Source organism: Pipistrellus hanaki, assembly GCF_964339955.1.
Source record: "Pipistrellus hanaki genome assembly, chromosome: 10".
NCBI lineage: Eukaryota > Metazoa > Chordata > Mammalia > Chiroptera > Vespertilionidae > Pipistrellus > Pipistrellus hanaki.
The window spans coordinates 45209626-45349057 of record NC_140512.1 but is presented as its reverse complement, the minus strand read 5'-3'; the positions used below and the strand labels follow the sequence as shown (position 1 = coordinate 45349057).

Genomic DNA, 139432 nt, shown 5'->3' with positions numbered 1-139432 from the left:
CAACATGATAGGATGAACTTGACCAGCAATGATTCTTAAGTATGTTGTGCTATTCAGACATTTTTCCACATGAATTAAAGGGCCCAAACATGCCAAGAAAACATGCCCCAAACCATAACACTGCCCTCACCAGCTTGAAGGGTTGTACTCATGCATGTAGGGTGCATGCTTTAAGGCTGTTTCTGCCAAATTCTCACTCTGCCATCTGCATGATGCAACTGGAAACGTGATTCATTGGACCACATGACTTTTTTCCAATGCTCGATTGTCCAATCCTTGTGTTCTGTGTGAATTAGAGACATTTTATCTTGGTAACTGCAGACAGCAAAGGTGTTCGAACAGGCCTTTGGCTTCCATATTCCATATGATGCTGTGTACGGCTAATTTGCCTACAAACTTCAAGTGGTCATAATAATCTGGCCACTTAGTGTATGTTTAACATTAATGGGAAGTATTTTTTCCAATATGTAAATGAAAATTGGTAGTAACAGAGTGATTGTCAACAAAAACCTAGAGGCTACAATTCATCTACGATGAATTGATGGTAAAATAAATTAAGGCACCCACATTTGGACTCAAGGTCCACTGAAGAGGAAAGCACCTGAAGGTCTGGCAGGGTCCTGCTTTCTGAAAGTTCTGTGGGAGATGCAGAACCCTCTCTTTTGTTCCTGATTGAAAATGGGGCAGAATCCTCAGAAAAGGGAGTTTATTCTCTGATGGGCTCATCTGAGCAGTCAGCTCCTCAGGGCTCACTGCAGTTGGGCTGTGAGATGCGGTGCACGCCCACCTCCGCTGGGAAGGAGACAGGCTACTCTCTTTTCCTACTTCTGCTCTCATTTCTGGCAGGACGCACAGTTAGAAACACAGACTAACCTCTGAAGCATACCTCTGAAACATCACAGGTTATAAAACCTGAGCCAATCAATGATTCTCTCTCATCATTGATGTTTCTCTCTCTCTCTCTCTCCCTCTTCCTTCTTCTCTGAAACCAATAAAAATATATTTAAAAAGAAACAAGTGTCTAAGTGTACACATACACAAATGTATACAAAGGAAAATGACATATACAACACAGTCAGCTCTTAATTGCAATAAATATGTTCTCAGATATTTACATTACCTGTCAGCACTGGGCATTTTCTTTTTCTTTTTTTTAAATATATTTTTATTGATTTTGTACAGAGAGGAAGGGGGAGAGATAGAGAGTTAGAAACATCGATGAGAGAGTGTCATCGATCAGCTGCCTCTTGCACACCCCCTACTGGGGATATGCCCGCAACCAAGGTACATGCCCTTGACCGGAATAGAACCCGGGACCTTTCAGTCTCCAAGCCGATGCTCTATCCATTGAGCCAAACCGGCTTCGGCAGCACTGGGCATTTTTTGAAATCACAGATCTTATTTAAACTTGCAAGGGCCACTAAAATTTGAATATGCTTTCTATTTAAAAGTAGAATAAGTAAAAATTAACACATTGATAATTTAAACAACTCCCAAACTAAACCACCTGAAAATTGCTTTGCAAAGTGTTGACTTTTAATTGATGGTATAACTATCCAACTCAAGGATGAACATATATTCAGAAAGTCATAGTAATCACATAATTAGTTGAAAATAATTGTAAATTGTCATTAATTGCATTTCTGGAGTAACTATGAGTTAAAAGGTCAAAAGTTCAGTGTTTTCATTGGAATCTTGAAAAATGAGGAAATAAGTTGAATTTGTTAGAAATGTTTGGGTGCAGCCCAAGACATAGACACTTCAGTTGACAGAAACCTCGGTTCTCATCATGAGAACTGTGATTTACTGGAGTTTTTCCTACAGTTTTTAAAGAATACCCTTCCAGCCCTAGCAGGCTTGGCTCAGAGTATTAGCCTGCATACTGAAGGGTCCCAGGTTCCTCTGGCCAAGGGCACATGCCTGGGTTTCGGATTCAATCCCCAGTAGGGAGAGTGCAGGAGGCAGCCAATCAATGATTCTCTCGCATCATTGATGTTTTCTATCTCTCTCTCCTTCCTTCCTCTCTGAAATCAATAGAGATATATGCTTTAAAAAAAAAAAAAAAAACCTTTCCGTAGTGTTTAATTCCATTTTCTCTTATTTTCTTTCCTTGAGACCCATTCCTATTTTTCACACATTTCTCACATTTTTTTAAAGAGAACTGGGGTGTCTTGGATAATAGGTATGAGGACTCCTTTTCCTGGGAAGAAACATCCCCCCTTACAAAGGTTGAAATTGCGAGACCACGTTTCTGAGAAGCGAAGAAAGGACTTACCTGCCAGGAAGGGGTGCAGGGATGCAATATCCAGTCAGGTCAGGCTCTGTGTCCACTCCTCTGACACCTTTGCCCGTGGCGGGGAGGTTGTCGGCCACGGAGAAGGAGCACCGGATTCCAGACCACCCAGGGACACTGGGGAGGTGCCCGCAGGAGGTGTCCACATCTCATGGGATCTGGCGGCTCCAGCAGGGCTCTGGCCTCCGGGATCCCGGGGAGGTGCCGACGGGCACAGAACCGGGGCCCAAGTGGGGTGAGCTCTGGGTGTGGGGACTCCGCACAGAGGGCGGTCAAGTGTTAAATACCTGCCACCCACCGGGAGGTGCAGGAAGCCCAGAGCTGTTGGCCAGCCGTTGAGGCCCCACCCCTTGCCCTTTGACCTCTCTTTTCCTGAGCTTAGGGTGGTGTGCACCTTTCTCTTTCTTAGTGACTAAACTCTTTGTTTTATTGATTTACCTAATATTTTTTCTCTTTAAAATTTCAGTGTTTTCTGTTATTCTTTATTTCCCCCTTTCTGCTTGCTTTGAATTTATTTTGTTATTTTTCTAGGTTCTTGAGTTAGGAGCAGCTATTATTCATTTGAGACTTCTTTTCTAGCCTGTGCTTTTATTGATGTTTCTCTCTCAGAACTTTGACACATTGTATTTTCGTTTTTAGTCAGTTCAATGTATGTTTTTATTTTCCTTGAAACTTCTTTGATGTATAAATTATTTTTAAATGTATTTCTTTTTAATTTCCAAGCAATGGCAATTTGATTCCATTGTAGTTAGAGAACACATTTTGTATAACTCTTATTCCTTTTAAATTTTTTGAGATTTTTTTTATGGCTTAGAATAGGTCTATCTTGGTTGATGTTTTGCCGGCACTTGAAAGAAAATGTGTATTTTTCTGTTATTGGATGGAATGTTTTATAAGTGACTATTAGATTCTTTGGGTTGCTGGGCTGTTGAGCCCTGACAACCTCAGTGAATAAACCCTGAAGTCCAAGCTTCACATGGAGAGAATACATGGCCTAGGGTTTGCTCTCTATGGTGCCTGAGGAAGCTTTCTGACAAAAGAAAAACATTCCCTATGCACGGGAAGACTCTAACTCATCTTTCTATTCCCTGAAACCCTTAGCCCAGAACTTTATTCACAGCACAGCATAGCAAATGCCAAGCAGACTCAATAAATCGATTAAGATCAACAAGATGAGCAAATAGAGTAAAATTACATATTTGGGAATATATAAAGTTAGCTATGTTGATGCCTTATATTTATATTTTATTTTTTATTGTTTAAAAGTATTACACGTAGTTGTACATATGTCTCCTTTTCCCCCCACTGACCTTCCCCGCCTCCTCTACCCCCCAGCTCATGCCCTTTCCCTCCTCTCTCACTGTCTTGTGTCCATTGGTTATGCTTATATGCATGCATACAGTCCTTCAGTTGATCTCTTATCTCCCCCCACAACCCTCCCCAGCCTTCCCACTGTAATTTGACAGTCTGTTCAATGCTTCTCTGCCTCTATCTATAATTTTGTTCATCAGGTTATAATGTTCTTTATTATCCAGAAATGAATGAATCATGTGGTATTTTTCTTTCACTGACTGGCTTATTTCACTTAGCATAATGCTCTCCAGTTCTATCCATGCTGTTGCAAATGGTAATAATTCCTTCTTTTTATAGCAGTGTAGTATTCCATTGTGTAGATGTACCATAGTTTTATAATCCATTCATCTGCTGATGGGCATTTAGGCTGTTTCCAAATCTTAGCTATTGTAAATTGTGCTCCCATGAACATAGGGGTACACATACCCTTTCTGATTGGTGTTTCTGTTTTCTTGAAATATAGTCCTAGAAGTGGTATTAATGGGTCAAATAGCAGTTCTATTTTTAAATTTTTGAGGAAATGTCATACTGTTTTCCACAATGGCTGAACCAGTCCGCATTCTCACCAGCAGTGAAGAAGGCTTCCTTTTTCTCCACATCCTCTCCAGCACTTGTCATTTGTTTATTTGTTGATAGCCATTCTGACAGGTGTGAGGTGGTTCCTCATTGTTATTTTGATTTGCATCTCTCAGATGATTAGTGACTTTGAGCATGTTTTCATATGTCTCTTGGCTTTCTGGATATCCTCTTTTGAAAAGTGTCTATTTAGGTCCTTTGCCCATTTTTTGATTGGATTGTTTATCTTCCTTTCTTAATTTGTATAAGTTCCCTGTAAATGTTGGAGACAAAACCCTTATCAGATATAACATTGGCAAGTATGTTCTCCCATGCAGTGGGTTTTCTTATTGTTTTGTTGATGGTTTCTTTTGCTGTGAAGAAGATGTAGTTTTCATTTTGATGTAGTCCCATTTGTTTATTTTCTCCTTAGTCTCTCTTGCTCTAGGGTCTGTGCCTGTAAAGATATTGCTACAACATAGATCTGAAATTTTACTGTCTATAGAGACTTGTGGGAAGGAAGACCTACTCTTGCATGAATTTTCCTGCATTAGGTCTCTAGTGTATCTACAAATTCTTTAGTTAATCTGTTCCTCTCTCCCCATTCCTTCTGAAATTCATCATCTGAGTATATTTTGTTCATCAGTTTATTTCAGTCATTATATTCCACATATAGTAAATGAGATCATGTGATGTTTGCCTTTCTCTGACTGGAGAAAGGCAAACATCACATTTCGCTTAGCATAATACTAAACTTTAGTTCTCCCATGTATACTTTGCCCATTTCCACAATGTTTAAGTAGGTCCTGCTGTATTTAGCGTAAGTTCCTCTAAAAATAGTTCTGCTTGTTTCTCCTGACTCATCTGTCTCTTTGACTATTTCTCATGTGCCTTGCAAAATAGATGCTGCAACTGTTTTCTTTTCTTTACTCATAAAAAAAGTTGAGCAATTTCACATTACTCTTCAACAAGTCTTTCTTTAAGAGGGTCTACATTAGTCATAAATTGCCTGTTTCTGTTGTAATCCAAAAAATCATAAAGAAAAGTCTTAAGTTCTCATTATCATTTTGTTTTGTTTTGTTTTGTTTTTTCAAAAACTAGGGAGGTGTTGTTGTTTTTTAATCTTTATTATTGAAAGTATTACATATGTCCATTTCCCCCCTACTGACCCTTTCTAACCTGCCCCCCAACCCCAAGCCTTCACCACCCTATTGTCTGAGCCCATGGGTTATGCATATATGCATACAAGTTCTTTGGTTGATCTCTTTCCCCCAACCCACCCACCCTCACCAAAAATTAGGTTTTGATTACTTTCCAAATCTATTTTCAGCTATCTCTGAATTTTTGGTCTTTCTTACCCACAGTGTGTTGGCAAACCAGCTCTCCCGTGAGGGGGAGGAAAGAAAGGGAAATAAAAGCCCTGAGGTATAAAGTTTTTGGTTTACATTGTGTAAATAGCCTCACCATAATGGAATTCAAACTACCAAGGTGATGTCACTGGATGGGAAGTTAGGAAGAGTTGGACACATCCTCACTCTCTCCAGCACACCGCCCCCTCTTCCTCCCAGGCAAAATAGCATAGATTCATCACAGAATTAGCTCTGTGGTTCTGACTTTTTTGTTGTTTGGTGTGGTGTTTTTAATCCCTCACATGAGGATATTTTTTCCATTGATGTTTAGAGAGAGTTGAAGAGAAAGAGAAATAGCGATGTGAAAGACACACATAGCCCTAGCCGGTTTTGCTCAATGGATAGAGGGTCCTGGTCCAATTCCAGTCAAGGACATGTACATTGGTTGCAGGCTCCTTTCTGGCCCAGGCCCTGGTCAGGGCTTGTGCAGGAGGCAACCAATTGATGCGTTTCTCTAACACTGATGTTTCTCTCTTTCACTCTCCCTAAAAATCAATGGGTAAATATCCTTGGGTGAGGATTAACAACAACAACAACAACAACAACACCAACAACAACAATAATAATAAATACATTTTAAATTTAAGAGAGAGAGAGAGAGAGAGAGAGAGAGAGAGAGAGAGAGAGAGAGAGAGAGAGAGAGAGATTGGTTGCCTTCCTTGACTAGTAATTGAATCTGAGATCTTCCAATGCGATGGCTGACACTCTAATCACTGAGCAACGCAGGCCAGGACTAGCGCTTAGTGGGGTTATTGTTGTAACGGGCAAAATTCTTAGGATAGTGCCTAACATATTGTAAGCACTGTGTTTCCTATTATTTCTTAGGAGTGAGGATCAAACGGTGTTGTTCGGCATAAGGCCACTAGGTGACAGCCTATTCATTTCTGTAGCACAAACCTTTTTTGGCAGAGATTATTTCCAACTCATTGAATTTATTGCTAATTTGATCATATTAACTGTAACATTTACCCCCTCTTTCATCTCTTGGTTTAAGCTCCATATTTTCCTTTGAAATTCCAGGAACCCAGCTACTGACCATGTAATGACCACTGTGTCTGCTTTAGATGAAGCCATTTTTCTGAATTAAAACGGTCCTGAACAATATAGGTAAAGACCAAATATTTAAATTATAAGTTTGGCTGACCTGTCAATTATGGGTGGGATGATTGTTCGCCTTGGAGAGAAGTATGTTGATATGTTTTCGAAAACCAAGTTCCAGAAGCTGAGCAAGGCCAGGCAGGAGGTGCTCAGAAAGCATTGATGTTTATTGGCACAACAATAAAATGCTTCCTGAACAGAAACACTCTATGCTGAAGCTATTCTCAATCAAGAGTTGTTTAGTGCCAAAACCGGTTTGGCTCAATGGATAGAGCATCGGCCTGCGGACTGAAAGGTTCCTGGTTCAATTCAGGTCAAGGGTATGTACCTTGGTTGCAAGCACATCCCCAGTAGGGGGTGTGCAAGAGGCAGCTGATCAATGATTCTCTCTCATCGATGTTTCTAACTCTCTATCCCTCTCTCTTCTTCCCTGTAAAAAAAACAATAAAATATTTTTTTTAAGAGTTGTTTAGTAATTATAAGAATTAAAACCAAAACCACAGTTGGTTATGGAAGGGGTCATCTCCCCGATCTTTGCCTTCATTTCTCTCCTCTGGCTCAAAAGAAGACAAGATAGCTCAAAATGTGGCCTCCATTGTCACATCATTTGTTTCCCTTACCTGTCACTTGAAGGAGACCATAAATCAGTTCAGTTCTATCAATATTTACTGAAACACTATGTGTCTGAAATACTGTGCAAGTAGGAAGACTATATATAAAGGTAAATAATGATCATATAGGAGCAAAATGGATCTATTAACAAGTCTACTAGATATTTCTAGAAATAAAGTATTAATTTTTAATGAACTCAACAACTTACTCTAAAACTTATATAGAAGAATAAAGGTCCTTGAATAGTTAATATCTGCCAGATATTAAGGCATAATACTAAATTATAGGCACGTAGACTAATAAAACAAGAAAATAACCATAAAATACCCATTGGAACTTAATATATGATAAAAAGTGAACCAGGTATAAGTGAGCAAAGGATAGATAATCAATTTGGAAGTGAGGCTCACTGGAGAAAAATAAAGTTCAATCTCTTGCTCTTACTTCATACAAAGGTGAGTCTAAATGGATAAGAGACCTAAATGTACAAGGTAAAATTATGAAGCTAATAGAATATAGAATAATTTTGTGACTAAAAGGTGGAGAGTGGCTTATTAAACAGGACCCCAAAAAGCTAAAACAAACAGGAAAGAAAACTCAAATGGCCAACCATAGAAGAGGTAACTAGAAACAAACACATTAGAACAACAATAAGATACTATTTTTGGTACTGCTAGCATGATTGTGAAATTACTCCCTCATTCTGGAGAACAATCTGCCAGTTCTTGGTAAAATGAAATATTTACATATGCTTTGACTCAGAGATCCACTCCTGGGTATGTCCCCAAGAGAAACCCTAGAACAGGCTCATGAGGGACACAGAGAAAGATGCTCCTTGCAGCACTGTTGAGGAGGTAGGGAGTTGAAGGCACCACAAACAGGGAGAATGGGCCAGTCAACTGTGATGGGTGCCCAGTGCAGAAGAAATATCACAGCACAGTCAGAATCTGTGCACTAGAATTGCAAACTCAACTTACATATGTGAAAACACCTCCCACACAGAACAGCACTGTACATTTCAGGAGGTCATACTCATGTCTATGATAGTTATCAACCACAACAGCACATGTGTCTGGGACAGGTGATAACACAGTAGCTAAGCCTGAGAAAATCTCTTAACCCTTCTGTTTAATCAGTTCCTTTATCTGAAAATCAGGAGATAATAGTAGTAACTACTCTATGGGGTTATTGTAAGGATTAGCTGAGGTAATATAAAGTACTTAATGCCTGGCAGTAAGTCTCACTAAGAAATGTTATTATCCTATATAATAAAATCCTAATATGCTAAGTGTCCAGTCTTCTAGTCACCCATTCAACCAATCAAAATGAAATATGCTAATGATATGCTAAGGCCACTCAACCGCTCGCTATGATGTGCACTGACCACCAGGAGGCAGATGTTCTGACTGGTAGGCTAGCTTGCTGCTGGGGTCTGGCTGATCGGGACTGAGCAAGATGGGCAGGGCATGCCCTGGAGCTCTCCTGCAATCCCTCTCTGGCTGGCCAAACTCCCATGTCCCTCCCCAGCCCCAAACATGGTGGGTGGGTGGGTGGGAGGTAATCAACCAAAGACCATTCTTTATAATACAAGCATAATATGCAAGTGGGCTGAACAATGGAATGACTGGTCAGCGGGGAGCAAGGTGATGCCAGGCCAGTCAAGATAGGTGCCAGCGGACAGAGAGAGGGAATGGGGATCAGGGGGCAGTGACAACCAGTAGCAGTGAAGGAGTAATAGGGGCAGGGCCAGCTGCTTACCAGCCAGTGCCATCCCCCATCAGTTTGCCAGTCACCTCCAGCACAGCCTCCCACACAGGGAGGCCACAGGCAGCAGCGGGGCCAGAGCTGCCCCCCGGTGGTCTGTGTGGTCCCACAGAGGGAGCACCACACAACCACAAACCAGGCTGACGCTGACAAGTGCAGCAGCCATGGTGGAGCTCCCACATCTGTGACAGCACTAAGGATGTCCAACTGTGGCTTAGGCTGCAGGGAGTGGGCCTAAACCATCAGTCGGACATCCCCTGAGGGCTCCTGGGCTGCAAGAGGGCACAGGCTAGCCTGAGGGCCCCTCCGAGTGCACAAATTTTCATGCACCAGGTCTCTAGTTCATAATAACATGAGTGGGGGAATCAAGAGTGGAAGAGAAAAACAAAATTTAAAAGAGCAAGAGTAGGGAATTGTATGTATTAATATAACAGTGAGCTATAAATTGAAGGGAACAAATAACCCAACCCTCTCTGTACCTGAGATTAACACACACACACATACACACACACACCCTGCAATTTACATTTCAGTGGGAGATACTGAAGATGTCAATGTACTGTGGTAAGGGCCATAATAAGAGACGGGGGTAGCACAAGACTCCTGAAGAGGGACACTTAGCCCCCCTGCAGGTTCACAAAGGGTTCAGTCCTAGGGGACAGAACAGATTTAGGGGCTTAATACTTGGGACCTGAGTTAGTATCACAATTGTGCCTCTTCCTGGTCAATATGGCATTATGTTCCCAGAGTAATGGCACCTAGAAAAGCCTCATTCCCAAAGAATTTATTACTGGAACTCAAAGACCCCAGCAGAACCTCTCCATGACCTTAACTATGATTAGGCTTCTCTCAAGGTAGTTCATAGCTCTTTAAGAACAATCACCAACATTGCATATTAATATATAAGCTAACCCAAAAGACTAAAAAGGCATCTCCTCACTGATTTAGAGCCTACTGGAGAGCAGGCAGACTTGCTCTTTCCTAATCCTCAGGAAAGTCAGGGTCTGCCAGAGCTGGTGGTCACATCAGGAGCAAGAGGGAGTGATGACTGTGCTGGCCGTTAAAACCGGAGGAAGGAATTACCAGGCAGAGAAAAGGGTCTTTTAAGCAACTGGCCCCCTGAACACCTGAAAGTCAGCCCACACGCCATCGCTGGCATGTGCACTGTGGGCTAACCACTGCTGCATTAAGAGGAAACCACGGGCACACACATTGAATCAGCAGCTAGGATGTTGTTTTGTCCTAAGAAGGTGGTTCCTGGTCCAAGAAGGGCGATTTGGTCACAGGAGACTTTACAAATCCCAGTTGCAAACACTCACAAGGTTTGTTCATTTTTCTCACGGAAGGAACACGAAAATAAAAATACTTGAGTGGGCTGAAATTTGCTTAGGGAATGACCTTAGGAGTAAAGAAGGAAAGGAACATCACAGAAATTCTTTCAAGCCCCGTTCCCACGGATGGAGCTGGATAACTTGTTCCCCAGCAGTTTGAAACCAAAATCAAGCAAAGAGAAGTAGACAAGGTTTCTTCTTTGAAAATGAGGGCACTTTCAAACCCAGGAAGTGGCTACTGAAGTTCAGTGTCAAGGTCAGAGGCCAGCTTCAGGCGGCAGAGGTTCCATTCCCACCTCCACCACTCACAGGCTTTATGACCTTGTGCATGCTTCCAAATCTCTCCTGGCCTCGTTTTCTCCACCAACAAAATCTGGGCCATGTGATAAGAGTATCTACAGGGCCATGTGATACTCTTATCACATGGCCCTGATTTTGGAAAAATCACTTTGTAAAACAATATCCCACATTTATATAACCTAAAAGAAAGGGAAAATATACTGGTATATCCACACCAAGACTTGTATGCAAATATTCATAGCATTGCTCATAATGACCAAGAACTGGAAATAGTCCAAACACCCATCAACTGTTTAGTGGGTAAACAAAATGTGGTACATCCATACAATGGAATACTACTCAGCAATAAAAAAGAAACTACTAATATACATGCTACAACATGAATGAAGCTCAAAAACATCATGCCAAGTGAAAAAAATCAGATGCCAATCTATAATAATAAAAGGGTAGTATGCTTTTACTAGAAGAACCAGAAGACCTTCTGGATGAAATCAGAGCCTGGGTCCCAGGTGCTGGAGGAAGCCAGTGCTGGCAGCTGGTAAAAAGAAGGCCTACTCTTGTACAAATTTTGGACATCGGGCTATATATATATATATATATATATATATATATATATATATAATCCCCAAAAATGTATATGCACTTTGATTATAAAGTGTTTATTAGAATACAATTCATTTTAAAAATTGAGTTATCAGTTATTAAAGTGTGTATATATTTTGGGGACATCCTATATATATATGTCATATTATGAATTTTCCAGAAAAGGCAAATCTATGGAGACAGACAGCAAATCAGTGGTATCCTGTGACTACGGTGAGAGTAGAATTGATTGCAAACTGGCACCAGGGAATTTTTTGAGGTGATGGAAATATTCTAAGACTGCATTGTGGTGCTGATGGTACAACTCTAAAAATTTAATAAAAATTATTGAGTGGTTCATGAACAATAGTTAAGTTTTATGATACATAAATTAAGCCTCATTAAGCTGCTAAAAAAAAAAAAAAAAAAAAAAAAAAAAAAGGAGTATCTACCTTGCAGGATTGTTATGAGGATTAAATGAGTTAGTTTTTTTAGAAACACTTAGAGTCTGACAGGTAGTAAGCTCTAAATGTTCTCTGTGTATTTACTAAGTAATAAAAATATTTGTGGCTACGTGATTCAACAGGAGTAAATTACTAACAGTTCTTGTATGTTTTTCTACACCACAGGAAGCACTTCTGAATACTTAAGCAATGCGATTACTTCTCTTCTATAAAATGCATTTTAAAATATCATACTCAGCTTGAGGCCATTCAAACAGAGATGTTGAAACCTGTCATGTGACCTGGCTTCTAACTGCCATCTCTGGAGTCTAATCTCCTGCCACTGCCCACTTCCAAATCCTTCAGCAGAAGTGAACTTCCCCAGTTTCTCTGGACTCCAGGCAACAGCACTTTCACAGGTGTCGCTAAGTCTGGGTGGAAATCCACCTGCTCTGCCTCTCAATGGTCAAACGCCTACCTAGCTCACACGGACCTTCAAATCTTCATGTAGGGTCACTTTCAGTCGGCAGGCTGACACTCTATCCACTGAGCCAAACCGGTTTTGGCAGGGTCACTTTCAATAGAAAGCGTTCTCTGATTCTTTCTCATTGTCCCACCATCCCACTCACCCCCAAACACACGCACAACACACTTTATGTTGAATTTGTCAACTAACCTCTTGCCTTTTGATTCCCACATCCAACGATAAACTGAGTGATTGTATCCCCTCGGGACAGAACATGGGACATAAGGGGCTCTGAATAAACACCAGTGAGGTGGTTCTTGGCCAGGGGTGATTCTGACTTCTCAGGACACATCTGACAATTCCATTACCTCAAAAAGATCCCTTGAGGCCATCTCAGTCAATCCCTGCTCCCACTCCCACCCTCACAAAACAGCTGATCTGCTTTCTCCTCTGGAAATTTAACCTGCATGAATGCAATCATATAATACAGCATTCCTTGCATTTGTTTTCTTTCACTTAGTATATTTATTGTCACATTGGGTTGAAAGCTATACTGGCAGGTCGAGGTTGGAAGCCAGGGACACCAATAAACACTCTGCCATGCACAGAACAGCCCCCAAACCAAGTATTATCCAGGTCGACATGGCAGCAGTGCTGAGGTTGAGAAATTTTGCATAGTGGGGGAAAGTATGAATTAATGCATAAATGAATCAATTTGAACCTGAATTTAAGGATTTTTCTGTCTTTTCTTAAAAATAAAAAGATAAAAACTCAAAATATTTTTTTCCTTTCCACAATTTGAAATTTGTTTCTCTAATGATATTATTTTCAAAGAACTCCCCAGGTTGGGAGAACTACAAGGATTGTTAAAGTGGGGTCACCATGATGTCTGCACAGATCCCCCTCCAGGCATAACCACCAGCTCTTGGGATGCTGCCCCCAGACAGCCCCGCCTGCAGCTGAAAAGTCACCTCAGCCAAGACAGCTCATCCTATGACTGGCACATGAAGAGGTGTAAAGGCCCAGCCAACTCACCTAGCTTATTATCTGTAATAAAGCTCCTCCTCTCTGACCCGGACTTGGGTGTCTCAACTGTTACACCAGGAAACAATGGCTCTGACTTCTAACATTCATTGTGGGACATGAGGACTTTTATCCTATTAAAAATCTAATCCAATAGTGACAAAAGATGGCTGCAAAGTAGCCTCTAGTGATAGAAAAGATATCACTGGTTGTTAATGGATGGAGGGCTGGGAGGGAGAGATTGTCAAAGAACATTAGGAAAGTTTGGGGGACGATGGATATGTTCACGGTCTGGATGGGGGTTATAGTTTCACGGGTGTTTACATATGTCAAAACTTACTAAGAAGAAACTACTAATACATGCTAATATGTGCAGTTGATTGAATGACAGTTATACATCAATGAAGCTATTTTATAAAAGAGAAATAGACCCAGCCAGCATGGCTCCGTAGTTGAGCGTCGACCTATGAACCAGGAGGTCAGAGTTCAATTCTCAGTCAGAGCACATATCTGGGGTGCAGGTTCGACCCCAGTGTACAGGAGGCAGCCGGTCAGTGATTCTCTCTGAACATTGATGTTTCTATCTTTCCTTCTCCCTTCCTCTCTGAAATCACTAAAAATGTATTTTAAAAAATTAAAAAGAGAAATGGAACAAATTATCAAAGCCTGAAAGGGAGTCTGAGAAATTAAGAAAACATGTATATAGGCCCTCATACAGTTATTTTCCTTTTCCTTTTTCTTTTTTTTTTTTTTTTTTGCCCACATGTCCAATATGTTTTGTACATACAAGGGTATAGAGACAGACAATATCAGCTGCTCCCAGCTGCGATGATGTCACATTGACATGTCCTGATGAACTGTGAGGTGGTCCAACTAAATTTATTATATTTAGAATGCCCTGATTTGTCAAGGCTTATCTCCTTTAATAAAGCATAGCTTATCCAATAATAATGTCAACTACATGCTCTCACATTTTAGTCTGGTTTCTTAAATGTGAAAGCTAGCACACAGAATTTCACATAACCCTTGGTTAATCCCTAGGAAAATGTCGAGCATTTAGAACCAGTGATGTAAATATTCAGTTGCATTTTGGCAAATATTATATCTTAAAACTGCATCACATGTGTTCCTACATGGCCTTCATCACTGACATTTTCCTTAAATCTAAGTAAAATATGCAAATGGAAATGAATCATATAAATAAGTATCCTTGCAACCCCCTCTCTGTTCTGCCAGAACAAGTTCCTAAAGGCAACTTCCTTCCTGTCTTAGTTTTTTTTTTCTATCGCCCTCTCTCTATCCTACCTTCCTGCCTGTCTTTCTTTCTGGGTAGATAATATATTCACATTAGTCAAAAAAATAAAAGTGTTAAACATTATCTACACTAATAAAAGAGAAACATGAAAATTAACCATCGCTCTACTATGTTCCCCAGCCACTCAGAAGCGAGTATGCAAATTAACCCAACAAAGATGGCAGCAGGGCCCTGGCAATGGAGGAAGCTAAGCTTCCTGCAAGCCCTGGCCGGCCATGGCCTCTGCTCAAGGCTACAAAGTTTTAATTATAGAAGATAAATAAATCCAAGATACTTGCTTCCAGCCAGCCCTGGCCTCCACTCAAGGAGGCGCTGAAAAAAAAAGAAAAAGAAAAAAAGGAGGGGCTGGGACCTTGGGTCTCCAGGAGAAGAGGGGGTGATCAGGCCAGAATGGAATATTGGGCTTAAGCAGACCAGCATGGGGGCCAGTTGGGGTGAGCAGGCCATCAGTGGGGGTGAGCAGGCCATCAGTGGGGGTCAGTTGGAGATGATCAGGACAGTGGGGGGAGGGGGCAGTTTGGAATGAGCAGGCCAGCAGGGGGACAGTTGGGGGTGAGCAGGCTGGCACAGGGGGCAGTTGGGGTTATCAAGCTGGCAGGGGGGCATTTGGAAGCAAGCAGGCCAGCAGTGGGGGGCAGTTGGAGATGAGCAGGCCAGCAGGCAGAGTGGTTAGAGGCAATCAGGCAGGCAGGCAGACAGGTGAGAGGCTGGAGCCAGTAGTCCCGGATTGTGAGAGGAATGTCTGTTTAGGCCCCGATCCGTTAACTGGAAGTAGGACATCCCTTGAGGAGTCCCAGATTGGAGAGGGTGCAGGCCAGACTAAGGAACAACCCCCCTCCCCCGGTGCATAAATTTTGTGCACCGAGCCACAAGTATGCAAGAAAACTCTTTCTCCTGGCCCACCCACAGTTACCTAGCTTCTCTCCTCCAAAGCAACCAATTTCTATCAGCTTTTTGTTATTCCATTCAGCATATTAGCAAGCATATATGTCATATGTATACCCACACACTAAGAGAGTATTCCAATCCCTAAAAGACATAGCAAAAAATATGCACATTTTTACACTTTGTTTTGCACTTAATATGTAGGATATCATTCAATATACAAAGAGCTTCCAAATTCTCTTTAAAGTTGAAAATATTATAAATATTGGTGTATTGAATTAGTACCACATTGATGAACCACATTTGGGTAGTTTCTAATTTTTGAAACAGTACTGTTATAAATAACCTCATAGCACACCATACCGAATGTAGGCAAACATGGTTAGAGTATAAATTCTTAAAAATGGAATTGCTAGGTCAAAGGGCAGGTGCATTTGTAAACCAGAAAGATATTGTTAAACTGCCCTCCCTAGAGGTTGTATAGACTTATGCTCACACCCATTGTCATATATAAAACAATAACTTTCCAACACCCTGAGTCATCAAACTTTTGACTGACTTTGACCTCTGACAACTTAACAGATGAAAATCTATCATAGGGTAATTTTAACTTGAAAAATCCATAAACATGTTCAAGTAGGCTTTTTTTATGTTTAAGAGCATCTCTATGTCCATTTCTGAGAATGCCCTGTTCATTTAATTTGCTTATTTGCTCACTAGGCTTCTGTTTTTTTACTTTGTTAGGGTTCTTTTTAGCTCCTTCTACCTAGGATAATTAGCTTTTTGACTGAAATGAACCCAAATATTTTCCCCAGTTTTTTGTTTGTTTGTTTGTTTGTTTACTTATTGGATTTAGCCAGATTTTTAAAAATTTCATATAATTAAATATATAAATCTTTTCCTTTAAGGTTTCTGCATTTAGCATTATAGTTAGCAAAAGTGTCTCTAATCCAAGATTATTATTTTTTATTTATTAATTTTAGAAAGGAAGAGAGAATTTATGCATTCATTGATTGATTCTTGTATGTGCCCTGACAGGGTATTGAACCCCCAACCTTGATGTGATGGGAGGACACTCTAAACCAATTGAGTTACTTGACCAGAGTACAAGATTTTTTTTTAAAGTCTTCCTGTAGTTTCCTAGGTACTTGATTGGTTTCTCTCTTTAACATTTAAATATTTGATCCATCCAAATATGTTTCTGGTGTCAGGTGTGAGGCATGGGTCCAACTACATTTTGTCTAAACCTCTTATTCTTCTAGTACCTTTTGCTGAATAATCAATCCATCTTTTACTGATTTGAAAAGGCAACTTATTTAAAGCATTTCTGGTTTCAGATATCTCATTCTCAATTACATGACTAAAGCTCCAGTGATGTTTCAACTGTAGACAATATCATTGGTCTGTCCACAAAAGATGAAATTTGGTTTACATACCCACTTCTCCCTCTAAAATTAAAGTTTGTAATTACATCATGTTTAGTTCTTCTAGCATTACTTCTCTTACCTTAAATATTGACTTACATACTCTTTCTTGTTCCAAAAACTCTAACCAGTATTAGATACTCCTCTCAGCAATCCTATATAATCCTATATAATAAAAGCATAATATGCTAAGTGTCTCATCATTTGACCATTAGACCAGTTGCTATGATGCACACTGACCACCAGGGTGCAGATGCTCCAACTGATAAGTTAGTTTGCTGCTGGGGTCTGGATGATTGGGGACTGGGCAAGATGGGACAGGGCTTATGCCCTGGAGCCCTCCTGAGGTCCCTCCCTACCCCGATCATGCACCAGTGGGCCCCTTGGCCTGGCCTGTGCCCTATTACAATCCATGACCTTTTGGAGGAAGTCAGAGAGCCAATTTCAGGCTGATCCCCAGAGGCTAGACCGAGTGACCCAATTGGTGCATGAATCCATGCACCAGGCCTCTAGTGCTGATATAAATGATTAAGTGGATAAATAAGTGAGACAACTTTCTTTCAGAAAAATTTCAATTAATAAATGTAGAAAAGTGAGGGAAATATAAAAGTACCATTAAAACACCAGAGTAGTAATTGCTGTAGGCAAGACTCACTGGTGAGTGATAAATTGGTTGATGAGCGTTTAAGGAGGAACAGGACATTTGCACAGCCTCAAAGCATCTCCCCTAAAATATGTCTTAACTACTGTGGTGGTCTTAATAGGTGTCCACAATTCTTTGCTGTTCTTCTTGAGGAGGTGGGTTTAATCTTCCCAACCCTTCCTCCAACCCCAAGAGTGGGCTGCATTTAGTGACTCTCTTCCAAAGAATGGAGTATGGAAAGGGGAAAGTAGCGGTTCTTACGGTAGAGAAGCTTGATAGTTGGTCCACCTTACCCTAGTGATTAGGTTAACATCGCTAGTAATAAGTCATGTTGCGATCAGGAACCCCCTAATACAACTTGAGGAGAAGGACACTTTATCTGTGTGGTATACAGTACTTACCCAAAAATTCATAACCCCAGCCTAGTGTTAATAAAACATTAAACTCAAGTTGAGGGACATTGTACAAAATATCTGACCTATACTTTTCAAAAGTGTCAAGGTCATGAAACATATGAAACAGTTGAGAAATTTCCAGATGGGAGGAGACTGGAGAGACATGACAACTAAATTCTATGTGGTGTCCTGGGCTGAATCCTGAAACAGAATAAAGGCATTAGTGGAAAAACTAGTGAAACCCGAATGAAGTCCGTAATCTAGTTAATAGTAATGTTAGCCAATGTTAACTTCTTAGTTTAACCATTATATCATGGTTACATAAGATGCTCACTTGAAAGAAACTGGATGCAGGGCATTCAGAAACTCTCAGTACTATCTTTACAGTTCTTCTGTAAGTCTAAAATTATTTCCATATATAAAGGTTTAAAAAATAAGTCATGATCTATTTTTAAAATAAAATCTTATTATCACTAGGCTAAATTAACTATTGGATACTTTTAAACTAATATTTAAAAGTAAACAAAGTATAATTTTTCAGCTTCAGGGATCAACAAGCAATTAATGTGCAAGTGCACAGTGATAGCATCATTTTTCATTCCACTTTATACGTTATACTCTATGTAAATGTTTATAATGTGTCTTTGCATTCTGATGGCCTAGGTTTTTCCTTATAAATACAAATGAGAAGTGGAACATTTATTGTTATGTATTTTCCAATTCACAAAAGCAGTAATGTTAAAAGTAATTTTAAATGAAATGAAACTTTAAAAAAAAAAAGTCTGTGCCTTTGCGGTAAGTGTAACCCCATTACAAAACAATATGATATTCATAAATACAAATAAGACAGCCCATTCCGCATTACCACTCCAATTATTGTGGCAGAGAGACCTCCTCTCCTTCCCTCAAAATATGTACTGATGGTCAAATATGTCCCAGGCACTGTGCTAAGCTCTGAGAAATACAGATAATCATACATCGATATCCATCTATTTATATGTTCAGCCACTTCTTACTCTGCTCCAGAAGTTCCTGCAACTGCCAATCTGAGTCCTTTTTAAGTCTATAAGAGGTAGGAGTCATCATGTAAGTTTCCTCATTTGTAAAATGGCTGATTGTACTAAGGATGATTGTACTAAGCTCTGAGAAATACAGATCATCAGAGAGGGTGAGCAGCTTGCTCAGGGAGCACAGCTAAGTGGGAGGTACAGCGTGGGAGGTGCAGCATGCATCACAAACCACCGCCTTTGGCCCCAGACTCCACCCCGAGGCAGGGCGAGTCGCGCAGGTCTCCAGGTTTGCGAGCTCCTCTGGGGACACCGCGCCCGACCCCGCTCCGGCGGCGCAGCCCCGCCCGCCCCGCCAGCCCGCCCACCCCGCCCGGGCGGCTCTCCTCCCGGAGGCTGCGCGGTGCGGGCGGGAGGCGGTGCTCCGGTCAGGCCGGGGGAAGGGGGCGGTGTCACCCCGCTCCAGAAAAAGGAAACGTGCGCCACCTCTGCTGGGGCGGCGCTCGCTTCTCCTCCGCGATGGGGCCCCTGCCGCGGACCGTGGAGCTGTTCTACGACGTGCTGTCCCCCTACTCCTGGCTGGGCTTCGAGGTGACGCCGGGGCCCGGGCGCCGAGGGCAGAGGGAAGGGCGGGCGCAGGACGCAGGGCCCGTGGTCTCCTGCAATGCCTGGCGCTGCTTTAGGACACGCAGGGCCGAAGGTCACTTCGTGTTCTTAAAACAGATGATACAGTCGCTTAAAACAGATGATACAGATGATCGAGTCCTTATATCCTAAGGCAGTGGTTTCCCACACCGGTTTGGAAAGGGGGCAACTCAGAAAAGTCAAGGAGAAAGCCTTGGCACCCCACCTCTTAGCCCTCTGGTGTCAATTTGGGGGGCTGGGAGGAGGATGGAAACCGTCCTTAGGAGCTAAGTAAGGTTCTGGGACAGATTTCTGGGAGTGAGAGAGTTCTGCCATTTCAAACCAAACAATGTAAGGGGTCCACCTAATCCCTACTTTTCGCTTAGAGCCTTTGGCTAACCAGTTGCCATGCACCTCCCTTGCCTTTCCCTCTGACATGCGATTCCTTCCATCTTGCACACGGGTTCGGATCTTCGCCTCTGCTCCTGCAGATCCTGTGCCGATATAAGAACATCTGGAACGTCCACCTGCAGTTGCGCCCGTCCTTGATTGCAGGGATCATGAAAAGCAGTGGTATAAAGGAAGCAGCACTTGGAGTTGGGATTTGAGGGATGACCGATTTCCAAGGCCGGAGAGGGGGGCGCTGCCCAAAACCCTGGAGGGGTCCCCCAAATCTGGGATTCTTAGATCTCTCACCAGCGGGTCCAAATTTCCACTTTTAGGGAACAAACCGCCAGCCATGGTTCCTGCCAAGGGCAAATACTTGACAAATGACATAAAGCTCCTGGGACAGCACGTCCAGGTTCCCATCCGGATGCCCAAGGACTTCTTCTCTGTGATCCTTGAAAAAGGTAAAGAGTGGGATACTGGCAGGGACAGCAAGTAGAAGGCAGCGAAGCTGGAGATTGTAGGCCCAAGAAGGAAGGACTAGGTGACTTAACTTCAATGAGACAAACCCTGGAAAAACTCAGGCTCAGAGTTGAACAAAGAATGTTAAGGGGACATAAGAGGAAAAAGAGCAGGACAATCAGTTATGAGAAACCTGGGTGGGAGGCCGAGGGCGAGTACTAAGCTCTAGGGATGTCAGAAGCAGGAAAGAGCAGCCCCACCATGCAGGCAGGTGGGGGGGGGGGGGTGTGGAATAAGCGAGGGGAGCTCTACCTCTGAGTGCCTCTGCCCCACAGGAAGTTTGTCAGCCATGCGCTTCCTCACCGCTGTGAACATGGAGCATCCTGAGATGCTGGAGAAAGTGTCCAGGGAACTGTGGATGCGGGTCTGGTCACGGGTGAGGGCAGGGCTCCAGCAACCCATATGGGAGACCCTGGAGGACTTGGTGACCCTCCCCTAGGCCCATTTCCAGACACCTGCTCCTGCTCTGCCCTATTTTTCACTGTCCTACTGTCCATCCCACCCCTCACCCCGCCACCTCTTCCTGCTGAGTGTTCTCCTCCCCAGGATGAAGACATCACGGAGCCCGGGAGTATCCTGGCAGTGAGTGTCCTGGCCCTGCCCCCCTCCATAGGGGATCTGAGAACAATTGGGGGCGGAAGGAGAGGACATAGTTTTCTTTCTACATGGAAGAGGTCATTGTTATTTAGGATGAAAGGACATCTGTGTTTGAGAGGCCAGATTTCTGAAAGTTTGGAACTAAGAGGACTCTCAAAAGTATATCTCAAGGTTGAAAGGGGAAGTGAAAATTCTACATTTGAATTTTGATGGAAGAAGTCAGTAGGAGAGCGAGGATAACTGCTCCCCACCCCACCTCCATAGGAAGGGATGAAGTATTTGGCAAGTCTTGGCTCCAGACCACTCCCAACAGAAATCTCACCCACACATCCAGAGTAGAAATCAGGATACTTTAAAAACAGGATTTAAGAAGACAAAAAGATAAGAGATCAACCAAAGAACTTGTAAGCATATACGTATAACCAATGGACACAGACAATAGAGGGGGTGAAGGCAGGGGCTGGGCTTCAGGAACAGACTAGGAGAGGGCAAAAGAGGCAAAAGGGGACGTATGTACTTTCAACAATAAAGAATTAATAAAATTATTAAAAAGACAAGAAGAGATAACTGAGTCAAGCCAGAATTATAAAAAATAAATAAATAAATAAATAACCTGAGGAAGAACAAATGGGAATAGCTCAAAACAATGAAATGTGCGCCACAAAGTACATTTTTCTTTGGGATTAAATCAGGAAATTCAAAACAGAATTTTCCCTTTAGCTAAGACATTTTCAAATTTAATATCTAAAATAGAAAATTACAAAAGTTAAACACACACAAAAACGGCCAATATATCCAGTGTTTTTATTCCTGCAAAGTGTATGCATAGGCTTGCCTTTTCACTTAATATTTATAGTGTAATGCTTAGCTCCTACCCAGTGTTCCATTCAGTGGGCTTGTTTTTGTTTACTGAACCATTCCCCTAACATTGGACATTTGGTCTGGGATCTAGACTTCTCATGCAGTGAGTCAAAGACAGTGTCACATCAGAATGCACGATTTCCTGTCCCACTCCGGGGGCCAATGAGGTCAGGTTTCAGTGGTCCACGAATTTGGCTGTGTATTAAAATTACCTGGAACACCTGGGCAACGCCATCCAGAAATTCCAGTGTAATTGCTCAAGGGGATGGTCTGTGAATAGGGATTTTTTAAAGCTCCCCCAGGAGATTCTAATGTGCAGCCAAACCACTGATCCCAAACTACAATAAACCCCAAACTGAAGCCTTTATCATCCTCTGAAAGCCAAGCAGGTAGCTACAGTCACGTGCTGCTCAAGTCCCCAGGAAATTCCATGGGAATTAGAGCACAGTCTTTAACAAAACAACAAAACCATGAGCTATTCAGGAATTCTGAGAAGTAGGAAGGCAAGAGTCCCGGATTCTAGTGTTGGTTCTGCTACTAACAAGGTCTTTAAAGTGGCCCTGGCCCCTGGCCTGGTACCACCTGGCCTTGTCATTGGTTACTGAAGAGTCAGGAGCTGCCTCTAAGACACCCCCTGGTGTTCAGTTGATACAACTATAGCTGCCATCTGCTTTTTCCACCAAATTCAGATTGATTGATTGATTGATTGATTGATTGATTTTATGGAAGAAAATAGCCCTTCTTGGCAAGAATAGATCTCCACTCGTGGGTGGGTAAAGGCCTTGCCAGGAAAACTTGGGGGCAGAAAGTAGAAAGACCCGAGTTTTCTCCTGAGATCCCCACTCCCACTGATGGAGACACAATTGTGCTCCCTGCCACATCCCCCCAGGCTGCAGAGAAGGCAGGCATGTCGACAGAAGGAGCCCGGGCACTTCTGGAGAAGATCTCAACGCCACAGGTGAAGAACCAGCTCAAGGAGACCACCGAGGCAGCCTGCAAATACGGGGTGAGCCACTCTTGATGTGTGCCCCCAACCCCAGTGCTAAACAGAGCCTGCCAGTCTCTGCTGGGTCCCTACGCTTCTGTTCAAAGCTGCTCCCTACATGAGTCCTCCGTAGCTCTTACAGATGACGCTCCTCTCCCTTCCTGCCCCTGAGCCCAAGGAAAGGGAGAGCTAGATGGTGATAGAAGATACAGCATCTGAGAGTTAGGAAACTCCTTAGAGCCGTAGAGCCTCTTATCATAGAGCAAGCATGTCAAACTCACAGTCTGCAGGCCGCATGTGGCCCTGAGCAAATATTTTTGTGGCCCAGCCAATATAATGGTGTGAGCAGTTATTTACAATTATGGCAGGAAATAAATCTCTTGTCAGATCCAGAATTACTGACATTCACCTTGGGTCAATTTTGAAAGTAATCACTGTGAACAAGCTTTCCTCCAAAATAGGAAAGATAGCAGAAAAGAAATGCCAAGTATCAGGAAGAAAACATTAATTTTATCATTGCTCTTGTTTTGTTTGTTTGTTTGTTTGTTTGTTGTTGTTGTTTTTGTATATATACCATACTTTTTTAAATCTACATTTCTATGAAAATTGAAGCTTTTGTGTGTGTTTTTGTGGCCCACACAAGCCTAAACCTTGTTTATTTGGCCCCTGTTAACCTTTGACATGCTTGTCATACATAGAGGTTTTTTGCTTCTATGTCCTCAAACAAGTTCTGGTTGTCCTAACAACCATGCACTGTTACTGCTTTCTCTAGGCCTTTGGGCTTCCTGTCACTGTGGCCCACCTGGACGGCCAAACCCAAATGCTGTTTGGCTCTGACCGGATGGAGTTGCTGGCCTACCTGCTGGGTAAGTGACAAGTTCACACTGAGCTGCCCTTGACCCTAGCCCCCCCGCCATTATGTCAGTTGAGCAGAAGGACAGATTCAGAGCAAAAAATGTTCCAGGTATGTCCAACAATGAAGCCTTCTGTAGACACAGTTGCTTAAGGTTGAATGGGGAGGGGCCACCTTCACCCTCATAAGAGAGAAGGAAGCCTCTGTGCCTTGAAGCCAAGCACAGCTCTTCCTGGGGCTGTGGAGTCAGCCTCTGACATGCGTGAGTTTCTCCACCCAGGAGAGAAGTGGATGGGCCCTGTGCCTTCAGCCGTGAGTGCCAGACTATAAGGATGCCCAGAGGAAGCAGAACCATTGGTGTAAGAAGCAGACCATCTGCTCACCCCTCCTGCACCGAGGGGCACTAGGACCCTGGTTTCCCCATGGGGGTTGTGGCCCTGGCTGTGGTGCCTTATTTGCTTCACTCTCATGGCTGCTCTGTGCCTCACAGGTGCCATTTGAGAGCCCCATACTCTACCTCCCCACACAATAAACCTAATGCCATTGGATGTACCATCTCCGAGTGTTTGTGTCCTTGCTGCTGCCATCACATCCTGTCTACTCAGGTGTTTGAGAAGAGCAGCTCTTCCTGCGTTCCCAGCTCCCTCTGCCCCCTTGTGTGGAAGGAGCAGGAAACAGTCCCCCTTTTTCTGTTGCAGAAACTCCCTGGGTCTCTCTGTCAGGGACAGCAAACTAAGCCACATGGATTTTGCAACTATCCAGTTTGGCACTTACCGCCTTTTGACCAGCCACAGTGTCTGAGATGGGGCTAGAACCTGAGGCCCAGTGGGAGAAGACTAGAGGGACCAGAGCTTGGCTGAGCTTGTGCCCAGATATTTAAACCAGGTCCAGCTACACTGACCAGCAGAACCAGGGCAAGGCAGTGCAGGGAGACAGGCTGGAGCTGCCTTGGCCTGAGGGGGATGCTCATCCCTCATACCCCTTCCTCTGACCCACAGGCCAGATCTGAGAAAATCCCAGGCCTCTCCCTGCTTACTGCAGGCCCTGCTGCTCACATACAAACCTATTGCTTTGCCACTCCTCCAGTTACTTATCCAAAGTCCCTGCCCTACCTGTGCCCACTGTGCAATAATCAGAATACCCTGTGTTCCAACAGTATTTGAACTTCTTTGAAAATATCCTTTATTGCCAAAACTGGTTTGGCTCAGTGGATAGAGCGTTTGGTCTGCGGACTGAAAGGTCCCGGGTTTGATTCTGGTCAAGGGCATGTACATTGGTTGCGGGCACATCTCCAGTAGGGGGTGTGCAAGAGGCAGCTGGTCGATGTTTCTCTCTCATCGATGTTTCTAGCTCTCTATCCCTCTCCCTTCCTCTCTGTAAAAAATCAATAAAATATATTAAAAAATATATATCCTTTATTCAGCAGCTGAAACCACACTTGGAGGCCTGGTGGGAACCAAGTGTACTATGATGGCTCAGCTCAAGGGGTTTTAGGAGCAAAAGCGATCTTCCAATCTCCCTTCCCTCTGGCTCTTTCTCATCTCACATCTATTTTCTCCATTTGTCCCCCATCATGTTTTGGCTTCCTTCCCTCTTCCCCTTTTCCATTATTCTGGCATATTCCAGAATTTCAGGATATCCACCCCAGGCTTATTTATGAAGTGATGCCCAAAGTACATGACTAAATAAGCACTCTCTCCCTCAAAGCAGATTTCATGAGATGCTTGTCTCAGCATTATTTGTGATACCAAATAACGTAGATACCTAATAGTAGGAGGATGCTTGAATAAATTATGGTATATCCAAGATGTAATGTCTCATAGCCATCAAAAACTGTATCTCTGAAAAATTATGAAGAACATTGGAAATCTTGGGCTATGATATTGATAGGGAAAAAAAAGATTGTATAGTTTATCTCAATTATGTCTTGATATATTACACTAGAGGCCAGGTGCATAAAATTCGTGCACTCAGGCAGCGGGAGGTGGGGGCGTGGGGGATTCCCTCAGCCAGGCCTGCACCCTCTTGCAGTCCAGGAACCCTCACATTCCTGGTCCCCACTCTTTTAGCACAATGTCTCACCTCTGACCCCAGCAGCACTTTGTACCTTGTTTGCAGCATTTGTCACTTTGTACCTTGTCTTACAGTTAGTATATACATGTCTTTCCTCTTCTGCACAGTAAGCCCCTTGAGAGTGAGACTCCTATGGGATCTATTGCATACGCCTCACAGTGTCACACCCAGCAAATGAACAATAAAAATGCATTGGTCATCGGTAAGTTCAACCTAAATGACATTTAGCAACTGCTGCCTCTGCAAAGCAGTCACCACACTTAAGGCTGGGATTTTGCACTCACTAGTTCAGAGGCCCCAGGCATACTACAAACTAAGACAAAGGGTTTCGTTTGTATAAAATGGATTCATCACAAATCTATCAAAAATTCCAGATAACACATTTCAGCCTTCACCTGCAGATCATGATAAATATGGTGGGGATCTGCAGTGCCCTCATAAACTGTACATTGTTACTAGAATAAAAAGTTCAAGAAGATGTCCACATTGGGAGAAAGATGTAATAAAGATGCTTGGATTAGAAAATGTGCATACCCCTCAAATTCACAAGAGAACCCCTGCAGCAAATAGAAAATTGAAAGTGGTTAAACATTTGAGAAGAATAAAGCCCCTGCCTTAGCTGGTTTGGCTCAGTGGATAGAGTGTCAGCTTATGGACTGAAGAGTCCCGGGATCAATTCCAACCAAGGGCAGGTACCTCATACCTTGGTTACAGGCTTGATCCCTGGCCCTGGTTGGCAACCAATCAATGTTTCTCCCTCTCTGTCTCTTCCTTCCACTCTCTCTAAAAATCAATGGGAAAATATCCTTGAGTGAGGATTAACAACAACATAAAAGAATGAAGCCCCTGAGGTGGCCACAAGACAAGGACTTCCAGTAGAGGAGGACATGCTCACCTGTGCAGTGACATCTAAGCCCTGTTAACTAGGAGACAAATAAGTCCTAATGCCAGAACCATTGCAGATTTAAAAATTCAAATCATGTTTTTTAAAAGATGGCAAATAAGTGCTCTCATTAACATAATTATATATATATATATATATATATATATATATATATATATATATAAAATCCAAGTTTATAAGATGGTAGAACTGAGATCTGAAACCCGGTTTGGCCATCTCTAAAATATATGTGACTAACCACAATCACAATACTTCTTTGTTTTCTCATATATAGGGACATATTCATCTGGGAACCTGTTACCACTACCTATAGACATCTCTAATAAGCACATGCATTTTTGTCACTTGGTAATAACAAATGCTCAATTTCTCAAACTCCATATTCACTTATTGTGGCTTAGTGCTAAATATCTGAGTAAGAGGGACAGCCTGAGCCCCAATATTTACTTAGTTCATTCCCAGAGACCTTTATATAATACTAGAGACCAAATGCATGAAATTCTGCAAGGGGCTCAGCCCTCGCAGCCCTTCACAACCTCACCTTCATCCGGAAGGTTATCTGGACAGTCGTTCTGCCGTCCGGTCTAATTAGCATATTAGCTCTTTATTATATAGGATGACAACTAGTTGGTGAGAGTAACTACATACTTGAAGATTTATGATTCTTTGGAAGTATTTCCAACGCAGAAATATTAGTGTTCTGACCTGCTTCATGTTAAATCATTTATCCACCTTCCCTACACATTTGAGGAGCTGTAAGGCAACTAACAGAGAAAAACACTCTCAACCGAGTTAAGAGGTAAAGATTCTACATTTGATTTTAATGAAACAAGTTGTACTTTCTCTAAGCTGTAACATGAAAATGATCATCAGACTGCCCTCACGTGGTTATTAAGGAGCAAATGAAAATCATGGATGTGGGCCAAATTGTTTGTTCACACATAATATATTACCACCAACTCCCTTTTAGAAAAGGTCACCCGCACATTGGGCTTCCAGAGCCATTCAGTTAAATGTGTTGTTACCTTTCACAACCAGTCTTAATGAGCTCATAAATGATAAGCATCCTGATACAGAGCCTGTAATTTTAATTTCCCAATCTTGCCTTATAGTCAATATTTTATGTCATTTTCTGACATTCTGTTTTGCTGCCTTTGCAAAAGGCAATAGCATCTAACCACTTCTCCAGGGAAAATCAGAATAAAGATCTTAGAATATCACAGGTGTTTTGTTAAATTAACATTATGAGGGCAGCAAAAAGAATGTTTAGAGTGGGTATATTAAGTGGGTAAGAGCCAGGTTTCTGGACTGGGACTGAGGGTTCAAGTCTTAACCCCACCCTTGATTAGCTATACATTTTCCTCAAGTGTCTGACTTCACCCATAAAATGCACATGATAACAGTACCTTATTACATTATACATATTTTAAATTAGTTAATTTGCATAAAGAATTTAGCACAGTGAGCAGTACCCAAAATAATGCATACATGCTGGCCACAAGTATAAAGCAGACCCATATTCAGAAACACAAAATCACAGAAATATAGTCTTAAGAGAAGCATTCAGTGGTAGACTCACTGGAAGTCTGTCAATGATCTCCACTTCTCCCTTTCCCCCTGTCCCCGCACTAACCTTTTTTCAAAAAAATATGTTTATATTGATTTCAGAAAGGAAGATACTGGGGAGCAGAAGAGACTTGGTTGGAAAATTGTAAGGAGGATATTCTGAGAAAGGGGAAGTGTGTGGAAGACCACCTACCCTGTTTATTGGAATTCCGACTTAGGGGAGACAGTGGAATGTTGAAGGTGGCACTTCTAATTATTCCTTGACCTTTCCAATAAAGTCTGTGCAAGTGCAGACCCCCGGGTGTTTACTGGAATCCCTATGCTTAGTCCCTAGATCACACATGTCAAACACAAGGCCCGCGGGCCAAATCCGGCCCGCCAGGCCTTGCAATGTGGCCCGCACCACGCTGTCATCACTGCACTTCGCTGCGTTCCATCACAATGAGGCGCAGTGACATAGGAGGCTTGTGATCTCGCCGCCGCCCGTACTTGCTATCTATTACGCATGCGCATAGATAACAAGTCACTCGAGATTCAGGAGGCGTGACCTATAGTCTGGCATCCGATGTGGTTGTGCGGGTGGCAGAGCAGAGGAGAGAGTGAGTGTGCGGGCATAAAAAATACACAGCAGAAGCTGCCAGTTCCTGGCATAAAGTGCAGGCATAAAAATCGCAACAGAATCTGCTATCTGTACCCAGCCAGGCATTTATTGACTGACTTTTTTTTTCTCCACTCCATCTGCCAAATCAAGCTATCCCTGTTCAGTTTTCAACTTTTTCCTTCTAACGCAGATTTCCAATAAACTACATCTTTTACTGCCAATATTGATCCCAAAATGTCCAGGAAAAGAAAAGTTGACGGTGAAGGCAGACAATTTAATGACAAATGGGAAAATGAATACATGTTTGTGCTTAGAGAGGGCAAACCAGTGTGTATATTGTGTTATGAGACAGTGTCGGCGATGAAAGAGTACAATATACGTCGTCATTTTGACACCAAACATAATGTTAAGTATGGCAAATATACTTTGGAAGAAAAGCATAAAATTGTTAAAGAACTAAAAGGCAAACTACAATCACAGCAGCAAATGTTTACAAAGGCTACAGCGAAAAATGATGCTGCAGTGAAAGCAAGCTTTATAGTGGCTGAAGAAATTGCCCGTACTTCAAGGTGTTTTTCAGAGGGAGCCTTTTTGAAGCAATGCATGCTAAAAGTGTGTGAGCAAGTATGCCCAGACCAGATACAGAGTTTTCAAAATGTCAGTTTGTCAAGAAACACCATTGCAGATAGAGTTCAAGAACTCTCAGGAAATCTATCATCACAGCTGGCCGAACAGGCATGCAGTTATCTCGCTTTTTCACTTGCTATCGATGAAAGCACAGACAACACTGATACAGCGCAGCTGTCCATCTTTATACGTGCTACGAAGACCGACCTCTCTGTCACTGAGGAACTTTTGGATGTAGCTGCAGTGCATGGGACGATGACTGGTAGAGATATATTTGAGGCTGTGGAGAAATCTATAAATAATTTTAAATTACCCTGGGAAAAGTTGGTGGGGCTAATTACCGATGGCGCACCTTCAATGTGCGGAGAAAAGAAAGGCTTGGTTGGACTAATGAAGGAAAGAATGCAAAAAAGTCACTGCCACACACCCTTGATTACTTATCATTGCATTATCCACCAAGAGGCTATGTGTGGAAAAGTTCTGGACATGAATGACATAATGACCACAGTCATTAAAACTATTAACTTTATACGGGCACGTGGCCTGAATCATCGCCAGTTCCAGCAGTTTTTACAGGAGGTGGGTGCAGAGCATGGAGACGTGCCATACCACACAGAAGTAAGATGGCTGAGCAAGAGCGCAGTCCTCAAAAGATTTTTTGAGCTCAGAGAACAAATTGCTCTTTTCATGGAAAGTAAAGGAAAGCCCTTGCCTGAACTGTCGGATCCCGCCTGGCTATGTGATTTTGCTATGATGTGTGACATATGCGAGCATCTCGCCCAACTGAATCTGAAGCTGCAGGGACGCAAACAAGTCATCACAAAGATGTCTGACATGATCACAGCATTCCAGCGTAAACTTCAACTATGGAAGTCCCAACTGGAACAGGACAATCTTGCCCACTTTCCCGTTTGTTTGAGTATCTCAACCACTATTTCTGGTACTTTTCCTTGCAGTCGGCTGGCTACCAAAGTTAGCCATTTACTAAGTGAATTTGAGCGGCGCTTCTCTGACTTTAGAACACAGCACTCAGGCTTTGACATCTTTGCCAATCCTTTTACAGTTGATGTCAACAATGTGCCCCATCACCTTCAGATGGAGATAATCGAGCTTCAGTCTGACAGTGGCCTGAAATCAAGGTTTCAGGATGTTGAAATTGAGGACTTCTACCCTCTACTGCTCCCTGACTCAATGCCAGAGCTCCGACTTCATGCTGCCCGTATTCTATCCATGTTCGGGAGCACCTATCTTTGTGAATGGATGTTTTCAATAATGAATCTGAACAAAAACAAGCACAGATCACGCATTACCGATGACAACCTCCATGCTGTTTTGCGGGTTGCTACAGCCCAAGAAATAAAACCGAACATTGACTCATTGATCCGGGGAAAACAGTGTCAGACATCTAGCCAGAAAACAAAACAATGAGCATTTTAGGTACATTCCAATATTACTGTTTTGCTTGATACTGATATTACTGTTTTGCTTGATAGCATGTGAGTTGGTTAACAGTACTGTTAAGGAAAAGATTGTTCCACTCATTTTAAATTCACATTTCTGGTTAACATTGTCAGTTTATGACTGTTCAGTAAACCATTCAGCCCGCGATTTAGGCTGGATTTTAGATTTTGGCCCCTTCTCTGATTGAGTTCGACACCCCTACCCTAGATGCTCTTGCTTAGAGGACAATGTAAACACGTGTCCTCCCAATACTACTTACCTGCTGACTGTATCTAAAAGATAAACTTTATCTCAATATGCTGTACAATAAAGGGCTAACGAGGCAGGCAATTGTGGCCGCTGGTTTCTTCAGATGGGCCATCCCTTAGCCCTCCCCCCCATAGTGAAACTGTGTCGGAGTTATCTGTTCATCCATCATTCTGGGACTGCTGGTCAGCCCCGGCTCGGGGGGAGAGAGAGAGAAGAGAGACAGGAGGGGAGATAAACATCAATGTGAGAGAGAATTATTGATTGGCTGCCTCCTGCTTGCCCCCTACTGGGGATCGAGCCCACAACCCTGACATATACCCTGCCTGGGAATCGAACTGTGACCTCCTGGTTCATAGGTCGATGCTCAACCAGTGAGCCATGCCGGCTGGGTCCCTCACTTCCCTTTGCTATTATTATCCCCACAAATAAGGTGGGCACAGTGGCCAGCTGAGAGGGGTCAAACAACTTCTAGGAAGGTGGTTTGTAAAAAGTAGGCAAGTAGAAAATGGATGGGCAATTGAATTGATACATTGCTAAAGATGCTTAATTGATAAAAAAAAAAAAGAATAAGAGCTTTGGGAAGCAATTTGGCCATGAGTATTCTGGGCAATAAACACTTTGACATTGCTTATCTCAGTAATGACGCTTCTTAGAATTCAACTGGAGGAAACAATAAAAATAAAAAAAGGAGGGAAATTACATGTTACCAGATATTGTGGATGGAAAGGGAAAGTGACCTCACAGGGGGATCTAATCATAAATTCCTAACTGGGAAGGTCACAGTGTGTAGTTGTGCCCTAGGCCTTTCACTTCTCTAGTGAAAGGTTTTTAAGCCTGCCCTGGGTGCATCTAGGTTAAACACAACTTTGAAATACCAGAAGTAATGCCCCTGGAAGACATAATCACCCTCAACAGAGCACATAAACTTATCCTGTAAGGCCATCCCCACCCACCTTGCTCTCTCCCACCTTCCTTATATTCTCTCCTTAATTTCCAATGCATAAAAGAAACTATAGCCGAAACTGGTTTGGCTCAGTGGATAGAGGGTCAGTCTGCGGATTGAAGTGTCCTGGGTTTGATTCTGGTCAAGGGCATGTACCTTGGTTGCGGGCACATCCCCAGTAAGGGGACATGCAGGAGGCAGCTAATCGATGACTCTCTTTCATCGATGTTTCTAACTCTCTATCTCTCTCCCTTCCTCTCTGTGAAAAATCAATAAAATATATTAAAAAAAAAAAAAAAAAAGAAAGAAAGAAAGAGAGAAAGAAACTACAACCCTGTCATTCTTCAGAGCATATTAGATCTTGCTTCCCAGCAATTTTCAGTTTTGGCTCAAATAAACTCATAACAATTCTCTACAGGTTTAGACATTCTTACATCTACTCTTATTATACATAGTAAGGGCTGTTGGCCAATTTCCTTCTATTAGTATATTAACTGCAGACTGAAATACTTCTGATCCCAGCCACACTTTTCCCGTAGGAAAGCTGAACAGTAAGGAAAATGGTGGAAGCAAAATAACAGTCAGCTCTCCTCCCACACTGCATTCCCAGTGTCGACAGAGACACACCTGATTTACACAACAGCCTTCCTGTTATGTCTCTTCCCTCTCCTCTCCATCCGTCTGGGAAAGAGACTCATCATCTTGGGCATTCCACAACTGTACACACAGCCATACCACTCCCCCCTCCCCGACACACACACACACACACACACACACACACACACACAGGCTCACACATGGTCTACTGCTACAGCCCAGGCTATGCCCCATGACTGTCCTTTGGTTAGACTTGTACCCCGTTAGGTGATACTCCCCACCGTTTGTCCAGTGGTAACTCTCTGAAGGCATGGCACCCAGCCTTGTCTATCCTTCTCTGAGTCTTAGAACAAGGTGTGCCTCCAGCCACTCTGCACCTCCCAGCATCTGCCTCACCCAGATTTACTGCCCGATCACAACTGAAAGAGTGGGTCCTGGGCCTCCACTGTGTTTAGTAAGCACCTGCTCTATGTCAGGATCTGAGTTAGTTGCTGGGATTTAGAGATGATTGAAAACTAATCACTCTCCATAAGAAGCTGGCAGTGGAAAAGTGTAAACAGAAAATTATTATATAAACAGGTAAAGGCTGAGACAGGATGGAGTGCTGTGGTCACACAGAGGAGACAGCCTCCACAGCAGGCATCACCTTGGAGGTGGCTTTTGAAGAATCAAGAGTTAACCATGCCAAGAAGCAAACACACAAACTCGTCTTACAGGTCTGCAGAAAACAAGCAGCTCACAGAAACGGTACTGTGGCAGTGAAAGCAGAGCACACCATTCCAGGCCCACAGCAGTGCGCACAATCTGCTGGGCACGGCATGATCTACAGAGATTAAAACAAACTGTGATCTCTGCTCCCAGGCACGATATATTGTATATTCCCTAAACATAAGGCAAACTGCTCGGAATACACTGCGCATTGAGAAGGGATGAGGACAGGTGAATTTAACTCAGGTCCTAAGTACAAAGTTCACTGGGGTGGGGAGGAGAAGCATTCTCATTAAGGCACTGAAGGGGGTGGATGGAATGAGAAAAAATCAAGGCGGGGCCCCAAGAGGTCAGCCTGGTGGAGAAAGGGAGGAAAATGAAGCCTGGGCTGGAACTCTGAGACTGGGGCAGAAAAGAGGGTGGGGCCAGTGGGCTCCACCTCCTCCCTGCCTCCCACTTCCCCCACAAGCTACTTTCTTTGGAGTCTGTTCCAGACTGGTGAGGTAAGAATTCCTAAGGCGGGTGACGGGTGACAGGTGGCGGGAGGGTCATGGGATTGGGGCAGGGGTGTAAGGAAGGGGCCTGGCCCCTTTGCAGAGTCTGTGAGTCCTTGTTGTGCAAAGTTCAGGGAACTCCTGACATGGTTGCCTCCCAGCTCCTGTTAACTGCAGGCAGGAAACTAGAAATGTGAGCTTACTGACTTAGAGCCAGGAGAGGGTGGAGGACCCGGGTGGATGTGGTGTAGAGAGAGCAGAGGTTATCTGGCTTCTGCCCATGGCCCTAGGCCTTTGTAAGATTCTCATGTAGCTGTGGCCCTGTGGCTAAGTTGTGTCTATGTGCATTTTCTACCTCCCACGGAGCATGGACTGACTGGAGGAAATGTGAAGGTGGGGTCAGACACCAGGTAAGTGGCACCCCCTACTCCCTACTCACCCCAACAGGGTCTTGCTGAGGCCCCTAACTGGGCAGCTAGGGAATGGAGGTCCAGTGCAAACAGAAATAGAAAAAGGGCAGGGCCAGCCCCATCATCTGGGTTCCAGAGATGCCAGTGAACCCCAAGGCCCCAGGGCCCTCCCAGGACTGGATCCTGATGTGGAATGATAGAATCGGGAGAATCCGGGGAAGAAGGAAAAAGGAAGGGGGGCAGGGCCATGACACAGTAAACTGGCTTGATGGCTGAGAATCAGAACTCTTGGGCAGGGGTCCTGGCTTATTCCACACATCCTGATACCCTGGGGCCCTGATCCAGTGAACCTATAGAAAATTATCGGCTGGAGAGGATACTGATGATCATCTATTTTGGCCATTTATTTGATTAGAGATTGAAGAGCCTGAAACCCCCAAAAGGTGTCTGATATGCTTACTTTGGAATCTGTCCCAGCCATGATGCCAGTTGCTGGTTGAGACACGACAGCTGTGTATCTTTTTGCAGGAGCCTGGGGAGGGGCCATGTTGCCGAGCCAGTTGTGGGGGAACCTGGAGAAGCCACTTCTCTACCTGTGCTGTGCCTCCTTCTTCCTGGGGCTGGCTTTGCTGGGCCTGCAGCCGAACATCCTCCCTGTTGCTTATTTCTTTCTGACCTTGGGCGGCTTCTTCATGTTTGCCTGCCTGCTGGCCTGTTTTCTGGAATGGGTGTTCCAATCAATGCAGCCGGACAGCCCAGGGCCCTCAGGCAATGCTCGGTGAGTCGAGAGGTAGGCAGGATTGAAGGAATATACCGTGCCAGTGATTTTCCATCTCGTGGCACACACAAACTAATTACTAAAATTCTGCAGCACACCAAAAAAACATATATATATATATATATATATATATATATATATATATATACACATTTTTTTTTTTTGGCCTATCTGACAAATGTAATAGATGTAATCTTGACTCTTTCCCACCATACAGCTATTGTTGTGATGGCTACTGTCATTCTTTTAGACAGCCTAAGGGGGAAGGTCAGTGCCCTTGACTAAGTAGTCAGGTATTGCATGTTATAAATTCTTGGAGCACACCGGTTGAAAAATCGCTGCACTGTGCCCATTCTCCCTGTGTCTCTCTAGCCTCTCAGACATACGGGCACTGCTTTCCACCTCTCTCTCTGGTATCAGTGAGAGGAGGGGTCAGAGGCTATGGAAGGGTCTTTTGTTGGTAGAGGATAGAAAAGGGCTCCTTTCAGTAATACACCAATGACCTTATTTCTCCTGCGTCAGGGACAATGAAGCCTTTGAGGTGCCACCCTATGAAGAGGCTGTGGTGTTGGAATCACAGTGCCGCCCTCAAGAATTGGATCAACCACCTCCCTACAGCAGTGTGGTAATCTCCCCAGGACTCGTGGAGGGACAGCCTGGCCATCCAGAGGGGCCCAGGAGAGCCAGAGTGGAAAGGCGAGTGGGCTCAGAGGGGTCTATGGCCCCAGGAAGTGCTGGAAGAGCTCCTATCAGCCTCCGGCTTCGGGGACCACGAGTTGTGTCCACTGCTCCTGATCTGCAGAGCTTGGACATGCTCCCCAAATTGGAGCCGCTCCCCAGATTGGAGCCTCTCACTCCACCGCCTGACTATGATGTCAGCTTCAGTCACCCTGATGATGACAACGTTTTTTATGAAGACAACTGGACACCCCCCTAACAGACTGTCCCAGGATATATCATATCTCTGCACCAGACCCTCTTATTCATTTGACCACTTTTCCCAGTGCCTGCTGGGAACTGGATTATCAACAATGGGGATTTTAAATATATATATTTTATTGATTTTACACAGAGAGGAATTGAGAGGGATAGAGAGTTAGAAATGTCGATGAGAGAGAAACATCGACCAGCTGCCTCTTGCACACCCCCTACTGGGGATGTGCCCACAACCAAGGTACATGCCCTTGCCCGGAATCGAACCCGGGACCTTTCAGTCCGCAGGCCGACGCTCTATCCACTGAGCCAAACCGGTCTCGGCCAACAATGGAGATTTTAACCCAGAGGGGAGTTGGGCTATGGTAAGCCCTTCTCAGTTGAGATGCAGGTGGTACAGTTTGAATTTTTTAGGCGACATTCAGAAACCTAACCCATAATCGTTATTTTAAGAGTTAGGTTGAGGGTGAGATGAGACAGTGATCCAGAGAATCTGGAGAAGAAAGAAAAGAAGCAACATTTGAGTGACAGTTACATTGCCTCTGCTCTGGGTGCTTTGCCTCTGTTAGATCACCTAGACTTCCCAGCCTGGTAAGGTAAAATCACCCTCATTTGAAAAATGAGGATTCCAAGGGTCACAGAAGTTTGATTATTTGCACAGGAGCACAGTGCTAGTAAACAGCATAAAAATAGTTTGAACTCTGATCTTCTGGTCCAAAAGCCTATAATGTTCTCAAAACAAGGTAGCCGGGCCATCTGCACATCTCTCCGTCTGTCTCAGTGAGGGATGGTAGACAGAGTGGGGGACCAGTTGTGGCTGCAGACAGGGTGGGCTGAGAGTGATCAGGAATGTGCCCAGCCTCCTGGAGGCACAAGACTAGTCAAAGCTGTGATAACTAACCCCTGCTCCAGGCAGGAAGCAGTTCCGGCCCAAGGGCTAGAGAGCAGTGCCCAATGAGGGGTCCCCATCCTACTGGGATGCAGTGGAGTAGCACTGTCCTGTGGTTAGGGTCTTCCCATTCTGAGAATGGGTGGAGAGGTGGACAAAGTGGGAGCTTCTTGGCAGAGGTGGCAGAGTATCTAAGGATGGATAGCCTTGTATCATCCAATGTGAAGGCTGGAATCAATGGCACCAACTCTCATCGCTTCAGCCTCACCCCTGCACTCTCACTGCTAGGGTTTTTTACATCAGCCCCGGCCCTGCTTCCTCACATCCCTACTCAACCGCTAGATTGTTTGGAACACGCATGTCAAACTCCTGGCTTATTTGGCCCTGTGTCAGACTCTGGAATCATGCGCTGGGAGTTGCTCAACCACCGATGACCTATCCTCCTCTTCAGTGCGCTCCCACAGAGGCCTCCAGTCACTGAGCAGGAACCCGTCTGGTGCCTCCTAGCGTCCCCCGCTTCCTTACCGCTCCCCACCATTTCAATAAAGTACAAAGTCCGGCCACACCCGTCTCTGTCAAGTTCTTGCCATAGGCCAGGCGGGCGTAGTGGGCGGGGTGGAGGAAAAAGGAGCCTTGATTTCCGCGGGAACCCGCGACCAATCGCATCCCCACGTACGGCGGGGCGGATCCTCGCTCTAAGCCCGACCCTTCCTTTTCCGCCCAGGGCGCGCGCTCACGCCATTGGACAGCGCGTCCACCGCCTGCGCGCGCAACCAGGGACGGGCGGGGCGGGGCGGCCTCGCCGAGGGGCGGGGCCAGGAGAGGCAGGGCGCAGGCGCGTTGTGGGCCGCCCGTCGGGAGAGGGATGCCGAGGGCTCGGAGGCTTTCGATTTGTTTGGATCGTGGGCGGTGCGTGCACAGCCCGGGAAAAGCGAGAAATGGCGACGCCGATCGCGGGCTCCCGGCCCGCCCTCGCCCTAAACGGGCTGATGGCCGCTGACAGGGGACGCAGGTGAGTGCGAGGACATTCCAGGGGTCCTTAGTGGGGCCCAGGAAAGGGGATCGCGCGGCTCAAGCCTGTGGCCCTGGCGCCTCTCCCCACCGTGGACCCCTAAGGAGCCTCGTCCGAGCTCCCCGCCCGGAGTGGGAAGCCTGGCTGCGCCCCCCAGGAGCGCGCGGGCCTCTTTCCGGCCACGTCCTCCCTGCACAGCCTGGATTCATCCAACCCCAGGCGGGGGAGAGGTGGGCTTTGAACAAGGGAGCTCTTTCCATCCCTGCCAAATCTCTGCTTCTCTGAAAGACTCTCCATCTTTAAATCGTTCTGAGTCTTTCCCCTGTTATGCTTCTGAGGAACTCGACTCTATCCCCTTAACCGATGAGACATGCAGACCTCCTGATACCGCCTAATGTGCATTTGATTTGGATTGAATACATCATGACCCGTATTGCTTTGGGTACAATGACCAGATTTTCGAAGCAGTCAGCCCAGGCTTTGCAAGGGTGAGAGCACTTTGAAAGGACAAGGAGATTCCCGAGGCTCCCCGTGTGTGTCTCCATCTCTGCCCCAGTTAGAGCATTTAATGGCAGACATCACACAGGATAACATGTAAGTGCCTCCTGGTCCAGACCCAGCAGATTAATTGAAGACTTCGGAACTGAAACTTGATGGAGGACACTGGGTCAAGACTGAAGGAATCTCTTTGTCCTTTTGTCTATCTCTTCCTCCCCTTCCAGATGTGTCCTAAAGTTCTAGGATGGTGGTTACCTTTGGAAAGTCCACCTTTGAGATTCACGGCATAATATGGAATACAGAAAGGAGCAGGTGTGTGGAAAACAGATGGTGCTGCCCTGGCCGCTTTCTCAGTGGCTAGAGCGTCGCCGCTCAGACGAAAGGGTGTGTTGTTTCTGGTCAAGGGCACTTATCTTGGTTGCTAGCTGGATCCCGCCCCGCATCCGGACACGTGTGGGAAGCTACCAATGATGTGTGTCTCTCACATCTATGTTTCTCTCTCTTTCTCTCTACCCCTTCTTTCCACTCTCTCTAAAAATCAGTGGGAAAATATATGTGAGTGAAGTTTATAAAAAAAAAAAAAAAAAGAAGAAGAAGAAGAAAGAAAGAAAAGCCAAAACCGGTTTGGCTCAGTGGATAGAGCCTTGGCCTGCGGACTGAAGGGTCCCGGGTTCGATTCAGTTCAAGGGCATGTACCTTGGTTGCGGGCACATCCCCGGTAGGGGGTGTGCAAGAGGCAGCTGATCAATGTTTCTCTCTCATTGATGTTTCTGGCTTTCTATCCCTCTCTCTTCCTCTCTGTAAAAACTCAATAAAATATATTAAAAAAAGAAAGAAAGAAAGAAAGAAAGAAAGAAAGAAAGAAAGAAAGAAAGCAGATGATGCTTCAGATTAAACCCAAGGAAGTTTTTTACTGAAAATTCAAGTATGGAACTTGAAAGGGTTAAGAACTGGGAATCAATTATTGAATTATGAGTATGGATGAGACAGACTAGGGACAGCTTCTTTCAGAGATTCTTACTATCAACATTTAAGGGTAGGCCCAAGGTCCTCTGGAGGAATATGGTGGGCATAGAGAGGACCTGGAGAGAATGGTGTCATGGGAGGAAATATTTATTTTGTTTCTTTTAGTTTATTATTATTATTATTATTATTATTACTACTACTTTAGAGAGAGGAAAGGAGAGAGAGAATCATTACATGAGAAGGATACATCAATAGAGAAAAACATCGATGTGAGAGGGAAACATCAATAGGCTGCCTCCTGCATGTCTCCTACCGAGGATGAGCCCACAATCTAGGCATGTGCCCTCACTGGGAATTAAACCAGCAAACTTTCAATGCCTGGGGCAACGCCCAACCTACTGAGCCATACCGGCCAGGGCTGCTTTAGTTTTATCTCCATCAAAATTTAACAGCAATAGGCACATATTAAAACGAGTATGGCAAAGCCTTTTACAAATGGCTCTACTTTGAGGTTGGCCTCATTACACTTATTTTTATCTGAGTTTTATCTTTTTTATTGCTTTTTTATGTGATTATTAAATAGTTTTGATTTCTGTAGATTGTGTTGTAGCAGGTTTTTACTGAAAGTTTGGGGTAATAGGAGTCTTTCAAGAAACAAGAAGTTTAAGTGGAATTTAAAACATCACTACTATTTTAAACCCAAATAGTAACATAGGTTGGCTGCTTCCAACCCTGGAAATGTGTTCCTGACCACTTCCTGTGCCTTGGGATCCCACGTGCTATCTTCTTGGATCTCTCTCGGCTCTTCCAAGACTATGCTTTTTTCTTCTGTAGCTACAAATCTTTCACCTAGACTTAAGCCAAGTACATTCTACAAATGCATGGAATTTCCCTGATTCAAAGAAGCACATTGTAGCATCTTTGAGATGGATCTTTAAATAGGGTTTTAAATTATAAACTGAAGCGATTACCATATCCCTTTCTCACTGCCATCAGGCTCTTTCTACTATCATATATTTGGAAACTGACTAAGCAGGCTGGCGTGCTCTAGATTTACATAAACTAAGCACGTAGATAATACACAGTTAAATGGGATTCTTTTAATTCAGAAACAGAAACTGATCTCTTTCCAAACCAATAGCAAAACTTAAGGAATCCTTGAAATAAAGATATCCCTAGTAAACTAAATTACAAAAATAATTTAGCCTTTATGTGCTTTAACTCTTTAAGTGATCTCAAATTATGGTGATTGTGTCCATCATTGGTATTTATCTACTATAAGTTCCTGTCATACTTTCTACTTATCCAGTCTTTACAGGATTGTGATAATTTCTAGTCACATTTTGTCACAGGAACTTAAAGTTTGAAAAGCCATAGTTATAATTTGTATACTTAGACTAGATAGAGTGTGTTTGTATGTTGTCTCATTTACTTTCCATTAGAGCTGGCCGTTGGTTATCACTTTCAGCAGCCTAGATAAATAATGTGTGAAGTGTTTTTTGAGATAATTGTTTTAATTGAAATTGGTCTGTTTGAGGAACATTCCTTCTCATGAATACATGTGTGCTTGTGTGTATTTTTTATAAGATAGCTTTTTCCCTCCCCTAAATGACCATTTATCTCAGACAATGCTCTCAGTTGAACATATTCCATAAAGAATTACATCATTTCCTTATGCTCAACATGTTTTTGCTCAATACTTCCTTGATTTTAATGAGATTCGATAAAATTAACCTTGGTTATTGTAAGTTCTGTTCCTTTTGTTCTTCCTGCCCACACCTCTTCCACTCCACTCTTCTGGGCTATATCTTCTGTATTGACAGCCTTTCTCTCTGCCTTTTATCTGTAGGATATTGGGAGTGTGTGGCATGCATCCGGACCATCAGGAAGCTCTGAAAAAGAACCGAGTGCTGCTGGCCAAACAGCTGTTGCTGAGTGAACTGTTAGAACATCTCCTGGAACAAGACATCATCACCTTCGAAATGAGGGAGCACATTCAGGTATCTGGAGGCGAAAGAGAAAAACCAAGTAAATTGGTTGTAGAAGTAGGAACAGAGCATGATAAGTGTAAAAAGGGTGTGGTGCCCTATTAAGGAATTGAAAATGCCCTTCTACCCTAAAGCATTGAAGAGAAAAGGTATATAATTCAGGAATAATAGGAAGGGCTTCACCCATATTGTTTTTTCTGTGAAAAGAATTCTTGAGATGGACATTTTTAGGGAGCTCATCTGGAAAAAAGGAATTATAGCTAGATATGTTTAGATTTCATGTTTTATTCTTGTATTGTAGGCCAAAGTGGGCAGTTTCAACCAGAATGTGGAACTCCTCAACTTGCTTCCCAAGAGGGGTCCCCATGCTTTTGATGCCTTCTGTGAGGCCCTGAGGGAAACCAAGCAGGGTCACCTGGAGGACCTGTTACTCTCAACCCTCTCTGGTCTTCAGCAAGTACTCTCACCGGTATGGAGCCCTAGACACGCGGTGGGTTGAGAAGGGTTAGTTTGGTGGGTAAGGAATTTATGACACAGGGTGGGGAGACTAGATCTTTGTTTTATTGGGACTAGACCATCTCCCTGAGACCTTGCATGGGGCTTCTGATTTCTTACAGTTGAGCCGTGACCACGACTTGAGTCTGTCTTTCCCGGTGTGTGAGTCCTATCCTCCTCACAAGCGGCTCCGCCTTTCTGCAGGTGAGAATTGATGGGGTAAAATGGGTCCCACAAATTGGCTTCCCTTTTCTTAACTGGTATCTGACTTTGCCCTGGAGTAATAACTTTTCATTCATATTGGGGACAGTTTCCTCGGTAAATTTGTTCGGGACTAGCCGGGCAGTTTAGGTGGGGTACTGGTTATCCTATTTCCCTTCCATCACAGATGATGTTTTTATGGTAATTGGCCCTTGGAGCAACTTGTATAGGTAGGAAATTCCTGCATATGGTTGGCCTGTCTCGTCTATGAAGCTGAGGTATTGTAGAATGAGGAAAGACATCATCAGCCACTAGCCTGCTGATTGAGATGCTTTGTGATTAAACAAGGCTTTTATCATATATCCAATTCAGTTATTTGGTGACTTGAGTGCCCAATTCTACTTAGGCTAAGTAAACAGGTCTCTGACCTCATGGATCTTACAAATTTAGGGGAATGTGCAAGACCAATACTTATTAAATCCCCGGTTCAAGGGGTGCCTTAAGTTACAAAGTACTAGGACTGATGCATAGGTTGCGTGCTAGCTTTTGGCTTTCTGTGCAACAGATACTGTGAAACACTCCCTGGACAACAGAGATGGCCCACCCTGCCTTCAGGTGAAGCCTTGCACTCCTGAATTCTATCGGACACACCACCAGCTGGTGAGTCTGGCAAAATGGCACAAGGAAAGAGTTGGGAAATGAGGTGCCCTTTCTGGGCATGTGAACTTAGTTTGTGTACACATTCTCTCCCTATTGATTAGTCAGAAAGTCTTGGCTGGTGGGCATATTTCGGTGGGGTTCAGAAGAGTATGATGTCGGTGTTTTCTTGAAATGTGTCACCTAGTTGGGGAGGCGCAGTGTCTGTCCTCAGGAAGCTCTGGGTCTAATTGGTGTCCCCTCCCCAGGCCTATAGGTTGCAGTCTCGGCCGCGTGGCCTGGCACTGGTCCTGAGCAACGTGCACTTCACTGGAGAGAAGGACCTGGACTCCCGCTCCGGAGGGGATGTGGACCACAGAAATCTAGTCACCCTCTTCAAGCTCCTGGGCTATACTGTCCATGTTCTACTTGATCAGACTGCACAGGTACCAGACGCAGCATTTGGGGCCAGAAACCCCTGCTGCTTCTCTGCTTGCTGGGCTGTGTCTTACTAGTTACTTTATTCTTTACCTTTGGCTCACTCTTTCCTGCCTCTCACCTTGCAATCTAGTTTTTATTTTAAAAGAGAACTAGGGTCAGCCAGCTACTTCAGTGCTGATTTCTCATAAGGCCGTGCTCTCCCTGCTGAGTAGTAAAAGTCCACAGTTGGGCTCTTGTTTTTTCATGCTCAGCAAATTAATTCCCCGTCACTCAGGGAGTGAGGAGACACTGAGAGTCACCCAACCAGCTCAGAAGGATATTTCTAAGCCAAGGCTATACGGGACATTTATTTCTTGGTTAATCATAACAGGAGTCTAGTTATTGTTGTAAAGATTACTTTGACAGATAAAATTGTTGCAAATGAGAGTTCAATAAAATTGCCCTAGTAAATGTTGTTTTGTGGCAGTTTAATGAGTTAACATATAGGAAAATTCCTTGTGTTTAAGAGTTGGGTGGCCACAAGGCAGATCTTGGGGTAAATTACTTCTGGACTAGGTGCCTGCACATTATTAGCATCATTATGAATTATTCCTCATCAACCTCAGTTAACCAGCTACACTTCCAACTTAACTACCTTTGGCTATTTCTGATTTGAAATTGTAATAGCCAATTGGTGAATTAATAATATTCTTCACTTTCGATTCCAGAATAGTAGTGCTTTCCTGAACTTGCCTTTTGGAATGTCAGTGGTAAAATTAAAGTTTCTGGGAGATTCACTTTGATCTTTTGAGGCACGGGTCTCTGTTTTGCCTTCAACATTGTCTGCGGTCTCTGTTTCTCTCTCTCGGCTGTCTTGCTTCTGTGAGGAAAATGATGTATTTGCTGTAAGGCCAGTTTCACCAGTAGGTTCTCAGGTGCTCTCCTTTGCATGCTGTTCTTGCCAGCTTTCCAGTAACAGCTCTTGCAGAGAAGTAAGGCCACCCGTGCTCCATGCGGTGGCCGAGCAGCTGCTTTAGTCATCTAGTATTCAAGTAGGTCATCTGCTTTCCTGAGAGGTCATCATTCCTACAGAGGGAATCCTGTTAGAAAGTCTTAGCAAGAGGAATGCTTTCTATGCTTCCTGACGGGTTCTGCTCTGGTTGTTCCTTTTACTAGGAATTTATGATGTCCTGGTTTTCCATATTGTGTGCAGTCGGTGGGAATCTTCCATGCATGATAGTGAAACATACAACTGTGAGTCACCAAGTCAGCTGTGTACTGTTGTTTTCAGAGACAGTCAGAACAATGTGTGGTTCTATGAGCACATTTCATAAACACCATTCCTGTTTATGTTAAACCTGATGCAGACACAAGGACCTACTGGATTCTCGTTCTCTGGTTTCGTTGTTCTGTAACTGCAATTGCAGTAACATCAAATTTTGAGTACCTTAGAATGGGCAGGCTGTGAGGTACCAGAGATTTAAAAGTGTGGACCCTGAGTTCTGGGGACCTCAGTTAGATGACAAAGTCTTGACAGCAGCAAAAAAGGAAGCATGCCTCGTATATTTCCAAGGACCAAGCAAAATTTGAGACAGTTTCTTCTACAGTAGTTAAGAGGAAGAAACAATTGCCTGGGTAGATATCGTCTGAAGGATCAGTGGAGACTAGAACTGGCCTTGAAGGATAGAAGTTTCCAAGGAGAGAGAAGTGGTGAAAGGACCCTAGGCAGGGAGAATAGCGTGTGGACAGGAAATGTATGTGTGATGTTAGGGACCTAGCAGGTGAACCAAATGCCTAGGGCAAAAGAGTGCCAGAAATAAGATTGAAGATAAAGGGACCAGAATGCACAGGGCCTTGGATGTCTTCCCAAAGGAATTAGACGTCCTTGTTTTGACATTAGAACATCGTTAGTAATTCTTGAGTAGAAAGTGATGCATTATTCACGTGATGATTCAGAAAGATTAATATGACACCATTGCAAAGAATGGAGTAGAGGCTAATGGCAGGAAACCCATTCTGGAGTTAAAATCGTAATGTCTAGCGTGGTAATCACCAACCTATCAGACCTCACGGACCACCAGTGAGGTGACCGCTGGTCTAGTGGACCAAAAGGGAAAGAATATATGTGAAAACAGTGTAATGGCATGGTTGTACTTCCATTGCTTGGTGATTGAAGGACTGCATATAAAGGGAGATGGAAAAATTAAGTGAGGAATCGAGGGCCTCAAAGGACGTCGGGACCAAAGATGTAAATTTGGGTATTACGTATGTAGGAAAAATAATGAGAAAGAGTAACAAGAGCAAAAGGCTTAGGGCTGACCTCTGGGAGATAGCCCTCCTTGTAGCCTAATCCTCAGCTCTAGAGATTCAGAGACCAGAGGAGGACATTGCAGAACCGGTTTCTGGCAGTGGCCAAACGCTCAGATGCAGTATGATCAGGTAGGCGCAGTGGGGGAGAGAATTTGGTGCACTGCACTCCTGCACTGAATACTTTCTTCCTGGAAGGACCTCACAAGCAACTCAACTGTTGTTATATAATTATTTGGCGAGCAAAGAAACAGAATCCAAAAAATTAAAATCCCCTCTTCTTTGCCTTCTATTACAACCTTTTTATTTTCTGTTTAAAAATTGGAAATAGTTAGTAGTCTTAGGGAATCCTCTTTTTCTTGACAGTGCGGGAGCACTCACTGGTCTTTCGCTGCTTGTGTTGGTTTCATTTCTTTTTGGCATCAAAGTAGTCTCATTGCATCTCCCTCATGAGGCTGCTAGTTCTAGAATTACAATTTATCATGTATAAAGAAATAACCCATTTCAAGTGGCAAATTTTCTTTTGCTATATGGTATTGGTTTTTAACTTGCAGTTGGGTCGAAGACTGCTTTGATAGTGTAGGGACAAGCAGTGGGTCATTCCAGGAAAATGAAGCTATCTACAAAATTTTGCATATAATTTCAGATGGTTTACAGATTATTCTCTTCTGTTTTCCCCATCCCCAGCCAAAAATAAAGGCAAAACTACTCTTTAGAGAATTTTATGTCATTTTATTTGAAATAAAGCTGCAGATCATTTCCCCAATGACTCATCTCCATTTATTGAAAGGTTTAGTCGTACCAATTCAGTTACAAAGTTTGTGTTCTTACTTTGGACTTACTTGTCATCTGTTTACTGACCTAATAATCTCGCTGAAGTTCAAAATGCTTGTCTTTTTATTCCCTTCCACAAAGAAACTTAACTTCAACTACTAGTTGCTAAATTGTTACGGTTATCTCGAAAGGAGCATTCATACTTACGTATTCTCTTGGGGTTAGTATATATTCTTGAAACACGTCTATTTTGGATATCTTTTATTACCTTAAGATTTCCAATATTACAGTTGGCTTCTACTTGCCCAGAAAATATACATACTTTTCAACAGAGCCAATTTCTCCATTTCCAGTTATGTTGCAGACTTACAAGTCTTGTATAATGAAGTCTCAATTATGTGCAACAGAAGTATAGTTGGCCCTTGAACAACACAGGTTTAAACTGCACAGGTCCACTTACATGCAGACTATATATCCCCAGGTTTCTCATTCGCAGATTTAACCAACCTCAGATGGAAAACAGTATTTTCAACCCACTGTTGGAAATCTAAAGATGTGAAGGGCTGACTGTATGCCTTGTTCTGCGCCATTTTATTATAAGGGACTTGAGCATCTGAGATTTTGTTATCTATGGGGAGTCATGGAAGCAATCCCCCACAGATACTGAAAGACAACTAGTTAACTTTTTGGGGAGTCAGAAGTATATATGGATTTTTTACTTTGTGGGTGTCAAAGCGCCCCTACCCACTGCATTGTTCCAGGGTCAACTGTATTGCAAACAAATAGATTGGTAGTTCTCAAACTTTGCATGTCAGATCACCCGAGGGCTTGTTAAAACAGTTGCTGGGGCCCAAGACTTTGCACTTCTCACAAATTCCCAGGTCACAGGCAATAAAGCAAGATTCTTAAATTGGAATACAATGTTAATTAGTAATAGGGGTGTTTTGGGGAGGTGGGAGATAATATTGTTACCCTTATAATTAGACATACACATAATAATAATAATGGCAGGCCTTTGCAGGATGTGCCAGACATAGCTGTAAGTCCTTTTTTTTCCTTACAGAATGGGCTTAGAGTCTTTAGGGACTTAAGAACTTGTACCAGTTTTGAATCCAGGGGTCAAACTTCGGTCTGTCTGTCTGATCCTGTGGCCTATGCTTTTAATCATGACCCTGTCAGAATTTTCCAGACAGCATGCTCCTTCCTGAACAAGATGTTTTATACAGATATCATTACTGTCTCTGGGCAATTCAGATCTCAGATAGAAAGCATCACTGTTGTTCTCTAGATCATGGTCCTGTTAAGCCCTTTGTCACGGAGCAGTTTATTCCCTTGTGACCCCGTAGGTGATACTCATTCTTTTGAGCAAATACTAATGTACAACAGTATTTGCTCAAAAGAAATCTGGTGGGTGATGGGGGTGGGGGGTGGTAGATAAAGTTAACTAACTCTTGATTAGCTTCATTAGTGATGTGCTTTAACCAGGAGTTCTTAGCATATCTCAGTCTGTGAATTTTGTGCCATTATATTCAGAATTCTTTGAAGTCATGCATTTTCTAGTCAATCCATGCTTTTTCTAGCCTCTCAATGGGTCTCTGACTTTACTTATCATTGACGACATAAATCACTCTATCTTCTAATAACTTAAGGTTCCAGACACCATTGAAAAGCTTATATTGGCCGAAACCGGTTTGGCTCAGTGGATAGAGCATTGATCTGCAGACTGAAAGGTCCCAGGTTCGATTCCGGTCAAGGGCATGTACCTTGGTTGCAGGCACATCCCCAGTAGGGGGTGTGCAAGAGGCAGCTAATGGATGATTCTCTCTCATCGATGTTCCTAACTCTATCCCTCTCTCTTCCTCTCTGTAAAAAATCAATAAAATATATTTTTAAAAAGCTTATATTGGTGCTGACTATAGTGAACAATACTAACAGGTGTGTTTCTTTTAGGAAATGCAAGAGAAACTCCAGAATTTTGCCCAGTTGTCTGCTCACCGAGTCACTGACTCCTGCATTGTGGCCCTCCTCTCTCATGGCGTGGAGGGCGGCGTCTATGGTGTGGACGGCAAGGTGCTTCAGGTGCGTACAGTCCTGTGGATGGTGCTGGGTCACCTCTGTCACCTTCAGCCTGTGCTGGCTGCTGCTGTGTGTATAAGACTCAGAAGGTCCCACTGTCCACTTACCCTCCCTTCTCCCTTCTTCCTTTCCACCAGCTGCAGGAGGTGTTTCGGCTCTTTGACAATGCCAACTGCCCAAGCTTACAGAACAAGCCGAAAATGTTCTTCATCCAGGCCTGCCGAGGAGGTGAGTGCCTGCAGGACGAGCACCGGGGTGGCGGCTCCTGGGCAGCCTCCCCCCAGCTCTCACTTTCCTGTTTGCTCCTCTCAGGTGCTATTGGATCCCTTGGGCACCTCCTTCTGTTCACTGCTGCCACCGCCTCTCTTGCTCTGTAAGTGTCCCCGATGCATGGGGTGTGCTGGGACCTGGGCAGCCCATGGCTCTCAGGTCGGTCAGCTCTCTGCATCGCCATGCCTGTTCTCAAGACTCTTTTCTGAGGACTCGGACTTTTTTCTATGCTTACCAGTAACCTGATGTGCTTTTTTTGTTAACTTCTTCCGGTTAAGGATTTCCTGTCTCTTCTTCCTGTCCCTCTCACTTTATCCCTTCCTCTTTTTCTTCCTCCATCTCTTGTCCCCTTTTCCACTTTCTCCTTTTTCTCGACTTTTCACCTACCCTGCCATCCTTGCCTCCCTGCTTCATCCACCCTGTGCCATGCAGGACAGCAGGTACCAGGTCAGCCCCAGCTTCCTTCTCCTGAGCTGCTCCCCTCCCTCTTCTTTCTCGCATGCAGTTCTACCCCAGGACTCGGACTAGGCTCAGCGGACATTCGGGCTTGCTTACTGGGAGGAAACCAGTAATAACAAAACACTAACTGCAATCAAATTCTGCCTCTACCACTGAGGCCCATCTGTCTTCGTTTCCTTGATATAAAGTGTGGAGCATCATCAGGCCTATATCATAGAGCTGTTATGAGGAGTAAATGAAATAGAGCATAGGAAGGGCCTGCTTAGCCCAGAGCCTGGCTCCTAGTAAATCCACCAACACTGCCAGCTGTGGCTGTTGTAACATAATGAGTGCTTTCGAAGGGCTTATAGGTTGGTTTGAAGGTCACTTGGTCCAAATATTCAAATAATCATTTTTATCTGTTGTACATTCAGTACATGTAAATGACTAATAATGTTTTTATTCTCATATCAACGAAGAATATATCATTTATTAAGGTCCTACAACATGACTAGGACTACACTAGGTAGTGTCACAAAAGCAAAGGAAAATGTGGGCTCTCCAAAGTGCCTGCTAATTACTTGGAAAATACAGCAATATACCTGAAGTAGTTTTGAGTAGTTAAAGGCCAGGGGTGAAATTGGTGAGATACCAAACATATGAAGATGCAAGTTGTAAGGGGTAGGTCATTTTAGGCCAGCTTAGTTTGAAGAAATTCAGGGGATATGGAGTCAGGAGAAAGGGCCTGGGGGGAGGGGAGAAGGAGGGGGTTGGTAATAATATGACAAGCACAGCAAGATTAAAAGGAGCTCCTCCACCACCCTCTCCCCCGAAAGAAATGATGTGCTGAGTCAGACAAATGCCCGGATGTAATTTAAAAACTGAGCGTCTGTAAGTAAATAGTGAGATGTGGCCACATGAGGTAGAGCCAGCTACTTATAAACCTTTAGTCACGATTGAGATTTGTGGTTTTAGCAGATAATAGTATGAAGCTTTGGGAGCTTAAGTAAGAAATTATGTGATGATTTTTTCCCCTGGACTATCACCATGGCAGGAATCTGCACTAAGAAAAGAGTATGTGAGGCAGGAATTTAGGTTTTTATTCACTTGCTGTTTTCCTAGGCCCAGAGCATTGCCTGATTGATGTATGGTAGCACTTAATAAATAGTGAATGAATGGATAGAGACTCTAGCGATAATGTGGAAAACAAATATGGGGATATTGGAAAGAAAGAACTAGTAACGTTTATTAACAGACCTGAGGCCTGAAGGTAGGAAAGGAGTTTCCTTTTTCTTGAGGGACACATTCAGCTTGGCCTAGTTCCTTCAGGAGGTATATCAACAGCAAAATAAAATGAAAGACATTCATGATCATTTTCTTCTATAATATATTCAGAGATATACACACACTGTGCATTTGGATAGGGAGAAATGGCTCTGAATCTGAATCTTCTCTATAATTAAATACTTAAACTTGAGCTCACCTGTCTTCTGTATTTAGTTAATATGGTCAATGTCTATAAAAAATATCACCCTCACCTGGCCAGTGTGGCTCTGGTTGAGCATATGAACCTAGAGGTTAGGGTTCAATTCCCGGGTAGGGCACATGCCTTGGTTGCAGGCTCAATCTCCAGTAGAGGGGGTATGCAGGAGGCAGCTGATTAGTGATTCTCTCTCATCGATGTTTCTATCTCTCTCCCCATCTTTTTCTCTGAAATCAATAAAAATAATAACTTTTTTTTTAATTACCACTTTCTCCGTAGTCTGTGAGGGCAGAGACTTTTTCTTCACTGTCTCTCTAGAGCTTAAAGCAAAAACAGTGACTGGCACATGGCAGTTGCACAATAAATCTTTATTGGATCAATGAGTCTTGGTTTTCCCCCCCCATTTCTTCAAGCTTCTCTTTCTTTTTAGGCTCTCTTGAATGTTGCGTGGAGCAGGCAATGTTGTGAAAAAGCATACTTTTATCTTGTGTGATGAGTTGTGTGTCTTCTCTGTCTCTCTTTCCTACCAACACACCCCCTCACATCCCCAGAATGAAACAACATCAAGTAAGACTATGTCTGGGAATAGGTAAGGCCTCAGTCAAGAGGCGGGGCATGTGCTCACGATAGGTTGAGAAACTACTGCGAAAATTTTTGAATATACGGTAGGTCCTCGGATTATGTTGGAGATCCGTTCCTACAGTGCGAGGTAACACTATTTTCGCTGGAAGTCGGAACCCACCTACATAAGTACCTACATCACTCACATGGAGCACACACACAGCAGTAATGAAGTGAAACAGTAAAAAAAAAAAATTAAAAAGAAAGATAATTCCTTACCTTTACTTGTGGTAAATGAACAACAAAAACATAAACCACATATGTACATATGTCAAAATGATGTAACTTTTTTTTTTAATATAAATAAATAGGAGATGGTGACAAAACACTATGTTAAGTTATTAATATTCTATTGTGTTCGCAATAAAAAGCACCATGACTCAGATGCATTGTTCAGTGAACAAGTGAATCATGGACAGAGGCGGTTTTAGTTCTGTTTACCAGGGTATGTGACTCAGCACTTTCCCCGTCTTGCACAGAATGGACAGCTCAGACCATGTGTTTGGGCATCTCCCAGGGTAATGGATGCATGCCGGGAGAGGATCGGGAGCAATGGGGTTTTTTTTGCATTTAATTCATCAGCCCTAGGTTGGAGGCTGCAGCTGGAAATGGCTCTTCCTCTGCCAACGTTTCCCGGTCAAGGTTGTGAGGAACTTGGGCTTGTCTATGACGGGCCCAAGAAAGATGAGAGGAAATAACATCCTTGTCCACGCTGTCTGCCTTCCTACAGATGAAACAGATCGTGGGGTTGACCAGCAAGATGGAAAGGGTCCCGCCCTGTCCCCTGAGTGTGAGGAGGGCGATGCGGATAGACAGGAATTGCTGAAGATGCGGCTGCCCACTCGCTCGGACATGATATGTGGCTATGCCTGCCTCAGAGGTATTGTGAATTCTAGGACAGTCCAAACGATTACACTCTCCTATAGACTTGCACTTTTTCATGTGCAGCTCTGATGGGGGCGGGTACAACGTGGCATGGACCCCTAGTTTGGGATGTCCAGCTATGTAAGGATATCTCATGACCAGCACACTGTGGTGACTTTTGTCCTGGTTGTAGGGACTGCCGCCATGCGTAACACCAAACGGGGTTCCTGGTACGTCGAGGCCCTCACTCAGATCTTCTCGGAGAGGGCTTGTGACATGCACGTGGCCGACATGCTTGTCAAAGTAAGTCGCTCAGCCCGGCTCTGCGAACCTTTTGCCCTCCGGGGTGTTGTCCCCTCCTTCTCTCTTTGCCCAGTCACCGCAGCAGTCTCCACCCTTCCTGTGAAAACACCAGATTCTCAGACTTTGGACCCTTGGTTTTTGCCTTTCCAGGTGAACGGACTTATCAAGGAGCGCGAAGGCTATGCCCCCGGCACGGAGTTCCACCGGTGCAAGGAGATGTCGGAGTACTGTAGCACCCTGTGCCGGCACCTCTATCTGTTCCCCGGACACCCGCCCACGTGACGCCCCCGCCCGGCACCAGGCCACAGATGGTGTGCTGGGGCTTCTGCAGGATCGCGGTTTCTGTCCTTCCCTCTCAGGGACTGGGAGCTTCAGGCTGGTTTCACAGCCTGCCATTCTTGACATTGAGCCCGCCCGTAGGCTGGTTCCCCCTCTGTGAGGCTCTCTTCCTGGGCTGGCCCTGGCTGGACTGGTTACCAGCAATGTTTGGCTGCCGTAGAGGAGCTTGGTGAAAGGTGTGTGTAAGCACAGGGGCTTTATGGGGAAAGGCATGCAGGTCCCCTCAAAGTGTATGCTCACTTCCTGTCCTGGGCTTTTGTAGGTAGCATTGTGGTCATTGCTTTTGTTATGTTAGTTAAGATGTCTCGGAGGTCATCTCCCCCCTTTCATATCCCAGAGTGAGAGTCCTCATTGAATATAGGCATTTCCCATGTGGCTTTGGGAGGACAAACAGGACTGGAGGCACACGCTGCTGCTGTGTGTGTGTGGACCAGCCTGTGCATTCCTCCCATGCAGCAAGGCCACCGCAGGAAGGACAGTGCCACCTGTGGCTCCTCTGGACTCAAGGAACCCGAGCTGTCAGCAGAGGCTCGGGGTCGGATGCCTTGCATCTGGATCTCACTGATCTTTATGCAGGGACATCCAGAAGGTCTTTTCTCTGAACTTTCACTGGAATGAGCCTGGCAGTGCCCGCAGGGTCAGGTGAGGGTGGGATGCTTCCTCATCCTCTAATCTGTCACCTTATCGTCTCCCTTTCTAGTTGTTCTCTCCCTGCTTCCTGCTTCTCCCCTGTTCGTGAGATCCTGGTTACTGCTGCCTCCAAATTGGTCTAAAATACTGCTTAATTGGCTGCTGAAGGATGCGATGTAGTTCCTCGTTCCTGCTTTCTGTTTCTGTAAATCCCCTTGGATATTATATGGCCTATTTCCTTGTCCCCCTAAGTCTCTCTGTTCCAGGGAGGCCTTTGCTAGATGGCTATCCATGTTTGTTTACCCTCAGAGCCGTCCCTATCTGTGCTTACAGGAGACTTTCCTGTTCCTAAGGCCTCTCTGACTTCCATTCTTAGTGCTACAATCTAATATCTATATAACAGATTGGTTTTTAAATATAAATCTTGATCATGTCACTCCCCCGCTTGGAACCCTTTGGTTTCTCATTACGCCTCAAGTAAAATCCAACTCCTTACCGTGACCTCCAGGCCCCGCCTTCCCCTTGAACCTTACTAAGTGCTGCTTTTTCTCTAAGCAGTAACCCAATGGCTTCCTCAGTTTCAAACATTCTGAGCTCTTTCCTGTCATGAAAAAAGCTCTCTGGGGGTCTACTGAGTGCCATTCCTCATCACTTGATTGGGTGGTTTATTCTTCAAATGTCAGCTTAAATCCCACTTTCTTGTGGAGGCTTTCTCAGGCCATTTTGTCTCTAAATGATCTTCTATGTTTATTCCTGTGCCTGTTTAATTCCTCATTGCACTTTTCCTAGCCTATGATATTTACTTGCTTCCCTTGTTCATTCTGTCTCTACTAGAAGCTCCATGAGGGCAAAACCTTTTTTGTTCATCAATATGTACCCAGTGCCTGGCACATGTTAGGGCTTCAGTAAATGTTGAAGGCAGCAATCCTACCTAGAATCCTACCTTTTGACAATATACACAGTTTGGTGTGTTTTCGTGTGTTTTGTTTTATTCACTGGTATTATCCCCTGAAGACATGTCACATTGAGACAACTTCTCTAACATCTCCCATGGGGCCTGGCACATTGCTCGGCCTGTATCATAGTTCAGGTGCTCAATAAATGTTCGCTCTGTGAGCCAGGTGGTTCAGAGACCTCCAAGCCCTCCCTACCCCTGGGTCAGTATTGTATGGAAATATTTGGGTGATAAACCTTTCACTTCCCACTGCCACATTTTGCATTGCCATCAGGTGCCAAATAAATGCTTATATTTATTACTGATATGTGTCTTATGTCTCTGTGTCTGCAGACAATCTTACGATGCACGCATATTTTTCTTAGCCCCTTACAGCATCCCTCACTACCTCACAAGGCATACCCCTTCTTATTTTGCTGCCAATTTTTTTAAATTTTTAAGTTTTTCAATATATTTTTAAAATTTATTTCAGAGAGGAAAGGAGAAGAAAGAGAAGTAGCTACATTAATGAGAATCATTGCTCAGCTGCCCCCTACACGCCCCCACCCCTTACTGGGGATTCAGCCCGCAACCCAGGCATGTGCCCTGATTGGGATCTCCTGACTTCGTAGCTCAACACTCAACTACTGAGCCACACTGACCAGGCTCTGCCAGTTTTTAAAATATATATATATTTTATTTCTGAGAGGAAGAGAGAAGGAGTGAAAGATAGAAACATCATTGATGAGAAAATCATTGCTCAGTTGCCCCCTGCACGCCCCCTACTGGGGATTAACCCCGAAACCCAGGCATGTGCCCTGACCAGGAATCAAACTGACCTGATGCTCAGGTCAGTGCTCAACCATTGAGCCAAAACGGCCGGGCTCCGCCAAAAAAAAAATTTTTTTTAGATGTCCAAGTTCACACCTAAGATAAGCATACCTTAGTTGTCATGACCACCAGCAGCTGCCCATGATATGGCCAGCACTGGCATTCACACAGAAGAGATGGAAGAGTCATTAGCAAGCAGTGTTGATTCTGAATTATTTCAAGTATGGGGTGAAGGCTGGAGAAACAGACTGGGCTGGAACTGGAGGATGAGGCGTGAAGAATTCCTTAGCTCGTGGTTCAGTTTGGATTTCGGGTTTCCTAGGGCGAGCTTAGGTTCTAAGAGAATTCCGGAGCAGCCAGGGTAAGATGTAAGCAGTGGGCTGTGTGTGATCGGATTCTCAGGGTGCAATGTGTATGAAGCGGACCTGGAGAGGCAAGTGCGCCAGCGCAGGCGGGCTGTGGAGGCTCAGCAGGAGGGGGCATCCTGCAGGAGCAGGTGGTGGGAAGCAGCTGGGGGCGGAATGTAGAGGAGGAAGAGCAGAAAGAGACTGAGTGAAATGGAAGCATGTCGGGTGGAGGGAGGGGAAGTGGCTGAGAAGACCACTGGGGCAAAGGGCATGGGGCGTGGACTGAAGCTGGCTGGCTGTACTGCAATCACAACAGTGGGATATCCTCAAGGGAGGGAAGGATACAGAGTCTAGGAGAGGTTAAGAAAGTACTGGAAGAGTGGGGCTAACATTAGTCCCTGCTCTCTGGATAGGAAGAAGGCTTTTAGGAGGAGTGACACATTGGGATTACAGAGCAGCACCTGTCTCAGCCCGATTCCAGGTCCTCCCCAGCCCCGCCCTTGAATAGGGGGTATCAGGTTGAAGTTCAGTCTATTCCCTTCCCCATGCTAACCTTTGCCAGGGGATTCTCTTCTAAAATTATCTCCCGGCTGGGGCTGCCCTCCAGCCCGTTTCCTCCAGTGGGGAGAGAACAGGAAGAAATGAAACATGGGGAAGGCCTCTCATCGGGGAAGTCATTAATAATCGCCACAACTGACAGTATGTCGCAGGCACTGCTTGGAGCCTTCACATCCTCCACAGTCCCACGACGTAGTCGCTTTCCCATTTTACAGAAGAGGAAGTGAGGCCCGGAGACTTCAAATGTACCAAAAAGCAAGTAACGGAACCTGAAGGGCATGGGCTTGGAATCAAGTAGATTTGAATGCTGGCTCAGTCTTTTAAGATGCCAGACAGACACCTTGGCTAGGGTGCCTAATCTCACAGAACATCAGTCTCCCATATCTAAACATGAGAAAAATTATTTCTACCTTCCAAGGTCTCTATGAGGATTAAATGTGATGGGGTAGGGAAAATCACATGGTGTTAACGCATTAACTCTCACAAAATAAGGCTTCAGTTTAATAATGAGCGTTCACATTCAGTGCTTACCAGGGAGCAAACACTTTGGTAACTTTAAAAAAAAAAAAATCCTCATCCATGGATATGTTTTTATTGATTTTAGAGAGAGAGAAACATTGATATGTGAGAGAAACATTGGTTGGTTGCCTCCCATATGCACCCTGACCAGGGATCAAACCTAAAACATAGCTATGTGCCCTGACCAGGAATTGAACTACCAACCTTTTGACCACTGAGCAACCACAGCAGAGCCACAATGGTAACTTTGCATGCATTCTTTTATCTCCGTAACCTTCTAAGTCACTGCCTTTCTGAGGACACTGAAGCTAGCATGTGAAATAAGGTCACCTTGTGTGTGTACACCTTTAACTAACGGTTGCATCTGTGACTGTTTTCCTAGCATGAGCTTTTCTCCCTCCTCACTTTAAGGGGCTCTAGATTTTTTCCCACCTGAGACTAATGATGACGTTATTATCCCATCTCAGCCCTAGTTAGGTAGAGAATAGGGGGAAAGTGTATCGTGCTTGAAAGACCAGAAGAGGGAGAAAGAGACCTGTCTGTCCAGTGCTATCCGGAGGGCTTAGTAGAGTGCAAGGGAAGGAACCAAGGATTTTTAAAGGTCTGGGAGGCAAAAATCAATGAGTACAGGAGAAATTACTACTATTTTGTCACTTCTGACAACCTTCCTTCAAATAGCAATTCCATAAACCTATACTAGGTTTTAATTTTTTAGTATCATGGACCTTAAGAAAATCTACTTAAAACCTCAGAAGAATATCTATCTTACACAGTATACATATCTTTTTTAAATGTTTTTATTGATTTTAGAGAGAGAAGGGAGAGGAAGAGAGATAGGAACACTGAGAGAAAAACATCAACACATCCCTGTACGCCCCACTGGGGTTGGAGTCTCAAACCAGGCATGTGCCCTGACCAGCAATCAAACCAGCAACCTCCTAGTGCCATGGCCGGCAAACTGTAGCTCTCGAGCCACATGCGGCTCTTTGGCCCCTTGAGTATGGCTCTTCCACAAAATACCAAGGCCTGGGCGAGTCTATTTTGAAGAAGTGGCGTTAGAAGAAGTTAAGTTTTAAAAAATTTGGCTCTCAAAAGAAATTTCAATCATTGTACTGTTGATTTTGGCTCTGCTAACTAATGAGCTTGCCGACCACTGGGCTAGTGCATGGGTTGATGATCAACCACTGAACAATACCAGCCGGGCCATTGTACATATACTAGAGCATACATGCATGCCTATGAATTTGTTTCCAAATTAAGAGCTTTTCACAGAACTCCCTAGAAGTCCATCTTTAGCCGTCCAAATAAGAACCTAAGCACTACCTATGAGGAGGTGGGTGGGGGATGGGCAAGGCCTACATTTTATTCTCTTGCAGATGATAACCCATGAGACCTGAACATTTTATAACCTCAAACTCATGGGATTCCGCTCACGTTCTGCACCAGCAGCTGTAGGTTTCTGTGGCCCTCCTCATTTCAGAATCTGGGTTCCAGCATTGCAGCAGGTGCTTCTGCTTGGCTTGGTCAAGTGTGAGGGCTTCCCCAGTCCCACCAATCTCTGCCTCCAAATCTCGGAATCCATAACCAGACCCTGACTTTCTCTGGAATAGTGAAGAAATAGGAATTGTCTTAGATATTTGTTTGTTGGGATTATCAAGATCCTACAGAACTGGCTACCTTCAGGAGAGCCATGCTCCACAATGTGTTTTATTTGGGCTCTGTATTTTCTTTAAGACTATTCCTTTCACCTCCAACTCCTTAGAACGCCTTCCTTATTTTCTGCCTGCAGATATTCAGTCCCTCAAATGGGCACGTGCTTACCTTTGTGGGTGGATAAAATTATTTGCCTTCGAGCTTGGAAGATTTGTTAGAAAATGTATGTTTGGTGGTATCCATCATCCCACGTGGCTTGGATAGATCCATTTAGCCTAGATCTAAATTTACTTGTAGCCCAGATGTTTAGTGTCCCTCCCTATCAGGCCTGAACTTGGACTGTCCTGGAACAGGCCTCACTTGGTGATGGATCTTAAACTACAGTGGCTCATGTTTACAACTCTTCTTCTATAGTAAGGCATTCACAGGAGAAAGAATGTCCTAGGAAAATTGGCAAAGAAAAAAAAAAAGTGATGCCAGATAGAATAGTTTGTCCTTGGCCAAAAATGATTTATTGACCTGAAAAAGGGAAGAATAGTAGAGTACTTCCCCATCATCATTTATGTTTGTGGGTTCTCATGATAAATAGTCCCTTCCCTCTTCTGCATCCCCTTGCCCCTGGTCCACTTCTCCCTGTTATCTAACCCACTGGTTAGACAGGCGGGCACCCTTCAGTCCACACAGAAGCTGAGTGCCTCCCCATAAATCCATGATGCTTGTGCACTGACACTTCTCAGTCTGGGAAGGGGTAGAAATGCCAGAAGCCAAGGCTATCAATCTGCTTCCCACAGCACCCCACACCCAGTGCGTGACAGATAAGGTGGGGTCAAGGGATGGCACCAAAGCATTATTAGCAGCCCCTGGCAGACAGAAGGGCAAACCTGGAGGAGAACACTGAACACCTGGAGGAGAGGTGGTCTGACAGATGAGGACTAAACAGGGAACAACTCGGCAGGGACAGACGGGAGAGAAGCATCAGTTACTCCCCCAGGTGAGTTACTCTCCAGTGTTTCCAGACCTTGAAATCACTCTGTCCATGTCCAGCACCGCAGCCTGGTCTTCCACATGCTGGAGAAAAGAGGTGCGACACTGAATGGTGTAGTTTTAACACACTCTGGACGCACACAGGTTGGAGAGCACGCTGAGCAGTTTTCCATCCTGGTCCAGGCAATATTTATAGAGGGACCAGTGGCTAGGGGGTTGGCAGCCTTCTAGTGACCAAGGAGGGGGACAGAACTGCTGCCCTGCTGAGGGAATTCCCTGCGAGGTTGTCCCTCAGGTTCTCATCCCAGCTCCTCCCCCACACAGCTCTCACACCTGCTTCGACCCCAAGCAGATCAGATGTGGCAGTGGGGGAGGTAGGAGGTCATGTGATGGAGAGATGACTATAAATAGCTGGGGGTGGGCATGCTGCCCCAGACGCCTTGGGACAGGCAAGAGGACAGGCTTGAGGAGCTGTACTGGGGGTTGGACGGGGGCAAGCAGGCCAAGGCCTGGCAGCAGGGGAGGGAGCATGAAGCGATCTGAGTCCCAGCTGCGTGGGCGCGAACAAAGCTGGTGGGGTAGTGCCCCCCAGTACCAGTACATGCCCTTCGAACACTGCACCAGCTACGGGCTGCCCTTGGAGAATGGGGGCCTCCAGCACAGGCCCCGGAGGGATGCAGGCTCCCGTCCCAACGCCCACCCCACACAGGTAAAAGGGAGGGGCGGTGGGCTGGGTGGACCGAGGGAAATTAGGGATTGGGTGAAAAGAAGGAGCAGTGTTACTTTTTTTTTTTTAACTTAAGAAGTCCATGGCAGTGTATTCAAATATCACGATTCTGCCAAGGGCTGGACCTAGCTCAGTAGACACAAGTCCTTTTATGTGACATTCCCCAGAAATCTCATGAATCCTATGGGGCCGGCAAAGCCACACATGTATGAGGAGATCATGCTTACATAAGCTAGAGGAGTGACTGGCCGAGGAGTCCACGTCATTGCATGTGTGAGCTCTCTCATACCCTCACCCATATGCAGTATCCTCCTCTGCCCCCCCAAACACACACACACACACACACACACACACACACACACACACACAAACGCATTCTTGCTAACCAAGCCTAGATGCTACTTCCCCACCCCCATTTCAGATTGGATGCTTCCCTTCCCTCCCCAGCCCTCTCTGCTATGGTACTTACTTAGCCCTGAACCAGCCAGCCCTGACCTGGCTCCTTCAGTGTTCCCCAGTTCCGGTATAGAGCACCCCTCTTCCTCATCTCCACCAGCCTGGGACCCAAGGGAGTGAGACAGCCTGTGGGAGGGCATGTACTGAGCGCCATGGGTAGGTAGTGTCTTCTTGCTGGGTCCTGGGTGGGGATTGGACAGAAACAGCGCCTCCCTCATCACTAACCTCATTCCAGAAGACGGAACAGTGATGAGCAGGGGAAGCAATGTGCCTGCCCACTACTCCAGCTCCGACTCCACTGCTCATATTGTGAAATCGGATCTCTTCCACTCCGGCTCTCCCAGAACCAGCAATATGGCCTGGCCTGACCCTGGCCCAAGGAGGGAGTTAGTGCAGTGGGGCAGGCCAGGCTACCTGGGGGTGAGAGTGGAGGGCTACCAGATCTGAGGGGCGCTCCACCGTCTTCTTCACATTTTGGGGGAGCATCTAATTACCCCGCTCTTACAAGAAGTGAGTTGACTTGCCTTCTCAGGACTCATTCCTGTTCGTGCATGCAGTCCAGGGAGTGAGGAGTGGGCTTCCTCTCAGTGTGGCCGGGCATTTCAGAGGCCTCAAGGATGGCTAGACACACCAAGGCACAGTGCAGCCAAGAGTCACCTGCTGGTCTGTCCTCATACCATCATGTCAGGATTCCAGGAGAGAAGTCGGGGTTGGGGTGGGGGTCTGGGGATATTAGAGAGACAGGCTGAGTGACACAGAAAACGTTTAATGGACACAGATGAACAGTTCTAACTCTACTTAGAGTAGAAATTGGCCTCCTTGACGAAGGTTGCCATGGACCAAGATGAGTACAGATGGAGAGAGGGACATGTATGAGTGGGGAGCTGAGGGCAGGAGGACCACAAGATGGCACTACCTGAAGTCCTCAAGACCCAGGATTTTAAAGGGTTGTCTGTTTGTGTATTTCTGTGTGTCTATGTGCTTCCCTTTGAGTTTTCTGCAAGACAGACATTCCCATTCTCCTTCTGCCCAGATTTATGGCCATCACAAGGAGCAATTCTCAGACAAGGAGCATGGCATGGGGATGCCCAGGAAGATGGGCTCCAGTGCCACCATGGACAGCACAGATGAGGACCACTATTCTAAATGTCAAGGTGATGGGGACTGCAGAATAGAGTGATCTGGGATAGAGGAGGGGCGGAGCTTAGGAGAATCACTTGAACGTCCTATTGCATATAACCACCCTCCCACTCCCCACATAGACCCCACAGCCCTCCGCCCAGTATTAAGGAGAGGCAGCTCTTGCCATTTCCTTTTTACTCACCTTGTTCCCCACTTTCCCTCCTGCTCCTCCCCAAGAAATGAGTTTTACAAAGAAATTCAAGAATCCAGTAGGGAACTGAACTTTGGTGCCTTTGGAAGGGTCAGGGCAGCACCTGGCAGAGAAGTGAAGAGAAACTCGGCGATGAGACGTGAAACGAGACATCCCCTACAGCGCTCAGTCATAGGTCTGACTCTTCATAGTCATTACTCTTCTTTACTCCTTTCTTTTACAGGTTGTATGTACCGCCTGGGACGTGTGGTGAGGAGGAAGTTAGGAGAAGACTGGATCTTTCTGGTGCTTCTGGGACTGCTTATGGCTCTGGTCAGCTGGGGCATGGATTATGTTAGTGCCAAAACCCTCCAGGGTAGGTTTCACCTGGCCCTGTCCCCTCGGCCTCTCCCCGTACCTGACTGTGTCTAGCGTTTCCACCGAGGATAAGCTGGGTGTGTTTTGGGAGAGGGGCACTGCACAGAGGAGATCAGGCCCAGGACAAGACCAGACCAGACCCAGATCCATTTCTCCTGCCCCTGCCACCTGCCACCTGCCACCAGCCAAGCTGTGGATGTCCCTCTAATACTCACCCCAGTTTTCCCAGGACTTTCCCTGGTTTGACACCAAACATTCTAGGACCCAGAAGCACCTCAGTTCCTGGCAAGCCGGGCTGGCTTGTCAACACAGTGGCCTCTAACATCGTGGCCGCAGTTCCAGCTCCAATGTGGTTTGCAGCAAGGGCTCCACTAGTGGTGGGAACTGCAAGGAACAGGGCAATCCAGCAACTCAGGCCTCCCACTCACACGTCCAATGAGAATAGTACCATCTCGCGAGATTCAGTGGGATAGTCCCGGTGAGATGAAAATGCTCCCAGCACGCTGACCTGTGAGGTGGAGCGGAGGGGCGGGGGGAGCGGTGACCTCGGGTCCACAGGGGACTGAGCCCAGCGCGTGTCTCCGCAGTCTACAAGTGGACCTATTCCAAGGTGCAGCCCAACCTGCCTCTGCAGTACATGGTGTGGGTGTCCTTCCCACTTACCCTCATCCTCTTCAGCGCCCACTTCTGCCACCTCATCTCTCCCCAGGCTGTTGGTGAGAACTTCCACTTGGACCGTTCCGCGTCCAGGCATCAGTATAATCGCATTGTCCTGCTAACCCTTCCACCCCCTCCCTCCTTCACCCGGCCCTATTGACGGCCCTTACCTCTGCTTTGTCCCTGTCCTCCCCAGCACAGCCCTCTCCCTTCCCCACACCCATCTCCATGTCCACTGTCTGGATGTTCCTCTCCCTTTGAACCTCCAGCTTGAACCTGCACGAAATCATTTTACAACCCTTTTAGGCTCTGGGATCCCTGAGATGAAAACAATACTTCGTGGGGTTATCCTGAAGGAATATCTCACACTCAAGGCCTTCGTGGCCAAGGTGGTGGCCCTGACCGCAGGACTGGGCAGTGGCATTCCTGTGGGGAAGGAGGTAGGTGGCAGGCCCTGAGGCGTGAGCTGGGCAGATGGTGGCTCTGGGAACAGACATGGGCATGGGCATGGGGACAAGAGTCAGAGCCAAGGGAACAGGGGAATGGGGGGAAGTGGAGGGAATTATGGGAAGGTCCTCCTCCTGGGGCAGAATAGCAGAAGCGTCAGAGCTGGGAGGGCCTCAGAGCAGTCTTCCAACTTGAGCTCTGTTGACATTTGGAGCTGGGTAATAGTGGTTCTGGGGATCATGATAGGATGTTTAACAGCATCCATGGCCTCTCCCCACTCGGTACCAATAGCACCCCTTCTCCCCCCTCCAACCCCCGTTGTGACAACCAAAATGTCTCCAGACATTGTTAAATGTCCTCTTGTGGGTGGTCTTTCTCCATTGCAGACCACTGCCTTAGAGCCACTCCAGACCAATGCCTTTGTTTTAATATTTGAAAACGGAGACCTAGAGAGTGGCTGTGCTTTCTCCAAGGTTATGCTCATGGCATGCTTGTCCCGCTGCAGTCCATAGCCTATACCACAGCCAGAGTCACCTTTGCAAAGTGGAATCAGGATTGTCTGACCTCTGCTCCAGAGCTTCTAGTGCCTTTCCATTCTTAAAATAAAACCCAACGGGCCTCGGAAGCCCGTGGTGACCTGGCTCCTTGCTGTCCCTCTTCCGTCCTCCCAGGTTGCTCCTCACATGCTGTTTTGGGGTAACAATGCCATCTTCCTGTCCTTCAACCTTGTAAGCTTGTTCCCCACTCAGGGCTCCTGCGCTTGCTGTGCCCTCGGCCTGGAACACTCTTCCCCCTGGCGCACATGTGACTCACACCCTCATTTCAATAAGGCACTACTCACCGGTGACCATCCCTGAGCACCTTCTCTAGACACCCCTGATCCCACCTCATCTGTCCTGTCTCTCTCTGTCCCCTTGCCCTCCCTCAATTTCTTCCTGGGCCTTAGAAGTTTCTGAAATGATAAAATGCGGTGTGTCACCTCCCTTCCTCTCTGGGATGGAGCTCCGTGAGGGCAGAACTCCTGCTTGAACCTGCACGTCTGTGCTTCCAGCAGATAGTACGGGCCCAGAGCAATAAACGTTAGTGCCTGGAATGCCACAAAGCCTCCCACCTGGACCCCTGCTCCTGACCTCCCCCTCGTCTCTCTCCCAGGGCCCTTTTGTCCACATTGCCAGCATCTGCGCCGCTGTCCTCAGCAAGTTTATGTCCGTGTTCTCCGGGGTGTATGAGGTAAGGTGGGGAAAGTCCAGTGAAGAGGGCCTGTGTGTGTTCAGGGTGTCAGGAGGGCTGCCTTCGCTCCGGGCTGGGCTGGATGCTAAAACGGGGCATGGCGCTCTTCCATGCTCCCCTGTTCACACACACATACGCTGCCTGACCTTGCCACCTGACACCTCTGTTCAGCCTATGTCTGTCCAGAAATGCCCCCCCTCTTCTTGCTCTGCACCCCTGCATTGGAGCCTGCACACGGCTCGCTCCTCTGTTAACCTGCAAGTCCACCCCTCTGCCCCGTGTCTGTTCCCCTCCCTGATTCCCTCCTGTGCTACCCTGTCCCTTCCTCACTCCACCCCATCTCTCTCACACTGCCCCTTACCTCAGCCCTCCGCCCTCCTTGTCCCGCGCGCTTCTCTGTTGCAGACCGTGCCTGAGCAGCTTGACCTCGTGGTGTCGGCCTGCGCAGTGGGCGTGGGATGCTGCTTTGCAGCCCCTGTCGGAGGCAAGTCCCACTTCCTCCCCACCCGTTTCCTGAGCATGAGTTGGAAGGGGGGGTCTGGGTGGCTGCCACAGCTTTGGGGTGGAAGGCGGTGCTCACTGAAGGGACTGGTGGGTGGGCCTTCAGCACCTGGTCTCCAGACACCTACACTTTTCTACCAAAGAACTGCATGCTCTTTTGAGGCTGACGGCTATTTCATGCAGTTTGTCTGAAGTCCTTTCCTCTCTCTCTTGCTACTGACACTCCTCTCCCTGATTGTCCCCACCTCCTGCCTCACTCTGGTGATCATTGATTGGCTTACCTGCCCACCATATATTTACCTAACTTTTATTTCATTTTCTATGCTTGGCCTTCCACTATGAGGTCACTTCCTGTCTTGGCTTGGGAATTGCAGGGGCAATGGGACCACTATGATTCCCTGTGACTTAAGCCTTTCCTTTTGCCTTATTCCCCACCCTTGCTTGTTCTCCATTCCTCTCTCTGCCCCTCTTCCTCTCCCCTCCCTTTTCTCTCTTGGTCTGTCTCTCCCTAGTAGCAGCCATACTATTATACTGATATGCTGACGGTGGGCTGTGCTGTGGGAGTCGGCTGTTGCTTTGGGACCCCACTTGGAGGCAAGTGATTTACCCCTCCTACACCAGCCCACTTGTCTGACCTTGGCCCCCAAGCAGTTGTCAGCATCCCCACGTATGAGTACTACCAGTTAAAACCAGGGTATAATAAAAACAGCTAGCCGAAACCGGTTTGGCTCAGTGGTACAGCATTGGTCTGTGGACTGAAAGGTCCCGGGTTGGATTCCGATCAAGAGCATGTACCTTGGCTGCAGGCACATTCCCAGTAGGGGGTGTGCAGGAGGCAGCTGATTGATGTTTCTTTCTCATCGACTTTTCTGGCTCTCTATCTCTCTCCCTTCCTCTCTGTAAAAAATCAATAAAATATATTTTAAAACAAACAAACAAACAAAAAACAGCTAACTTCCAGTGAGCATTCACTAGTACCGTGTGCAGGCAACACTCTAAGCACTTTATATGTATTCCTGCCAAAAGCTGCACAAGACTGAGATTAGAGAGGAGAGAACATGTTACTTTCCTTGTCCTGGATGACTAATAAGCAGGCATGGTCGGAGAAAGCAGTTGTATGTGTTTATTTACTCCTCAATGCTCGCTGTAACCAGACCCACAGAACAGGGATTATTTCGGCCAGTCGTTGGATTCATCGAGTGACAGAAAGGACACTGAGTTGACAACTGGAGGAACAAAATTATAGGAATAGCATATGCTTCCTAAATGCACCAGCTGTTAGAGGTATCCTTTCAATTATGAGAATGTGATCAGTCCTTTTGTGGAGGAGGTAGCTAACGTGGCTTGGCCTGGGGATGATACATGGATAAGCGCTCAGAGTTAATGAAAATGTATCATGTTCCCTTGTCCTGACACTGTGCCAGTGTGCGCTGCGTAAGGAGGTGAGATCAACAAATGCTTCAGCTGGCAACCCTCTTGCCCTTCTGTTGTCAGTCCTTGACCTTAGAGTCACTCGTCCCTATCCATAAAGGGTAGTGTGCTGGAATTTCTACGCATGTTAAATTTCACACTTAATGTTTATACCTACTTTCACTTTTATTTACTCTTTCACCTCACACATCCAAAAGATGTAAGGAACCTTTTTAGACAGATAAAACCATTTTTTTAAAAATTAGATTCTTTTAAAGAGAAAAGAACCTGAATTTTCTGCATAAAATTGGAATTTCTGGAATGACGGAGGAAGGTTTGTATTGGCCTTGTGTAGAGATTGGGAAAGACCATAGGAAAGTTACAGAGAAAACATGGCCCTGAAGCCCGCAGAAACAAGCAAAATGTGGCTCTTGACACAAGAAAATGTTAAGCATTGAAAAGTAAAGATGCCTTTTTAATTTATTTTTTTTAATTAAATTGATTGAAGTGACATTGGTCAACATGAACATATAGGTTTCAGGTGTGGGTTTGTATGTTATAAGATCTCTATGTTGCACTGTCTGCCCACCATCCAAAGTCAAACCTTCTTCTGTCACCATAGATTGAGAGCTCCTTTACTCCTTACCCCCTTCCCTCTGGCAACTATCCCAATTCTGTTTGTGTTAATGAGTTTCAGTTTAATACCCCACCTAGGAGTGAAATCATGTAGTTCTTAGCTTTTTCTGACTGATTTATTTCACTTAGCATAATGTTCTCAAGATCTATACATGTTGTTGCAAATGGCAATATTTCATCGTTTTTTATGGCTGAGTAGTATTCCATTGTGTATGTGTACCACATCACCTTTACCCAGTCCTCTATTGTGGGACACTTGGTTGTTTCCATGTCTTGGCCACTGTAAATAATGCTGCAGTGAACATAGGGGTGCATATATCTTTATGAATACATCATTTTGAGGTTTCAGATCTATACACAGGAGAGGAAATGCTGGGTCATGTGGTAGCTCTATTCTCAATTTCTTGAGGAATCGCCAGACTGCTTTTCATAGTGGTTGTACCAGTCTACATTCCCACCAGCAGAGGGTTCCCTTTTTTCAACAATCTCTCCAAAGCTTGTTAATTCTCATTTTGTTGATAATGGCCTGAGGGGGTATCTCATTATAGTTTTGATTTGCATTTTCCTAATTGCCAGTGAGGTTGAACATCTTTTCATATAATTGGCTGTTCATATGTCTTCTTGGAAGAGGTGTATTTTCAGGTTCTCTGCCCATTTTTGATTGGGTTGTTTGTTTGGTATTGAGTTTTATGAGTTTTTTATATATATATTGGAAATTAAACCTTTGCAAATATCATCTCCCATCTGGTTGCTTGCCTTTTTGTTTTGTTTTCAGTTTCTTTTCCTGTATAGAGCTTTTTAGTTGATATAGTCCTATGCATTTATTTTTTACTTTACTTGCGTTTAGGGTCAAGTTCATAAAATATTCTCTATGACCAAGGTCTATAAGTTTGGTACCTATACTTTCTTCTGTGTAACTTATTGTTTTGGGTCTTATATTTAGGTCGTTGGTCCACTTTGAATTATTTTTTTTGTACATGGGGGCAAACTGTAACCCAGTTTCATTTGTTTGCATGTGGCTTTCCAGTTTTCTCAGCACCATGAAGATGTCATTTTTAGAATGTTTGTACTAAGTGGCAAATATTACATGGACTTGCAGGTAACATTTCTTGACTGGTTTCATTTTATGAACATAGACTAACTCTGAAAGAAAAAATTACTATTAAGATCACTTATTCACTATCCAGTCAACTGTTAATTCCTTGCAGGCTTACACTGATGAAAGAAATAAACTTTAGCATTCTACCAAAATGACAAACATCTTTTTGTTTCCATTATGCATGATCTGCGCTGCCCTCTGGGCACTGTGCTAGATCCTGTGCTCTCAAGGAGCTCACCTTGAAAGGGTAGACAGGCAGGCAAGGAGACCATCACTCACAGAAGTGTCTCTATGGCAGTGCAATGGGAACCTTCTGCTAAGTTGCCGGAGTGGGGGTGGGGAGGTGGGGGCTTGTCAATAGAGCTTTATAAGAGATGGTGTTTGATCTGACACTTAAGGAAGACAGCTAGAAGAGGGTATTCTGGGCAGAAGAAACAACATGCAAACTCTGGGGGATATAATGATAGTCGAATAGTATTGCTAGAAGATTCAGGGGAGGAATAACAGGAAATTAATCTGGGCAGGTAAATGGGGGCTAACTCATGAAGGTCTTTGTAGGTCTTGCACAAGAAAGTAGATTTTATTTATTCTCTAGGCTAGAATTTGTATATTGCACTGTCTGCCCACCACTAAAAGTCAAACCTTGTGTCACCAATGTGTTTTTACAGAACACAGCATTCATGGTGTTAAGAGATGGAATGTGCAAAAGGGATTCTGAGGTCAAATAAGTTGGAAAATCCTGTGTTTTTTAAACTGGAAAGGTTACCAGAATGTTTGATATGCTGACATGCAAAATGTGGCTCAAGTTCAGCATTTCCCACAGAATCCTTTTTTAAAAAAAAATTTACATTTTAAAAACTCTCTTTGTGAATAAAATAACATATGACTTCATTGTTACTAACCCCCACTCCCACCTCGCAACCACACAGAATTCATTTTGCAAGGACCTTCTCAAGGGCCTCATAGCATCTCATGGACCTGACTTTGGGAAATGCTGTCACAGTGAAGGGGAGCCCTTGAAGAACTTTGACTAAGGAAGTGCTATGGCCAGCTTTGCAGGGTGATCCCACCCCTTTGGCAGGTGTGTGCAGGATAGAACTGGCTTGTGGATTAACAGATTTAATCCAAGATGAACAAGAAGACTACTGTCATTATCATGATGCCAGATGACAAGAGACTGAACTGGGCAGAGGCAGAAGAGACAGAGATGAGGATGATATATATGGGCAATAGAAAGTAAAATTGATGCAAACTGATGATTGACTTTATGTGAGGATATGAAGGATAAGACAGAAGGAGGAATCTAGGCTAACTCTCAAGTTCATAGTAAGGAAATTTGGGTGGCTAGTGGTAATGAACAAGCTAGGGAATATAGGAAGTAAACAGGTGTGGGAAGTTGATAATTTTTAAAAAATATATATTTTATTGATTTTTTACAGAGAGAAAGGGAGAGATATAGAGAGCTAGAAACGTCAATGAGAGAGAAACATTGACCAGCTGCCTCTTGCACACCCCCTACTGGGGATGTGCCCACAACTCAGGTACATGCCCTTGACCAGAATCGAACCTGGGACCTTTCAGTCCGCAGACCGACGCTCTACCACTGAGCCAAACCGGTTTCGGCGGAAGTTGATAATTTTTACTTTGCATATGTGGAATTTAAAGTTTCTGTGGCATATCCAAGTGATATCAAATAGGCAGCTGGGTTGGTAAGTCTGAAGTTCAAGAACTGGGATAAAACCATAGTTTTTATTCATCAGTAGCCTGTAAGTACTGGTTGAATCTATGGGCATAAATGAACTTGAGAGACAAAGTGTATCTGTGAGTAACAAGAATAGGAGGCCAAGACTAAGGCCTTGGGTTGGATAGAGGCAAGGGAGGCAGAGGAGAAACCAGAAGAGCATCCAATATGGGAGAAGAGAGTGATGTTACGGAACTTAAGAGATCAGAGCACTTCCAGAGGCTGTTTATGTTTTTACTGCCTTGTTTCTTAGCACATTTTCTGTTTGGCTCAGGCTAATATTAAAATTAGTTCTCATTCCTGAGTATAAAGTGACAGACGGTTAGGGAAAGTGTCCCAGAACTTCATCGTGGGAAAGAAAAATCTAGCCTAGGATTTCAAGAAATGGTTGTAAAATATTCATAGGGTGGATAGCTTATACCCAGGCAAATCAAAGCTGACTGTGGTTCTGTTACTGGTAAAGGAGAATGACTTTCTCCCTGATTCTCTACTGTGTTGAATCCTCCTTTTAGGGAAAGAAGGCAGCTGCCTTGCTTGGTGTGATTTGAGGAGCAGGGGCAGAAGGGTGGTTGGCAAAGCTCAGTCTGCCCCAGATTCCCCATTCCCTCACTCAGTTTTCTGAAATTCCACCCATCCTATTCTCTTCTGTTCTCTTTCTTCCTTCTTTCTCTCTCATGACTTTTCTGCAGAAAAAAATTTAGTGACTCTTAAATCCTTGTAGGTACCTGACTTTGTGAATCTCACCCAATCCTACTTTCTAAGGGATGGAGAGAGCATGACCACCTGATCCTCATATGTTGTCCTCTCTGTATCTTGTTGAACCACATCCCTGGCCTACATGATGCTGCTACCATGACTAGGTATATGGTTTAGAGCATGGACTCCAAAAGAAAAGGATTAAGCACAGACTCCAACAGGTCCACAGGGTGGGAGTGAGGGAGAGAGCCTTTCACACTTGCCTGCACCTAACCCTACATTCGTGCCCCTACAGGAGTACTGTTCAGCATCGAGGTCACTTCTACCTACTTTGCTGTGCACAACTACTGGCGAGGGTTCTTTGCAGCCACGTTCAGTGCCTTTGTTTTCCGTGTGCTGGCCGTGTGGAACAAGGATGCTGGTATGGGGCCCTGGGGTGGAGGCACCTGAAATGCTGGTATGGGGCCCTGGGGTGGAGGGCGGCTTGTGATGGGGTGTGGAGGGAAGCTCCGTGAGGCAGTGCAGAAAAGGAATGGATGGCTTTATTTGGGAAGTGGGACCAAGACCCAAGGCTATAGGACAAGGAATAGGGGAATACTGGTTGTGCATAGAAAGAAAAAATTAAAAAGAAGAGTAGATGTTGGGCTTGGAGGAAGAAGGACTTGATCCTTAAATCTGATGATTTCTGGTTCCCTCTCAATGGGTTTTTGTGACACTCCCACCATAATCCTCGGCCTTTCCATCCTTTAGATACCATCACGGCTCTCTTCAGAACCAATTTCCGAATGGATTTCCCCTTTGACCTGCAGGAACTGCCAGCTTTTGCCGTCATTGGGTCAGTGGGGTCACCTCCTCAGGGAGTGGTGAGATGGGGGTGGGAGTATTTTAGGATTAGAAGGGACCCAAGCTGGGAAGAAGGCAGGGCACGCATGGGAGAACATAAATTGTTGGGGAGAGGTGGGTAGAAAGGGAAGGCAGATGCCTGGTGTTTGGTCCCCATGGGTAGGACTGAGGGCTGGGGGATTCATTTCTGTATAATTTACACCCTCAGGATTTGCTGTGGGTTCCTGGGAGCTGTATTTGTGTATCTGCATCGCCAAGTCATGCTCGGTGTCCGAAAGCACAAGGCCCTCAGCCAGTTTCTTGCTAAGCAGTGAGTCACTGCCCTTACTCAGTCCTTCCCACTTACTTTCTGGTTTCTCCATGAGTTCCTCTTTTGAAATTTATGAGGAAGGTGTTAAATGCCTTTCGGTGGCTTGTGATAAAATACAAAAGCCCTGATACTATATATAGGAGGTGAGTGGTGTGATTTCCCCTTTAAAGATGATATTTTGGTGGAAAGATACTCTGTTTAAAGAACTGAGACTACAGGAGACCACAGGAAACTTCAGCTTCCCAGAATTCAATCTGGCATTCACTATGGGTTGACTGAATTCAGGGACCATTCATTCTGTTTCTTTTTCAGCCGCCTGCTGTATCCTGGAATTGTCACCTTTGTCATCGCCTCATGCACCTTTCCACCAGGAATGGGTCAATTCATGGCTGGAGAGGTCAGCTGCAAGGGAGTCTGAGGGTGGAGTCAGGTCACTGAGCTTATGATAGGGACTAAGCCAGGACTGGGCCACGTGGAAAAAGGGAAATAACACAGATGTCCCTCAGGCTTTTGAGCATATGGACTTTTGGCCAAGGATAAAATCTATCCATGAGAGAAGAACAGAAGGGACCTTTGAAAAGTAAAACTGGAAGTCAGTTCCCTAAAAAGAGGAAGGACCGAACATCCCTGGAGAACTACCCCCTTTCGCTTCCCCTCTTACAGTTGATGCCTCGTGAAGCAATCAGCACCCTGTTTGACAACAATACGTGGGTCAAACACGTGGGTGACCCTGAAAGCCTGGGCCGGTCAGCTGTGTGGATCCACCCACAGGTCAACGTTGTCATCATTGTTTTCCTCTTCTTTATCATGAAGGTACCTCTCCCTACACTCCTGACTCCCTAAGCTTCGTTGGTTTTCAACCTAGGAATCCAGGGTTTGCATAGGGTAGGAAAGGGTGAAACTGCATCTGGTGTTCATCCAACTTAAAAAGAATTAGCTTAGAAACCATAGCACAAATTGCTCATTTTTGTAGGTGAACCTAGAACAATGATCTAGGTCCATGGTCGGCAAACTGCGGCTCTTTGGTCCCTTGAGTGTGGCTCTTCCACAAAATATCACTGCCTGGGTGAGTCTATTTTGAAGAAGTGGCATTAGAAGAAGTTTAAGTTTAAAAAATTTGGCTCTCAAAAGTAATTTCAACTGTTGTACTGTTGATATTTGGCTCTGTTGACTAATGAGTTTGCCGACCACAGATTCTAGGTTAATTGTTCCATTCGTGCCAACTTAGTGATGTTGTCAAAATTGTTATAACCTTCCCAAAGGTTCCACTCACTAAATTATTAAGATATCACAGCAGCCAAATAAATAATGGCAAGATAGATTTCAGCAAAATAGATAAGTGTAAAAATCTCATGTAAATTAAGCAAGGCCCCCACATATTAGATAATTAGGCACTTCATTCTCCATGTATCCGATTATCCATTTCTAGCTGATTTACATGTCCATTTCCCCCAAGATTAGTGGGTAATCTGTTTTCTAGTCTTGAAAAAGAGATAAAATATTTTAATCCATGTTATTAGTGACTATAAACAATTTTTATAAATTTTATTATTCTCAGTTAGGTGTGAGGCTGTGAGTGTCTTGCCATTCTCAAACCTCTTTCTTCTAACTCCAGTTAGGAAACAAAAGCTGATCTCTTTTTACGTCAATTCTTTTTCACATCTGCCTGGCAAGGATGATGTATTTATAGACTTCTCAACTATTATCTTATACAGAGATATTTTAATTTCTACCCCTGGTTGTGACATCTGTTACTATTACCAATTGCATATGTTTTCTTTTTTGATGATTGCCTTATTACTAATAGTATGTCTTGCCTGAATAATCCAGGCAAGACATATATATTAGGGCTCCGTATATTAGGGCTCTCATTTAAAAGTCTGTCCACACTGAACTTTCATGTTTTTTAATATTCTGCTATTAACTTATTTATGATACTTTTTATGAATCTGTATTTCACCAGAATATGAGTCACTAAATAAATTTTATATTGTAATAGCTATAGTGGGTTCACTTAATCTTTATTCAATAAATGTTACATACCTTTTATGTGCCAAGTACTTGACTGCTGATCTTTGGCAAATCTTATGTTTATGATTGAAAAAAAAATTTTTTTTTAGTTTTTTCTTTGTTTGTTGCTGCTCATTTGATGTACTTGTCAATGATTTAGAGATACCAGGAACTTTGACACATCAGGTTCCAACTTTGTAACTCATTCTCAGGATTTGCTGTGGGTTTCTAGAAGCTGTGATTATGTATGTTTTTCCCTATTTCACTTCACTTGGGTTAATTGAATCTATAGCTTCCACATTTTGCATATCTGCTTTATTAAATTTTTGTTTCTTCCTTCAAAATATTTGATATTTTCATCATAAAGTAGTTCACAGTGTCTTGTTAAGGATTTTTTCTTGGGGGGAGGGACTTTCTTTATAGACTTTATCTTCTCTAATTTATAAATCTCAACTTCCTGTAATTGTTGTTGAGTATACAAAACCATCTGCTATAACCAAGTCCAAGTTTTGATGGCATTTCAGAATTTATCATTCAATTATAATAATTGTGTTTTTCTGGTATTCCTATAGAACTATATGGTAAAGTTGGGGACATGTGTACTTTTAAAGTGTCAAGCTTTTGAAATATTTTAGAGAAACAAAATAATGTATATTTTTCAGCATTTTCCCCACAGCTCACCTCACCTCTCAGGATTCCCAAGTATATATCTGGAAACCTACCACTTCACCAATTAAAATTTATTCTAAGAAATTAACTAGATGATATAGAAAAATTCAACTGTATGCCACTACTATTAATTTTTCACTGAGTTACATTTGAAAATATTTATATCATTAGTATATCAGGAAAAGGAATTCACACACTTTCTGGGCTATATTTCAAACCCAACAGTTTGCATTAGGCCTATTATTTTCTATCATATTTATAAACATAAAGTCATCATGGCTATAAATCCATATTATTGTACTTAATTATCACTGTCCTATCATTGGACACATAAACATACCATTATTTTTTCTAGCGTGTGGGCAATCAGCCACAGAACAGAATGAAAATATAACAGTGACTAGAATTGTTTTCCCACCGTCTGATTTAAAATTCATGTGGTCTTCTGGCTCCATTAAGTGCAGACTAATAAGTCTCCGTTCAGATCTTTTATAATGTTGAGGAAGGGAACCTCCATCTTCCTCAATCTTAAGATTTGGAAAATATCATTATGTTGTAAGTCAGGAGGTTTCACAATGAGTGTGAAATATAATTATAACGTCTCATTTCCCTTTCAATAAGTCTAACATGATTACCGAGTGTCACAGAGTTCTTAGCACAGCCTGAAGCTCCACAGAATTCTTTTTTGCCTGACCTTCAGATTGCTTCTTGTGAAGGGCCTAAATAAAGTAGAATCTGTGATCTTGACTCTCTAATTTCCCATCTCTCCAGAATTTAAAATCTTGGGAGTTAATTGTATTCTACTCACTTGCATTGCATCCTGATCTTCCCTTTCATGTGTTAATAGCTCAGAATTTTGGCTAGTCTCATGTGCTATTCTTCATGCTATAGGAGTTGATACTCCTGTGTCCTCTGTGTTCTTCCTCACATAGTGGAGGCTAATCTAAAGTTCATCCTCTGAAATCAGACCTGCCGGCCACCTGTTAGCTGTAGTAATGAAGCTTTCAGAATATCCTGAGCCTACAAATCCCTATGGCTTTGCAAAATCCCTTATGTACTTATTCCAAAGATATGGTACAGAATAGTTCAAGGGGTCTCAAACTAGCATAGGTCAGAGGCACTTAAGAAGCGTAAACTGCAAGTTGCCTAGAACTCTGTCTCCAGAAAGTCAGAAATGGTAACCTCCATTATATCTGATCCCCTGTAGTTTAACCTCACATTCCCCGTGAACATTACTGTTGGGTATTTTAGCAAATATTAGCTGTCAGAAGTGTTTTCTGTTTTGTAAGAATATTATTTGACCAAGATCTCTTCTTTCTTTCTTTCTTTCTTTCCTTCCTTCCTACTGACCTACTCACCTATCTATCTACATCCTACCTACGTTTCCTGAGCTCTATGCCAGTACAGAGAGAAAGCAAAGATAACGATACACGCCAGGCCTTCTCAGTCTATATTCTCTTTGTGTATTCAACTTTTCCATTTCAGCTGTTTAAAAACAGATATTCTGATGTGAAGAACAATGGGTTTTGCCTCATTCCAGAGTTTCTGGGGTGAAACCTTCTCAGAGCCTTTGTCCCATACTCTTGAGGTCAGCTCTGGCTCAAGGGAATTCTTTCTAAGGTTCAGGAAATTGAGAAATTTACTTTTCATTAGTATACAATGCAGTTGGTGCAGTTTTTAAATTGTAAATATTTTGATCCTGGAAATTTGTTCTGATCTTTAGCAACTACCACCTTTCAACCAAATTAGTTTAAGATCCATTTTCCAAGATTGGCTTGCTTATTTTGAAGTATTATGTAAATCTATGTCTCATTAAAGTTCAAGCACTTCTCCTTTCCCATTCTATTTCTCAATTCTTTGTATTCTTTGCCACAAAATGCACATATTTCTTTTTCCAAAAGTTTTCCCAGTTTCCATTGGCATACTACCTGACAAAGCGGGCCTTGACGAATCTTTCTATTACACTGGCTGACTCACCTGGCTTTCTCCAGGTGCCCTTCCTGTAGAGCTAAGGTGGGATCAGATTTTTTTGATCCTTTGTTTAAATTAAATTGATGTCACAGGAAATGGCTCAGACAGGACACTTGTTCCAGTTTCCCCTGTGAGATTCACCATATAAATGGCTTTGTAAATAACTACATTAAAGCTCTATTAGTCACACACTAAGTCACCAAGACTTAAAGGTGTCTGCCACTTCCAACTAGGGATCTTTTTCAGAAACAAAATTTGACTCAGAAAAAATATCTTTCAGCTTCAAGAGTTCCAAGCTCTTCTATTGAGATGACTGTTCAAATCAAAGAGGCTGCAGTGGGCTAGAGACAGAGAACCTCTGAGATCTCACTTCTTTTCTAGATTGCATAAAGGCAAACCTAATCACTCCAAGTAGGAGGGTTTGGGGTTAACCATCTGTAGGAACTTTCTTATAGTGTTGTCATCTCTTAGCCTGGAAACTCCATATTTTTTTATTCTGGAGGAAGTGGGGCAGACAGGATAGCTCTCAGAAGGATGAGCCACCCCAGCGTTTCCGTGGCTCTTAAAGCAGGAAGGAGGGGGGTGGGTAGCAGGAAAGGGGGAGAGAGAGAGAGAGAGAGAGAGAGAGAGAGAGAGAGAGAGAGAGAGAATGTGTGTGTGTGTTTGTGTGTGTTGGGCGGAGTTGAGAGGGTGTCCTGATGCCTCTTTTTACCCCAGTTCTGGATGTCCATCGTGGCCACCACTATGCCCATACCCTGCGGAGGCTTCATGCCTGTGTTTGTGCTAGGTGAGTTCTGATGGGGAGCCTGGGGTTATTCTGATAGCTACAATCTAGGGTACTGGAAAAATAAGGAAAGCCCTGGACCTGTATTTGATTTTATTGCCGGAAGAGGGAATACAGAGGATAAGCTACTTGGATCTCTCAGCACTTTCCTTTTGTCTCTGGTCTAGGAGCTGCATTTGGAAGGCTGGTGGGAGAGATCATGGCCATGATATTTCCTGATGGTATCTTATTTGATGGCATCATCTACAAGATCCTACCTGGGGGCTATGCAGTAATTGGTGAGACACATTTCACCCTCTTGAAACCAAATATTTGAGTCCCTCAACTGCCCACACTCCAACTCTCCCTGACATCTTCATTCCAGGCTATAAAATATGGTTTTCATTTAATGCTATTAATCCAACTTATATTCAAATAATCAACCCTGGATTCTGACTCTCATGAACATTTATTCAATGTCTATGAGACTTAGTTTCTTCATGTGAAAGAGAGATTATGGGGATTAAATAAAGCAATAGGGATAAAAGCATCTAGAATTGTGTCTGAATGTTTGGTAAGGGCTTTTTTTTTTTTTTTTTTTTCCTTCTTCTTCTTCCAAAGAGTCATGGAAACAAGAATGCAGGTGACTGGCTCAATTACTTTCACCTTGCAGATAAGCCAGGATTGATGGGACTTAAAAGCACATGACTAAGCGCTAATGAACATGGGCTCTGGACCCATCCCTGGCCTGTGTCACCTGGATGGTCATGGACAAGTTAGCTTCCTTTCTGAGCCTTAGTTTCTTCAGAAGTGGCTTCTGAGATATTTTACACCCCTAACACTCTATGAGTCTCTTATGTTTTTCATTAAATCTATTTAATGAAATCCAACCAAAACCTATGTTCAACACAATGACCAATACAAATCCCCAGAATTACTACACCTCCTCCCTCCTTTTTCTTTTTACTAAAATCCCATAACAAGTAAGTCCATGCTCCCCTAGATATAGGAGCACTAACCAGTTTTATTGCCAGATGGTGACCTTACTCTCCCATAAATTGTTGACTCAAAACCTGAGGTCCAAAGTAGAATGCCATAACTGGGTTTTAAAATGGTCTGTTAAGAATGATACAAACTTCTGCCTGGCTGGTTTGACTAGTGGTTGAGCATTGTCCCATGAACCAGGAAATCATGGTTCAATTCCTGGTCAGAGCACATGCCTGGGTTGTGGGCTGGTGGGGAGCATGCAGGAGGCAACCAATCAATGATTCTTTCTCATCATTGATGTTTCTGTCTCTACCCCTTCCTCTCTCTGAAATTAATAATTTTAAAAATATATTGAAAAGAATGATATAAACTTTCAAAAACCAGGAATGGATAGGATATCACTATCTTCATTTTAGGAAAAATGATGATTTTCTAACAGTCCAGCATTTTAACCCCTACACTCTTTTCCCCCACTTATTTGTTGAGTGAGTGGCGATGTGTCAAAAAGTATTCTAGGCACTAGCAAACATATCAGAGAAGAGATTAGACAAAATTTCTACCTTTGTGAAGCTTCTACTATTGACAAATGGATATATTAGAGTGTTGGCACTGACCAATTCTGTGTCATTCTCGTCACATCCCCATGTGCCCTGCATGCCAAGAACTGCAGCTCTAATCCACCAGTACATTTCTGTGTCTCATTCTAGGAGCAGCAGCACTGACGGGTGCGGTGTCCCACACAGTCTCCACAGCTGTGATTTGCTTTGAATTAACGGGTCAGATTGCCCACATCCTTCCCATGATGGTGGCTGTTATCTTGGCCAACATGGTGGCTCAGAGCCTGCAGCCCTCCCTCTATGACAGCATCATCCAGGTCAAGAAGCTACCCTACTTGCCTGACCTTGGTTGGAACCAGCTCAGGTCAGGGGCACCAGCTGGAATTAGTTCAGCCTTGATGCGGTGGGGGTGGGAGATGCTGAGGTTGAGATTGCAGATAGGGTCAATGTTTGCAAGCACTGCTTTTTACCTCTTTTGATATCCCGTGTATTTAATAAATACTTTGAATGATGAAATATCAAACCTCAGAGGAGGAGTGGAAAGGCCAGCAAAGGGATGGGCATATGGTGGGGCTAACCCCCCATGCTTTCTCCTTCTATAGCAAATTTACAATCTTTGTTGAAGACATCATGGTACGTGATGTGAAGTTTGTTTCAGCTTCTTGCACATATGGGGAGTTGCAAAGCCTGCTTCAGACCACCACAATCAAGACTTTACCGCTGGTTGATTCAAAAGGTCAGTGGGAAGGAAGGAAGACAACCCCTGAACTTGGACTCCATAGAAGTCATGGAGGAGGCATTGTGGTGTGGGGTTTGTTTGTAGAGGCCACTCAGTCTGCTACAGGAGACCCAGCCTATGCTCCTTAGGGAACATCATCCTGAGGAAGTTAAATACACCCGTAGCACAGGCACAACAACACAGTTAAAAACCAACCAAAGATATACAGTCAATTCTCTTATTCATAGTAGTTATGTTCTATAAAGTCACCATGGGCACTGAATTAGGGATACTACACTGAGCCATTGCTCCTAGAAGACATAGGGTTAGGTCCCTGGACACACCACTCTCTTCCACTAATCAATGTATAAACTTGTTTTGTGAATGTTCCTCTTTAAAGACACCTTATTGAGTACTAGTATATATTGTTGATTCATTCAGATTGAATTTACAGCCAGCAGAATGATAGCTCATGCTTTGACAAAGCTTACATAACTCACTTATTTTCTTCATAAAGCACATCATAGCCCTTATGCTTGAGGGCAATTTGAAACAACAAAAGAAAAACACAAAATATGTGAAAAACGTGGCAGTAAATGGACCACGAAAAGAACACTTGTTTGCAATATAAGGGCTGGGAGGGGGAAAGGTATAGCATCACTTTGTTCAACCTAAGCTAAGAATGTGTGCATGGGGCAACCCATATTTTTTGCTGCTCTGTGCACATCTGTGAATGACAGGAAGCATCATGAGTATTGATTTGGTGTTACAAACTGGTGAATTCACAAATAGGGAATCCATGACTAATGAGGCCCAGGCTTAAGTCTTACAGCCCCTTATGTAGTTCTCTTTGCTACTTAGCTAAATAACCACTGTTCTTTAGTGTCCAATTGGAAGAGGAGATAAAACTTTCATATGAAGGAGTGAACGATTTTAGTAAGCTGGGACTTCAAACTTCTCTTCCTTCATTCACCATCCTTTCTGCCCACCATTGGCACTTAATCCTGCTCTGTGCTATTTCTTACTATGGTTTATATGTCTATATCTGATCTTCCTCATGAGATTGGGTATTCCTTGAGGGTGGAGACTATAACTTCCATTTCCATCAGACTACCTCCTTGTAGATATTTACTAACTATTGAATACTTGCCTGATGTTTGAATTAGTGTAACAGAAGAATTGTGGCAGGCCAGTTGGAGCCATTAAAATAGTTCTGATGATAATCAGAGTATTCAAATTGCTCAACTTAGGTCAGTTTTAATATTTTCCCAAACCCCAATACCTTTAAGTGGCTTGTACCGTGGGAGCTCTTCATTGGAGCAGTAGTTCAGCCACTCTCATAATGACGAAGACTTAATGGTAAGATTTATCTCCATAACACTGCTGCAATTTTATGGCCTTAAAACTTAATGAGAATGTAATTACAGTCGCAGAATTTCAACATTTCCAGAAAAAGTAGGCTTGTTGTTTATATCCTAGATGGACCCAGACTCTAAACAATTAAATAACCTTGTAGGCCTCTTTCAAAGTATATTCACATCTCAGCCTTACATGGATGTCCTCTAATGTTTCTTTCTTGGAGACAGGGTTGCTTAGTCTATTTTAATACCAAGTTCACCTATTTGCAAACACTAGCTATATCAAAATAAGCACAAGTGAGCACCAATTAGCACCAATTAGTCTACTATCAATTGGGTCTCTAAGTACTAGATGATGAAATCAAAAGAATTGAGTCAAGTCAACTATGCAAGATTTGTGAAATGAGTGTTTCGGGAGAGAAGGTGAAAACTGAAGAAGAGAAAACCGGAGGCGTGGGCGCTGGCTTTCTGTCCGTGCTGAGCCGGGTGGAGGTGCGGGGAGGGGACTGCTAATGAGCAGGCCCTCAGCTAAGCTTGGCTTGCCCCCAGAGTCAATGATCCTGCTGGGCTCCGTGGAGCGGTCCGAGCTACAGGCCCTGCTGCAGCGCCACCTGTGTCCTGAGCGGAGGCTGCGGGAAGCCAGGGACCTGGCCAGGAAGCTGTCAGAGCTGCCTTTTGACGGGAAAGCACGGCAGGCTGGGGAGGGGCAACGGGGCTCCTCGCCCCAGGGCCGACCAGAGTCCTTCGCCTTCGTGGATGAGGATGAAGATGAAGATCTCTCTGGGAAACCCGAGGTGACCGGGCTGGGAAGGGCCTGGGGAGCAGGAGAGAGGGAGACAAAGGGAAAGTAGGAAGAGGGGATGGAGATGCTGGTCATTTAGAAAATCAAAGAGAGCAGTGGCCCTCCGTCCATCCGAAGGACTGAAGGAGATAAGGTTGTAGATGATGGTCCGGATGAGAACTCAGAGGAATATAGGATTTCTGAAATGGGGAGGAAGAATGGAATTAGATGGATTTCCCAGGACACGTGCCGGTACAGGCAGGAAAGCACTAGGCAGCCTCTTCTCTGGGGCTGAGGATTTTTACTGCTCCTTACAGCTGCCTCCACTTCCTCCTCCTCACCCCATTCCTACTGTTCCACTGCCCCCTGAAGAGCCCAACGGACCCCTGCCAGACCTCAAACAGCAGCCAGAAGCACCGGAGCCTGCAGGTGAAGATTCTCCCATCATGCACGCTCACTCAGCCTAAGGGCTGCTACTCTGGGGAGGGGGAGGCTAGGGTGATGAAAGAGGGTTCCTATTCATTGAGTCTCCATATTGCTGACCCAAGGAGAGGGTCAAGGGCTTACCAGTATTTAGGAGGGTAAAAGAGAGGGTGTCTATGGTGGCGGCATAGTGTCAGGGGACCACTTGGGAGCCCCTGGCTATTTCCTCCCAGGAAGAGTAGAAATTGCTTTGTTTCCATTTCCCTCTGCTCCCCACTCTTCAGGTCGAAGGCGCTCCATCTTTCAGTCTCTGCTGTGCTGCTTGCTGGGCAAAACTCGCCCCACAAAGAAGGAAACAAGCCAGGTGAGAGTTGGATGGGGGTGGGGAAAGGAACGGGGTGGGGAATGACAGGGGAAAGGGAACTTGCCTGATCCTTAGATCAAGAGGGAAGGGGTCCCACCAAGGAGAATCTTCATCGTATGGGAGGGATGGTGAGTTGAAAGCGGGCATCTTTGGCCCTGGCCAGGGAGTCATGGCTATAATTCCATTAGGAAAGAACTTGGACCTATATCTTTCTTCTCTAGGATGCAACTGATTTAGTGGATAACATGTCACCTGAAGAGGTAAGTAAAGAAAACAGCAACCTGGGGTGGACTGTTCTGTCAAATGAAGATTATTGCTCATATATTTCTGTCTTCTTCTTTGTGTTGTTGTAAGAATAAAATGTGAGTCTGGGCAGGAAAGCATTTTAGAGGTTGGAAAGAAGGCATGACTATGGAGATGGTGATGGGCACATGGCGCAGAGATGGGGAGACCTGATAGTATTCTCAGAAGGACCACTGTCATTTGAAAAGAGGAATGTTTTGAGTCTCCATGCATCGATGGGCCCATGATGCTAAAATGAACCTCAGATCTTGTAGGCAGTAGGGACATTCTGGAAAGGCAGAGGTTCTGCAGGAATGCTGAGCACCAGGCACCAGCACTTACACATCCCAATGTGGAGAAACAGCACTGAGGCTATAAAAGTGAGACCAGCACCTGGTCGAGGTTACTTTGCTGATCCACCAGGCCCCTGAGACAGTGGACAACTAGGGAATGCCAGGAAGCAGGACTAGGAGGAACCACAACTGAGGACAAATATTCACAGTGCTGCCTCGTGGGACAAATGCCTATTTCCCAAGAAAGCTAGTTATCAAGTCTATGAGCAAGAAAGCTGAGCACGTTGAATGGCCTTGACCTGTCTCCATGGTTATGCCTCCTTTCCAACCACTGAGCAGTAAAAGAATGCAGAGCAGTGATTGGGAGCAGTACTAATGGGGACACACCCTAGAGGGTGTGCAGACACAACAAAGTCCATCAGCGGCCACCCATTTAGTAAATGAGAATGCATACTCAAGCTTTGTAGCTGACAAAACCATAATGCATATTACTTTAGAATAAACATCTTTTGGACATCCGGAATAAATAAGTGCTGAAAATGAAAGGTACTACAGGGTTAGAGGAAGGGGTAGGGAGTGACAAGAGAGAAAGGAAACCACCTTCTCCCCTTGCCACCCCTCAAAACACAGACACTTCTGATAAATGACTTATGGGAGAGTCAAACAGATGATCACAAAGGAAAAAGAAAAATCATTCCTCCGTCTATAAGCAGGAATCAGATGTGTCATATCTGCAATTAAAAAGTAGGGTGCTAAACCCAATAATAATGCTTTTTGTTGTTGTTAACACACCAAAGAGAGAATGCCAGCTATTTGATCAATGAGGCTACTTAAGAACTGCTGAAAATAAAGTGCTGCCAGGGACAAAAAGATGACAGGTATACCTTTTTAGTTTATATCTTTCCCAAGGGAAACTTTAAGCAGCTCCCAGCTCCCATGTGGCTTGTTGACATTTTGGAGGAATAAGATCCAATTGGAGTCAGAATTCAGGTTATTTTGAACATGGTTTTCAGACTAGATCAAGGTGACACCCTTGGCAATATCGAGATGATACCTATGGGAATATTGAAAGAATTCAATTATAGGTCTCCAGAAGCCCATGCTATACTTAATTCTGCTACACTGTTAGTACAGACAGTTAGAGCTCCTGTTTGCAACTGGGGCTTAGCTTTTTCAAGTTCAGACTCAAGAACAGACATCCTCCTCCCCTTGGACAAGAGCTGGGGGTACCTGGAACACTACCAGCAGTCAAGGTCAGAAGCCCAGCTTTACCTCCGTGCAGTTGGAATAATGCCCAGCACGGACAACGTGCTTGATACCGTTCTGTTATTGTTGTTTCTTAAGGGAAGGCAGAAATGGAACTAGGGAAGGACAGAAATGATCATGCCAGGGATGACAAGATGGCTGCCTGTCCTAAGTAAATCATCTCTATGACATACCTGCTAAGTGGTCAACCATGTTGTGCTGTGAGAGCTGGTCAGTCCCTATGTGAACCTTCAGTAAGAGAAGAGGAGAGTTTCAGAAAATTTTAGATTTGCTTTTTATGAAAGCCGGAGCCATCCTGGATTCTTTAGAAGCTTGAGGATTTGAGCATCGTGTCTACATCAAGAGAGTTGGCCTTCCTGTTTTAATGCTTCTGTCATAAACAAAACAAACAAAAAAGATGGCTTTGCTCGAGTCCACTAAGCACCATGTGACCCAGCATAGCATTTCAAACCCAACAAATATGTGGCACACTGCACTGTGTAAAAGGAAAATGTGCCAGTGTCTTCACAACAGGCACCCATCCATACCAGTAACATTCTCCAGGAGTTCGTGTCCAGTGGGCAGAAGTGAGACAAATGCCAATACAAGAGTGAACACAGTCCATGCCTTTTCTGAAAAGGAGAGAGCAGCAGAGTGCTGTGGGAATTGAAAAAGGGGCAAAACACATTGGCCTGGGAGTGGCAAGAATGCAGAGTGAGTGCAGGGTAGGCAGGTAAGGGAAACGCAGCTTCGACCAGCGCAGAAGCCAGAAGACCTGTGTGAGGAATGACAAGCAGTCAGGTTCCATGGGAACATGGGGTATGACAAGAGGAAGGGAAAGACTGAAAAGATAGCTTGAAAATAACAGGAGTTTGGGGCACTTGGGTGGTGGTAGTGAAGGAGAGAATGGGGTGCTAGTGCCTGAGGCTGAAGGTTGATTTGGGGCCTGGCGTTGCATCCTGGGGAAAAAAGGAGGTGTTTAGCGATATGGAAGGTCTGTGCTCGTTTGTTGCTGAATTCTTTCAGGATTCTCAGATAGTAGGGCTGCTTGGGGGCCAAGCCTTGTACCTGAGATATGGAGTGACTACTCTGCTCTACCCCACAGATTGAGGCCTGGGAGCGGGAGCAGTTGAGCCAGCCTGTCTGCTTTGATTGCTGTTGTATTGACCAGTCCCCTTTCCAGCTGGTGGAACAGACGTCCCTGCACAAGGCTAGTCCTTGCCCACCGCTCAGGGCTGCTGGGAGGGGTGGAGCTCCCTGTGCACTGACCTGCTGCTTTTTCTGTGCAGATTCACACACTGTTCTCGCTCCTTGGTCTCCACCTTGCCTACGTGACCAGTATGGGGAAGCTCCGGGGTGTGCTGGCATTGGAAGAGGTAACAGCAGTGCCGTCCTATTTGAGCAGCAGGAGAAATGGGCAGGCGCAGGAAGTGGGGGTGGGAGGGAATATTTTAACGCCCCATTTCCCTCTCTATTTCTCATGCAGAGATTGGAGGAGGGAGAGAGGGCTCAGCAATCAAGGGGTACAGGTGGAGACGACTACAAAGATCTAAAGGGGACACAGTTCTTGACCTTAGATATAGATAGCCCCTGTGATCTTCCATAACTGGCATGGGTTTGGGATTGGGGTTCAGGGCACAGGACATGGTTTCATAAGGGTGCTCTATGAGGAGGGCCAAGGGAAGAAGGAGGAGATAGGATGTGGCTGAAGGGGGCCTGAAGGTCACTAGGAAGGAGCCAAAGGACATCTGGGTTAGGGAGCTTGAGACTCACTGTTCCACAGGGGCCTGCTGTCTGCTGGCATAACCCCTTTCTCTTCCCTTTTTCTGTCTTCTTTGATCTTTCCATGTGGTCTTTCTTGACATTCTACCGCTTTTCCATTCCTTCTTCCTTTTATCATATCTATTCTTCGCTTGTGTCTGTTCCACTCACATTGCCCCATCTTCTTTCTCTTCCCAATTCTGTAACTCTCTTCCCCTTTTCCTCTGCTTCCCAGCTGCAGAAGGCCATTGAGGGGCACACCAAGTCGGGGGTGCATCTCCGCCCTCCCCTAGCCAGCTTCCGGAGCACAACTTCAAATCGAATGACTCCTGCGGGCCCGCTCCCTTCCTTGGAGGCCTGGAACCTGCCTGAGGATGGAACTGGGGCCACTGAGCCAAAGGATGTGGTCCCTACCTCCCCAGACACCCCTGAGCTGTCACCCTCCCCAGAACCCCCACTTTCCCTGGCTCCAGCCAAGGCGGAAGGTGAGCTGGAGGAGCTGGAGCTGGTGGACAGTCCGGGGCTGGAAGAGGAGCTGGCTGACATCTTGCAGGGCCCCAGCCTGCGATCCACCGATGAGGAGGATGAGGATGAACTGATCATTTGACCATACCCCAGGACTGCCTCATCAGCCTGTCCGTCAGGAGGCCCAGACCTGAGGGTGTATTTGTGTGGGAGACTGTATGTCCTTAAGTTGCGGAGATCAGGCCAATATCCTGACCCTCCTGGGAATTTTAAAATGTGACAATGATAGTCTTAGAGGAGGAGTAAGAATTTGAACAGTGACTAGCATTCAGACCATCCACAGCTCCTTCTCTCAAGTTCCCCACCCCCTGGTCTCCCCACTCTTTGAGATTTGCCTCCAGACTCTATCTGACTCTCACTCTCTGTCCCCAAGAAAGGCTATTACTCAGGCAGTGAAAGGCCAATCCCATTCCTCATTCCTTGCCCCAGACTTACACAGTGAAATGTGGATAAAAAGACCATCAGGGGGAGAAGCCTGGAAGAGCAAATGTCACAAAAGGCTCTATGTGGGAGGGGCAGGCACCTTGAGCCAAATAGTCATGCTGCCCCATCAAACACCCTCCATCAGAAATCCTCCCTATTTCACATCACAGCTTCCTTACCTCATCTCCAGGTCACTTCCTAGAAAAGTCCACCCCCTTTCTTCCCACTGTGGTCATTGATCTGTCCTTCCCAAGGGTTAGCTCTGCCCTCCAACTGCTCTGGCTGGGACCTCTCCTTCCAAAAACCCTCTAGTTGGTCACTCAGACACCAGCCCTGAGATGAGTTCGCTGTGTTCTTCTTGAGGTGGAGAGCTGGGGTTTCAATGCCAAGATAGCAGACCTCTTCAGTGCTTCCACACTTGGGAGGTCAGAACCATATCCTCCCCAAATCGGCAACAGGGAGCCCGCCATGAGCCTGCCTTTTCTGCCAGTGGTCCCAGGGGCTCTGAGCATCCAAAAGCCCTTGCACCCACCCTCCAAGCTTCCCCCCCCCCCCTTCATGCCCTTTTGTTGTGTCCCCTCTCCAATGTGACATTCTCCTCCTTCACCTCCCCTGGGCCCAGTCTCCTTCATCCCTCAAATAAGACACTCACAGTCAGAGGATGCCACCACATTCTGTTTAGTGCCATTGAACACAGCCTGGAGCCCTCTCCAGCGTCACATCCCTGCCCCCTCCCCAGGCCAAGAGAGAGAGTCCTGGGGAAGGGGCTGGCAATGGGCATTGGAGCCCAATGCCCATGTGTATATAATCTATAATATTTATATATATTTATATATATAATTCTCTCTGTAATATATGTCATAGAATCTCTCTTAGGCCTGGGGGAGAGGGGGGTCACATTAAGAAAACATGCTAAGACTACCACAAAAATGGATACTCCCCAGACCTGGAAGACGAGCATGGGCTGTGTAGGTGGGAACAGGGAAGAGATCATAAACACATTCACCAAGATCCCCTCCTTAACACAAGGATAAGAAAGAAGGGGAGGAAGGGGGAGGCAGAAGGGAAGGGAGGAATGGGTTTCCCTTTAATAAAATGAAAGTGAAAATAAAAGTGCACCCCCACCAAAAGAAAATCATTTAGCAAGAGCAGTTTCATTCACAATAATAATAATAAAAAAACCCAGCCCTGTTCTGGAACTGTTGTAAATCGTGCTGCACAGCCTTGAATCGCGGAGGAAAAGCAACCCTCCCTCACCCCCAACAGCCTCTTCCAGCACATGCCCCTCCCCTCCCCCCAAATAGGCTATAAGCAAACCCCATGCACCCTGCCCCCAGCACCAAAGAGGCAGTTCCTCCTTCCAGAAGAGTCCTAAGAGGGTCCAAGGCCAGCTCCCTGGGTCTTTCCCTCTTCAAAGTGGTAGGGAAGCTCCTTGCAAATGCTGATCCCCAGCTGACCCCTGGTCTGCCTGCGCATGTGCCAGCTGCCAGCACCGGGGATGTGGAGCCCTGCTGGAGTCAAATAGGCTAGATTCCTCCACCATCCAGTCATCTTTCAGCAGGGACCAAAAGAAGGCTTCCTATGGTAGGGAGGGAGGAAAGAACACTGCTTTCCTCTACCTTCCCTAACTCCCTGGGGCCCTGAGCGAAAAGGAACTGTAATAAATGACCCCACTCACTGGAGTGGATGTCCACTGTGGTCTGGGGGGCAGAACAGGGGGCAGGAAGAGGATGAGACTAAGAGGAAAAGATGATTCATCCAGAGAGCAGGTTGCACAAGGTGAGGTAACAAGGACCCCCTGAAAGGAGGGAGCCTCGAGCATGCAAACCCCAAGACCTGTGACAGGAGTGCAGGGTGAGGCCACAACATTACTGCCCAAAGCTCCCAGACAAGAGGTCCTGGTGCCCCGGAGTCAGGTCACATGATCAGACAACAGCCACAGCTTTAGATGAGGTAAATAACCCTTCACTCATCTGTGCTCACCAGGCCTACTCATGTTTCCTCCAAGAATCAACTTCCCCTCCCCTCCCCTGAAGACATGGGACCCCGGCCTTGGCTGCATTGCAGGACCACATGCCTATGAAAGTGTGAACTTGATGGGGGTCAGGGTCATAGATGGACACAAACTCGTAACCTCCTCATTCTGAAGAAGTAGACACCTGGGGATGGGGGGTGGGCTCCTTTGTGCCCAGGGTCTGTGAAAGTGACAGTGCCCCCTTCCTAGTAGAGGACAGAAGCAATAGGACCTCTGACAAAGTAGGACACAAGGCCTTGGAGCTGGAGTCTTAGAAGAGGAGACAGAAAGCAGGCAACGGCCATCTTAGCTTTTCCCTCTGCCAGGGGCTAGGGAATGGGATCCCATGGAGTGTTCCTCAGCTGCCATGCCTTTGCTCCAGCCTGGCCCTGCTGTCAGGATCACTTACAGAAGTGTGGGGCTTTGTGTGCTGTTGACAGAAGTCCCCACCGAAATGGGAACTGGGTGTGGAAGGACTAGCCGGTTCAGGGGCTTCTGCCTCACTATAAACTCCTCCTAAAAGGAAGAAGACTCGGACTCCACTCTCCGCAGGAGGCCTGGGAAGGGAGGCCGCCTGGGAGGAGCTGAAGAAAGAGAAAAAGAAGCCGAGTGCCCACAATGATTCTCAGCCAACAACACGCTAGGCAGGGGCCTGACAGCACCAGACTCCTCCCTCCACCCCACTCAACCTGAGTCCCCAAGAAGTTATAAAAATGTAGAAAAGGCAAAGAGAAAAGTGTAAACAGCTCCAGAGAATTTGGGGGTGGAGGGAAGGAGGCACAGCCCTCATGCTTCCCCACCTGGCAGGACACCTGCATTCTGTCACCCGCTCTGGGCAGGCTGGAGCAAGGGATGGAAGAAGGCAGACAAAGGAAGCAAGAGCTGGAGCAGCCAGCCCACTGGGTCCTTTCCCAGACCCTTAGGACCCACCTTTCAGTCACAGGATATTCAAAATCCCAGAACAGGTGGCCATGTTTGCTGTTGGTCCCATCAATGACTCTCTGGTCTCTGGGTGGGCCTTATAGAAAGAATCCTGTTTGTGCCCTGTGCACCCCAGCTGCCATGTCCACCTTCCCCATGACTCCTGATCTCAGAAGCCAAGCTACCCACTGAGGGCAGCCTCTCCATTCTCTAAGGAGACGTGGCTTCCCCTACACTCATTGAGTCAAGTCCAGCAGGTTTGTTCTTCACAGTAGGGTCGAGTTGGGACCACAGCCAGAGAAAACACAGAGTCGGAAAAAGCAAAAGTGACGCGAGAAAGGAGGCATTCAGACAGCCATTGTGAGGGCTCCTGAAGAAGTCAGGAGTGAAAAACAGAGATCTCGTTGATGGCTCCTGTCCCCAGGATACAAACTGGGGCTTCATCATCACAGACCCAGAAGCCCACAGGCAAGCCAAGTTCACAGCCATCTCATTGCCTGGAGCTCAGTCTCTGGATCTGTGGTTTCTACAGCACAAGCCTGGATGGAATTCCATCCTGGCCCTCCATTTTCCTGGCGAGAACTGGCAGCTCCTGGGTTCCTCGTGGTCTTCTGCCCGGGTTTCAGCTGTACTGCTGGGGGAAGGGAGGGTATTGTTGCAGCCGGGCCCCTCAGGTGCGAGTGGAAGATAGGATGTAGAGTGGGTAGAAGCTAGTTGTTGGCCTCACCCTCCTCCTCATCAAAGGACTGCACACCTGAGGATGTGACATCAGATACCTTCCGGCTGAGAGCAGTGGCCATCTCGGGGTCTTCTCGTGGGGAAAGTGATTCCAGGTCCCTACATCCCGCATCTTCTTCCTCCTCGGGGGCCAAGGGCCTCTTCTCCTCCTCTGCAGAGCCCCTTGCCAGGTCCACCCCACCCATCCCTGGAGCCCAGTCAGTGTCTCCCCCCAGCAAAGGTGGAGGCTCCTGAGCAGAGTATCCGGAAGCAGGTTGGGGAGGCCCCATTTCGTGTAAGCTTGGCTGTGAGTCATCAAATGCAGGGCCAAGATAAGATCCTGTGGCTGGAGATGCAATGAGGGACTGGTCGCTTGCTTCCCAGGCATCTGATGATCCCAGACAGTACATGCCCTGGGACACGTAGGAGTGAGGCCATCCATCCATGGGGGCTTGAGTGAGGGCATCTGTAAAGAGAATCATAGAAGTCGGTGGGGGCATAGACTACCAAAGGCAGTAACATCAGCACAGACAATTGAGGGTGAGAAGTTGGGGAAGGAGGGGAATAGAAAGCTAGGATGAACAGAACATCTTGGAAGCACAGAGATGTACAGAAGTAGCATAGATAGCTGGGGAGGACTCTTAAGCCTCAGGGGTTGGATTCTGGAACCATCCCTTACCTTGACTCTCCATCAACTCTTGGTAGTTGTCACTGTAGTTGCAGCCCAATGGCTCCTGGGCAGAGTTGACACTCAAGTCCTCACCATCCATGGAAGACCAAGCCATGAGTGTGGCCTCAGAAATGGCAAACTGTTCCATGACGCCTGGGAGAAGAAATGTGGTTAGCACGAGGTATTTCTGAGAACCCTTAGGCACATGCATGGGGAAGGGGACATTAGAGCAGCACTGTTCAATAGAAATACAATGCAAGCCACCTGCATGATTTGAAATTTTCTAAAGTAAAAGAAACAGGTGAAATTAATTTTACTAACTATATCTTACTTAACCTAATATATATGAAAGATGACAATTTCAACATCTAACCCATATAAAAATTAGTGAGATATTTTACATTCTTTTATTCATAGAAAGTCTTTGAAATCCAGTTGATATTTTACACTTCCAGCATTGTCCACTCAGACTAGCCACATTTCAAGTTCTCAATAGCCACATTTGGCCAGTGGCTACTATATTGGATAGCACAGCCTTTGTATGTGCCCTGAAGCAAAGCAATATCATGGGGGATTTCCCAAAAGGTCAGATTTAAGATTCCTAAGGGAAAGAGTTGGGGGTTTTCTGGTGAGATATCCTAAGGGATTGAAATCTGGGATTTCCAAAAGTTTATTTTGTGGATGTTTTTAGGAGTGGTAGCTGGTATGAGGCAGTCAAGGACAGAGGCATCTAGATATCTAGGAGGGGATGGAGTGGGGGAATGGTGCCTCAAGATTAACAGAAAATCCCCAAGAGAGCACCATGGAATTATAGGACCACCAAGTTGATAGTTCAAGGAATTGGAAGAAGAAGGGAGAGAGGATAGAATAGTGAAGATGGATAGACTTGGGGGGTGGGGAGAGTCCCTATTCTAGCCAAAGCCATGCCTAAGTTGAAGCCTACATTGCTAGCTGCTCTACACCATGCCCTGCCCCTTACATGCTTGCTTTCCCCCTCACTGATATTTCTTCCACCACACCCACACCAATACAAAGATACCTCCCTTCTCTTCCAGATCTGTCCTTCTCCCTAGGGATCTTATTGAGACCTGCCACTAGGGCTCAGCCACCATTGTAGGTGCACTACAGGCTTGTCTCATACCTACATTACTTTCCAGGAGGGAAACTTCAATAAGCCACTCTCTCCTCACCCTCGTCCTCTTGACCTTCTAGTGGTTGTCATAAGTAATGAGTCACTTATGTGACTCTGTGACTGCATTGTGCTGATGGGCTAAGGCTAGTAACGATCTCAAAGGCTTTCTTTCTTTTTCTTTAAGAAACAGGAGAACAGATGGGTGTTTTTTTTTTTTTAAGCCAACAGCCCCTGCCATTTTTTTGCCCTGTACTGAGGAAGTCCAGGGGTTGGATAGTCCCACCATGTATGAGAGATGGCATCAGAACCCACAACCCCACATTAATTCTCCTCAACTTCTGAGATGATAATAAAAATAAGTTCGAGGGCCCTTATCAGAATTAACAAGTACTTGAAATGAAGTCTAATGGTCATCCTACAGATAGAATCAATCTTGTCACAGGGTGGGGTTGAAGGGTCAGTCTCTGGCCATCCCAAGATGTGCCTCTTGAGGGTTTGGGGGAACAAGTACCTGCAAGGAAACGTGCCTCCTTCTCGCCATCGCTGAGGTCGGAGTAGGCATCGGTATCCCTTCGCACCGCCTCGTGGCTGTGTTGTGGCTGAATGACTGGTGCCTTCCCCCAGCCCTGCCACTCAATCATGTGGGCCACCCGGCCTTGCCCCATGGCTGTGGGCTTCGTCACATGGTCCTTCATGCTTCTTGAAATCCCTAAGGGTACAGACATTCCCCCCATCCTCCAGAATATCACTCAATACCATAACAGGTCCTCCTCATTACCCCCACCCCACTCTCAGGGGACTCCATCCCATGGAGGATGAACCCCATATATGAGGGCAGCCTAAAGGATAGGAGAGGTTTGACAGAAAGGACACATAGGTCTGGGGTAGGAAGATGAAAGTCCCCATCAGGCTAGAAGGAGCAGGGAGACTGAGACCAGGAGCCTACAAGTATCTCCTGTCCGGATGCATCCCTAGGTAGGGAATCTCACCTGAGAATGATGACTTGGCCAGGGCTCCAATGCCATAGGCGTTAGAGTTTCGCTTAAGCTTCGGAAGAATGGAAGTGGTGTCCTCCATGGAGAGCTGGAATGGAGAATGTAGGAGGAGGGACAGAGGAATGAGAGGGCATGGGCGTGCTTTATATGTGGGGGTAAGTTCATGGTTTCCTGGATGATGGATCTGAACTAGAGCAGGTGATTGGGAAAAACCATTAGACCCAGGAGTCCCAAGAAAGCATATCCTCCTACCACCCTTGAAAATTTGGGGTGTAGGTAGAGCATGGGAGGGCTTGCTGGAGTGAGGGAGCACTGTGTTATGGGAGAATAGAAGGAGGACCAGTTAGGTTGGGCTGGGGGGAGCTGCACTCACATTGATGCCATCCCAGGAGAAATCAGTTCGGGTTTGCTGTGAGGAGAGAGAAAAGGGAATGGGTATCCCAAACACTTCCAGGAATGCAAGGAACCCCACCCCTTTCCTCCGAGGAACTTCCAGAAGGGTGTGAAGAAGGGAGGGCTTTCCTGAGATTAGCATAGGAAATTAGGGTGTTGTTGGTGTGGAACATTTGGCTTGTATTTTGAGGAATGTAGGAGAAATGTTCTCCCCAAGTGTCAGTTTGAAGGAGTGTTTGGAATGTTCACTTGGACTTTAAGAGTGGATATCAAGGGTCAGGCAACTGGGAGGCTTTGTTAGGGAGGGTTCTGGGTCTTTTAGAGGCCCTTTGGTGAGGGGCAGCTGGGCACGGGCCTCACCTCCGTAGATGCCCGGTGGAGGCTGCTTCCCTGCAGCGAGCTGTTGCTGTCCATGTTGATTTGGTCCACATCCTTCAGACCCTTCCAATCCACTGCGATCACCTCATTCCCTGAAGTGGCCAGAGGGTTAGTTGCTCCACCCTCACTCCCCTGCGCCCAACCCAAAAGCCCCTCCTGGCCTCAGATGCTGAGGCCACACATTGAGGCTGCCCCTCTAGACCCTTCCCTACCTTAGCTACCACTTCTTCTTCCCATTGTCCATCCCTTTTACATCCCTACTCTACCCACATTTTTGATAGAAGAAATCATAACACTAAGCCAAAATATTCAGTTTAAACTCAACCAAGAATAGCAAACTCAGAAAAACTGGTGTATATCCTCACTTATTGTTGTTTAAATGGAAGGAAGGGTCAGTGGTTGGGTTTTAGCAGGAAAACTGTTGTCCATCCTGTCCTGAGGGATGGTTGAGGGTTTCTATGCAGGAGTACACTGGGAGCTGCGCTTTTCACCTATTACGTTTCTACAATTAAGGGTGGGGCTTTTCTAAGGATTAGCTTCTCTATGTGCGGGCTTTATTATTTGTGAGGTGTTAGGAATGTAGGGGACCCTCCGTAGGAGTTGGTGAACTTGTCCCACAGGAAGGATTTGGAGAGGATAGAGGAGGGAGTTGGGTGTGTTCACCCCGAAACCGTGAGAGCAAAGAAAGCAAAGCGTGGGATGGACTAATGTTACCTGACTCTTGGGAGATAAGTGATGGGTTAAAGAGGAGTGGAGGGACCACCAGAGGAGCGAAGGGGACTTTTAAAAATAGGAACTAAAAGAAGACGAATTCAAGTCAAAAGAGAAGACAGAAGATGCTGGGAGGGGGTTGAGGGTTTGGGGGGAGAAGAATGGTAATGGCTAAAATGAGGCCAGAGCTGACAGTGAAGGGAGATTGAGATTGAGGGCAGGGTGGTGCCTCCTGGAAGGCTTGGGGAAGAACCACTTGAATAGTTTTAAAGTCGGATGTCTGTGAACCATCTGACCTTATAGATCCTGGCTATACAGGAAGTGTTATGATTCTGAATTCCGGGTTAGGGGTCCACTCTTGAGAAGGGGTCAATTGAAGGGGGTCTCGGGGCTGAGGAGGCATTCAGCATGCAACAACATAGCTGATGCAAAAGGTATGGCTCCTGGTTAAGGGGTCCAAGAGAGGCAGGACCCCTCCAAAGTGTGCCGCTGTTCCTTGGGGGTGTAGGGGAGTGGTGAGATGGGTCAGACCAGAGGCGGTGGCTTGCGGGGAAGAGGAAAGATGGACTTCTGAGTGGAGAGAGCCAGAATGGGGCAGACAGAGAACTATTTCCGAGGAGGGAGGTGGGGGAAGCAAAGTGGGAGAGAGGGGCGGGGAGAGGTGGCCTTTGTAAAAGAGGGAGAGCTGAGTCAGAGCGTGGGGGGCGAGGAGGAGGAGGGAGAGAACCTGGAGAAGAGGTGAAAGCAGAGGAGGGGGGGAGGGGGGTGTAATCCATGGAAATAAACCAGGTCTCAGAGAAATCAGGCTTCTGGAGGGTGAGTTTGTAATAATAATAATAATAATACAAATTATTCTCTCAGCCTGAGGTCACTGGGGCGTGTAGGCGGGAGAAATGGGGAGTTGAATGTGGAAAAAACTGGAGGGTTAGGGAGAGGTAAGTGGTGTGTGCAGGGGATGGGGGACCAGGGGGGGTGGTAGCAGGGCAAAGGTTGAGGGGGGGTAAACAAATTAGGAGGCGCTTCCCCCAGTCAAAGGTAAATAAAGCGCCGGCCCCGCCCCCACCACCCACCCCCAGCTGACAGGTGCTGTCCAGTCCCGGGGATCCTGCCAGAGCCGGCCCCACCCAGCTGGCAGCTGGCTCCTGACCCCTCTGGATCCCTTCAGACCTCTACCTCCTCCCGGCGTCCACCCATGGCTCTGACGCCCCACCCTTCCAGAGCCGACCCGTCCCCATTCCCTCCCTGCGAGGAACCCATTCCCTCCCCCGAGGCGCATCCCGCCCCCGCCCCAGAGGGAAAATGCACGTGAACAAAGCAAACCGTGGGAGGCACGAATGACATAAAAAGGCAACGGAGAGGGAAAGAGATGGGTGCAAAACACCCAAGCCAGATGGAGGCGGGGGTGCGGGGTGCAGGGGGCGGGGGTGCGTGCGGAGAAAGACGGGGGCTGAGGCTGCCGAGGATTCTTAGAAGAGAGAGGGCTGCTCCGCAAATGGAGACGCGGGCGCGGGGGCGCAGGAGAAGGTAGAGTGAGGCGGATGGCCTGGAGGCGGCGGGTGAGGGACTGGAGAGGAGGGGAGAGCGGCGGAGGAGAGAGCAGAGGCTGATGGAGAGATGATGGAGAGGGACCGCGCCTGGGGAGGTGATGGAAGGAAGCCGGAGGAGGGAGCCGGAGAGAACGCCGCCGGGAGCCCAGAGGGATGCTCGCCCCGGAGGGGTGGGGGGTGCGGAGCGGGGAGGAGAGGCGAGGAGGGAAAGTCAGGGAGCCAGGCCGGGCTGGGCGGCATGGATGGAGCGGGGTGCCCGGAGGGGCGCGGAGAGGGTGGGGGAGGGGCCGGGGGACCGGACCACCGGAGAGCCCGACCTACGCCCGCGCTCGCCCCGCCGCGGTACCCACCCACGGTCCGGGAGCCGATGCAGCCCATGGCGCGGGGCCTCCGGGGCCGGACCCTCGCCGACGCGGGGCGGGCGCGGGGGGAGTGCCGGGAGCCGCGCCGCCGCCCCAGCCTCTCTGCGGCGCCGCGGCTGTCTCCGCTCGGCTCCGCTCCCCCCGCCCCTCTCCATCCCTCCCCGCGGCAGCCGCTGCCGCCGCCGCCGCCGCCGCCTGGCTCCCCCGCCCCGGCTCTGCTCTGCTGGCGGCCGCGGAGGGGGTGGCCCCGGGATTGGCTGCGCCGGGCGCCTCCCCCAGCCCCGAACCCGCCGTGCGCTCCCGGGCACCCCGCAGCGCTCCCTCGGGGGCCGGGCTGTCGGCGGGCCTTGCGCTGCCCCACTCCCCCCTTCCTGCCCCACTGGGGTTCCCACGGGTCCCGGCTGAGCTCCCACGGGGACCGGTGGAGTCCCAGAGAACGCCCGCTCGGGGTCCCAGGAACCGGGTAAAGCGCCCCGGTCCCACCGTTAGGTTCCGGTGGATTCATGTTCAGGGTCCGTCCGGCTTGGGGATGCTCAGAGAGAAAGTGGGGTGGGGGATGAGAATAAAGCCTGGATGAAGGGCCTTGGACGCCCAATTCAGCAAACACTTGCTTTCTGCCTGGGGTGGCGTGATTGGATACAGTTTAGGATGCTCTCTGCGTTCCCTGGGCATGGGGCTGGCCCGTCCAAACAGATCGCGAAATATTTGCAAGAGAGATCGTGTGTCAGACTTCCCTGGGCTCGGTGCTCGCCAGAAATTCGGGGATGGGTGTGGGGATGTGTGGATGGTGCAGATAATCTAACCCCAGGCCTGGTTGGGGATGGGGGAACGGAATGAAGCTAATTCAATCCCACCCGGAGTGAGGGGAAAAAAAAAAGAAAAAAAAAAAAATGCCAGGACCGGAGGCTGGCTAGACGACCTAGTTTGAAATCCAGTTTAACTTTTCTGAGCCGTGGTCTTCTCTGACAAATGGATGTCAGAAAGCAGCCAAAATCAAGAGAGGAAGGATTACCCTCTTGCTAGTGGGGAGGGTCAGGTAAGAACAAGAGATTGAAATCTAAGAGGCAAGGGTCAAGTGGGCAGATATTTATTTGCAGCAGGCAAGAAGTGGAGTCCAGAGAAATCACTTGAGAAAGGGCAAGAGACTTGTCTAAGCAGTGCCCAGAGAACCCAAAGTGCGAAAAGGCAGAGTTTTAGCACCAATGACCTAACCTGGGGTCTGTTTGCTCCCCACCTTCTTTCATGGCCCTCCTCATGTTGAAAAGGGAGTAGGGCAGTGGGCTAGGGGTCCCTGGTATGGGCATGTAACAGGGCGAGAGACCAGGTCTTTTGAATGTAACTTTTAACCTTTAGTTTACTGGTGGAGAGCTAAGCTTTAGGGTGATAACTGTTAGTGGCACCCCCACCGGAGAGATCTGGGAGATGATGCTAATAATCTAATCTCAGATCTGGGAAATGGGATTATAGAGAGAAAACTAATCTTTGATTTTTGTGCATGAAGAAATAAGCCAAATCTGCCTTAGCTGGTTTGGCTCAGTGGATAGAGCATTGGCCTGTGGGTTTGATTTCGGCCAAGGGCACATGCCCAGGTTGTGGGCTCGATCCCTAGTAAGGGGCATGCAGGAGGCAGCCAATCATTGATTCTCTCTCATCATTGATGTTTCTGTCTCTCTCCCTCTCCTTTCCTCTATGACACACACACATACACACACACACACACACACACACACACAAAGTTAGTCAAATCTACATTTATAAAACCAGGGGAGAGAAGACAGAATAATTTGTTGTAGATCTGCTTAGATGTTAGTTGTCTAGTATAATTTGTGATAGGATCTGCTACCCTCTTTTGACAGTGGAGAGAATTAGAAAGTATTTCCCCATGTGTACTATTGCTGGTTATGCAAAAAAAAAAAAAAAAAGTATCAGGATTCTGCCTTCCTGGAATATATTGTCTAGCTGCAAAGGAAAGATGGTAAAAAATAAATAAATTAAATTAACAGTCTCTGTTACTACAACAGCACCACCCAAACCCTTATGGTTGGAGCAGAGAAAGCACTGCCTGGGAGTTTCCATGTCTAGGGTAATGGGCCAAATGGCCAATTCTGCTCAAGCCTTCCCACCTCACATTGCTCCCCCCTTGTGGGGCTCTGATTCCACTGTTTCTCTGGTCCAAACATCCGATGTAAACCCCTCCCACAATCCCCTGAGGCTGGATTTATCCAAATGATTTAAATTAAGGTCAACACAAGGGACTCAGGTCTGAGGCCTCAGTCCCACCCCGCATTCTGTCTTACGGTATATTTTTGCACCATAGAAAAGTAGAATATCATAGGCACAATCTTGGCCAGCTTCCTTTCTGCTTCTTGTATAGGACCCTTTATTTCTCCCCATTTGGAGATATTCTTCCAGTCTCCTTGCCATTTTCTGAGTCAAGGTCAAAGATTTCAGTTCTGACATGAACAGGAATAACCTTTCCAGAGGACAATTTGACAGTAGCGATGAAAACAATCTTTAAAATATGCATCATTGTTGTTGTGACTAAGTTGTGACACAGCTGTTCCATTTATAGAAATATTCTAAGGGAGTAAAAATAATGTGGGCAAAGATAGCATCCATCAGAGCACTAATTGCATAATAAGGAAAGATTGTACATAAGCCACATTAAACCTGGGGATTAATTAAATCAATTATGGTACATGTCTATAATAGAATTCTATGGGGCCATTAATAGTATTTTATAACTGTATTTGTTGACAGAAACTTATTCATGGTGTACTGTGACATGTTTACTTTAAAAGCATGTTATAAGAATTATAGTATATCAATTTTTTGTTTAAAAACCGCACACACACACACACACACACACACACACACACGTTCTAGCAGAAAGAAGGATGAGGCAGATGCCAGTAGGTTGCACATTTGGTGTCAAGAAGATGGGGTTCCTGTCTGATGGTATCTATTTTCTTTGAGAAGTAGGAGGTGAGATCATCTAAGAGTCTGGGACTAGGGAACATAGAGAATAAAATAATAGTAAATAATATGCCAATATCACTTTACAGCTGGCAAAGAGTTCTCAGTCTTTTCTTACAACAGCACAATAAGGAAGTCATTATCTTTGCATTACAGTTGATAAAACCTGGGTTTGAGGCCAGTTAACTTTCCTACCCCCTCACCCCCACAAATTACCCAGCTGGAGACAGAAGAAGCTAGAACTTCAACTCAGCCCCTCAAATGGAAAGTTCATCCAGCTGTAGGAAGAAGCATTATTTATGTGTTTGTTCATTTGTTTTTAAATATTAGGGTGATTTGGTTTAGAAAATTTTTTTGATGCACATTCTTTCACTCTTGCCTTTCTTGCCATAAGCTGAAGAGAGGAATCACTCTATCTACATTCTTAAATTTTGAAATGGAAAAGTGATGGCTTTTCCTCAGGATGACTTCTAGCCCCGCTATAGGTCTTTGGTGCTGTCATAAAGTACTGATGACAGAAGGTTCTCAATTCCTACTTGTCAAAGTCTAGGCACTGTATCAGAATCTATGTGTCTGGGGTGACAGGGGGGTGGCTCAGGCTGCTCCCAAGTTCAGTCAGCTTGGGGGCAGCTCTTCGGAGTTCAAGGAGGCCCTATTTGCATAAGCAGCCAGAAATCAGTATGCTGATACTGGAGAACCTTGGGAAAGGTTTGGAGGCATACTAGTACATGGAATATAGCATGGGGTCTGGGCAGAAATCAGAAGCATCTGAGAGCAAGTAGTGATGGAAGTCTGTATTCCTTTAGTGGGATACTTTCCTTAACAGTCAGTAAACAAGAAGACAAAGAATGGAGGTTGGGGGTTGGGTTGTTAACACGTGGGGTCAGACCAAGAGCCAAGTCATGGATGGGCGGGTGTTGGTAGTGTGTAAATTGTATTTCCACAGAGGAAGTAGCCACAGAATCTGTGCAGGTCTATGGAGTTCGCTTCCTCATTCTGTCCCCCACTCCACCGTTAGCTGGATCCCCCCAGTAATCAATAGAAGAGGGTCCTAGCCATTGTGCTGAGGCAGGGCCTTTCCTGGGCACAGCAAGTTTGCTGAGGAAGAAAGGACATCTCAGGACAGCTAGTTGTAAAGGAAGACACGTTCCAGAGCAGAAATTCTCTGGTTCCAGGATTGGTGGTGAGGACAAAAAGACCTTATTTGGCCCATCTCAGATCTGTTGGGCTCTGTGGAAGATAACCATTTCTAGACCAACGTAGGTCAATGCTTATTTGACTTTTAGATGAGGTTTGAAACTTTGCAAAATATTAAAAATCTAAGGTGAGCTCATTGCAATGCGTAGAGAGATAAAGAAGCTTGGCAGCATGGGCAATAGTGGTGATCCCTCTCGTCCACCCAACCTCTGCGGAGCAGTCCCCAGAGACACACAGGCAGGTCAGCATCCCTGAATGCATACTTCCCAGGATCCTGTGGCTCCATTCAGCAGAGGAGAGTGCCCAAATAAATGTCTGCCGGTGGTTCTAATAGAGTCTATTGTTTAGATTTTGAAGGGAATGCATTTGTCTTTTCTCTGAAAAGCAGGCCTGTGGGCAAGCCTGGAAGAGAGTCACTTCAGATTTTGGGGTTCCACCCAAACATCTGATGCAGAAGTCCAGGCCAGGGGTTCTGGGCTAATGGGATCCCACATCCTTCTCAGAGAAGGGGACAGTTGGGTCCGCAGGGCCTGGAACAATGTCCTTGTCAGGCCTCAAAGCATAGTCAGGGCCTCGAGGTGCCATCATCAGGTCACAGGCAGCAGCAGACCAGGCAGGATGCCAGGACCAAGGAAGCAGGCCCTGGCAACCGTGAGTCGGAGGCCAGGTAAGCAATAAAAACGGAGTTCATCAATCCCAGAGAGCAGGATCATCAGAGGTCAAGCGAGTGCTCAGCGCTCACAAATCCCAGAGCCACGGATGGAGAAAGGGAAGAATCAAATATGTAATATCAGGCAATTGCTTCTTCCAGACTTAATGACCCTGTCAATTTTGTACTCGCCAGGAAACCAGTGACAATATGGACTTGGAAGGCTTGTCCCTGAGCATCCACATAGCTGCCTGGCTAGTGTTTATGAACTCAGGGTTAAAGAGCAGCTGATGTCACATCATGGTTCTGGAATCTTCTTTTTTTAATAAAAAATATATTTTTTTATTGATTTCAGAGAGGAAGAAAGAGATGGAAACATCAATAGTGAGAAAGAATCATTGATCGGCTGTTCTCTGCATGCCTCCCACTGGGGATTGAGCTTGCAACCCAGGCATGTGCCCTTGACCAAAATCAAACCCAGGACTCCAGTCTGTAGAGTGACATTCTATCCACTGAGCCATACCAGCTAGAGCTCTGGAGTCTTTTACCTCCCATCTTTATGCCCAGTTCCTCCAAGAGAGAGACCCTGCCTCGTGCTTAGAAGGCATCCTCCCCTGGTCCTGCTTCAGCATCACAGCCTGGTGGCTGATACTCGGTTACTACCTGCCAGACTTACCTGATACCAGCTGCTAGCTTACAGCCTACCTCTCAAATTCTTGAATATACCCCAATGTTGGGGTCCCCATCCCTGTGTCTTTCCTCTCTAGGATTCCTCTTACAAATGCCTTCTTGGATGAGGATCTGTTTTTGCTGCAAAGTCTTTTCTGCTTTCCTGCAACTGATCCTATCCGAAGTAGTGTTCAATGCATACTGGGTCGGTGGAGCTCCAGGTTTCAGCCCTTGCCAGTCTGCTATCATTCAACAAGCCAACCAAGTCCAGCGAGGACAGCAGAGGCATTTTCCTGACAATGAAAAGGCAAAGAGTATACAGGGCACTAAGTATGGATCGCCGAGTATTAGAACTGGAGGAAAACTTAGAAGCTGAGACTATTGCTGTGCTTTCACAGACAAGGAACATTATTCGTCTCTCAGATTTTTACAGTCGCACAGCTAGAAAATGGCTTTACTGAAACCCAAATTCAGGTCTTCTCTTTTCTAGCATTCTTTCCTCTACCCTAGGAGGCTTCCCTAAATCTATGTTGGGTTATTTGTCTGAGTTTTATTATAATAATAAATCCTGTTGAAATATGCTAATAACCAAGCATGTCAAACTCTCAGGCTGCATGCCTCGTTTAAATAAATGAGGCATGCAGGTTTGGCAAGCTTGAGATGAAAAAGTTCCTTTTGGATAAAATGAGGCACAAAGAACTAAGTGGGTACATTGCATGCTAGGTGTTATCACAGCAATAAAATGAACAAGAAAGGACCATTATTCTAACTGTTCATTTGCTCTTTGTGTTTAAGGATGGGTGAATATGTAATGCTAATCATTATGTACCGTATATGTTCAGGTCATTCTTTGGTGAAGGTATTTTCAAGGTGATAAGCTGGCAGGGACAAAACTTTTATGCTTCTGGGTGCTGGTCAACCAACCACTCGGAGGGCTTTTGGCTCACTGAGTCTATCATGATTGTTCTGCCAGTGGACAGCGGACCCACCCAGATGGCAAAGTCCCAAAGAAACTGGAAATTTTGACCTTCAGGTGGTGTGTATGTGCTGCTCTCAAGAAATAAAACCCATTTTAGCTTTGCTGGTGTGGTTCAACAGTTGAGCATTGATCCAGGAAACAAGGTCACAGGTTCAATTCCCTGTCAGGGCACATGTCTGGGTTGCAGGCTCAATCCCCAGTAGGGGGTGTGCAGGAGGCAGCTGATCCATGATTCTCTCTCATCATTGATGGTTCTATCTCTCATCATTGATGGCTTATCAGTCACCTTAAGAAGCCTGACAAATTTAAAAATGCAGACAATCAAAAATTCAGATATATTACCAAAACCAGTTTGGCTCAGTGGATAGAGCGTCGGCCTGAAGACTGGAAGGTCCAGGGTTCGATTCCGGTCAAGGGCATGTACCTTGGTTGTGGGCACATCCCCAGTAGGGGGTGTGCAGGAGGCAGCTGATCGATGATTCTCTCTCATCGATGTTTCTAACTCTATCCCTCTCTCTTCCTCTCTGTGAAAAATCAATAAAATATATATTTTTTAAAGTCAGATATATATCATGTGATGCTACAGGTAGCAGAGTTGAATTTTATTACTGATGAGGAAAAGCTGTGTTGAGGGAGGGGGTGCAAGCAATTTCTGCATTCTCCAATGGGGGCTAGAATTTAACATTTGATCTTTCAAAATACTGATTGCATGTTGCAATGATAACATTTTTAATATGGTGGGTTAATGTATATTATTAAAATTAATGGCACCTAGCCAAAGCCGGTTAGGTGCAGTGGATGGAGTGTTGGCCTGCGGACTGAAGGGTCCCAGGTTCAATTCTGGTCAAAGTCATGTGCTTTGGTTGCAGGCACATCCCCAGTGGGGGTTGTGCAGGAGGCATCTGGTTGGTGTTTATCTCTCATCGATGTTTCTATCTCTCTCCCTTCCTCTCTGTAAAAAAGTCAATAAGAATATATAAAATTAATGGCACCTATTTCTTTTTCAGTTTCTTTTAAAATTACAAAAGTGGCTTACATCATATTTCCTTTGTCAACGTGGGTTTAGGGCATCATTGTGGAGATAGTGGTTGAAGTCGAGCAAAATCATGGGAAGTGAGAATTTCAAGGAACAGAGAGGTAGGGGGCGGGGAGAAAAGACCATCTATATGGTATTGATGATCTAGGCATACAAAGTTCTGAAAATGAGGGTGGATGACCCAGGGCAATTATTGGTGACCCATGGACAGGCAGCAGCTGGTATAGTTTGATGACGGGATGCTCAAAGCTGGAGATTTTAGGGAGGAGAGAAGACTAGCGTGGAAATAGTAACACAGATTAAAAAGGGTATCTGTTCCACCTCCAGGGCTGTGGGAGGAAAATGTACTGCCACTTGAGAAGACTATGAGGGAGGTGTGTCTTCAGAGGTAATCCAGGTGAGAGCAGCAGAAAAGAGAGGCTGGAGGAAGATGAACGGATGTTTGCTGACAGTGTTCTGTGAGCTCCAGAGAACACCCTGCACTGGTTTCAGGAATTGGACAAGATGTGGCGGGAGCTGGAAATCTGAGGCTTCTTAAGGTGACTGACACATGGGGTTAGAGGGCTTCATGCAATCAGTGCCAGCAGAGCAAATGGAGGCAAGATGGTGAGTGCAGGAGGTTTGCAGGAAAGAAGTGTCCTTGCTTCACTCCTGTTGGGAGGAGACAGGGGGCCTGGGATCTCCTTATTCCGAGAGTCCCGCCTTCCTCTTCTACCTGTCCATCAAATGCTGTAAACCATTAATGCCCATCTTGGCTCTTTTAACTTCCCATGCAATATTGGATAGGTGATATTTTCCCCCCCAGCCAATAACAGATTCAAATTCATACTCCATGGCAGATAACTCACACATGCAGATCTTCAGCCCAGATCTTCTCCGCTCCAAACCCAGATATTTCACTATCCATCGTACACTCTCTCATTCTTGGCATATTCAAAACAAAACACCGTCTTACTCCCAAACCTGCACCCTCTCAGCCTAGAACACTGTACTCCGGGTAGGTACCAGCTGGCAGCTGGGCTGAGTGCCTGCTGTCTCCCCTACAGTCCCAACTCCCACTCCAAATTCAACCCATCACTAGATTCTGTTGATGATTTCATGTCCTAAACAGCCCTCAAATCTATCCACTTTTATCCATGTCCATCACCTTCCCCTTCTTCCCCCTTGAATCTAAAGCTCTACAACAGCCTCTTAATAGGTCTGTCTGCATCTGAACTCGACCCTACCGTTATTCTCCATATTGCCCCTATGGTGAGACTTTTCAAAATTCCCAAGTATTTTCATGCCACCCTTTTCAACCTAAAACTCTGCTGGCTCCCCTCCGCTCTCAGGACGAAGTCAGGACTTTTACACATGGTCGGCATCTCGGCACCGCCCCCTCCCCAACTCTCCGGCAGCCTGGGCTGGCACCTCCCTCTCAGTCACCCAGGCCATGCTTGCCTTCCTTATTGCTTACATGTGATTATGGCTGTGCTCACAGCCAGCACATGGCTTTGCACATGCTGTTCTCTCTGCATGGAATGCTTTCCTCTTCCACTTTGCCCAGTTAATGCCTATGTATCTTTCTGATCCCTTCCTTGAGCTCCACAACCAGGTCCCATCCCAACATGCACTTCATCACATGCGTTGTGTACCTTTTCCTGAAGTGCTTGTAACAGAGGCGGCTTTACATTTGTTCATGATTAATATTTATGTCCCTTCGTAGGCTCCTCAAGGTCATAGACCCTCCCTGAGGGCTGGGGCCATGTCTGTTTTTGCTCAATATTATATCCCTAGCACCAGAAAAAGTGTCCTGCACATAGTAGGAACTCAATAAATGCTTAGTGAATAAACAAATGATGCAAGCTGACTCAAAAGCCACTTAACTTCACAGAACACAGGGCCTCCCTTGATCTAGTATGAGAGTTCAATGATTCTGGGATCAGCTGCACTCATTAAATGTGCACAGGCCCTGGCTGTGTGGCAGGCGCTGTGCTAGGCCTCCTGTGCTCTGCTACTACTGAGCACACAATGGTAACTCTGTTGGAACCGGGTAGGTGGTTCTGTGGCATTAAACTCCTCTGGTAGCACCCTATAAAGGCCTGTCTCCCAGCTGCTCAAACATGTTGACAAGTTAAGTAGAAAGACGTGTGGTCTTCCGGGTAGATCCTCATCACTCTTTCTGAGACCTGGTGCCCATTTGCCACATCCATCACATCTCTGGGTGGCAGGAAGGGGTGCCTGAGTTCTGAGCACCCACTTCCTGTGCAAGGTGATTCTCATTAAAAGGAGTGGAAGTGGCAGGAGCCACTAGAGAAACATACTTCTAATCTCAAGCAGCTGTGCTATCTAAAGATCTTTACCACCACCACCCACCCTCCTTGAAATGTTTACTTCCCCTAGTGACTCGGCTATTTTCAGTGACAAACACCCGAGCTTCTAGGCCAGGCACTCTCTAATTTTGTCTTCCCCTGGGTTCAGGAGAAGGAAGGCAAAAGGTAGCAGATGCTCTGCTAGTGCCTGCCTCGGTGCCAGCAACCTGCCTGTGCTGCTGCTGGTGCCCTGGGTCTCTGTTCCTGTCCGCCCTTCCCCGCTCCCTCAGCTGCTGACTCTCCGCCATGTGACCATCTGCCTCGCTCTGCCCCCCACAGCCACCACACATTGCTACCTTGCTGACACTTGCAGTGCCTTTGGGTGCCCATCTGGCTCAGACCTTGGGAGGTGTGGACCCCTCCCTTCTGCTGCTCCTCTGATGCCCCGTGCAGGCTCTGCGCACTGCTGCCTGGACCTGGTGGGACAATAATAATGATTTCTAAATGGCGAGAAGGCCACCAGCTGTGGTCATTGGTGTAGCCACACCGAGCCAGCACTATTGGGTGGGTGGAAGTTTTTTTTTCTAATCTTAAAATCTTACCATATTAAAATACCCATGTAAGTGTTTTTTGACTCTAGATGGAGGTTTCTCGAAGGCATATTGATTATACCCAGAGCACCTAAAATATGAAGTTATTGGCAAATCCTGGTTGAACTGAGGCTGGGGAGTGGAGTGGGAAAAAGGCACAGAACATGATGTGCAGAACATGATGTCAGCTCACCTGGAAGAAAGGAGGAAAAGGGGGCCATTTGTGGTTGTCAGTCCATCCCTTTCCTCGGGGCTGGAGTGGGGTGGGGCGGGGTGGCCCAGGGGCAGAGCAGGAAGCTTTTCTTCCTCGGCTTTGCCACCAAGATTCCAACAAGGTCTCTCGCTGGATGGTTCACCCTATCCCACTCCCTTCCCACCGACCCCTCCACTGTCTGTAGCCCCACCCGTGAGAGCCTTTTGTCCTGACAAGCAATGCAAGTGAGGAGTCAATTTGGGAGAAAGTGGAAAAGAAAACACTCTAATATTAGGAAAAAGAGATGGCTCTGTCATTTTTCTTTCTTTTCCATTTTTTAAAAGTTTACATGTTCATGGGGAAAAGTCAACAGTTATAAATAAAAGCTTTCTGCTTTCTCCAATTCTATACCCTAACACCAACCACTTTTATTTATTTATTATTTTAAAAAAATAGATTTTTATTGATTTTAGGGAGGAAGAGGGAGAGAGAGACAGAAACATCAATGATGAGAGAGAATCATTGATTGGCTGCCTCTTGTAGACCCCACACTGGTGATCAAGCCCACAACCTGGTCATGTACCCTTGACTGGAATCGAACCTGCAACCCTTCAGTCCACAGGCTGACGCTCTATCCACTGAGCCAAACCAGCTATGGCCACTTTTATTTATTTTTTTTATTTATGTTTGTTAATCCTCAACTGAGGATATTTTTTTCCATTGCTTTTCAGAGAGGGTGGGGAGGAGAGAAACATCTACCTGAGAGAGACATATGGATTGGTTGCCTCCTACACATGCCCCTACCAGGGTGGTGTATCCAATCTGCAACCCAGGTACATGCCCTTGACCAGGAATTGAACCCTTGACCCTTAGGTGTGTGGGTTGATGCTCTAACCATTGAACACACCAGCCATAGCACCAACCACTTTCAACAATACTTGGAGAAGTCTTCTGGAAAAGTTCTATTATACAAAATTCTCCCCCGCCCTTCCCTCTATCTTTTCTTTATATATAACACACACATAAAGAGACAGACAGACAGAACTTGATGTTGCCATGTGACAGAAAAGAAAATGGTGGTTGAAGGACTTACAGTGGGGAATGGACTTGAAGCTGACCTGAAGAGGTTGTTGATGTACCAGACTCGGGCTCCTGAAGGGAAGACGGAAGGACTGTAAGGATGTGAGTGGGGAGCAGGGGTGTCTTCAATAAAATATTTGCATTACAAAAATTTTCTTCTACAGCTTCAGGGGTGAAAAATGCAATGGCTAATTGGCCTCAAATTCCTTAACTGAAAAATGGGATCATAATGTACATTCCTTACAGGTTTGCTGTGAGGATTAAATAGGGGCTTTTGCTTACAGTGTTTAGTATTGTGCATAAGCACCATAATAGCACTCACTGTGATGAAGCTGAACACATTATTGCTGATGTTGTTATGGTGGTTGCTGTTGCTAGAGTGCCTAGCATAGTGCCTCGTACAAAACTGACCCTCTGGCCATCTGCAGCCCGCATACAGAAAGAACCTGATCGCATCTCTCTTCACTTCAGAAAATTCTTTTTTTCCCCACTGCCCTTGTTCCTTCCTTTCTTTTTTTTTCTTTTTTCTTTTCCCTTGGCTGCTTCTAACTGCTTACTTTATGTTGTAGGGCCCTGAAGAAAACTTTCTGGTACCTGGTGGACATAAATTCTCAGGTAGCAAAGGTTCTTGCACATTTTTGTACTTCCTCTTCTTGCCCCGCCCAAGCTGTTGGAAATGATTAGGTGGGAACATCTGTGCACTTGCTCTCTTTTACACATTCTACCCGAGATCAATTAGAATTGTTTACTCAAGAAAAATTCCTAAGAATCACTAGGGCCACTCCCTGATTACCAGGTGCCTTTTAACGGCATTGACCCTGCAGCTCTGCTGGAGACATCCTGGCCTAGCAAACCTGTTCTGGGATACTCGGTGTGTTTCTACTTGTACTTAGAATGGCTGGCTGGAAACTCAGCTTTGATATTCTGCATCCCAAATGCTTTTAATTGTCAGTACAGCTAAGCCTGCCTACTCACTCTTCTATTCTTGATTTATAAATAGGGTCAGCTGCCTAACAATTAAACATACTATGTTTTTGCACATGCACATTCCTTAAGGAGACATTGAAACTGTAAATGGCTTCTCCTCTTGTGACACTATCTGGAAACCATCTTCCTAACTTCTCCCCAACAAGTGGGTATATTTTGAAGGACTGGCAAGGAGACTTTTGGTCTGGAAAGCCCAAGACACCATTTCCGATCTGCACAGAAATCCAGCATCAAATCTCTAGCCTATTTTCATAAGGACAAGCCCAGGACCAGCTGATACCTGCACGACGGGCTTTATATCATGCGTGGCCACACATGCTTACGGCAGTGTGAAACACCCGTGACCAAGACAGTGAGACACCAGAGAAAAGACAGGTCACTGGGTTCTGAGAAGGAGATGAAGATGTAGTGTTAGGCATAATTAAGTATTTGATAAGGTTGAAGGAAGAAGCAGGCATTGCATACCCTGAGGCCCAGGAGAGATTGGCTTGGCAACTCAGAAGAGAACATACGAATAACGCTCTTAGGTTAACTGTCAGAATTTCCATTCTGGGCAGAAGTGGGACTTGAATAATAATATCAAGTATTATATAACACTTCAGATATTGAATTTCATTTACTTCTCCATTTAATGCAATAAAGTAAGTAGATTAAATATCACCACTCTTCTACGGACGGAGAAAATGAAGCGGAGAGAATGAAGAGAGTTTCCGCTTAGTTTGGATACTCAGGGTAGTCGCTGCACCCTGACCTCACTCTGCATTCCTGTCTCCAGTGATGCTTCCTCTGACACCAGGGTGTAGGGGAGTGAGCTCTGCTGACATTAGAGCCCTCAAGACAACAGTTCCAGCCTAGACTTTCCTTGGGGCTGATTGGGTGTGACCCCGGGCCCCTCTCTCAAGCTCCCAGCCTGATTTCTTCTGGTGAATGTCAGGGGTGGCTGTGGATGATCTCTCCAGCAGAGCCCAGATGCTCCTTGACAGTAGGCTGTAGCCGATTTGAAGGGCCAAGGAACTGGACACAGAGTAGGGCATGCACAAGGGAACTGCCTTAGAAGGCAGAGAAAAGGCAGCGCCCGAGGGTGATATATTGGATTTTTACAGGCTGGGAGGCCAAATGACTCCGTAGTTTGTAAGTAGTGAGTGTGCAAGAATTCAAGCGGCGGATTGGTTCATTTCAGTGTTCAATGAGCCCAGGTCTGGGGCTCAGTCCAAGGCAGAGGAATCTGGTCGGACCAGTGGGGGGCTCCACCGAGCGCAGTCTCCTAGTCTCCCGAGGGCCACCCGGCTGCCCAAAGGCTCCTCGAGGGGTCCCTGCGGGCGCTGAAAAACTGTGGAGACGTTTCGTCCGCGTCCACGCTCATCCTCCCCCGCCTCTGCCTCCGCTTCCCCCGACCCCCATTCCCGGGGTCTTTGATCCCCGCCTCTTTCCCGAAAATCTTAAGAGAGATAGATCTGCGGGCGGGGACACGGGGGTTGCAAATTCCTAGAAGCCTCAAGGGGCTGCTCCATGAGGTGCGTGTACACACACACACACACACACACACACACACACACGTACGCGCGCACGCCCACCCACCCAGGTCCCCAAAGGGCGTGGGAAGAGAGAACGCCCACTCACCCTCTCCGTCCACCCTGGAGCCCAGTTTTATCTTAGTCTTGCCAATCCGGGCGATCCGGGGGGGGGGGGGGGGGTAGGATTTGGGGTGCAGGGCTGGCAGCTGTGCGGGGAGGTGGCGGGCGCAGGTAGCGGGGCCGGGAGAGGAGGGCGCTGGGTCGGCATGGAGCGCAGAGGGGCTGCGGCTGCGGCACCCACTGACCTCGCCGCGGGCGCACCCCGGAGCGGAGCCGGTGAGTCAGATCGCGGGCACCGCGGGCCTGGCCTGGAGGGGGGCAAGTCAGGAAATGACATCAGAGACTTGTGCGCCGGGGGTGGAGGGGTCCTCGGCGGGCCGGGCGGCGGGGGCGGGGGCCGGGGCGGGAGGACCTTGACGGAGGCTGTGGCCCAGCGGCCAGACGGGGGCCCCTTCCTGGGGGAGTTTCCTGCCGCGTCGGCCCTCCCGCTCTCCCCGCCCCCCTCTCGGGGCCGCTCCTTGTACGGTCTGGGCGCCGCGCTCTCCCCGCCCCTCTCTCCGCCCCCTGCTCCGCGGCCCTCCCCCGCCGGGACGGAGGCGGCGGCTCGGGGACCCGGGGCGCAGAGTCCGCGGACCCGGCGCGCAGGCGGCCACCGAGACGCGGCGCGCGCGCTCCGGCCCGCGGGGAGCAGCCGGGAGCCGGGAGCCGCGCGGGGAGGGCGCGGGGAGCCGGCCCGCGGGGGGTGTCCTCCGCCTCCGCCTCCGCCAGGCTCGGCGCCGCATCACCCGGCCCCCCACGCCCCGCAGCAGCCCGGCCTGGCCATGGCGGCCCCCCGCCCGTCTCCAGCGATCTCCGTCTCGGCGCCGGCTTTTTACGCGCCGCAGAAGAAGTTCGCCCCGGTGGTGGCCCCGAAGCCCAAAGTGAACCCTTTCCGGCCCGGGGACGGCGAGCCGGTGCCGGCGGCCGGGGCCCAGCGCGCTCAGATGGGCCGGGTGGGCGAGATCCCGCCGCCGCCCCCGGAAGGTATGCGGCCGGGCTGGGGGCTGGGGCTGGGGGGGCTGGACCCGGGCGGGCGCCGGCGGCGGGCAGGGGCTTAAGGGTTGGGGGGTGTTTGGAAATGTTGCAGCGGAGGGGGGCTGGGCGCAGCCACCCTGTCCCGAGCAGATGTTCTTACCTCATCGCGGAGCTCGTGGCCGGGAGCCAGGGCTCCTGGGACAGGTCCAAGTCCCCGCCTGGGGGTGGGAGGTGAGAATGCGGGGCGCGAATCTTGCCTCCGGGTCCGTTTCCCGAAGTGTAACGGGAGCTGCACCCCTCCTGCGCGGAGCCCCAATGCTCCCCCGTTTCCTTCCCGCACGCCCCGGGACCCTTGAGAGTTCTTGGGTGAGGGGTTAGCGCTGTGGAAGGAGAGGAACTTAGAGAATAGGGTAGAGAGAGGGGCGCCTGCTGACTGCTCTCTTTTCTCCTTCCTACTCAGACCTTCCCTTACCACCTCCTCCCCTCCTTGGGGATGGCGAGGACACGGAGGACACCCTGGGAGGTGCCTTCCCGCCGCCCCCTCCCCCAATTGAGGAGTCTTTTCCCTCTCCACCTCTGGAGGAGGAGATCTTCCCCTCCCCACCGCCTCCACTGGCGGAGGAGGGGGCCCCTGCGCCCCCACCACAGGTACGGGGCCTGGGAGGGGCAACTAAGCCGGGACACCCTGCGGGAAAGGAGGGGAGGGTCCTTTCTGACCCCCCCCCCCCCACACACACACACACACCTCTGCCCGGATGGGGGAATGGAGGACTGGGATGGGTGTTCTGACCCTTGACCTTCTAGCCCAGGGAGAAGGTGAGCAGTATTGATCTGGAGATAGACTCTTTGTCCTCCCTGCTGGATGACATGACCAGGAATGATCCCTTCAAAGCCCGGGTAAGGAACCGGAGAGGAGGAAAGGAGTGGGGACAGAACTGGGGAGAGCTGCACCCTCCTTCAACCACACTTCTCTCCCCCTGCCTCTCCCCTTGCAGGTATCATCTGGATATGTACCCCCGCCTGTCTCCACTCCATTCATTTCCAAGACCAGTACTAAGCCTGCAGCTGCGGGCACAGCGCCCCTGCCTCCTTGGAAGGCCCCTTCGAGCTCCCAGTCTGTGTCCCAGGCTCATGCTCAGGCTCAGCCTGTGAGCCAGGCACAGTTCCATGTGCAGCCTCATCCCCCACCCCAGGCCAAGCCTCAGGTCCAGCTCCATGTCCAGTCCCAGCCCCAGCCCCAGCCCCAGCCCCAGACTGTGCCTTTGGCTCACAGTCAGCCTCGAGGTCCCCCAGCCCCACCTCCAGCCCCTAAGTTTTCTCCAGTGGCTCCCAAGTTTACTCCTGTGGCTTCCAAGTTCAGCCCTGGAGCCCCAGGTGGACCCGGGCCACAGCCCAATCAAAAGTTGGGGCCCCCTCAAGCTCCCTCTTCCACTGGCACCGGCTCCCCTCAGCCCCCCAGCTTCACCTATGCTCAGCAGCGGGAGAAGCCCCGAGTGCAGGAGAAGCAGCACCCAGTGCCCACACCGGCTCCAAACCAAAACCAGGTGAGGCTGCGTGAGACACGGGTGCTGGGCACAGGGGATAAGTCAGGAGCCAGAGGACAAGGGCAAAGATGAGCAGGTGGGGATGGTGGGTTAGGAGTTTCCAGCCTCTAGGCTTGGACTGGTGGGACATGGTAAAGACAGCTCATCTGGCGCGCGGGGGCTGGCAGGGTCTGGGGCTTGGTGTGGCCTGATTGGGAGTGGGAGCGGCACAGGCTCTGACTTAGGCTGGGGGGGGGGGGGCGGTTTGGTGGACCATCCCTTCCGGCCTTCCCCAGTATGTTAGAGGGGAGGATGACCTCATCACCAGTCCAACCCTGGTGCTTCCCCCTTCTTGGATTCTTGAGTTAATCTCTCCTCCTCTGAGCACTCTCACTGCCTGAGGGTGATAAGAGTGGCCGCACTGGCTGAGCCAGCATCTGCTGGGTGCCAGGCACTGTGCTCTGTGCTCCGGAGGGAAGAGATCTCTCAAAGAGGTTAAGCCTGTGGGAGTCAGCTGGACCTGGGATAGAATTCCCAGCTCCCAGCTCACCACATCCTAGGCAAGTGAGGTGAACGTTGAGCCTGCTTCCGGCCTTGAAATAACATTATCCACCTCCTACGATGGTTGTGCAGCTCAAGGGAGCTGATGCATAGGGAGTGCTGAGGGTCTTTATCCAGCACGTGGGTGCCCCACGTTGAAAAACTCTCATTCCCACCTTTTAGTTCAGGAGCTGAGAGCTTCTGAGGTGAAGGGATCCCGACAGTCATCTAGTCCAACCAGCGACAGAGTGATCGGACAGCAGGAGTGTCTGTCTCTGTATGTGCAGGCACGGATGGGGCCGGAGGAGATGCCAAGTACCCAGGAGCTGTGTAGAATTCTGTGTTATATGTAGAAGCTGCAAACAAGGAGTCAGCATGGGAAAGGTGTCTGGTGCTGGTGTGCTCTGAGGGATGGTTGGACTTAAGAATCCAGAGAGGAGAGTGAAGGGCTCTGGGATTGGAATAGCGTGAGCAAAACTCAAGGGCACAAATTCACCAGAGTGTTGGGAGACTAGAAAGTAGAAGGTTCCTCTGGGAAGTTCTAGAGCCACCGAGAGGTAGGTGGGAGCTCGAGGGAGCCAGTCAGTTCTGGCAAATCCTTGGTAGCTTTCCAGTAGGTGTGTGAGTGGGTTGGAGGACCTGTGACAGCCATGCTTTTGGAAGCTTTTGGGGTAGTGTTTGCAGCCGAGGTGTGTACTAGAGGTTGGAGATTAGTGAGGGGATAAGAGCCGTCAAAGGAAATGCCTCTGGGACCTGGTAACCGATAAGCAGTTGGGAGAGGAAGGGGAGGGGTAAAAAAATGCCTGGGTGTGTGTGGGGAATGAGTGACAGTCATGCTGACCGAATAGAGAAGTACAGAAAGGGAAATGCTTTGGACGGGAAGGGAGGGGTCCAGCTGTCCGCATATTGAGCAACAGGTTCCAGGAGGACTTGCCTCCAGCTGGAACTGTCACTCAGTTAGACATGGAGGGCCAGGTTGTAGGAGAGGCCCAGGACTCAAGGTTGTCTTCAGGGCAGTGGTACTGAAGCAGCCCAGGGTGCTTGCACAGCAGGAGCCGTGGGCCTGGGAGGGACCTGGGTGATGCCCCCGCCGGTCAGGAGTGGGGGGGGGACAATGGCAGAAGGAGGAAGAGCGTCATGTCAGGATGGAATCTTGGGGGACAGATGTGACGGCTGAGGAGCCCTTCGGTAGGGGTTTGAGGAGGATGAGGACTACAGGAAGGTCACAGATTTGACTATTTGCAAGTCACCTGAGGCCGTGGGATAGTCCATTTGTGCCCTTTGATGGGGACAGTGAAAGGAGCTGTGGACTGCATGGGCGGTGAGGAAACAAGAGTTTCCAGAGTGGCCTGCTCTGGGGGGTTGGCAGAGTTGGACTAGGGCAGGGCCTGTGTGTGTGTGTGTGTGTTTTTCAACTTGGGGGACAGGGGCTCAGGTATGTGTGTAAACACAAGAGGAAGAAGCTGGTGCAGGGGTGAGAGGTGCCTGAGAGTAGGGGCTGCTGCTCCATGGAGTCTGGAGGAGAAGAGGTGATGGCCCCCCTGCCGTGGCGATCCCAGAGAGCAAGGACAGGATCATTGCAGTGTTTCTGTGGAGAGGAGGAACACTGAGGGAGCGCGAGCTGGCCAGCTTCCATCTTCTCAGCCATGTAGGCGGTGAGGTAATTGGTGAGAGCGAGGGGCTCGGGGGGATGGAAATGTTTGAAACAACTGCTGTGGGGAAGGAAGGCCACTGGGAACCCGCAGGAGCTGAAAGCCAGACAGCCGAGCTGTGAGCTGAGCTGCGAGCTGCGGATGACCGGGGCTGAGGTCACCCGGGCCCTGCAGTGTTTTGTGTTTTGTGAACTCACTCTGCAGCCTCTCTGCCTACTTCTGTAGCCTGAAGGCAGGAACAGGAAGCGGGTGGTGTGGCCTGGGCTGAGATTGGTCCAGATAAGTGATGGTGGCTCAGGGTGGCTAGAGTGCTGGGAGAGCCTTGTAGACATAAGATGATCATGGCCTTCTGTGTGTCTGCATCTCCAGGCAGCACAGCTCTGGATGCAGGGGGTGGGGGTGGGGGGGCCAGGCTGAGGTGGGGGGGAGGGGGGAGAGGAGTCAGTGGGGGGAGGGGGAGGGTGGCTGTGGGAGGAGGTAGGTAGCTGGTAGGAGATGGAGACTCCAGGTGTTACGGGAATGAAGGCATGGGCAGGCAGAACCTTTAGTGACCACAGTCCTATGTGGACTTTTCCATTAATGCAAAACCAACTACTGTTCCTATCGAAGTGTCTCATGGTAATGCTGGTGGAGTCAGACAGTGCCTATGGTGCTTCCCCCTGGTACTTGTCAGGGTCCTGCAGTGCCCCCAACCTCATCCCACCCCCATCCCCAAGGTCTCTCAGGATCCCCTAAAGAGTGGGATCCCCAGTTGTGGGCTGGCCTAAGATAGGCCCTTCCCTGAGGCCTCCAGGGGAGGAAGTGAGGTCAGGAGGGACCCTGGACCTCTGTGTGGAGGGCTGGGGGCTGGGCTGCTGCAGACAGCTGTGGGGTTTAACCTGTGATTCCTGCCTGTGTTGTATCCTCACGCTGACAGAGCAGCTCAGCAGCAGGCGGGACGGGTAGGTGTGTGCGCACCTGGGTGTGCAGCCCCTCGTGCCGACCTCTCCTGTGGGGGGCCATGTCCCAGCATGCTCTGTGGAGTTGATGCGTGGCCTGGTGTGTCCGGTGCTTTCAGTGACCTGAGCTGCTGTGTGCGTGGCCTCCGTCCGCTCAGTCATTTTGGCCTGTGTGTGGCTGCCCAGGGGCGTTTGAGCAAAGGGGGTGGAAGGTCGTCCCCTCCCCCTTATCCTGGGGTCTGGGAGGGGTAGAGAGGAGCTTTCAGGGTCCAATCTGAGCACCTGGGAAGCGGGAGGGGAGTTAGTCCTTCCTGGACGAAAGCAGGTAAGCTGGTTGGGGAATGCTCTTGGTGGGGGTGACCCTTGAGAAGGTATTAAGAGAGTGTTGGGGTTTCAGGTGCGCTCCGCTGGGGCCCCCGGACCCCTGAGTCTGAAGGAGGTGGAGGAGCTGGAGCAGCTGACCCAGCAGCTCATGCAGGACATGGAGCATCCGCAGAGGCAGAATGTGGCCGTCAGTGGTGAGCCCTCCGTCCCCTTGCTGGGATGTCTGTCGTGTGTGTGTGTGTGTGTGTGTGTGTGTGTGTGTGTCTCCCCTTCCTTACTGTGCTAGCCATTCCTGTGGCTCCACTCCCTCTTCGAGGAAATCAGCTGACTCCCATTTATTTATCTTCTTTGGCCTTCGCAGAATCCTGTGGCCGGTGTCACCAGCCCCTGGCGCGTGCACAGCCTGCGGTGCGCGCTCTGGGACAGCTGTTCCATATCCCCTGCTTCACCTGCCACCAGTGTGAGCATCAGCTGCAGGGACAGCAGTTCTACAGCGTGGAGGGGGCCCCCTATTGCGAGGGCTGCTACACTGTGAGTCAGGTTTGGGGCTGAGGGCCACGGTGGGGCTCAGCCAGGGGTTGGGGTGCGGACGTGTGGAGACCTGCCTCGGCAGCTGGCTGTCGAGTACAGTTCCCTGCCAATCTCCTACTGCTCCCTCCTCAGGACACCCTGGAGAAGTGCAACACCTGCGGGCAGCCCATCACGGACCGCATGCTGAGGGCCACGGGCAAAGCCTACCACCCTCAGTGCTTCACCTGCGTGGTCTGCGCCTGCCCCCTGGAGGGCACCTCCTTCATTGTGGACCAGGCCAACCGGCCCCACTGCGTCCCCGACTACCACAAGTGAGGACCCGCCACTACCTTTGGGGCCGGCCATGGCTTGTCTGGGAGCCAGGCTGCCCCTCTGACCCCAAGACAGCGCCAAACCCCTGGTCTGGTTTTCTGGCCGCATGTCCTGTTAGAGGGCAGGGACGAGTTCATGGGGACTAAGTTGTCCAGGAGCCTGAAAGCTAGGTAGCAAGTCTTGCTCCCGGCGGTCCCCCGGCCCTTGGCTCCCTGAAGCTTCTGGTTGTGGTCTGGGGTTTGGCGCCATGTGCGGGAGGGACTTCATTTCACTCAGGCCGGGCTGTAGATGCTCCTTTGGAGGTCAGTTGTTAGGAACTCTGGTTCCCCCTGGAAAGGGTTTATAAGGTGGCTCCTTTCTCAGGCCAGCAGCAAAAGCCTGTAAGGTATCTAGAGGGTGGTACAGGGACCCCACAGAATCTGGCTCCCACCTCTGTGTTTGAGGGGTGCATTTTTAGGATTCCACCTTGAGTGGCCAGGGCTTCATGTCCCTCTGTACCTCCCAGCAATCGGGCAGAGACACCTGCGTGGTGGTGGTGGTGGGGGGGGGGGACACGGGACTAGAGTCAGGGGTCCAGGGATGGGACCAGCAGGGCCCCTCTGGGTGTGCTTTCTGCAGGATGGATGTGATGGGGTGAGGACCTGGTGGTAGTTGGTTTGGGTTGGGTGGGTTTTGGGAGAGCAGGGTGGCTGGTCTTAGGCCTTTCTGTTGGGCTTCCTCTACCTTGAGATGTGGGGAAGGTGGGCAGAGAAGTCTGCCTGTTGCCATGGCACCACCGTCTGCTCTCCCTGCGCTCTGGGGAAAGCACGGGTGCCTCTCCCCACATCCCGACGTGTACCGCCTTGCTGCCCTCCAGGCAATACGCGCCCAGGTGCTCTGTCTGTGCAGAGCCCATCATGCCCGAGCCCGGCCGGGAGGAGACTGTGCGAGTGGTGGCTCTGGACAAGAACTTCCACATGAAGTGCTACAAGTGTGAGGTCAGTGTCCCTGGGGGCTGGGGGCTGGGGGCTGGGGACATTATTCACTGGCCAGGCGGTGAGCAATGCCAGCCTGCAGTTTTGAGGGTGATCAGTGGCAATGTCCAGGCCCACCCAGCCCGGATGCTTTGGTCACTGCAGGAAGCTGGTAGAGGGGTGTCTGTGGAGTCACTTAGTTGCAGATAAGCCAAGATAGGAGACGGAGCAGTGGCAAGGAAGGGTGCCATGCTTTGTGGTGACCAGCCTGGGGTCTCACTGAGACTCAGAAGAGAGGAGAGTGAGAACGGAGCTGAGACATGTGGGAATGGCCCCACATTCTTTATTGGGATGGGTGCAGCTCTATCCACTGCCCATCCTCGTCCTGGATGCCTAGGGGACAAAAGTGAACGTGGGGGATGAGTAGGGTTGTGGGGGCACAATGAGGATATCAACTCTGAGCTATTGAGCACTTGGCCTCGCTAAGGTAAAAGTGGGGGAAGGGGCGGTGTGGGGTGCACAGGGGCCCTTCCCATCAGGGGGTTCTTCCACTTTCTCCTAGGACTGTGGGAAGGCTCTGTCCATTGAGGCGGACGACAATGGCTGCTTCCCCCTGGATGGCCACGTGCTCTGCCGGAAGTGCCACACTGCCAGAGCCCAGACCTGAGTGAGGACCGGCCCCTTCCTCACTGGGAGTTCATTCTCCGTCAGTGGACCACCCACAGAGACCATCCTGCTCCTCCACCGGCCCCGCCCCGGGTTATTTTTTTGTCTAGCCCCTCCCTCCATTCCAAACCCCACCCAGTATCCCAAGGTCCCTGATCCAGGGGCCCAACAGAACCCAGGATGCAGAGTCCCGGTTCTGGGTTTCTAGTCTCCTCTCCCATCCTGCAGGGACCTCTCACCACCCTTCAGATAACCCCCCCCCTCTGAGGGTCGCCAGGTTGAGCACTGCTGCTTTCACTGCTGCACAAATGCCCTCAGCTGCCCCCCTTCTCCCCCCAAGCCTCTACTATGGTTGCCGAGGGCGAGTCCCCTGAGCCCCCGGGGAGGCTGGGCTGGGCTCACTGGCCTGGACGTTCCTACCTGCCCCCATGCTGCCAGGTTGTGGCTACAGCTACAAATAAAAAACCTTGTTTTCCAGAATTCTTAGCAGTGGACTCTTGTGCTACAAATGGAAGAGACGGAGGGATAAAAATAAAACAGGGGTCCAGGTGAAAACTCAGCTCCTGTTTACTTATAAAAATATATATATGTGTATAACTATATATATATATATATTAAACCCTCTTCCCAGAACGGTGATTTAGACCCCAACCTCCCTTTAGAAAACGAAGAGGCTCCCAGGCTCCAAAGGCAAGTTTCTCAGGGAAGGGTGGGCCCGAACAGCACCAAGGCCCTGTAGGCTGAGGGAAAGGACTTGAGTGACCCTGGCCCCATCCTTACTTCCTGAGGACAGGACGGGGGAGGGGAGGGCTCAGTCCTTGAATCCCTGAATACTGCAAAGAATGCGCTTCTGGTGTCCCGGCAGCGTGATCCCCATCTGCACCAGGTCCCTGTGGTCAAGGAAAGGGGTTCGTGAATGTGCGGGCTCCAACCTCAGCAACCCTCCCCTGCCAGGTCCCCAGGGTCCTCACTCGGCCGTCAGGTCCAGCACACACTCCATGGTGTCCAGCCCAGCTGAGCGGAAGTTCAGAATGTAGCGTTTCATGCGGATGGACTCCAGCCACTCGGGGACGCTTCGATAGGGGATCCCGTCTGAGCCGCTCAGGCTGGGCAGGCGAAGGGTTACCCTGTGGGATGGGACGGGGGCTCTTTCAGTCATGTGAGGAGGGGGAAGGGGCTGTCCTCTGCTTTCCTGAAAACTGGGCCTGGCCTGTGAGCATCTGGGGCCAGCATTCAAATTGGTGTCTGGGCACAGAGATTATCGAGACTTTGCAGATTAGCCAGGCCATTGTCTGTGAACCCGTTTCCTGGCCTGTTTCCTGGCGCACTCACAGCCGAGGGCAGGCTGACCATGCTGGGGGAGGTGGCAGCCCTGAAAAGTTTCCCAACACAAGGTTACCATCAGCCCATCTCTTCCGGGAACAGATCATCTCTCCCAGCTGAGAAGCAGCAGAGCAGGAGAGCAGAGGCCCGGGCCTGGGTGTGGTCCTGCCTCCAGGGTGGCCCCTTGAGTTCTGGGAGCAGCCCTGATTGCCACCTCCAACCTTGGCTGTTACTCTTGCACTCTGACACCCACAATACAATGAGCGTTCCTGTATGAAAGCCAGCCGGAGCCAAAAACCATTAGCAAAGTAAATCTACTGGGGGAAGCATATCCAACATTCCAGAAAGATTAGCACATGCCGTCTCCAGAGTACAAGGGAGTTGTGCTCCAAAAAGATAGTTGCAAAAGTTGGAACTTGGAGCACATTTTCTCCCAGAAACAAGGTTATATATGGTGGTTTGATACAGAGGCCAGTACGCCAGGGCTGGTTTGCCCGATAAAGCATGCGAAGTCCAGCCTTGCCAGTCTCCCACCTTCCCTGGCCCCACCAGTTCCTTCTCTACATCCTGCCAATGTTTTCAGTAAAATGCAATCCTGACCATGTTCCTCTCATGGGCAGGTTTTTTTTTTGTTTTTTTTTTAAACTGGTCAATAGTTCTCTGTGCTCAGGATAATGTCCAAACTTCTCAGCAGAGCATGTACTGACCCTCCATGTATTGACCCTCCTACCTCTCCAGCTTTGTCTCTGGCCCCTATTCCTGAACTGGGTGCTGATGTCACCCTGAATTATTTGCAATCAGCCCACCCGCAGCTCCCCAAACCTATGCTGGGCAGCACGTGATCTGGGAGCCTTTCCAGGAAACTCGGTCTACTGTCCATCACTTACCAGAGTCTGTCTCCCCACCCCAATGTAAGTGACCCAGCTTCCTGGAGCAGGTGTCAGGTGTCAGCCTTGCTTATACTTGCTTCCCATCTCACTGTTTGCTTCCTGTCTTCTATCAAACTACAGCTGTCAAGGGTGGGACCAAATCTTCATCAAGGTGGCCACTCCCCCGGGTTGCACACTGCAGTTATGCCTCCTGTGCTGGACTCTGCCCGGAGGTTGGCAGGCCCAGCACGTGGTGGGTGTGGCTGAAATGCCCATTTCCATTCTAGGTCTGCCCTCCAAATCCCATCGTCCTCCCCAGCGTAGTTACTTGGGATCAAAGTTGGCCATGGTCCGCAGGGTGTGAGGGGTGCTCAGCAATCGCTCCAACTGTGTCTTTAGCTGGTGGAAGTGGGGCCGATGGTCGGGGTTGTAGGCCCAGCAGTTCTTCATCAGTTCGTAGAGAGCAGCAGGGCAATCCACAGGAGGGGGCAGCCGGTACCCATCCTCGATGCTCTTCATTACCTGTGGCAAGCGAGAGGCGAGGGAAGCCCGAGGTAGGAAGCTAACCTGGCAGCCCCTAAGAAATCTCTGTTCGTGCGAGATCATTGCAAAGGAGCCTCTAGACTTGTATACATGCATATAAGTACAACCAATGGACACAAAACTCTGGGGAGGGAGGGTATGTTTGGGGAAGGGGGGGCAATGTTAAAATATGTACACAGATAATAATAAAAAATGTAAAAAAAAAAAAAAAAAGGAGCCTCTAGATTCCCTCATCCCCACCCCTGAGCACTAGGAAGAAGCACAGGGTGTGAGGCAGAGAGGACCAGAGGGAAGAGAAGTGCAGAAAGACTGGGTGAGGAAGAAGTAAGGCTATGTGCAGGAAGAGCCACGGGAGGATTTGGAGAGAAGACCACTGTGGGGAGTGCCCGGGCTCACCTCCTGATTGCTCAGCTCCCCGTAGGGCTTGTCCCCAAAGCTCAGCACCTCCCACATCACAATCCCGAAGCTCCACACGTCACTGGCCGTGGAGAAGATCCGATTGGCAATGGCTTCAGGTGCTGTCCAACGGATGGGGATCTTTCCTCCCTAAAAGGGCACGTAGGACAGAACGGGGATGTGTTTCGGGGCACGGAGGGTGGCCACCATGAAGTCACTGTGTCCACAGGAGCACGCGTCCTGTATCTGCTGTAGAGCTGTGCCTGTATGCACGGCATGAAATAGTGTGTGCACACGTGTACACGGCGAATAAAGGGCTCTCACCTGAGTTTCGTAGGTCCCATCCTTGTTGTTCAGGAGACGGGTAAGGCCAAAGTCAGACACCTTGCAGCACAGGTTCTGACTCACTAAGATGTTCCTGGCGGCCAGGTCCCGGTGGACATAACTGTGGTCACTGAGGTAGGTCATGCCAGACGCAATGCCCAGCAGCATGGCCACCAGCTGCGCAGGGACCAGCTGGTCCTCCCGCTCCTGTAGCAGGATGAAGGGGAGAGGTTAGGGAATGGGCAGAGTTGCCTCTTCCCAGACCAGGGATTCATGGTGCACCCCCCTTCCCAGCTGGTCCTCTGCCCTCCTCACCCGCAGGAAGGCATCCAGGGCTCCGTTCTCCATAAACTCCGTGATGATCATGATGGGTTTCCCTGAGACACAAAGCAGGTCACCATGGAAGCCTTCAACCCATCTCCACCCAAAACCACCAGAACCAGGTTTCCTACCCTTGGCAAAACAGCTTCCCTCCACTTCCTGTGGTCTCACCCCTTCTCCCCTTCCTCGCCCCCACCACCCCCCTGCCCCCACTCATGGAGACCAATCCTCATACTCTTGGTCACAACGCCTTCAAGGCGCAAAATGTGTGGGTGGTTAAACTGGCCCATGATTGTTGCCTCTCGAAGGAAGTTCCACCACTGGCCGTCTGGAGATGTGTCCTTCAAGGTCTTAATGGCCACAGTCCTGCAGTCCTGGCTGGGGATTCTCAGGGTCCCTTGATACACTTCCCCAAACTCTCCTGGGTGGAGAAAGAAACGGAATCATGGCCCAGGGCACTATCAGGGGGGTGGATGACACCCTCTAGTCCCCCAGCTCTCTTTTCTTCTCTGGATCAGACACCTGGTGTGCCCTTTCTGGGACAAGGGCTCGGCTAACATTCCTGGGGAAGGAGGCAGGAGTCCAGGACAGAAGTACATTTCGGTAACCTGTTCAGCTAACCCCCTGTCTCCTGGGTTAGCCCGGTTCTCGGAGAACAGTAGGTGCTCAGTAAATGTTGGGTCCATGGGCGCTGTGCTGTTGTGCTGGGCTGTGTTCGTGAAGGGCAGAGCACAAGTGACCAGAGAGGCTGACCACTGCCACTCTCTTCCCCGAGTTCCTCTGGACAAGCTTGGCTGGCGTGGCCGCACAATCAGCAAGGACACTGCCAAGCTTTGTTCTCTGCTCAGTTCCATTTCCCCTGGTGACCCAAGGGATCAGGGCAGCCCAAGGACACTGGGCCCTGGTCGGGTAGAATGTGGAGTGAGGGAGGCTCTGAACCCCTCCCCCGTTTGGGAACCATCTGAGAAGAGCCTGATCCTGGATACAGTGACACCCCCTGCCCCCAGCCCACCTCCCATTGACAAAGATGATGTGTCTAATGCTCTTTATCAAAAGCTCCATAACCACAGTCCATCCAAGTAATGCATGAGGCAGGCTGTGTATGAGGTGGGGGCTATTCCAGGACACTCAATGAGGGGGCTGTGACCACAGCAGTTCAAGGAGACAGGGTCAGGCAGAGAGGAACTCATCTGGGAACTCTGGGGCCAGAGGAGAGGCCAGCGGGGCTCCGCAGGGAAGGCCAGAAGGAAGTGGCTCTGTGCTGCCACCTAGAGGAAACAGCAGGGCTCACCTTCCCCTATGACAGTGTCCACAATCAGCCAGGCTGGATCCAGCTCCTGGGTGAAGTCCAGAGCCCCCAGGGCTGGGTCCTCATACATCATGGGTTCTGCCAGGAGGTCCACGTAAGGCTTCAGCCTCTGCTTGTCCCCTGCGGGGAGAACAGGGAAGGCTCGGCCCCAGAAGCACCAACTGCAGGGCTCAGGAGTAAGGGGAGAGGGGCTGGCAGCAGACCTCGAACTTCTTCTTGTTCCCTGAGGAGTCCTGTTTTGGCTGAAGTGGGAGAAAGTCTCTATCCTCAGCAATGAAGCCTCCACAGCCAGCTTTTCTTCCTCCTGTCTATGCGCAAAGCTCCTGTGTCCTCGCCCTCTGAGGCCCAGAGCAGCGGGCCAGAACCCAGACCCAAGAGTGTTCTCGGCCTCAAGTGCCCCAGCCTTCCCCTGGCTCGTTGACCCAGGCTTCACATGCCTTCCCTCCTCCTCGCCTCTGCTTACCATGCTCCTCCAGTCACTCGCGCCTCAGTTCACATTCCCAGGCAGACCTCACTCCCGCCCCATTACTTGGACCGGCTGCGGACTCCCCTATTTGGGGACACTTAATGAGGTGACCAGCAGGGAGCCCATATGCCTTGGAGGACTTCAGGGAACCTGCCAAGCAATCCCCTTTCCACCCAGCCTCAGCCCAGACCACGGTGGGGGGGGGCTGCCCAGAGCCCGGGTACAGTGGCACCAACAGCTAACAGGTAATTGCACAGAGCCTCTGGGGCACCATCAGTAGAAAGTTAATTAACCAAAGTTAATTAGGTAGCAAAACACGAGAAGCCTAAAGACAATAGAGCTCACTTGTGCCCTCAGAATTGAGTTCCTTGGTTCTATCCCAGGGGCACCTCCCAACATATATGCAAGTGCAGACACACACACACACACACACACACACACACACACACACACATGCACGCGCGAACACACAGCTGCTCCTAGCTCACCTCTGTTCACATTAGTGACACGATCAAGCCGCCTCTGCTGCTGTCGCTGTCGACGTTTCCTGCGGATGAGGGTAGGGGTGCGGACAATTTATCCGGGGTCGCAGAACCACACCAGGGGCCCGATGGCCTTGGCTGAGTTCCCCCCAGGGTGCAGGGTGAAGGTGGGGACACAGTGGAGCTTTGGTGCAGGGGTCTTCAAACTATGGCCCGCGGGCCACATGCGGCCCGCAGAGGAGTCTGATCCGGCCCGCCAGGTTTTTTGGGCAGTGAGCGCAGCCGAGGTGTTACAGTAGGAATTAGTAGTTCATATAGTCCGGCCCTCCAGCTCTCTGAGGGACCGTGATCTGGCCCCCACTTTAAAAAGTTTGAGGACCCCTGTGTTAGGGGGTGGGAGGGTCCTTGGGGCTGCATTCAGGGCCCTCTAACCAGACAAGGGTCCCAGGGTGGTAGCTGGGGAGGGGCAGGAGCAGCACCTGGAACGGAAGACAAACATCCCGAGCAGCAGCCCCACGCCCAGCAGCACCCCGAAGATGATGGCCACGATCTCGCCTCCACGCAGGCCCTTGGAAACTGTGGCGACAGGTGAGGAAGTCGGGGGGTCAGAGTCCACGGGGACGAAGAAGTCCAGGGAGACAGGTGTGTGTGTGTGTGTGTGTGTGTGAGAGAGAGAGAGAGAGAGAGAGAGAGAGAGAGGGAGGGAGGGAGAAAGGAAGGGAGGGAGGGAGAGAGGGAGGGAGGGAAGGAGAGAGAATATGTGGAAAGGGCTGCCACAGAGGTCTGGCTTAGGCTGCCTGCGGCTGGGCCTTTAGGAGATCTGAGGGTGTTGTGTCAGAAGTATCCAGTGTCGGGAAGGTGTGTGTGAGAAGGCTGGTGTGAGTCTGCCCCGAAGCAGCTTCTGCGTGTGCTTGTGTGCATGCGTGCATGTGTAGAGAGAGAGGAAGGGTCACTGACTGGAACAGGGTCTCAGAAGCCTCCCTGGGTCGACAGGTGTCTGTGTGTTTGGGGCAGAACAAAGGACAAGCCACCCACCTGGTGGGCTGGTCCGAAACTCATGGTCAGGGGAGAATGGGCCGGGGCCCAGCGGGGTCAACATTCGGACCCTAACGATGTACGTGGTGTCTGGCTGCAGATCAGTCAGCAGGACCCAGGGTTCTGGAACCGTCTGGTGCCGCTCTTCATTCTGTGGGTGGGGGACTCAGGTTGAGTGGGCTGGGTGGAGCCAGGCCTGGTGGAGGTAAGGGGCGGTCTTGGGAGCACATGGGAAGGGGGAGGGTTGGTAAATAGTCAGGGCAAGGACATGGAGATTCTCACCTGGTTCAGCACATGTAGTTCATAGGTCAGGTTCCCGCCAGGGCTGCGGGGTCGGGACCCCGCCCAGGTCAGCTCCAGCTGCCGGGGCTCCTTCCTCACCAGCCTCAGGGACAGGCCTCCTGGTGACTCTGTGAGTCCAGAGGGAGCCGGCGCATGTGGAAGGAAAGAGGAAATGACTTGAGAAGCTGTTGGATGGCTTCCGGCCCCTCCATGTGCTCTTGCCCCTCCCCGGGCTCCTCACCTGTGTGCCCCATGTGGACGCTGAGCCAGGCGCGGGAGGGCTTAGCACTGCCCAACCCTGATACTCCGTTGTGGGCTTCCACGTGGAAGGTGTAGTTGGCGAAGGGTTCGAGGCCCTCGACGCGCACAGCAGGTGCGGTGAGCTCGCTGGCCCCCGGGGAGAAGTGCACGTTTCCCGCACAGGGCTGGCAGGGGCCTTCACCTGGCACTGCTCCCCGACACTGAGAACACCCCACACTGTATCTCACATCCTGGCGCCCCCCCAAGTCTGCTGGGGCTGCCCAATGCAGGGAGAGCTGGGTCCCCAAAACAGAGAAGCTCAGGTTTTGAGGGACTGAGGGGGGACCTGTGGGAGGAGAGGGGCCATCAGTAGGAGCCCAAGCTGCTGGCTCCCCACCGCCCCGATTCTTGAAGTCCCCCAAAAGCCACAGGAAACTTTACTATGGCTCTCCTTTCTCCCGGGGGGAGAAGGGCCAGGGGAGAGTCTTGAAGTGATTGATTCAGTGCCCAATACCCGATCAGCTCTGGGCAATGCCAGCCTAACCCGGGCTGAGCAAGGGGCCTGCACCTCCTCGCGGATGGCCAGGCCCTGTGCCAGGACTCACGTGTGCACGCTGCCTGCGGGCCCTCCCCAGGGGCTCGGTAATGGCCACTCTCACAGGCACAGATGGTGGCCCCCTCAGACTCGGCCAGGCTGTGTTGGGGGCACTTGAGACAACGGGGTGAGTCCACATTTGCCCGGTAGGAGCCGCCTGGGCAGGCTGGAGAGAGAATGAACAGAGCTGTGGTTGTCCCATGCTTTTCCAGGTAGAATCGCACCCTCCCCTCACCCCTGTAGTGGAAACACCCCTGCATGTGTCTCTCTGGGGCCCTCAGACACTCACCCAGTTACATAATCTCTGTCCCTCCCGCCCTTGGCAACTTGGACACTGTCTCCCTCCCCCAAGACCCTGCAGGTTGTCACCACCTCTCCTTGAGCCTCCTTACCGTGGCATCTCTCTCCGCCTTCCTCATAGCCAGGCTCACAGTGGCACCTCCCCACTGGCACCAGCCACTCGCCTTCAGAGCTGCAGTGCATGCGGGGCGCTCCCGAGGGGCTGGCCTGGGCGTGGGGCAAGCAGGTCCCCGCCACTTCTACCAGCCTGGTAGGTGTAGGGAGAGTGTCAGGGAACCGGGCTAAGCCATGCACGGCCTCAGGGCAGCGCTGGTAGAACACCCTCACGGACACTAAGGCCACACAGGCCCCCGGGTTGTGGAAAGCGAGGTAGAGGCCGCGGCGGGTCAGGAGGCCCAGGGAGCTGCGCTCCGTGTTCATTTTCACCAAGCCCGAGGCAAGGTCCCGGATGGTGAAGCTCTCGTCTGCAGCCACCGTGGTGACCTAGGGAGAAGGCGGGGGCAGCAGGGAGCGATCACACAGCAGAAGCGACTGCTTGCTGAGTGCTTTACAATTACACAGCCGTAAACCGGGCGCTGGTTCTGCGTGAGCTACTGAGCTAAGCCTATGCTACCGAGTCCACGCGGTGACCCTCTGAGGTGGGATGAACAGCCATCCCCGTCTAACCGCTGAGGAGACCGAAGCTCAGAGAGGTTCAAGACCTTGTCTGAGACCACACAGCTGGGTCTGGAACCTAGGCAGTGGGGCTACAGCTCATATGACTCCTGCCATTTGAAGTTGTGGCTCCCACCTCTGTGGCAATGGGGTCATCAGTTATAAAGTGAGTCACGATTAATTTAGTACTAATCACAAACTTGACAGCAGCATCTCTTGGGGAAACAAATGTGAGTACATCCTATAATCGTATGCTCCTAAGTCTCTAGCACTTCAGCATATTTTTTTGGAGTAGGAAAGGAAGGGGCGATAGGAGAGAGAACCTGCAGGGGACTATCTTCCGACAAAACTAACAATACTCCTGGGGATGGGGCGTGCAGGATGGCGTGGATACTAATGGAAGAAGCTGAAATACCTCTCCCCTGCCTCCATCAGGCCGTTACCTTAGCGGATGCCTGCAAAACCTCTGCAGTTGACGAGGCTGGCACTATGATCTCTATGCTAAGACAAGGAAAAAGCTCAGAGACGTTGAGTACTGCACCCAAAACCGGGACACAGCAGAAAGGACACGCAAATCCAGTTCCTCTGAACTCCAGTCCCACTGTCTTTTCTATATCTGACACCTAGACCCTCTTCCTGTTCCTGGCACCGTCTCTTTTTCTTAGCTGAGTGGGCACATGGAAAGGAGTGAGTCAGAGATCAGAGTTAGGACCGAAATGGCACCGCGGAGTGAAAGTACCTTCTGGAACATGGCCCGTCGGAGCTGAATGCCCACGTCCTGGTCACTCTCCATGAACAGGAGGTTGAAGGTCTCCTTGCAGCCCAGAGGCCCGGCTCCCCCAGGGAAACTCTTACAGTCCCGCACGGTGAACTGAAGCTCCACGTAGACTTGAGAAGCCTCCTCCCCCCGGTAGATCCAGTTGGAACGGAGCCAGTGGTCAGTGTCTCCTCCTCCTTGTACTGCGCAGTCTTGGTACATGTAGAGGGGCGTCCCATTCAGCATCTGCTGCATCCCACTCCACTGCCAGAGGAACATCAAAGTCACATTCCCAGGCACCATCTATCTTCTACTCCCAAACCCCCGTTTTCTAGATGTGACGGTGGGAGGTCTGTGTCAAAGCCCCCTAGGTTCACACTATTTGTCCTGCCTGCTCTCCACCCGTCATCCCTAGGAAAGTAGGTTAAGTGTTAGGGTCAGGGATTTATTTGGATATAGGACAGGCAATACAATACCCCCTTCACCTCCCTAGCCAGCCATTGTCCCTTCTGTTAGCCCACCCCAGGTGCAAGTGTCTGAACACCAATGTTGACCTATATCATCAGTAGAGCTGTAAAGTACCGCAAGGACAGACTTTTATAGGAAAAGCTTATTCACAAAGCCTTTCTGCCTACTTGGAGAGCAAGAGGCAGCAAAAAACTTTTCTGTATAAGGGAATCTCTGTCCTCGCTGGTGTGGCTCAGTTGGTTGAGCACCCTCCAATGTACTGAAGAGTCACTGATTCGATTCCCAGTTAGGGCACATGCCCATGTTGTAGCTCGATCCCCACTGGGGGACGTGCAGGAGGCAGCTGATCTGTTTCTTTCTCACATCGATGTCTCTCTCTTCCCCTTCCTCTCCCTCTGAAGAAAAAAAAAAAAAAAAAAAAAAAAAAAAAAGCAACAACATATTTAAAAAAAACAACAATAATAAGGGAATTTCATCCTCTCTAACATGTATTCCAGGAATGGCCACCATTGAAATCAGCAACTCTAAGACATCCTCCCCTTTAATTTCTTTTACATTAAAAGAATTTTTAAACTTTGTTAATAATGGCTAGTTCTAATATCATGCTTCCCATGGGCTAGTCACAGTTACAAGCACTTCCAATGAGGAAACTGAGTCACAGCCAAGTTAAATGACTTGCCCAAGGCACTCGGCTATTATGACGCAGAACTGGGATGTGGACCCAGGCCCTCTAGGCTCCTGAGTTAATACTATTAATTATTATGTCTTTATGTGATTAATATAAAAAGTCAAAGGACAAACATTTGCATATATTAAAAAGTGAAAGTTCTCCCATGCATCCACTCCATTGCCAGAGGAAGCCACTCTTAACAATTGGGAGTAAAATTTTACAGACAATTTTCAGTACCTCACAAGCATGTCCAACTCTTGGCCAGCGGGTTTGAATGCTTGTGTCTTAATGTTTTACTAAGTGAGTATGTGTTCAACATAAATGTGTTTTTTTAAATATACACGTGTTATTCTGTAAGCTACTTTTTGTTTTTTGAAAGCTGTCCACATGAGTATGTATAGATCTTCCTAATTCTTTTCAGCAATCCATTAAATACTGTCCATTGTATAGATGTACCAGAATTTATTTAATCATTCATCTATGGTTGTATATTTAAATAGCTTCTAGGGTGTTTTTTATTTGTTTGTTTGTTTGTTTGTTTTAGTAACCATGTACAAATTTCTATCAAAACTCTATAGAATTGCTGTATCAAAGCAGTTCTACAAGATAGTGCCAAACTGTCCTCCAAAAAGGCTTTATCAGTTTATACTTCCACCAACAGTACCTAAGAGCTCATTTTCTCCAAAGCTCATCAACACTAGATAGTAATAATGTTCTTACTTTTGGCCAGTCTTGTGAACAGGACATAGCTTCTTGCCATTTTAATTTACATTTTTTTGAGATGAGGTTGTACGTTTCTCTTTTATTCACTGGCTATTTGTATTTTTTTTAAAACTATATTTTATTGATTTTTTTACAGAGAGGAAGGGAGAGAGATAGAGAGCTAGAAACGTCGATAAGAGAGAAACATAGACCAGCTGCCTCTTGCACACCCCCTACCGGGGATATGCCCGCAACCAAGGTACATGCCCTTGACTGGAATCAAACCTGGGACCTTTCAGACCGCAGACCGACGCTCTACCACTGAGCCAAACCGGCTTCGGTAGCTATTTGTATTTTTAAGCAATTATCTGTTGTCTGATATTCTACTGTATAAGTTATTTATAATGGAATTAATTGGGGTGATCTATTGTTATCTTTTGATTGTTCATTTGGATGAATTAAAAAAAATATTATAGACATTAATCATTTGCTTGAAATGAATGTTTCAAATATTTTCTCCCTGTCATACCACTTTATTTTGCTAATATCTTTGATGTTGACATTATTTAACATTTTTCTACAATAACATCTATAATCTTTCCCTTTAGGGTTTTGGAGTTGTGTGCTTTGTTTGGTTAGCTCTCCCATCCCAAACTTATAAAGATATTCTATATTTTCTCCTAATGTTTTTGTAGGCTTGGTTTTTAGGTCTAGATTTTAATCTCCCTAGAATCTATTATTTTTTTGTTTAGTGTGGAGATGTAATGTTGCTTTTTTATTTAATTATAGGCATCCAATTGTCGAGTTAGTGATGATTTTATACTTTCCACATTGATTGATAATTCCAATGCTATCACACACTAAAATCTCATATAGGTGGACTTGTTTTTTGAACTTTCTATTCTGTTCCATTGACCTGCGTATTCTTGTGCAAGGACACACGCTTTCATTATAGTTGCTATATAATGTGTTCCGGTGTCTGGGCAAACCTCCCATTTTATTCTTCTTTCTTTAAAATAAATATTAGCTATTTGTATTTCCCCTGCTGTCTGAACCTTAGAAACTCCGAAATTCTGTATTTTGCTTGAAACCCCCTTATTTTATAAAGAAGAGACTACGAGGCCCTTACCTGAGAAAGTTCACTTTCCCAAGGGCTTTCACTCCATTATAAAGCAAGGGCACTCATGGCTACTCTCAGCTCTGGGAAAGGAATTTGGGATGGCGTGGGGCAGGAGCAGAGTTTTGCAGTAAACTAGGTAATTCACAGATTGGGCAAGAGGTGTGGAAGCACTGAAGCTGGGAGGATAGGAGGCACCCAGCGCCAGTTTGTAAGAGGCAGCTGTGACAAGGAAGCCAAGTGTAAGGCACGCATGCGGTGGCGGGCAGGTGGGAGGGTGGTGGGTAATGTGCAGCTCATTAGCTCGCCTGCAGCTGGAGCCAGGAGAAGCAGATGTCCCCAGCTGTACCTCGCCTCTCCTCGTTCCAGCGGTGAGCTGAGCGAGAGGGAGAAACAGCTGCCCAGGATCAGCCGCAAGGATCCTTTCACTTATCACTCAGGCGCTGCTGGCTGCTACGTGTGTACATTCTGGGAAGCCTGGACCCGAGTGTGTGTTTTGAAAATACGATGAGGAGGAGAGAGGACAAGGAAGACAGTGGGATTGTGTAACTGCTGCTGTCTTTTCTTGTCCTCCCAGTGCTGTTTAGCCTGAGCTTCGAAAGGCACCTGGCTTCCACTCTGGCCCAATTAGGGAAGAGTTATTTGGGTGGAGGTGGCAGGGGCACAGCGAAGGCCCGTGGGAGCCAGCAGGTGGACCTGTAGCCTCATTGTGGAGTGATTAGCTGGTTTATGAGACGAGGCGCCTATTAGGGTTGGCCTTATCCAGGATTTTCCAAGCAGCCCCTCCTGTAGGATACATTATGGTTTAGACTATTAATTCTAATTACAGGCTACTCTGTGGGAGAGCTGAGATTGAGCCAGGACCCTAGGACCCAGAGGGAAGGAATGCAAGTCACACCAACCCCAGAAATAGAAGCCGATTCCTACTGGACTTGAAAAGGGAAAAGGGAGTACCCAGAGAACAGGGTGTAGGACCAGAGGGAAGGGAGACCTAAGGAGAGTCCTGGAGGCTGAGGAATCTGGGCTGGCTTCCCATGGTTCCTGGACAGGCTTGCAGAGAGGCCAGCGTGTTCTGCGGGACTCACGAGATCCTACCTCTGCTCACTGGGTTTTAGGAATATTGAAGGGACTTGGAGCAGACTTAAACAGCTGGAATGCATGGCGTGCCTGCACTGGGGAGGATGGAGGAAGTACCACGGGCTGTGGGACTTTTACTGAGGCAGCTTCTAATTTTGGGGAGTCACAGACCCATTGAAGGATTTGATGAAAACTCTGGTTCTCCTCTCCAGAAAAAAAAAAAAACAAACACAAAAAAACAAACAACCAAAAAAAAAAAAAACGTCCACACACATACACAAATTTCACCACTTGGAACCGATTTGTGCAACTCCATGCGAATGAATGGACCTCAGATTGAGGATACTTCTCTGTTTTGTCTTAAACATCAGCCATCCCCAGGATGGTCCTGTCTCTCCCCAGATGGTCCTCAGGGGTATTCAGTCCCCTCCGGCCCCCAATCACTGGGGCAGAAAGGGGAGGAGCCAGGCATGGAAGCATTCTCCATGGGGTGAAGTCTGACCCCCCCACCCCACCATGCCCCATTCAAAAGGCTCTCTGAGTCATCTCCCCTCCCCCTCCGAGAGGAGACACTTCCAGTTTTTCCTGCTCTTTTCTCTGTTCCTCCACCCACCTCTCCACCCCATTTCCCACTGGCCCTCAGCCTTGAGCCATCCTCAGCCTTGAGCCATCCCTCCCCTGACACTTACCCCATCCTCGGGATCCAGCAGCCAGCCCAGCTCGCCCTGTGCGGTGCTTGTGTCCATCAGAGTGACTGAAGGTGGGGAGGAAAGAGGCCTGTCACCTCGGGGGAGGAGACCCCACAGGTGCAGCACACATTCCTCGTCCTGGGCCCCCAGCCCCTCAGGCTCCCACACCCTGTTTCTAACAGCTTGGGCTTCCGGAGGCTTAGGGGAGTGAAGAGCTCCAGGGAGAATAGCCCGTTGTCCTCTAGAGTGTGAGTTGTCCTCTAGAGTGTGACCCGAGGAAGGCAAAGCGGGACAAGGGTTGGAGGGCTGGATCTTTGACCCAAGGCAGGAAGCATTAGGAAGAACTGCTACAGAAGACTCGCACCCTGTCACTCAGCGGGGGAGCCATCAGCTGCAGATGGAAGGGTGCATGGGTGAGACAGTTGCTCAGCCCCTGGGGGTCCTCAGAGGTGGTTCCTGGAGAGGAGGCTCCCACCACTGGCAAAGGGTCTGCTCTGCTTGTGACTGGGGTTGTGGAGTGGAGGTCAAGGCACAGCTCTGAGTCTAGAAAGTCGGGGTAGCAGGGCTGGAAGAACTTGACCTCCTACACCCTGAATTCCAACCCTTCCCCCAGAGGCAGGTCTCTCTGTCACCCGGCTTAGGTTGACAATAAGGCAACTTCCCACCTCGGACTTCAGAGTGTTCCGATCTCTGGGTTGGGCACCTGAGGCTGGGACTATCTGGGCACAACCCCCTTCTCCACCCTCACCCCCATCCCCCGCATTGCTGGGGTGGGGGGTCTGGACGCTGCTGCTGCTCGCACCCCACCCCCAGGCGTGAACGGCTGTCCAGCGGGGGGCGGGGATGACTGGCCCGTGAAAGCAGCTGTTTGGGGTCAAAGACCAAAGATTGGCCTGGCCAGTCGATGCCCTGGCGACGCATAAAACGGGAGGGAGCGCTGGAGAGGGGCGCGCGGAGCGGCCTGCTCAGGAATGCCGGCTGGAGGAGGCGGGTGCCAGCCCGGCCAGGGGAGGGGGGTCGGGGGTCGGTACCTTCCTTGGCGCGCGCCCCCGGGGGCAGCGGGGTGCAGAGCAGCAGCAGCAGCAGCAGCAGCCCGAGCCCGAGCCCCAGGGGCCAGCGCCACTCCATGGCGCGGGGCCGGGACCCGGGACAGTGGCCCGCACGCACGGCTGGCCCAGGGCGCGAGGACTGAGCGAGCCAAACAGGCCCAGAGGGGGCGGGGGGCGGGGCCGGCGCGGGGGGCGGGGCCCCGGCCTCACCTGGATCACCTTCTTAAAGGGGCAGCAGCCCGGCAGGAAGGAAACTTGTTAGACAGGTAATAAACTTCAAAAAAAGCCGGAGGCGTCTTGCCTGGAATGAGACTGCCCTGCCGGCGCCGCCTAGTGGGTGGGATTAGGATGGACTCACCCATGCCTAGTTCTCACCCTACCACCACCCCAACCTGGATCCCGCCTTTACCCTGGTTCTACCTGGGACTTGAACTACACCCCTGTAGCCTTCCCTCTCCCTTTCTTTCTTTCTTTCTTTCTTTCTTTCTTTCTTTCTTTCTTTCTTTCTTTCTTTCTTTCTTTCTTTCTTTCTTTCTTTCTTTCTTTCTTTCTTTCTTTCTTCCTTCCTTCCTTCCTTCCTTCCTTCCTTCCTTCCTTTTTTTAAAGCCATGAGAGTTGCAGTGAGAATTAATATATTTTATTGATTTTTCACTAAACAGAGAGGAAGAGAGAGGGATAGAGACAAACATCGATGAGAGAGAAACATCGATCAGCTGCCTCCTGCACACCCCCCACTGGGGATGTGCCGGCAACCAAGGTACATGCCCTTGACCGGGATCAGAATCGAACCTAGGACCCTTCAGTCACAGGCTGACGCTCTATCCACTGAGCCAAACCGGTTCTGGCCCCTTTCTTTCTTGGGGCCCTGCAGTGCCATAGACACCTCGAGGAAGGCAGGGAACGCTGAGATAACCCCAATGCAGAGCGGGACCTGCCCTCAGAGAAGCGCCTGGGAGGTTGGAAGAGGGAACCGACTCAGCCTGCTGGCACTGTCTCCGAGTCTTCAGGAAGTGGGGGTTGTGACTTGGGTTTTGTGTGGCAGGGATTGGGAAAGGCACGATGAGCAAGGGCCCGGAGGCAGGGAGCCCCAAGGGGCGTTCCGGGAGTGGTGAAGGGACCAGTTTGACTGCTGGGGCACAGGATTTGTCTTGGGAGCCAGGCAGAAAGGCAGGTGTGTGCCAGAGCAGGGAAGGTCTTGGTAAACACGTTCAGGAGTTTGAACTTAACCTGGCGCTTGACAGAGCAGACAAAGGGAGCGCCTGCTTTAGCCCTACCTGGTGGTGTCAACCCACAGACCTCCCAACTTCACAGAGAGAGCCTTATATTATATTTAATAGCTGCTTATTCAGTTTCTACTTTCCATGCATTAAGCCTGAAAAACATCAAAGATGAGTAAGGTAGTCCTTGCCGTGCCCTCAACAAGTAATTAGTCTGAGGAGTGTTGGGGGCTAGGGCATAAGCAAGCACACTCAGGGATTACAATGTCATGCAGGAGCGGACCCCAGTGGAGGTGCAAAACAGGGGTGACAGTGGCTCAAAGGTGAGCGATGCAGTCACTGAGACTGGGCAGCGGCCTCCACTCTCGGGCCCTTGCTTTCTGCACCCCTCCCTGGCTCCATCTATTTGGGTGAATCATTCATAGTTCTTCTATTATTTAAGCTATTACGTGTTTCGTTCACTGTGGAGGAATGGAGGTGCACCCTAGGTGCTTATTTCATTTTTGGAAGTTAATACTTTTCAGAGGTTCTTTTAAAATTCTATTTTAAATACAGATAAATATAAGAAGAAAAGGGCTCATAATGGCCCAACCCAGACTATCCTCACTGACATAAAAAATTAAATGTAATGCATGTGTATCGGTTGGAAAATTTACGAGGAACAGAAAAGAAACAGGGGGGAAAGTCAAATTCTCCCTCTTCCCATACTCCAATTCTTGTCCCCAAAGTTTACCCCCATCAACTATTCCTGTCATTATATACATACCATCGTGTTCCTCTCTCTCTCTCTCTCTCTCTCTCTCTCTCTCTCTCTCTCTCTCTCTCTCTCTCATACATACACACACACACACACACACACACACACAGCGAGGCCATGGGATCTGACCGCTGGGCACCAGAGGCCTCCTAACCGAGGACTATGGGGAGGAGGCGGAGGCCCCTGCAGGCTCACTGGGGTCAGAGCTTTGTGATTTCAGCGGGGAGGAATGGGTGAAGGGTGTACAGCCAACAGAAGGGGGAAATGGAGCAAGCTTTGGACAATCGCTGCTAGGAAAACAGCCAGACTGTGGTGAGGTAATGCATGTGTGCATTGCTGTAGTTGTTAGTTACAAGACTCTGGGGACCCGAGGGGGTGGGGTGGGGGTTGCTCCTGGCAGGCAGAGGTGGAGTCAGAGGAGCCCGGCTTTTGTTTAAGATTGCTTCTCTGTCCCGCTCAGGGAATATTGCTGGAGGGGAGTGAAAGGTGAAAGCCCACCCCACAGCTGCATTCAGCCAGATCTCAGCGGACAATTCCTCATTCCGGTTGCTGTGGGAGGAGGCACGTCTTCCAGCGCAGCTTTTGTCAAGTTATTTACATGCGCTGGACCTGAGTTCCCTTAGACCTGGGTGATGTGTGAGGCCACTTCCAGGAAAGATGGTGGGATTCAGAGTCAGAAGGCTCAGGCGGGCTCTTTCAGCCAGGCCGTGCCTCTGTTTCCTTAGCTGTAAAATGGGATTCATTGTGCCCACCTCCTCGGGTGGGTGTGATGATTCAAAGAGGAGAAAGTGCTTGCTAATTCTAAGCACTGGACAGATGTTAATGTGCTGAGAGAATGATGGGGCTGAGGGGGACCAGCGTTTTGCCACCCTAAACTCTGCCTTTAGGGAATTTGACTTTAAGCTGGTTATTAAGAAACAAAAGACTCAGAAAGTATCCTAGAGCCCTAGCCGGTTGGCTCAGTGGGTAGAGCGTCAGCCTGTGGTCTGAGGAGTCCCATTTTCTATTACAGTCAAGGGCATATGCCCAGGTTTCGGGCTTGATCCCAGGTAGGGGGCATGCAGGAGGCAGCTTTCTCCTCATTGATGTTTCTATCTCTCCCCTCTCCCTTCCTCTCTGGAATCAATAAAAATATATTTTTAAAAAAGAAAGTATCTTTGATCTTCCCTTCTTACCTACCTCAAGGACTTCGGATAGAAAACCTGCGTAAAGGAAGAGAGTCACGGTAGCCTCACAAACTGACTGGCAGACAGGGGAAGTCTGGCAGACACTGCTGAGCCCTCTGTGTCCCTCTGATTTGGGGTGGTCCTGTGAGAATTTTTTATTGTCACGTTTGCTCTTTCTCATCTATCTGTAAATTGCCTGCTATCCTTTAAAACCTCTGTCACCTCCCACCTTTGTCCAAAACTGCGTATAAACCTCAGCTGCCCATGGGTCTTTGGGTCTCATAGCTTACTGCACTCCCCCCCCCCCCCCCCCCGTTCCTTCCTCCACCCCCCCAATGCGTATCTGTAATAAATTTTGGACATTTTCCCCTGTTAATCTGTCTCATGGCAATTTGATTTTTAGCCCAGCTAGAACTCAGAAGGCGGAAGAAGAGTTATTTTTTGTGCCTCCACAAGACCACAGACAACTTCCTGAGTTGCTCCTTCCTGAGAGTCACTCCCAAAGTGACACAACCTCTGTGACTAAGACATCCATCTTTTTTTTTTTTTTTTCGTTTAAAAGCAATTATATTTCGGGGTAATTTGCATAAAATAAATTGTACCCATTCCAAGTATACAGTTCAATTGGTTCTGACAAATGCATATGCCCCTGATAACCATCACCTCCATCAAGTTACAGAACACCTTCACCACCCAAAAAGTTCCCTCACACTCTCTGCAGGCACCCCCACCTCTGGCCCCAGGCTTCCTGTCAGTCTGGGTACCTTTTCCCTGGTCCAAGACTAGTCTGGCATTGTCCCTTCAGCATGAGCCCTAAGGCCCATCCACATTTCGGCATCAGCAGTTCGCTTCCTCTGCTTGTTGACCAGTATTCCCTGGGGGGTGCCCTAGAGTAAGGTGACCAGACTTCCCGATTTGTAACAATTTGTCCCGTGTCCCGCGGCATTTTAAAAAAGTCTCGATTTTTGGAAAAAGGCATCTCTGGCTCCTTGCCGACCTGGGCTTAGGTAGATTCCATCCTTCCTGGGTCAAGGCCTTATATGTCCATCGGCTCTGGTTAAAACCATGCGTCATCAGGAGGGTAAATCCCGTAAGCTGCCGGCAACCAGGAGGAGAGCATCTGTACAAATTAGTTTATCAGACTAGTGTTATGATAAACTAAAGGGCCTGCATGAATGGGACCAAAACGAGTTTGTTTGGATTTCATGGGGGACTGGCCGGCGCTTGTAGGCAACAGTAGTCAGGAGACCTTGTGGGCGGTGGGGCGGAGAAACGGCCCTCTCCATAGAGCATTTTCATAAAATAAATTTGAAAATGGTGGTCTCGGCATATCTTCGATCATCAGGCTAGCTGGGTCCTCCCGTTTGCTTCTGCCTCCTCACTCTTTCCTTTCTGCCCTCTGACCCTGCGCTGCCATGAGCAGCAGGGGA

At 47.7% G+C, this 139432-nt stretch overlaps 7 protein-coding genes across 16 annotated transcripts; 5 read left to right on the top strand and 2 right to left on the bottom strand.

The window, feature by feature from the left end:
- Positions 1-19159: 19159 nt before the first annotated feature.
- GSTK1 (glutathione S-transferase kappa 1) lies at positions 19160-24275 on the top strand. 2 transcript variants are annotated; one of them, XM_084896557.1, is made up of 9 exons: positions 19160-19489; positions 20014-20095; positions 20245-20373; positions 20707-20807; positions 20978-21013; positions 22779-22895; positions 23647-23740; positions 24008-24086; positions 24218-24275. In XM_084896557.1, the coding sequence occupies exons 1-8, from the start codon at positions 19418-19420 to the stop codon at positions 24055-24057; spliced, it is 681 nt and encodes a 226-aa protein (XP_084752683.1). In that variant the 5' UTR covers positions 19160-19417; the 3' UTR covers positions 24058-24086; positions 24218-24275. The 2 variants fall into 2 exon arrangements, with proteins under 2 accessions (XP_084752683.1, XP_084752682.1); XM_084896556.1 differs by having other exon boundaries at positions 24008-24275.
- Positions 24276-33817: 9542 nt separating this feature from the next.
- Positions 33818-37524, top strand: TMEM139 (transmembrane protein 139). Of its 2 annotated transcripts, none has more exons than XM_084896559.1 (3): positions 33818-33959; positions 34889-35138; positions 35661-37524. In XM_084896559.1, exons 2-3 carry the CDS (start codon positions 34906-34908, stop codon positions 36073-36075), a joined length of 648 nt encoding a protein of 215 aa, XP_084752685.1. In that variant the 5' UTR covers positions 33818-33959; positions 34889-34905; the 3' UTR covers positions 36076-37524. The 2 variants fall into 2 exon arrangements, with proteins under 2 accessions (XP_084752685.1, XP_084752684.1); XM_084896558.1 differs by having other exon boundaries at positions 33957-34360; positions 35661-37518.
- Positions 37525-37751: 227 nt separating this feature from the next.
- On the top strand, positions 37752-54541 carry CASP2 (caspase 2). 3 transcript variants are annotated; one of them, XM_084896542.1, is made up of 11 exons: positions 37752-37972; positions 41286-41436; positions 41726-41893; positions 42042-42123; positions 42686-42780; positions 43026-43202; positions 48208-48336; positions 48471-48561; positions 51876-52025; positions 52203-52312; positions 52463-54541. In XM_084896542.1, the coding sequence occupies exons 1-11, from the start codon at positions 37899-37901 to the stop codon at positions 52592-52594; spliced, it is 1359 nt and encodes a 452-aa protein (XP_084752668.1). In that variant the 5' UTR covers positions 37752-37898; the 3' UTR covers positions 52595-54541. The 3 variants fall into 3 exon arrangements, with proteins under 3 accessions (XP_084752668.1, XP_084752669.1, XP_084752667.1); XM_084896541.1 differs by having other exon boundaries at positions 37795-37972; positions 41726-41914; XM_084896543.1 differs by lacking the exons at positions 52203-52312; positions 52463-54541 and adding an exon at positions 48646-48706 and having other exon boundaries at positions 37794-37972; positions 51876-52007.
- A 5078-nt stretch (positions 54542-59619) lies between these two features.
- On the top strand, positions 59620-88362 carry CLCN1 (chloride voltage-gated channel 1). Its single transcript, XM_084896563.1, has 23 exons — positions 59620-59816; positions 61324-61444; positions 61847-61978; positions 62568-62696; positions 62944-63077; positions 64237-64314; positions 65331-65409; positions 70693-70818; positions 71148-71232; positions 71449-71550; positions 71863-71947; positions 72214-72363; positions 76918-76987; positions 77152-77262; positions 78658-78871; positions 79110-79243; positions 81133-81377; positions 81682-81793; positions 82072-82151; positions 82373-82411; positions 85077-85181; positions 85261-85347; positions 85968-88362. Exons 1-23 carry the CDS (start codon positions 59637-59639, stop codon positions 86337-86339), a joined length of 2970 nt encoding a protein of 989 aa, XP_084752689.1. The 5' UTR covers positions 59620-59636; the 3' UTR covers positions 86340-88362.
- Positions 87343-111015, bottom strand: FAM131B (family with sequence similarity 131 member B). Of its 5 annotated transcripts, none has more exons than XM_084896536.1 (8): positions 110788-111015; positions 106674-106793; positions 93883-93992; positions 93503-93538; positions 93124-93217; positions 92646-92843; positions 91012-91155; positions 87343-90798 (listed from the first exon to the last, which is right to left on the bottom strand). In XM_084896536.1, exons 2-8 carry the CDS (start codon positions 106705-106707, stop codon positions 90326-90328), a joined length of 1089 nt encoding a protein of 362 aa, XP_084752662.1. In that variant the 5' UTR covers positions 106708-106793; positions 110788-111015; the 3' UTR covers positions 87343-90325. The 5 variants fall into 5 exon arrangements, with proteins under 5 accessions (XP_084752662.1, XP_084752660.1, XP_084752661.1 ...); XM_084896534.1 differs by lacking the exon at positions 106674-106793 and adding an exon at positions 108194-108252 and having other exon boundaries at positions 110788-110947; XM_084896535.1 differs by lacking the exon at positions 106674-106793 and having other exon boundaries at positions 110788-110947.
- A 294-nt stretch (positions 111016-111309) lies between these two features.
- Positions 111310-119674, top strand: ZYX (zyxin). Its single transcript, XM_084896505.1, has 9 exons — positions 111310-111764; positions 112216-112403; positions 112560-112652; positions 112751-113299; positions 116806-116926; positions 117094-117263; positions 117396-117574; positions 118432-118552; positions 119091-119674. Exons 1-9 carry the CDS (start codon positions 111563-111565, stop codon positions 119193-119195), a joined length of 1728 nt encoding a protein of 575 aa, XP_084752631.1. The 5' UTR covers positions 111310-111562; the 3' UTR covers positions 119196-119674.
- Positions 119289-134977, bottom strand: EPHA1 (EPH receptor A1). 2 transcript variants are annotated; one of them, XM_084896493.1, is made up of 19 exons: positions 134845-134977; positions 133814-133878; positions 129073-129354; positions 127772-128162; positions 127390-127545; positions 126786-127130; positions 126545-126672; positions 126263-126413; positions 125707-125803; positions 125234-125292; positions 124262-124399; positions 123206-123391; positions 122965-123026; positions 122650-122856; positions 122326-122475; positions 121715-121908; positions 120166-120321; positions 119975-120084; positions 119289-119696 (listed from the first exon to the last, which is right to left on the bottom strand). In XM_084896493.1, the coding sequence occupies exons 1-18, from the start codon at positions 134939-134941 to the stop codon at positions 120006-120008; spliced, it is 2943 nt and encodes a 980-aa protein (XP_084752619.1). In that variant the 5' UTR covers positions 134942-134977; the 3' UTR covers positions 119289-119696; positions 119975-120005. The 2 variants fall into 2 exon arrangements, with proteins under 2 accessions (XP_084752619.1, XP_084752618.1); XM_084896492.1 differs by lacking the exon at positions 119289-119696 and having other exon boundaries at positions 119738-120084.
- Between the last annotated feature and the right edge of the window lie 4455 nt (positions 134978-139432).

Excerpts from the sequence above, each read along its gene's own strand:
- FAM131B (XM_084896536.1), bottom strand. The coding sequence starts at position 106,707 with ATGGGCACCCAAAGGCACTGCAAGTGTCAGCAAG. Across the intron at positions 93,539-93,882 it reads TCCACCGGGCATCTACGGAG|CAAACCCGAACTGATTTCTC; the intron begins GTGAGGCCCGTG and ends CTCTCCTCACAG. Across the intron at positions 91,156-92,645 it reads GGAGGCACGTTTCCTTGCAG|GCGTCATGGAACAGTTTGCC; the intron begins GTACTTGTTCCC and ends TTCTTCTCCCAG.
- CLCN1 (XM_084896563.1), top strand. The coding sequence starts at position 59,637 with ATGAAGCGATCTGAGTCCCAGCTGCGTGGGCGCGAACAAAGCTGGTGG. Across the intron at positions 61,979-62,567 it reads TAGTGCCAAAACCCTCCAGG|TCTACAAGTGGACCTATTCC; the intron begins GTAGGTTTCACC and ends GTGTCTCCGCAG. Across the intron at positions 72,364-76,917 it reads TCCTCTTCTTTATCATGAAG|TTCTGGATGTCCATCGTGGC; the intron begins GTACCTCTCCCT and ends TTTTTACCCCAG.
- GSTK1 (XM_084896557.1), top strand. The coding sequence starts at position 19,418 with ATGGGGCCCCTGCCGCGGACCGTGGAGCTGTTCTACGACGTGCTGTCC. Across the intron at positions 20,808-20,977 it reads GGATGCGGGTCTGGTCACGG|GATGAAGACATCACGGAGCC; the intron begins GTGAGGGCAGGG and ends TCTCCTCCCCAG. Across the intron at positions 22,896-23,646 it reads AGGCAGCCTGCAAATACGGG|GCCTTTGGGCTTCCTGTCAC; the intron begins GTGAGCCACTCT and ends TGCTTTCTCTAG.
- CASP2 (XM_084896541.1), top strand. The coding sequence starts at position 37,899 with ATGGCGACGCCGATCGCGGGCTCCCGGCCCGCCCTCGCCCTAAACGGG. Across the intron at positions 41,915-42,041 it reads TATGGAGCCCTAGACACGCG|TTGAGCCGTGACCACGACTT; the intron begins GTGGGTTGAGAA and ends GATTTCTTACAG. Across the intron at positions 48,337-48,470 it reads TGGACGGCAAGGTGCTTCAG|CTGCAGGAGGTGTTTCGGCT; the intron begins GTGCGTACAGTC and ends CCTTTCCACCAG.
- ZYX (XM_084896505.1), top strand. The coding sequence starts at position 111,563 with ATGGCGGCCCCCCGCCCGTCTCCAGCGATCTCCGTCTCGGCGCCGGCT. Across the intron at positions 117,264-117,395 it reads ATTGCGAGGGCTGCTACACT|GACACCCTGGAGAAGTGCAA; the intron begins GTGAGTCAGGTT and ends CTCCCTCCTCAG. Across the intron at positions 118,553-119,090 it reads TGAAGTGCTACAAGTGTGAG|GACTGTGGGAAGGCTCTGTC; the intron begins GTCAGTGTCCCT and ends ACTTTCTCCTAG.
- EPHA1 (XM_084896493.1), bottom strand. The coding sequence starts at position 134,941 with ATGGAGTGGCGCTGGCCCCTGGGGCTCGGGCTCGGGCTGCTGCTGCTG. Across the intron at positions 126,673-126,785 it reads CGTCCACATGGGGCACACAG|AGTCACCAGGAGGCCTGTCC; the intron begins GTGAGGAGCCCG and ends CTGGACTCACAG. Across the intron at positions 120,322-121,714 it reads ATGGCCAACTTTGATCCCAA|GGTAACCCTTCGCCTGCCCA; the intron begins GTAACTACGCTG and ends CCCATCCCACAG.
- TMEM139 (XM_084896559.1), top strand. The coding sequence starts at position 34,906 with ATGTTGCCGAGCCAGTTGTGGGGGAACCTGGAGAAGCCACTTCTCTAC. Across the intron at positions 35,139-35,660 it reads GGGCCCTCAGGCAATGCTCG|GGACAATGAAGCCTTTGAGG; the intron begins GTGAGTCGAGAG and ends CTCCTGCGTCAG.